Here is a 144,179-nt window from a genome sequence, read left to right as displayed (position 1 = left end):
GGTCAACTTTGTAAAGTTTATACGAGCACTAGAGCATCATTGGCCAGTTTCTCTCAGCACCATTTTTTTTACATAGACATTTTTTATGAAGTATTATGGGAGTCAATGGGGACACTATCCTGTTAATATCGATTAATATCACATTTATCAGTTGATTTCCACGCCACTTAGTAAGAAATAAAGGCATAAGATTATTATTATTTATTTCTTAGCAGACGCCCTTATCCAGGGCGACTTACAATTGTTACAAGATATCACATTATTTTTACATACAATTACCCAATTATACAGTTGGGATCTTAATGGAGCAATCTAGGTAAAGTACCTTGCTCAAGGGTACAGCAGCAGTGTCCCCCACCTGGGATTGAACCCACGAGCCTCCAGTCAAGAGTCCAGAGCCCTAACCACTACTCCACACTGCTGCCCTAAGATTAGATGATTTACATGAAAGTAAGTTGCTGTACAGTCCTAAACTGTGAAATATAAAGTAGCACAGAGATGCATGTTGACAGAGTTCTTGTGTTTTTAATTCTTACTGCGTGCTGCATGTACAGCAGACTGTGTTGTAAAATGTTATTAATGAGCCGTATTGTAATCCATGTCATACCTAGTGCTGTACTTGGAGTTCCACATTGACACGTGCTGCATATCTTGTGGGGAGCTTGTGTCCTGCTAGGCAGAATAAACAGGTGAACAATGGTTCCATGCCCACACATATGAGACAGGGAGCCCATGAACTCACTCTTTATCCAGATCCTTTATGTTTGTGATGGTGATGGAAAGATCCACGTGCTGTAATTGAACAGAAGGGGTCTATTTTAATAATCTATTCAGTGGCGTGTTTTAAGATCCCAGAAGTGTATAACCCTGAATTTTCGTGGATCTCATTTCACTGTATTTTTATAGTATGATATCATGTAAATGAAGGGGTAATTAAATCACCACTGTGGGAAAGCACTAGGATTAATTAACACAGAGGTCAGAGTTACTCATTTCTGTTTCTGAAAGGGAAATGCACCAGTTAGAATTCTAAAATACATTGTGCTAATGACGATTTGGATTGAATAGCTTAGAGTTTCGAGCCCATTGAGTTTTAAGGTAAAAAGCATAAAACAAGTCAAGCAAGCAAACAGAACTAATTCAAACTCTTAGTAATAATAATCCTGATAATTCAAAGGCATGCAGTTTGTCTGAAATGATTCTAGTTTTGTGTTTCATTCTCGTTTTAAACCTGTGGCTGGTACTTCTCTGTTTTCCTCATTATTCGTATTTTCAGTCGCCGTTTGTTTTATGACGTGAGCCTTCATCTGGTGTGCTGTCCTACTGCTGAGGTCAGCTGACACCCGCTTGTGAGTGAAGACTGGGTCAATAACACCCCCCACCCCCCAAGCACTTCGACCTGGGCTACTGTAAAACAGGCCAGAGTAAAGAACATACCAACTACCAACAAGGGGGGGGGGGGGAGGTAGAGACTATTACATTGATTTATTGTTTAATTTAGATATTGACCTGGACTTTCTGTACCCCATATAAGCAAAGCAATAAAGCATCAGAAAATAAATAGAAAAATTCAACCAAAAGCATGGAAATCAATTACATGGAAAAGCTGGTCCTGTATGCACAGGTACAGTACAAATCTCACATCCAGACAGACAACAATGGCTCCATAAACCCCTATTCTTGATAACTTATGCGGAAGAATGTACTTTTCAAGTTTCACAATTGTCTCTGCAATGTTATTGATATTCACAGCTCTAATTCTAAATATATAACCTTGGACGAAGATATACAATATATGTTACCTAAATACCTGTCGGGCTACTCGTGTTCCTATCTCTCCTGATCAAACAGGGGTCTTCAGAGTTCCTGTAACAGATGAATCACTGGGGTGGATGGTTGCCTTTGCAGGAAGGGAGGTGCTTACTGGAAACCCTGTCATGAGAACACAGCGGTCTCATGGGTGTGGTATTGACCCAGGTCCCAGGGGAATTGGGAAGCGTCTGAGAGATCCTCTCTGTCAGCTCTGAATAACGATACTGGCTCAAGCACCTCGCTAGCCTCCTGCCAGAACCACCGAGAAACAGGTTTCTTTTATCGAATCCCAGCGCTTGCATTTATCTAAAATTCCTGTATGACTTTGACTACCTCATATCAAAATACAATCCTAAGGTCAAAAAGAAACTTAGTCAAGTGCACTGAAGAAGGCACTCCCTAAACTGTTTGTCTATTTGTCTTAATAACACTGAATACGGTCGTCACCAAAGCGTTGGTCTACTTGACTAGGTTTCTTTTAGTTTTACCTTCACTTGCAGTAAGACTTCAAGCTGAAGCATTTGTCAAAGAATTGTATACACTTCTTTTAGTCTGTATGTGCTCTGTTCACAGTGACATGAGCACTGATAAAATTCGGTGCATGTGACAGTGTCTGACAGATGATGAATGTATCTGAAATCTCTGTAATTAAGTCACACCCAAAAAGAGGGCTGGACGGATATCACAATTCAACACACTGATTGTCAGCACAGGTTTGTTAAAGGAAAACCTACGGTGGCTCATTAAGGACAGTAGAAAAAAAATGTGTAATGTCGACATCACTAGACAAATGATCTCAGGATCTACACATAATACATTTTAATTACATTTTCTTCCATGTCCTCAATGAGCCACCGTAGAAACCAACCCCCACCCGCTGTTCAGTTCTATGTACTGTACGTGCTGCTCTGTATTGCTTGAGTGAGGCTAATAACATTGTGGGTCGCCATGGAAACAACAGGGCTGTGATGCTCTTGGCTAGGCCTTGTGCCTCATAGTGCCCTGGGGGAGGATTACCTCGTAATAACCCACTCCTAAGAGTGCTTTATTACTTAAATATACCATTACCAGAACACACACAAAAGCGCATTGTTAAATAAACAATCTATAGACTACAATACTATGTAAAACCCAGCTATAAAGTGATTGGTAGGACAGCATGTTGCATTTTGTTGGACCAAATAAGCAAACAAGCTATGCATACAACTGTATGGCTGCACACAGATAAAAGTATTGCAGAAAGAAACTGAATACAGTGCAGGTACAGTACGAACGAGTTGTTCTTTCTGCAAGTATTGTTACAATGCAATATCACATCAAACAGAGAATACTGTTCTGAAGGGAGCTGTGTTTTCTACTCTCATTTTTATCAGGAGTATTGTTTCTGATCTGCGGAAAGCTCTCATATTGAATTTGTAGGCAGGGGGTGTATGTTACTGACATTCGTGTTTCGTCTGCCCAATTTTGATTATAACAAACATGATGCTGATTGCATAACGAGTCAGAAACATATACCTGAAAATCATGAGTGAATAAAAACGTCTTGAGATGACATTCGTGCAGCGTTGTGGTGCTGCTGCTGCTGCTGCTGTTTGAGGCTGGCGAAGGAGAGAGGAGACATTAAGAGAGAAACACAATGGAGCTGTGAATGGTTTTACTGCATTCCCACGCCTCGTCGAGTTCCCTGGGAAGTGCTACCTGTAAAAACAGGCCAGGCAGCCAATCAGAGGCCCAGCCTGGGGTCCAGGTGCACAAACAGTAAACCGCAGCCCCAGATCAAAGGCTCCCATTAAAGGATAATAAATATTCTGCAACAATTTATCTCCAAACACCCCCTTCCACGTCAGACTGAGGGCCAGATTCACAAAGCATTGACTTTACACCAGAACAAAACAAAACGCTCATGTTCCCAAGCTTTAAAAATAGATAAAAAATAACACGTCCCGCTTGCATTTTTACAGATATATAGAGATCCGTTAGCCCAATTGAGATGAATCTCTGCTTCGACATCTTTCTGCACGCTATTTTAAGGATCAGGGATATGCAGATGGAGCTGTCTATCTGTCTGTCTGTCAAATATTTTTCCATGTGCATCCAGTGATTATAGATTACAGTGATCTACTCTTTTGTATTACTTTCATTTTGAATTTACAGCCATGTCACACTTGTTAACTTTGCTATTACCAGTCAGTATTACAGAAATAGAAAATTAAAGCCAGTTAACTGGACTAAACTGTGTTATAATATCCACACTCTCTTAAAGGGTCTGACCCACTCACACCATTGGATAAGAAAGCTTGTAGTTCATTACCTAATCCTACCCCTAGGGGTCAGCATTATGAGTACAGAAGTTCATCACCCAACATAGCACAAACCTATTAATTACACTCTTTGATTTAATCCCAGAGCTGTTACTGCTTGGAAAACCCACTACACTGAAGCATAGACCTCCAGTAGTTTGCAAACATTTATTATCTGACCCAGTTGTTTTAAAAATCTTTTCATGTCTTATTACACACACCCTTGTAAAGGAGTTGCTTATATAAAAGGCTGTTTAAAAAGACCAGGAAACAAGCGATATGTGTTCTTAATTATCATTTAATACTGTTTCTGCCATCACAGATATTTGTCATGTTTAACATAGTCACCAGCATATGACAGTATTCATACAAAAACAGTAGTGAAAGTGGATCTCGAAAGATACCTGTGATAGAAATGCAGGAAGAACAGCTGTCTGGCTCAGGTAGCATGGAGTGAAGTTCAAGCAGAACAAGCTGTAAACGGCTGCCAGGGTGACAGTTTGAATGCTTGTTCCTTGCCTACTACTGATGCTGCATAACTAGCAAGAATCAATTACATGCAGCAGCAACTCAATTACCCTCCTGAGTTATTAATCTTTGTAAAATCAGTGTTTTCAGTTTGGACAAGCGTTGGGGAAAACTCTTTGGGAATATGGCCATCTGTTTATAATATTCCTCAGTATGTTTGAGCCTGTGTGTGTGTTTTTATGATTGCCTGGATCTGAGCAGCAACAGCTACGGCCTCCAAGGTGTGAGGGAGAGAAAAAAGAGCCCCTAAGATGAAGGGAAAGTAGAATAAAGGGGGCAATTACTGTCTCTTTATCATGGTAATAATAATGAAGTGGGAGAAAAGGCCTGAGACAATAGGGCCTGGGGCAGGCTGTGTAAACCGCTTCCTGTAAGGGGCCATTTAGGCCTCACTTTTACTGACTAACAAACCACCTCAATGCTGACTACAAAGGCTCCCACAAAGACACCCCTTGTACCTCCTCTGAGAGCAGACAGCCTTTCCCAGGCTCAATATGCACAGTCCGTAGCATGTAAAGTACCTGTGACTCCATCTCGCTCCCAGAAATTGACATCCAAAGTGGGAATACCAGGGTGAGCTCTGCCCAGGCTACACTGGAGCTTTCCTGTCAGCAGCTTCTCAGAGCTGGCCTGTGCACAGGGTTACATCCTGTTGCCGTTGTCTAGGAGACGCGCATTTTCTACCTGGGAAGAGGGTGTGAAAAAATGCACAATTTATGTATATGTATGTATATATGGTTGAATTTATTTATTTTTAAAAAAAGTTATTTATAATTATTTTTATTTATGCGTGTAGGTTTTTTGTTTATTTATTTGACCATAAATATTTTTTTTTATTTGTATTTTTCTTTTCCCTCACCGTAAATGAAAGCCTCATCTTCAAATACATGCAACATATTGAATTGATGGCTCGAATGGCCTCTTCTTGTTTGTAGTATTTGTTATCTTCTTGGATGCTAGATCGCTCATGTTTTGTAGTCAAATTGGATTCTAAAAGAATGCTAAAATGTTTTTTTGGACATGTCAGTGAAATGAAATGCACACACCAGCTTGACTAGGACCCCAATCAAGACATCTATTAGCAAGCTGACCAGACAGGTTTACAAGGGTAGCTTAAAAACTTGAACATCACTGAGCCTTCCTGGTACTGGGTACAAAATCAAGCTGCTGTGAAAGCAATATTCAAATACACACTCAAATATGACTCGTTTGCTACATTAGTTCATCTCCTAGACTTCAATGCCCCTTGCTTCATCAGATACCAGGCATTGATGGTATAGCAGCTAGTACCAATGGTAGCTTTAGCTGCAGGCACATGCTCCCTCCTTCCTTTCAGGACGCTCTGTCACTCTGGCAACTATACAGCAATCCTTCGCAGGGGAGGGTATGGATGCCATGTGTCAACTCTGTTTCAGCTCAGGGAGGGTGAAACACATATGGTGTGTTTCTATGATCTTACAAGAAGCATCTAGAGATATTGAGCTTGTGAGGCAGTAACCTTCTTCACAGATTATCCGACACTGCGCAGCTCTGTTTATTATCTGGATCGATTCTCTTTATTTTTGTGCAGTGAAACTTGAGATTTACTGTGGTGGGACTTTTATAAGGGAATAAATCGTAGGGTTTGAATCTGTTTTGGCAACTTCGCCTGGCAACATCCAATCAAAATTATGTTTTTTTAAAAAAATGTGTTCGATGTTGAAATGTGAACACATATTTTAGTTTCTGCAGTGGTGTGTTCTGGATATCCGATGTCTGGAAGTTTTGAGTGAATATCGCCGTGGAACAGCAGTTGGTGACATAAGAAAGACAAGAACCAAGGTGGATGGTTGCGTGTGAAGTTTCGGCCTGTGTCTTCGTTTGTCAGCTTGACCTGTAACATTTACCTGTTGTGTTTTTGAAGCCGTGGGTGTATTATTTGTATTACACTATGTAACACAATTTTTGTTCCTGGGTAGTAAGTGTTATTTCCTAATTGCTTATGCCTCAAAAGTATAGAAAATGGCCATTATTCCCCACAAACTTTGCTTTTGTGACCAGGACAGTGATATTTTGAAATGTACCTATTTCCAATGAGAAAACGGGCGAATTTGTGTCTTTTCGTTCACATAAAGTCAGAAAAAAACAACATATGAATCCAAATTAACATGTATTTATACTAAAGTAATACAAAAATGACTACAAAAGATTTAGAAGTGAGTAGTTTTTCGAGATTTACGATTATACTGTAAATCACTTTCACGAATCAGCCCCCAAATGTGGTCTCCCATCATGTTCTCGTTATACTGTCCTTGGTAGCGGCGTTCAAAGTCCAGTATATCCTGGTGGAAGCGCTCGCCTTGCTCCTCCGAGTACGTTCCCATGTTCTCCTTGAATTTATCAAGATGAGCATCAAGGATATGGACTTTGAGGGACATCCTACAGCCCATTGTGCCGTAGTTCTTCACCAGAGTCTCAACCAGCTCCACATAGTTTTCGGCCTTGTGATTGCCCAGGAAGCCCCGAACCACTGCGACAAAGCTGTTCCAAGCCGCTTTCTCCTTACTAGTGAGCTTCTTGGGGAATTCATTGCACTCCAGGATCTTCTTTATCTGTGGTCCGACGAAGACACCGGCTTTGACCTTTGCCTCAGACAGCTTAGGGAAGAAGTCTTGAAGGTACTTGAAGGCTGCCGACTCCTTATCTAGAGCTCTGACAAATTGTTTCATAAGGCCCAATTTGATGTGCAGTGGTGGCATCAGCACCTTCCGGGGGTCCACCAGTGGTTCCCACTTGACGTTGTTCCTCCCCACAGAGAACTCGGTCCGCTGTGGCCAGTCCCGCCTGTGGTAGTGCGCCTTGGTGTCCCTGCTGTCCCAAAGGCAAAGATAGCAGGGAAACTTGGTAAAACCGCCTTGGAAACCCATCAGGAATGCCACCATTTTGAAGTCTCCTATGACCTTGATGCCATCTCAGAAAAATGCAGATATGTATCCACTTAGGCAGCTGGAACTAAACTGAACTGGTGGGCTTAAGGCCCCTATATTTATACTACTATTTATATTACTGGAAAGTTCTAGAAAGTTCTAGAAGTTACTCCAAGTTTACTCAGCACTGAATCTATCTGGAATGTTCTGGAAAATAGGTAAATTTCAAAATATCACTGTCCTGGTCACAGTTTGTGGGGAATAATAGCCATTTTCTATACTTTTGAGGCATAAGCAATTAGGAAATAACACTTACTACCCAGGAACCAAAAAAAAAAAAAAAATAATTGTTACACGGTGTTATTTATAAGAAAGCTGCCTCCTGGGGCAGGTCTCCAAGTGGCACCGGGCCTGGTTGTCAGGCAAACACAGCTTGTCCAAACAGACTGGGGGATGGGGAGCACCACAGCAGCAGGAGGCTAAAGTGAGAGAAAATTGTCTCTTTGAAGTTGTAATGTGAGAACTGGGGGGGACTAGGCAGCTTTGGGGAAGAATTAAACAATTATGGGAAATTAGTTTCCCTCCTTCAAACAGTTAATCCCGCCAAACAAACAACTACCATCTGTGTACAGAGTCTAATGTTGCCAAGTGGGTAAATAAGAGTTTCCATTTTTATATAAACAAGCTTACAATGGCTCTTCATTTCAAGGCCCGTTTCCTACCAATTAAAGAACGTTATCCTCTGAAGAGTGGCAAGCAGAGGCTTTCTATTATTTGGTTGTTGTTTTATGGTGTTACATTGAGCCACACACACAACAAACCCCCTCTAATACCTGCGCTATACCTACACTGTACAGTAGCGTGTGGCTTCTGAACATCTGTTGACATACTGATCACTTAATAGCATTGATTCATTTTATAACTCCAGTATGAAAAGGATACATTGTTTGCTTGGTTTCCTTGGCTATCTGTCTATATTCATATGCAGTAAAACCTGTCCAATCCAGCTCCTCTACAAACCAGCACTCTGTAGAAATCGGCATCATTTTTTGGCATTCTACCAAATCTACATTAACAAGACAGCAAGCAGTTTGAGTTCTAATCATCTAACAGTCTGTCAACACCGATCCTTTTCACACATTTTATAGGAACCCATCTCCTCTTGCAATTACCAGGTTTCTTTCAGCCTTAATTAATACCTGTCAGCTCAGAGAGATGAGAGGCAAATCCCAGACTTGGCCCGCCCACAATGCCTGCTAACATGAAGGGATTACTGCCTGATTCCTACGGGATTATCATATTCATGTCCCTAAGAATCACATTGACAAATATTACAGCACCTTCCAAAAATAGTGTAGCGAAGATGAAGGAGGAGGCTGCAAACAGGGCCGAGGAAAGGGCAGCTGTTTTATTTAATGCTGAAAGGGAAAAGGAAAGAGACGCATGAATGAAGCAAACTGGATACATCTATTCAAATAATGTCTCTATCCAATCACGGGACAGTTCGGGGGGCCTTGAGAGCCAGTCAACACAGTCCCTGGCCCGCGCCGGACCAGGGTGAAAGCTACACTGAGGACAGTGAGCCGCAGCTCCACACTGCCTATCCTCTTCACTACAATACTATAGTTCACTAGAGTGGACTAAAGTTAATACCACAGGAAACTATAACAAACCTCACAGGTCTGATTTGGAAGCAAGCAAGAGTAAAGAAAGGCATAACATATTTTGAAGAGTAGAACAAAAATGTAACTTTGAGCAAGAGCTTGGATCTATTTTTTTACAGCACCACACAGCCCCCTAGATTGCATCAGCCACTTATTTTTGGGGTGAATCCCACGGTAAAGTAAAATAACTTTTCATAAATGACAGTCTTGTTTATCATGTCTTTGAGGCAGTGACCCCCGATAGGCTGCTGTTATCCAAAGGCCCCCTCTACTGGTCAATGAGCCACATGTTATCTTCAAGGAATTTCTTCTGTAAGGTTCTGATGTTGTCATAGTAACTGGAGTATTGGGCTCACAGTAGCAGATTTCCTAGGGAATGGAGTTTGTGTCCCTAAAACTAAAATTAGTTTTGGGGAATGCAAACAAACCGGACTGTCAACAAGCTTTCAATAAAGTGTGCTTAATCGACATCACAGAGTTATACTGCAGTGTCATTTTGCCTACTATATATGGTTTCTTATTGTGGCTAACTTAAGGACTGATCCTGGTATCACATATACATTTAATCAATTATGATCATAGTAATTGATCATGCTATTGTCTATATTATTAGAAATGTTTGTATTGACCTATTCTAATGATTTAAGAGTCTTTTTTTATCATCTAAACAGTGGCGGATCATAACACTGCCATTGTAATATTTATACATGTATTTTACTGTTTGCAGTAATGTTAATGAGTGGGTCTAGAATCTAGAATATATTAATTAACAGGTATATTAATAAAGTTCAAGAACAACTCTATTTAGATCTGACAACAGTTTAGATCATTAAAACAGAGCCCCTTTTTTGAAGTGTGAAGACACGCCATTTCCTTGTGATTCTCTGCTTTCTGTACAACGTGTTGATTGGCTGTTAACATGTCATTGCACTCGTTGACCACCAGAGGGCTCCCAAGACACCTTTTCAGGAAGGCTCGGTCTGTGTTGATACTGAGTTAGATTAAGTTTTGCAACTTGCACGGTTAAGATGGTCTCTCTCCTAAAGAGACAACTGTAAAAATAAAATGACACACGACATTTTTGTTTAAAATCTAGAAACCTTTTTTATTTCTCCAAAATACGTATTTTATGTTATGTTTACACATATATTGGTATAAATTTTCAAGGTTATAAAACATACATGTTTAATACAGGCAGATTTGTTCTTAGAAATGGCCACAAGCAAGGTAATATATTGTACAGAATGCTGAGCCAGCTGTATTAATCTGATGTCCTTCAGTGTTTTATTAATCTTCCTGGTGGCTTCCCTGCACTGTTCCTCAGCCTTTGTATGTGATCTACGAGGTGTGAAAGGACACATCCCGGCTGGGTGATAGAGAGAGAGGCTGTGAGAGACAAGGACACCCAGCTGAGCACACACTAATACTGCCTTTCCACTGCAGTCTGACCCAAGCTGGCTGAATCTAGTGTAGTACCATAACCAGCAATTGCATGATAACATGTAAATAGCTGTTTGTTTTAATGATGTGGTTCTTTCACAAATGCACACTCAAGACTTGTCTAGCCATTGGAAATGCACCATGGTTAGGATTTATGGAATGATTGTGTCAGCTACAAGCTTAAACTTGTACAGCAACTGTGCAAAAGATGATGCATTCTAATATAGGTTCTCATGACCTTGACATAGCGGTCAAAGGTTTCCTCCAGTCCTTGTCTATGCCCTAGTAAACCCCTGTGACAGTCTTGCTATGTTTGGAGATACAAAGGCAGGCTGGTGCCAGTCAGACACAATCACAGAAGTTTACAGATGAATATGTTTTTATTTTTATGCACTCTCCTCGCAGGATCTCCTTCTTTTATGGATTTTGTTCCCAGAATGTTTTGGAATATGACTTTAATACATGCACATTAAGAATATGGAAATGTTTGCTTTACTTTATATACATTTACATAGGGTAAGAACTTTTACAGAGAAAAATGACCAATGTACCAAAGTTTACCATAGTATATTTGCAGTTTTACCATGCTTGCCAATAGTATAATTTGAAGTAAAACTAAAAGAGACTTAGACATCCTAGTCAAAATGTTTGTCAAAGAACAGTACAATCTTTTTTTTAAGTATTACTACTAACTTTGTACAATAGTTATTAGATTTTGGAACAGATTTTAAAAACCTTTTAGAAAATAAATAACAGTGCAAATTCTCGATTATTTTTTTTTTTCCCTTCTCACCTCTACCAAACTGTCTCCTTCCCATCCCACACTCTACCATGACAAACTGACACATTAGCTGTCTAATTGCTGAGATTGCAAATTAAACGCCTTGCGAGTTATTTAGGCCTCCCCTCTAATGAAAGCAGAGACAATTTGCATATAAAGTAATTGAATCTCCTGCAGTGATGGCTGTGCAGCGTTGCAGATTAGAATGATAGATTCAGACGCTCCAATTCCAACATCGCCGACCCTGCTGAGGAGTACAGATTTCATCATGAGTGCAGCAGCAGTCCATCAAAACGTACGCGCTGCAGGGTAATTCAAACGCCTGGTCCTGGGAGTGTCTCTCCAAAACCCTGAGCAATGCAGCTGCAAGCCCTGCTCCAGTACACTTCCTAGCCTTATCCTGATGCTTTCCAGGCTTGTTTCACTGTAGTACATAAAGGATCCTTACTAAATGATCTTCAATGGTCATCATGCTGTGGGGATGGGACATAATTGGACACCCGCCCCCCAGGACCAGGATTGGAGACCCCTGTTCTAAATTGTGGCGAAAAATGGGATAAGATAATTGACAGTAATAAAAACATGAATACATGCAATAGTTATAAAACCAGTAGGCCAATCTGAGCTTCTTGTGCTTGTGTGGAAACAGGGCGTTATAAAATGTGCTTACTTAAGCAATGTATTAAATATTGTCCATATTAGGCATGTTCTGTATGTGTTTCGTGTTCTAAAACCATGCTACTCGACCATCCTAGTACATTCTGAAATTCCTGCTAGCACCTTTAATGTGGGGCACAGAGCTGTGCGTGACAGTGGTGATTCTACAGTAAGGTATATTAGAAAAGGGGCGCTCCCTGTATTACAGCAGCACGGTAAGTTGAAGAAAAAGCCTTCCGACAATAACAAACGCTGAAAGCCAGGCGGCTGAAGACAGTCTTTGGCACTGGGAGCACCTGCTCACCTTCTTCCCACATCAGCTGACTGCCTGTCCAATCTGTGTCAATTAGACATTGAATGGTGTCTGATGTAGTTGGGTTGACTTTCACTGCGTGTGTGTGTGTGTGTGTGTGTGTGTGTGTGAGAGAGAGAGAGAGAGAGAGAGAGAGAGAGAGAGAGAGAGAGAGAGAGAGAGAGAGAGAGAGAGAGAGAGAGAGAGAGAGAGAGAGAGAGAGAGAGAGAGAGAGAGAGAGAGAGGATACAGCAGCGCCAGCCCTGTGTGGGCCTCATTGAAAAGGGATGGAAAGAGAAAAGGAATAAGAAGACCTAGAAAGAGGCAGCCTGTCAAACGCATGACAGAGCCTTAACCTTGGCTGCCGGGCTGCCTGGGGGCAGTGCTTTCTCTGAACCACGGCATGGGGGAGCAATTACAAACAGAGCTGATGAAGTGACTGGTGTGTGTGTGTGTGTGTGTGTGTGTGTGTGTGTGTGTGAGGTTAAGTGACTTGCTCAGGGTCACACAATGAGTCAGTGGCTGAGGTGGGATTTGAACCGGGGGACCTCCTGGTTAAAAGCCCTTTTCTTTAACCACTGGACCACACAGCCTCCTATGTGTGTGTCTGTGTGTGTGTGTGCGTGTGTGTGTGCGTGTGTGTGTGTGTCTGTGTGTGTGTGCGTGTGTGTGTGTGTGTGTGTGTGTGTGTGTCTATGTGTGTGTCTGTGTGCGTGTTCATGTGTGTGTGTCTATGCTGTGTTTTTATTCAGGCTCTTTGTTTATCTTGTAGTCAGGATGTCTTCTTAGCTTGGTTACACTCTTGAAGGTGAAGGTTTGTTGACAGTCACGCTGGGCTTTTGAAAACTATACAACCACATAATAGTGTGTAGTTTTGCAAAATCCAGTGCTAACATTTTGATCTTGTAGTACCATAGCAAGGTTCCATTCTATCTACATGCAGCATACAGAAATTGCATATTATTATCATGTCAGTATAGTGTTTACTGTTCCTAATGCTGTTACTTATATAACATTGCCTAGTAACAGTCCTATGGAAGTTTCTGTAACATGTTATTAGAATTTCATAGAGGTAGTTATTCAGTCTGTCCTCTTCCCTTTAGTTTAAGGCACTAGTTGCATTTATGTAACATTAAGCTCTATTCACAAGACTTTAAACTGGCCTTTTTAAAACTGTGAAACCTACAAACAATTGGACAATGGAAGTCAAACCCCCCCAAAAAACCTAGTCTGCAATTTACACAAATAGAAGTGTTCAATTGTAGGGCACATGTTGTCCATTTTACTCAGGCCCCTTATTTACATAAAGACATGCTTGCTTACACAGGCTAGAAAAGCTAAAGGGTCTTTATGTGAGTAAACGCCAGCGCCATCTAGTGAACACACACTGTGGATCAAGTTTTGTATTGCTGGCAATAAATAATAGACATTCACGAGATGGCTCTTTCTAAGATAGAAACACTGATATAGACTTGGTTGCATTCTGACTGCTATAACTGAAGATCAAATTCTGAACTCAGGTCAATGAACTTAAACACTAGGGTGGCTCATTGAGGACATGAAGAAAAAAAGGATCTCGACATAACTGTTTCACCGTGTCTCTAGTGAGTCACCGTCATGCACAGTGTTAGAAAAACAGCATTAGAGTAACTGCAATATAAGCACTCCCAATGCAAATAAAGGGCAGACAAAGACATGTAAAATGAAAAGTACTTTTTAATATTCAAATAAAATACAAATGAGTGTTTGGAATGGACGTTGTTGAAATTCCTGCTACTAGGAACCGGACAATCTTAGATGTGCTTAAAATGTTCTTAAAATAAGATAAAACAGCAGAGACCGTGATCATTGATGTTCTCTATTCCTTATAGAAATATAAACTGTACTGCAAAATCCTGCAATGGATTCAGAGCCTTTCTCTGAGTGCAGGCTTGCAGAAATGTGAAACTGTCCCTTTTAGAAAGGGCTGGTGGATCATCAAGCACAACCATACTGAAGAATTATTTGTATTTATTTTTAGCTTCCCTGACCAGAATGGCCATGAAGCTTATCACACTTCAGAGATTGGCAATTTTATGGTGCCAAATTAAAAAGAAGCCTCTGAATTAGCTAGATAATTGACTGCCATCTTTTTTAATGGGCCTGTTGGTAATTACACTGGGGCTCGGCCAATCACGAAGCAGCATGTCCGGGAGGGGGAGGGGTTGCCCGAGAGCGTGATGAAATGAAAATGTCAATCATATTAATTGTGAATTAGTTTGAGTAGCTCATTGTCAGGGCGAATCAATCCTGATATGTTATTTGTGACCCAGAGAGAAGAAAAAACGGCACAGCGCCAGGGGATGAAACACATCATTTTATCAAAACAGGACGCTGCTTTTGTAAAGCTGCAGATCTGCCAACAGGTTATCAATATAAAGATGTGGTGTCCCACTAAATAATGATCCTTTAGTGTGCTACATTCGCCCATATATCCAGCATGATAAATACTTTCCTATAATGTTTACTGATTAATTTCTGGTGTAATTTTGCAGTGAAGTAGGAAAAGCAATGGATTCGTTTTGAGATATTGCCCATTCCTAACTGTGTTGGATTTTGGGTTTTGACACTGAAAAGAAAATGTCCCTCTTAGTGAATTCAGTCCCAGGAATTCAGAAAAGCACACTCTAGTGTTGAGAACTGTCACGGAACTGCAGAGTTTATCGTGTGCGCTGTCTGGCCTATGCAGAAAGGTTATGTTTGCTGTTACGTGGTAATCATCATAATCAATCAGAGGTAGTTACACCAGAACAGAGGGTCCTGGGAGGCTGAAGAATGAGGGACGGGGCTCAATAGACTGTCGTCTGGTTCCCAGTGGTGAGGAATGCTGCCGTGAGGCACTGAGGAGTGCATCTGCAGCACAGTGACAGGCAGGACTGTAAGGTCATATCTGGTGTTCAAAGTCTTCATCTTCCATACCTTGCAGCTTACTTTCATATTACCTGGAATGCAGGGAGAAGATGTAATCAAATGGAGTGGTTTATGGATTCATAACCTCAGAGAGTGGAAAGATTATAGATCAGAAGCTGTGTGTTGTGGGGTTCAAAAACCTTACAGCGACACATTGAGCCCCACAGGGGAGAGCATGGTGATGGAAGAAACAATATTGGTCAAACTGACGTTGTCATTGGCTGATAATGGTTTATAGGCTCACATGTACCGAGGCTTTGTTAAGTGATCTCTGTTTTGAGACCAACATGCAACAAACCTCCTTTGAGATGCAGCAGGGCGTATCCCTTTCTATTAGCTTTCTAATCAGTTTGATGTCCAGTGCAGACCACACAGACTGGCCTCAGTAGAGAGGTTTCACTGTATAATCACTGCGCTTCAGTGCAACTTTAACTGGGCACAGCTACTCAATAAACAGCAGCGTTCTTTTATTCCCGCAGATTTCAATTAATTCCTACAAGACCTCTTAGTGCCAAATGAAGGCTAGGACAATACATCACTTTGCTTTATTGTGTGTCTAATGAAATTAGTTTCATTTTTAAAGCGGGCCTTGAGTCAACCCCAAGCAATTCCTTAAGTGGTCCTGGCTGGATCTTGGGAGAAGCATGGTTGTGTATTCTCTATAACAAAAAGACATTTACCAAGAGAGACAGGTGCCTCAGTCAGTGCAGTGCAAGCAACCACAACAGGCTCTCGTTCATTTGTTCTGTTGGGAAGGTTCCTGCCAAGAATCTAATTAGGGCTAATAGATTCATGGCTGTTTTACTCTGCATGTGCGTCTGAATAAAAATTGCTTACCTGCTTGTTGGCTGTGGGGTGTCACAGTAATGCAATAGAAGCTAATAAATTCATTTTGCAAAGCTTACCTCCAAACGAAGGGCTCCTATGCCTGTCTCAATCTGCCCTCTGTGCATTTGAGAAAGTAATACTATTCTGTTATGATGCTTGTAACTTGAGCTCTGATTGCTGGCTGTTGGAATCATGGGAGAATCACATGACTCACAGGAGACACAGCGATTGTTATTGCTTGCAAAGGCTGTTGGGAGATGGAGTTCCCAGGAATCATCCCACAGCCTTGGAATTTCCAGTCGCTGTGTCTCCTGTGGTTCAGAGGAGGCAGTTGAATCCTGAGCCTCTCTCAATCGACTGTGCTCAACATAGTCAACTGGGCTTGGTTGAGAGAGCATTAGAATTCAGGCTAGTGAATGAACCAGCTCACAGTTCTATGCAGTGTTCCGGGTTTCTATCGCAATGCAATGTGAGAGCTCAATGGCACAGCATACCAGGTACCAGCAGTCAGAACATGAGGATTGCTTAATAATATCTCACATATTGAAAACAGACATGTTGTGCATTTAGAATTAATCTTAAAATGACTCAATGACCCTTTAAAAGGCGTAATAATGTCCATGCAGATCATTTGAGACCACAAGGTCTCCGAGGTAATGGTCTGTGTCCCAAGCAAGGTAGGTTTCCACTGCACCATCCTGGAGCCTATTACATTACTGTCTGTTCGCTAAACCAGGAAAAGACGGTCCCCTTGAAAAACTGCATAGCAAGCCTGCGCTGTAGCGAGAGGAATGTCTACAAGTTTCCCATGACAGCGCCATGGGCGTATCCTTAGAAATGCCTTGTTAGGCCTCAGTGTTCTTTATTGGGAATGAGGGTAGATCTTTCAACCTGCGGGTTCAAGGTATGCATGCAGGTAACTGTGTAATCTTGTATTAATGCCAACTCCCTTTAAAAGTAGTGCACAACTCTAGAGGTCTACATTATCATTATATAACATTTAAAAAACGTACAAATATAAAATTCAGAATTAGTAAATATATATGACTAAATAACCCATTTCATAGTCTCTCCTTGAATTCTCAATAATAATTTACCTAAACACCCCCATTAAAAATATTCCTCTAATTTCTCAACACGTTGAGCCAGAACCTCTCACATGTCATTGTTTCTGCTATAGCGTCTTTCCATTCCTCATATGTTGATGGATAAGACTGATCCCATTTACAAGGCATACTCTTTTTCGCCGCATTCAGCATTGTCAGTATTAACTGGTTTTGGTTATTGTTCCAATCGTGTCTATCAAAGATATTGCCGAGAACAATGAATCTAGGTTGTCGTATCATCTTAGAATTGTAAATGAGTTTTTCTAGAATTGCTGCAAGCTTTCACTCCAGTCTTTTAATTAACTGTTACTTCTTCATTTCAAAAGAAATATTAAAAGTTGTTTGCTTCTTGTTTTGTAACATTTAAGAAGCATTTCAAATAACAAAATCCAGTAATTAAAGGCTGTAGAAATTAGATTTATTCACATTTTCCCTATACTGAAGTTCAGTTTCCATTTCATATTACTGTATAGTATATTTTATCTGGAAACAGAGTTGTACTTGTATTTATGGATTCATTTACCGGGATCAAAATATAACCTCCAAAATCAAAAAGTATGACTCCATTAATATTGTATTTATCTCAAAACTTTCATGTGCCTGCCGTGAAATATTGATATTAAATACATTTCTAAAGCCACAATATATTTCCTTTGTAGATCAAACACTTCTTCTGATACTAGCAAATCATTAAAAATATTCAAAATCTACCTTTGTACTGTGCTGGGTAAAAGTGTATTTCAAGGCACTAAAGAAGGTTCATACATGCAATCCATTAACATGTACAATAGTACTGCATCTTGTAAAGTGCTTTGTGATGGTGGTCCACTGTGAAAGGCGCTATATAAAATAAAGACTGATTGATTGACTGATTGATTGATTGATAGTGGGGATCATTTTAGAAACACTCATGCGGAGAGTATTCCTGCTTTTTATTTGTCTTTTACCACATTAGGGAAAGAATGATTAAGGCCATTGTCCTGCTATTGAGTGAACACCAATAAGGTATAATTATTAAGACAGGCTTAATTGGTAAATCAATATGTGCTTTTACTAACAGAGCTGTCTGTGCACCATCAGTCTTATTATCAACCCCAATGCGGAGAGATTCAGTCCCAATTTTTGCACAGATCTAGGACATTTTGTAATAGCTGTTATAGTCACATACAGACCACTTAAACTGGTTGTAACAAAAAAAAAAATCATAAATCTCACCTATCATGTATTTCTTTGCTGTATTTATTATTTTATTATTATTTATTATTATTTATTTCTTAGCAGACGCCCTTATCCAGGGCGACTTACAATGGTTACAAGATACCACATTATTTTTACATACAATTACCCATTTATATAGTTGGGTTTTTACTGGAGCAATCTAGGTAAAGTACCTTGCTCAAGGGTACAGCAGCAGGGTCCCCACCGGGGACTGAACCCACGACCCTCCGGTCAAGAGTCCAGAGCCCTAACCACTACTCCACACTGCTGCCCATATAAAATGCTATAAAAGTCTGAAAAGTGAAGTTTGTAAAGTAATACATGTTTAAGCAGAATGGGTTATTATTATTATTATTATTATTATTATTATTATTATTATTATTATTATTATTAATAATAATAAATCTTGCACTATGGTCATTTAACCTCAGCAATGTCTTCAGGGTCGAATCATGTTATTGGCTGCAAAGTCTGTCAGTCAATATGACTAGCAGCAGATTGGTTAATGACCAGAGGTGGGGACAATTTCATTCTCCAGTTGCAATGACCAAGGAAGTGCAGAACTATTTGAAAGCAAGGATTGCAAACAGATCATCTTGTGTAGTACCAGCTATAAAGTCAAAATGTAAGCTATAATTTGGGGTTCTTTCCAAACTCCATATTCAAGACTTGCATAGCAAATTAAATCCACAGCAGGTAATATGATGCAAGTGCAAAGGCTTAGGCAATCAATACAGCTATTATAGTTCATGTTGAGATCCTTATTTGCCATGCTTCTTAAAAAACTCATCGAGACATATTGTAGGGAAGTGTGGTGGTTAAGCATTTTAATGTTGTGCATAAGTATGAAGCATTGTGCACTGAAGCCTGTGCAACATTGATATGCTTCCCCACCTCACTTCCCCCAAATCTCCCTTCAGGCGTCTTTTCAGAAGCAAGTTTAGGCATAATAGTTAGTAAGCCTGGCAAAATGTTTTTTTTATCTAAGTGCAAACAGCAACAGAGAATCATAGAGAACACAAATAATTAGATATTAAGCAGGTAATACATTTTAAATTTAGGAAAATGTAAAGATTTAAAGTATCCCTCTAAAATATACTTACTGTATCCACAAAACTACCATGATAAAACACACAGGTATTACAGTAGGTAGTACTTTTTAAAGGGCTTGATTATTACTCAATAAATGACCAGATTTAAAGAAAGGTTGCATATTAGTTCTTTATTATTATTTTTGCCCCAAGAGCTGTACCTCTTGTTGTGTAAGAGCAACAAACAACCACTAGGTGTCACTCTAGAGAGGCGCAGTACCTGGTTATGAAGCTATATCTATTCACATTTTTAATTATTAATTTTTTAGTTATTACAGATAAAAAGTAGAGCATTTATTTTTTCTGTTGGGCTTTTTTTTTGGCTGTGTTTAATATAACTGCAGATTTCAGCAGTAGCGTTTTCTCGCCAAGCTGTTTTTTAAATTAAAAATAGGTCTGTTCATAAAGCAAGTCATTCTTTCTGTAATCCGTAACATTTACATCCGTGAAATAACAGAATCCAGAAATAGGACCATTTTCTCTCAATCTCTTTTCTCCTTCCCTATTATAAAGATTTGCTTTGATGGATTTTTTTCTTTGCTCATCAAGAATGCATATTATTACGGAAATGGCAATGGGCCGTGTTCACAAAGACAAATCTCATGTGTTATTTAATAGAATAAATAACTATAACTGTGGTTTCCTTCATTTAAAAAGAAAAAATCATATATATATATATATATATATATATATATATATATATATATATATATATATATTAAACTCTTTAAATAACTCATGAGTTAAAGTTTTTTTTTTTTTTGTGAATAGGGCCCAGTGTAGCTTAGTGGCTAGAGCTGTGGACTGGGAGTCAGGAGATCATGGATCGTATCAATGCAACGTCTCTCACGTGGACAGCAAACAGCAAAATCCTATAGATTGCAATCTTGGTTAAAGAAAAGGGCTTGTAACCAGAAGGTTCCCCGGTTCAAATCCCGGCTCAGCCACTGACTCATTGTGTGACCCTGAGCAAGTCACTCAGCCTCCTTGTGCTCTGTCTTCCGGGTGAGATGTAGTTGTAAGTGACTCTGCAGCTGACGCATAGTTCACACACCACAGTCTCTGTAAGTTGCCTTGGATAAAGGCGTCTGCTAAATAAACAAATAATAATAATAATAATAATAATAATAATAATAATAATAATAATAATAAATAAACCAGGTTAACTTGTAGTCCTAGAACATTAGCAGGTTTTTATTTTATTTGAAACCGTAACTATAAAAACACTCAATATGAGTATATTGATGTCTTGAAGACAGAAGATACTGACTGAAGACAGTCAAAACGGTTGTCATTTAATTTTACTTCTGTAATAAATATTTTAAGACTTTTAAGTCTTACTATATTTGTATTGGCTATTTTAGAACATTTTGCTTCACTTGGGAATTATTCTCTTTTTTAGGGGTATCCTGATAACCACAGATGCAATCTAGAATGTTTCCAGAGTGCAGCAAAATGCTTTGGCTGAATACTGGTTGATCAAATCAGCCCCTTAGTTTTACCTTAAATCTGACCTTACTCAATATATATATATCTGACCTTACTTTATAAATATATATACACTCTTTCTGTAAGCCGTGTCTCCTCGTGTCTGTCTTACTTGTTGTCCCGGGGTCACTGACCCAGATGGCAGCCAGGTGGCAGCATAATGATGATCAGATGTGTTTTTTTTTAAGTTCCCCGTGTTCAAAACAGGCAGCTTGAAAGTGTGAAATCTGCCAGTGACAGAGAGGAAGCTGCTTCTGAAGACATGTCTCTACACACTGACTTGCAGAGTTGCAGAACACCTTCTAGTTTTTACAAGAAAAGCCTTACTTCACCTTGCCTGTGTGCCATGTTGTTTGTATTGCAGCACTGTATCATTTCATTATAACCTATGATTGCTCTGATATTTTTATCCACAGTTCATAAGTAATAAATCAGCTGGAAATACATTTATAAGCTTGTGCCTGACAGCGTTCAGCAGGAGAGAGAGAATTTCTCTTGTAAACATCATAGTGCATCCATTTCAAACTCCCTCCTGCAGCATTGCTGGTGCTGTCACGGCAAAGAAGTGTATTGTAGGGACAAAAAAAAAACAAGCAGCGTTGCAGGAGGGAGCATGATCTGGATGCACTATAAAGCTTATAGTAGAGATCTTCTTTCCCCTGGCGACTCCCTTTGAGTAACAGTTGAGACGTGTAGATCCCAGCTGATTTATGACGATGCATGACGTGTGAATAAAAACAATCCAGTGGAGATGAAGTTTCAAATGAATTGCTGTGATAAGAAGAACGCGACGGGATACTTACAGTCCCTGCAGGGTTCCCTGTAACCCTGTAATCCAAGTCTGACGCGCTAAAAATGGCAAATCCCATCCCAGCAACAACTCCATGAGAAATAGCAACGCCCAGCACTGTGCAGCTGCTTTCTAACTTGTCTTGCTGGTTTATGTGATTGCAATGCTGGTTCTGCAGGTTCAAGAAGACAGGAAATCCTAAGTGCTCCTTTAATATGCTTTGCCGTACCTCTCAGGGCTTTACAAGGCGTACCCATGCCTTACCGTGCCTTCACTTTAATTATTATTATTTATTTCTTAGCAGACGCCCTTATCCAGGGCGACTTACAATTGTTACGAGATATCACATTATTTTTACAAGATATCACATTATTTTTACATACAATTACCCATTTATACAGTTGGGTTTTTACTGGAGCAATTTAGGTAAAGTACCTTGCTCAAGGGTACAGCAGCAGTGTCCCCTACCAGGGATTGAACCCACGACCCTCCGGTCAAGAGTCCAGAGCCCTAACCACTACTCCACACTGCTGCACTGTGCTTTGACTGTGGTAAACTTTTATAAGGGTTGGGTCTGAACAGACTTCCCCATGCCATTGAAATCATTTGACAATGCAACCTTTTAATTCAGTTAGACACACTGCTTTACATTGATATTGACAGAGAGTAGGTGGGGCTGGCAGAGTTGAAAGGTTACACCGTCACATGCTTTGCATGGAATGAGGGCGGCTGCAGCACTTCAGACAAGCATGGTAGAGAGAGAACGTGAACTCAGTACTGGAGCAACAGAATCACTCTGAATGATTACAAACGCCAGCACATAGTCTATGTTAATATTCTCTCACTAGGATGGTGTCTGTACAGTATATTTACACATATTGATTTAGCACTGATGAAACTTTGTATGCACGTTCTCAGCCGCCAGCTCAAATTCACAGTGACCTACTTATGGGTCTTACAACAGTAATGTATTGAATATGCAATCCCTGTGTGTAGGAGACCATTCCTCACGAGAAAGAGGTGCACTCACTTCTAATATCTTTTTTGCTTGTATGCTGGGCTTGTGACAGAGATGAACCCAACATGACTTGGGGGGAGGGGGGGGGAGGACAGGGACATTGAAAGACTGCATTCAGGGAGCGATGTATATTTATGCATTTTATTTGACTGTTGTAATGATAGCTTGCAGGCATTAAGCCTTCTCACTTTCATTAAAATGCTGCGCTGTGTAGCGTCTCCCACTGGGTTATTTAAAGGCTAACAGACCTGTGGTTCAGGGCGCTGACATTTCATTGTGTTGGGCATGTTGCTGCCATTACCTGAAGGATACATCTCATCTCTGGGAGACTTTATAATCATGTTCACTGTTCGCTAAAAAAAAAAAAAAAAAAAAAAAGATTTTTCTTTCTTTACTCTTTTTCTCACACACACACATACATTGGGGAGATGTGGAAAAACATGTCTAGCTCACTGTAGGCTTATGAATAGAGTTTGACATACCTATTTTAAGAATACTGTTTAACAAAAAAAAGATTTAACAACATAAGAACATAAGAAAGTTTACGAATGAGAGGCCATTCGGATCCTCCAAGCTTGTCTGGTTCCTAGTAGCTGATTAAGTTGGGTCTTAAGGGATCTGAGTGCCTCGACATCACTAGGTAGCCCAGTTCCATCCCCTCACCACTCTCTGTGTGTAGAAGAGTCTCTTTCTCTCTGTCTCCACTTCCTCTGGTCCTGGTTTCTGCGCTGTGCTCAAAGCAATGGTTTGGGTTAACTATGTCAACACTTCAGTCGTGTCCGCCCTGATTCTTCTTTGTTCCAGGCTAAATAGATTCAGTTCTTTCAGCCTATCTTTTCACATAGACCCACAGACATACAGAGACACACGTGCATTCATTATTGCATCATCCTGGTCACTTATTGAGAGACAGAGACAACAACTCGCCTGGCACTGCTGTCAGGTGTGTAGTTACCAGTCATTTAGCTGGATGAAAACAAGCATTTCAAGCCAAATGAAGCTGGATTGGGGGAGACAGAAGTGAAATGCAGAACTGTTCATGAAAATCACCAGAGATTACCAACCTGCTGAATCTGTGTGTCTGCCTGTAAGCAATCTGTTCTTGATGGACGGCATGCCCGCTAAAACCCATTACCGACAAATGGCAATTCTGACTGGACTATAAGATGTAATTCAACTTGTTAATATGTAGACTTTGATGTTAAGGCATGTCATTTTGAAGTGTTATCTTCAGTACAGTACCTACCCGTGTGACAAAGATAATACTATCACTTCTGGGTGTCTTTAACTTGTCTTTAAAGACCATGCCAGGTCAGATCTTTATTTTCTGGTCCTTGATTGAATAGTTTTGTAAAGCTGTCTGTAGCCCAGTGCAGGACAGCTTCACAATTCTTCTCAGACTGGAATTTCTAATAAGGAACCAGTCCTCTGACCCCAAAGCACAGCTTCATTAGCAGGCTGGCGAAATAAGAGCATTGACAGACACACATTCCAGTGAAGCTCAACAGTCTTGAATGGAGTGAGAACGCAGCAACCGGAGAGAGAGAGGGACAGAAAAATCCACCCCTTGTGAGTTACTTAACACTGGGGAGTCTTTCCTTATAGCACAAACCACCCCCCACTCCAGCTATGCTTTGTCAAACACATATACCGCCTATAGGATATCAATAGAGTCCCCGCCCCAAGAAAGTTCCTGAATGAATTAGAGAAGTCAGAAAGGCTCTTTTCAAAAACATAAAGGGGTCTATTTCAATGATCTAAACTGCGGTGCATCTAAACACCGCCACCGTAAATATTTCTAAACCAGATTTTTCAGGATTGCATTTAACATATTTTTTTTGTTCTATGTATAAGTGGGTCAATAAATCTTCGCTGCGATAGGGCTTAGTACAGTATTGTTATACATATTCACCCATTTAAAGGACAGTGAATATTTAACCCCAGTGCCCCATGGGCCTATCGGGGTGTAAAAACTGCAATCAGGTGGAATTTGTTACTGCGAATTCATTGCCTGACAGTCCACAGTTTTGAGCTGAATAGCAGAATTACTTGTCTAGAAGATCAAGGGATTAAGTCACAATGTAATGTCTGGCAGAAGAAGAGACGAAACTTTTTGGATTGTTTTGGGGAATTTTTTTTTTAAATTGTGATTCTATTTTTAAGCCTTTTTTCAAAGCACTGTTTAATTTAAGAGAATGTTTTTTTTTTTTTTTTTTTTCAAAACGGTCCTTAAAATAACATTGCTTAAAATGTTGTGCATAGGGCCTCGGTAAATTCTGCAGCTGCAGGGGGAGGAGACAAGAACATGACCTGCGACCCTGAGGGGGTTTTTAACCAGGCATTCTACGGACCAACCGGAAAGAGCGGTTTTGTGTTGCCAGGGAGAGATCAGGATCACGGAGGTCACCAGATGGCAAACGTCACATTGCACAAGTTCACATGCAAGTGCTGCGCGGGTACAGACACTTTAGCAGGGTCGAGAAAGAACTATTGTCATGTAGCCAGGTTCCACCTGCCACGCTTCCAAGTCAAGTGACTTCCAGGACACACAAAACAATACCGCCCTTTGAGGTTCTGCAACGTGTATATCTTTATTTTAAGAAAGTTTAGCTAGGCAACTTTAATTACAGCGAATGGAACTGTATGTTAGAGAACATTTTTGTCCCAACTGCCAATTGCAAAAATGTATAGTTAAAATGATGCTGAAACAAAATACATTTAAAAATACACAGAAATTCTGATTTTGTGTAGAGATTTTTTTAACCCCAACACACTATTTATTATTATTATTATTATTATTATTATTATTATTATTATTATTATTATTATTTATTTCTTAGCAGACGCCCTTATCCAGGGCGACTTACAATCGTAAGCAAATTTATTTCCCCAGTACTGATAATTTATAATATTTAATATTAGCGTTAGAATTATTACTAATATCCCTATACTATAAAAACACTCAACAGAAGAATAAGTAAGTAGTAATACTAAAAGAAGCATTTAGACCAGAAGTCTTTCTCAATGGCATCGAGATTTTGGTCAAAGAATTGGACGTATCTTTTACCCTAGTATGACAGCTTGGTAATATTTTTTAACAGTGTTGGTGATTCAATTCACGTTTGTCTTTCATGTACATGAATGCTTTGCTGTTTTGTATTTCTTACACACACTGGGGGCAGGGGACAGGGTACTGGTTACACTATGGTGTACCACATGTATTTAGAGGTAAGCCCTGAGCTATACTGAGACCACAGCGGGTCTGAATTTTAAAAAGTCACCAGGATGTGGCGACTGAAACAAAAAACAATACAAACTGAATCTAAACAACAATACACTGGTTAGGAGAACTCTGTTATTTCACGCATACCAAGTGACTCTTTAAGGCTGTCCTCGATTCTAACAGTTTAATCAGAATATTAGTCTCATAAAAATAATGTTTTGAGTCAAACAGTGATTTTCACCTGTAGCAGTTATTTCCACATTGAATTCTATGTGTGTTTTATAAAACAGTAATTAAATTAAACTAGGAAGGGAACAGATGTCTACTTTGTGTAGCTTATTTTGTTGCCTGGCGATAGCGGCCAAACTAAATCACATCTAATCAAATCTCAATTATTTGTGGCATGTAGGGATCTAATTTTCAACACTGTTCTGATCCCAGCTGGGACCATGCCAGTTGTTGTAAAGAAATAACCAACTTACTGTATACATGTACAAAACACTCTCCTACTCTCTCCACGCAGGCATTTTGTTATAGCTACCCCATGTGGAAAATCTGTATTTTAAAAACTATAATCCCAAAAATACCCTTCTGAATAACTAGAAATTACAACTATGCCTATTTACAATTTTTTTTTTTCTGTTACACTAGTCCATTCATTCATGGGTTGACACATTTAATAACATTTGAAAAAATATATAGAATAAACCACCAAACACCCTATATGTACTGACACAAAATAGGCAAGCTAAAATATGGGTCACCAAATAATGGACTTTGTGACAAATATTATCTATTAATTTTCTTTGGCAGGACTACTATATGGATGGGAAGGCAAGGCAATAGAAATTAATAACACACTTTATTGTAGACTAAGATATTTAGCTGATTGGGTTCTGGGCATTTTTGCTTTATTGGTGCATATGCTGGTTAAATAGTAATATGCATATTGGGAATAATGTTGCCTCAGTAAATGTAAACAATGTATTTAACATTATATTTGACGTTTATAATGTTTACTTTACAGATAGCTGAAAATGTGTTATTGTGGTTATCCTGTAGCTAATTCTTGATGCGCAGCTACTAATTGAAAATATGTTTTTCAGAAGATGTTGAGTGGATTAACATATTTTCTGTGTACAGCTCCAGTTAACATTAAATAATGAATAACTGCACTGGATTTATTATTTCGATTTAATACCTGCCTTGTTCAGGAGCCCAGCTCAGTGTTTTGATACATACACACGCTTGCTCGCTCTCTCTCTCTCTTTCACGCTAGTTAAGGCGGGAGTTTCCAGGAAGAGCAAGCAAAGCAGGCTCATCACTCGCGGAGCGACACAGGAATGCATTGTATAGTGTGAGAGAGAAAGAGAGGACAGTCACACAAACTAGTGCGCAAGTTTTAAAAAACTCCCCCGGGAGCGCCTCTCGCAGGAAAGACTGACGAGAACACGTCGAGTGAGATTCGCATCAAGCGAACTCCGTCACAAAACCGTTGAGAAAGAGACTGTTTTTGTGAAAACCAACAAGTCTGCCGTGGAGGAATCAGAAAGGTTGTTACTCTGTGCTGCGTCTGAGATGAAGCACACACTCGCTCTCTCTCACACACACACATATTAAATTGAAGAAAAGCCGCTTACAAAACCTGGACTGGATTTGAGACAAACTAATGAACAAATAACCTTTTAACGAAATAAAGAAAACGGAATCACGGTTTCCTAGGTTAAACTGATTAGGTGTTTAGTCTGTGAAAATGCTACCACGTTTTGAAACAGGTTTGGTTCGGTAAGAGGCGTGTGCATTCCTGGTTTTGTGGCGTTAAATCCAGTCCCCCGGGAGGTTCCGTAATGTACTCTGACCTCCAAACACAGATACAGCTGCTAATGTACGGTGAATATGCGCTGGATGTAGCTTGCACGTCCATTCAAATTCAGAGTACACTACAGCGCACAGAAAAAAAAAGCTTACACTGAAGCAGTTTTATTGGTTTACAAAGACACATTATTGCTTACTTTGACACTAAATTATTCAAGTTAAATCCATGGATGTATTAAAGTTGTACTTCCATTTTTTTTTTAAATAAATTATACAAGATGTTTTCTGGAAATGCTTTCCACAAATCAATGATATATTTAGGCCAGTATTTATAAAAGTGGTCATTTGTTATATTTATTTCACAGATACAGTTTTGTAATACAGCTGGTATTTTCTTAAACTGTAAGGTTTACAGTGCTGTGGTCCACCAGGTTTTAGGTAGTCAGTCCCTGGTTTCCAAAATGTTCAGAAACGCTGGTCCAGAGCAGTACCATGCACACAAAATGTAATTAATCAAAAGAGATGTCTTTGGTAGATGCCTTAATCCCTGTAGGCTCTTCATCATCCATAACTACAAAACACTCAAAGAGGAGATACAGTATAAATCAATACTAAAAGAAACGGATTACATTGTACTATGTATGTATGCTATATGTATTGCTACAGGTCCCTATATCTAATAATAGAGTTCTATATTGCCAGGTAGGAGAGATCCCCACAGTGCAACACAATGAAGAAGTCTTGCAAGTTGAAAAGCAGCAGTACTTGCTGTAGCTCATGGTTCATTGCTTGTCCGTTATGCAGAATTGAGCAGTTTAAGAACAGCTTGTTGGATTTCTGACCTTTGGAAGTTTTCAACCCTGAATTTCGAGATGCAGCCAACACAATAGATAAAAAGTAGCATGTGTACCTAATCACTGTGTTTTAGGGTTTAGATTTACACCAATGGTCTAACTGCAAGCTGACCATGTGACTGAAATCACAGGAAGTGATTAGGTACCAGGAAGCTACTGTGTTGTGTTTGAAAAATCTACATATTCATAAAATAAATACAATTTAAAAAAAGCAGTGGTAATATTTGTAATGCTAAAAGGTGAATTTTAAAGCACTGATTATCACTGAACTATTTTAATTTGTATTTAAATCTTGAGCCCACTTTCCAAATCTCATATTTATTGTGAATACTTTTGTTTGACAATTTACCCCAGTAAACTGTTTGAAGGCAAAGCTGCAGGACTTTTAAGCGACAGAGTTGAAAAGCACATTCCCTGGGCTGGAAGACGCTCTGGTGGGTAAATGGGTGTGATGTGCTGATCAGAAGACACTCTGGGAGTTCTCTGGTGTGTCACAGTGTATAAACCCCAGCATCTCAGAGCTGACTGCCTTACCTCACAGCAGCGCGGCTCAGAATCACCACCGTTCCTGACAGTCGCTCATGCTGGTTTACTGGAAATCCCTAACAAAATAATCTTCTACGCCAACAAAGTGGTTCTGTCCCTTGTAAAAGTATACAGTGGTTAATTTGCTATGTGTTTAACATGCTTTATAATAATTAACCATGGATTGAACTAGGCATTGCCAACATTAACTGTGATAAACCATGTGTGTCTGTGCTTTGTCGTTGTGCTTTTATGTTTTACTGCGTTTTGCTTTTACCATGGAACACCGCAGTGTATAGTGGAACTAAGAGGAAAAAGGGCACTTATTAAGGGTATAAACATGTACAAACACTGGTAGCGTTTTCCTATTGCTACACAGCTGTTGTGATAATCCACTGCAGTACTATATGACTCCAGCGTTGGTGTGCAACTTATTCATACCAACAATGTGCAAGGTATTTTTCAAAGTACAGTAGAGAGTCAATTATCCGATCCTTGATCAACCGTACTGTCTAATCAACCGGACGCACCTGTAATCAAATGAAAGTTACAGAATTATTCAGACCACTGTTTCAGGCTGGCCTGCTGCTGGAGTAGCCTTCCAAACTCAGAACCTCTCTCTCCAAATAACAGACGCGAATGCCTGTGCTGTTTGAAAAAGCAGGTATGTGGCTTCCACACAGGTATAGTATTGGTGGGTAATTTAAATAAAGCATACAGAGCACTGGAAAATTGTCACACTTATTTTTTAGCCAGCTTAGGTGACCCATATAGGTGTCCTGTAATGACCATCGAATGAGTGAAACACAGGCCCTGTAACACTGGTGTTTAGTATACTATAACCTGAGACAGTGATTCATAGGGACTGATCAAGCGACAGACCCTTCACTCTTCAGAAAGCGCTGTGACATAAAAGACCCCCCCCCCCCCACAGGCTCACCAGCTGTTTGTGGTTACATAATAGCCGGGAGATGTCAGCCCCCCCGACCGGTTTTGTGAGGCTGTCACAGATTGTAATTGTGTTGAAGATTAAGACCCTGGCGATAACTGCCCTGCTGATGGGAAGAAAACACAAATAGCCAGTAAGAGGCTTCATCTACAGTTTATACTTCGTTTGCGGTATCACTCTTATATATATTTAAAAAAAAAGGTATATATTTAGAAAATATATCGCCCTGGTATTGACATATTGTAAAACTGCAGTATAAAAATATCCACCTTTTATGATAGATAGAAAAAAAGATACATTGGTGGCTGTTTATCAAAAGCGTTCAAAGGTAGGATGATGGATTACAAATGAATCTTTTCAGAGGCAGCGCCACTGTTAGTAAGTCTATTAAATAACGATTTAAGCACAAAATGATTACAGAACTTGGCTGTGTGAGAAGCATGCTTCCCCCTTATAAACAGGTGCAGTTGACATCAGTGCCAGAATGTTTATATGAATGAACATGGCTCAGGGCTCGCAGTTCTCAAACAGAACAGAGTCTCTCAGCTCCAAAAGTCTGTGGAATTTTGCCGAATATTCCAAGTGAAGGAAATCCCTGCTTCTGGTTCCTGGCTTCAGTGCCAAGACTTTTTTTTTTTTTTTTCTTCTGGCAAGGGATCCTTTGGGACAGGCATTGCACATGGTGCACTGTTTTGGTTCTGATAATGAGGTGAGCCACACCTCTTGGGGTGTACTTTTGTAGATGATGGATTATTTTTCATCCACCTGATGGAATGGTGTGTTTGTATACTGTAGGTGGGCAGGGCGTTTGGTGCGCTGGAGGCCTACTGATTTTAGCTCTATCGCAATTTCTGTGACTGGTTATTCGGATTTTGCTCTCCACAGAAGTCAGGCGTTGACAATCAGGTGAGGGTCATTGATGTTGATTGGGCTAATTTAGCATGCTTAGGGAAGCAAGTGAAAAACAGCTTGCTGCTTTTCTTAAACCCAGCATACAAGGGGAAACATGTTTTTTTTTTAATTGTCGGAAAACTATTTCAAGCAGCATGTGATCATTCCTGCTAAAAATGGAGGAAGGCCTTATTGGGCACCAGTGTGGAGCAATGGTTAGGGCTCTGGACTCTTGACCAGAGGGTTGTGGGTTCAATCCACAGTGGGGGACACTGCTGTTGTACCCTTGAGCAAGGTACTTTACCTAGATTGCTCCAGTAAAAACCCAACTGTATAAATGGGGAATTGTATGTAAAAATAATGTGATATCTTGTAACAATTGTAAGTCGCCCTGGATAAGGGCGTCTGCTAAGAAATAAATAATAATAATAATAATAATATTGCACTGAGTGGTGCTGCACTTATAATTGCACTAAAACCACGCCGAAGTTATCGCAATTTTGTTCGGATGGATCCAGATACTTTTGAGGAGCTGCTGAGGCTTGCAGGACCACGAATAACCCGAAATGGCACAACAACGCGCCAGCGTACTCGTCAATACAACGATTGATCGTAGCAGGACTCCAAACCAGGTCATCTTCTGTAGAAGTCAACATCTTGCATAGTGTCATGATCGATGACTCATGCTCACAGAGTCTCTCCTGATTGGCTAAACGCAAAACGTTTCTTGAAAGTGTTTCTCAAAGTTTCTCAATCTCAAGAATCGGACAATCGGTTTGTGTAGATTTACTATTAACAGTCATAGATTATCATTGGAAATAACACGGAATGGAAACATTAGGTATAGGTAATCACTTGATGAATTCATAGGCTGAAAAATGTCCACATTACTGCTGTGTTTTAGTGTCACACAAAAAAGGGATTGTTTTAAAAATCTGTTTTGGCTGCAGTTATAATACTAGTAGCAGAATGGCAAGTTGTTGTTTCGTCTAGAGAAAAAGGAATCGGGAACATTATACTACCTACATTAAACACTGCAGGACAGAAATGTGGTTAAAAATATATCTAGATGGTTCATTCTAAGACAATCTACACATGGTCAATTCTCCAGACACATGGAATCTACACATGATAAACCTAATCATAACCTTCAGTCACAATTGCACCTCAGACCTAAAAACCTTAAAAGTCTCTGTCAGACTGCAAAATGTGCTATTCAGTCCGCCATGGGGAAGACTGACATAGCATGCTCGATACAGCAAAGTGTGAATGATACTGGAGCTTTTAGTAACATACGAATCAACCACCTTCTCAGACACAGACAGACATTTCAAATACAACTCTAAAAGATTAAAAGGGGCTTGAAAACCTTTAGGTATTGGTTTTTGCGCTTTCCTTCTGATGGGGGTGGGGGGGGAAGGGTCTGAATGCATTTTGCTCCATTCCCTCCAGACTCCAGTCCATGTTTTCAAGTTCTCTTCTCACAAAACAAGCTAGTCAGAGAGCTATTGCCTTACAGTAAATCTGCGTTTTTGCATAACTGGGCTTGTGTCTTTCCTCGCTTGCTGGCCCCTTTCTCCTCCTCCCTCTCTTAACAGTCTCACCAACACCATATACAGTCATTTTCCCTACTCCTTTGGCCAGGAAACCTAGTTTTCTCTGAGTAAAATGCCAGGGCGTGCTAGGCCTGGTGCTAGGATATATTCTTTACCAGGCAGTCATTTCTGGCCCACATTGCAATGGAGCTGCTGTTGAAGAAGCACGCTGATTACGCTGCCCTTGTAAAAGTTTACTGCGGCAAAAGCACAGTGCAGTGTAACAAAGCATGGTAACATCGTGGTGAATCCTTGGGAACAAGAGTGAAGCATAGGAAAATAAATACATTGTGAAAAACTTTACTGTGCAAAAATACTGAAACGTATTAAAGCCTGCCTTGATAGATTAGAGTTAATGGCCTTTTTTTATAAATCACCCTTTTTCAGCGAATGAAAGAGCACCATGGATAAGATTTATGAATAATTGAATCGGCTATAACCCCTTTCAATGGGCTGCCAGTGTTCATGTGGGGCCCTATTACTAGCAACACAGGAAGTGAGTACTTCAGCAGACATTGGTGCTGTGGCAGGACAGAGGCTGGAAAATGAAAACACCACTCATCATTTCTGAGGTGAATTACACTAATGACCACTGGGGGCTATATTGAGACCACAACACTCATTTCACTAGTGAAATTCTAGAAATGTCCATTTAATTCTAGCATTACAGTAGAATGTGCTGTATAATTCTAGAATTAACTCATTTTGTGCTGGATAGAGAACACTTGAACAGTAACGGTTTGATCTATGCTTTATGTATTTTTTATGTATATGTTTTTTAATAGCTAATCTTTTATATACATATTTTATATACACTGTATAGATGTGTGTGTCGTCAATAATATCTCATCTGTTTTTCACTTTTTAAGATTAACTATGTCAAGAATACACCAAGGACGAAGATGAAGCAGAATAAAAGAGCAGAGAATATATTAGTTACACAGCGTGATCGAAACTGGAGTTACACAGAGAAGAAAAAAACCCAGCTCTGACATTCATGACACACAGAGCTAGCTCTAGTGTTAACCAGCCAGAGGGAGAGAAGGAAAACTCGACATGGAGCACTGTATGGAAATCAAAGGACTGGATCTGTGTTCAGAGCTCAGGAAGGGGGAGAATACCAGGAACACCAAGTTTGTGTGCAATGCATTCATTATATTCTTCTGTATGGAGATATCTAATCACGTAATTGTTTTAATTAAGTATTCATTTTATTATGAAAACCAATTACCCATTTCTTTCTATTAAAAAAAACAGGATACACCTCAGGTAACATGTGTATTAACTACACTGCAGTTACACCGCACATTGTTACAAATATTAATACTTATTATAAATCATGTATCAGAAATCAACCAATCACAGTGAAGTATTTGCCAAAATTCCAGTACATGTTATCCTGTGTAGAGATGTCACCCCGTGCGTAGAACACCTAATTCCAATGTTCAAAAATCAAAACAAAACTAGAAAGCACACATACCCATACCTTTTGTCATCCTATTAACTTCACTGTTTCTTTAATTTGTGATGAACCTGACACTAGTTTCACCAGCTGCACTCTTGTTTTTAATAAATACACTGTAGTCTCACCCGGACACAGCACCTGTAGGCCTACACGCATTATTTAGTAGTTGATTGTGGACTGAACCATTTCACGACCGGGGGAGGAGGCAGTGTACATTTCTTAATACTATTAAAAGTATTTGATTGGGACTGTGGCAGATTGAAAGATGGAAATGGTATATTTGTGTGTAAATATAGGGCTGGTGTTGGAGAGGAGTGCTGGTGAGTTCTTTGTTCTTGTGTCCTGTAATATTTCAGTGACGGAGAATGCCCAGCCTGACAGCCCACTTGTTTTTGTTTAACCTTTTCTTTTGGTCCTTGTGTCTGTTTATTTGTTTGTGTGTTTATTTGTTCGGTAATAAAACAAACGCACCAGCACTTTAAACTGTAGCTTCCAAGCCCCTGAGTCTCATTACTGACGCTATCCTGTTACACGGACCAGGACTCACAAATCCTGTAGTTTCCAGAGTTGGTTTACTCTAGCCTTAGCTCATCCCATTACTCTTAGTGCAGAATTGAGCTTGCTAGTGTAATTCTGCAGATAACATTTACGTACAAACAATAAAATAACAATATTTTTTCCTGTCTCTCTCACATATTCAGCTTCAGCATCGAACAGCATGCAATGGCAATGAAGACATTGACCGAATGTGTGGAGTTCCTTTTAGGATCCCTAAACGATAAAGGAAGTCCTAGCTGGGGGTTAGTTCGGAGGTGTTTAGATGCCACCATTACGGGTAGCGACCCGGAGATGCAAGAGCCGGTAATAGGAGTGGCAGAGAGTGAGGTGAGCCCCTGCCTGTGGCTGTCTGTCCCAGCCGTGATCCATCACACACAGCCTTTTGTTTGCCCAGCAGGGGGTTAACCTCACCTTGACAAGAATATTCAACAGCTCACTGACTGACTGCTACTCTGGGAACCCCTCAAGACCTGCGGTCCTTGAAGGGACAAAAATCAAGAAGTTCAGAAGCTAGAGTGTACTGCGAATCTCCAGTTAAAGTAGATAAGACAATAAGCAGTACAATGTTAGGGGCTGATTAAACCATGAAAGAAAGTTGTTGTAAAGCACCCCATAAAGTCTCCCTTCCCAACCACCTGCAGTGAATTCCGTGTGCATCAGGGGAATAGCAAACGAGTTTCACATCTCAACCAGCACAAGTTATACTGATTCTCAGGTCTTTTAAGCATTGCAATTCTGTGTAGCTGGACTAACATTAATCACAAGTCTTATTACTGGAGGAAACAATTCACAGATCACAGCACCCCCCCTAGTCATGCAGTAGTAAAAACGTAAAGCATTTTAAACGACTCAAGGGTCTGTTTCCTGTCAGATGTTACGAGTAGAACAGTCCGTTTTTACATTCTGCTTCCTGGAATATAATAGACTTGAATACGTCCTGCACGGCAGACTTCAAAGGCTATCAGCTTTCGTCCCTACAGATAAAACTGTCCTGGGGAATGTAAACAAACATGTCAGTCAACAAGGCTTGCACAGCAGGCTGATCCATTGATCCCTTACAAAAGTTTACCATGGTAGAAATGCACAGCAGTTTTCCACTCTTCCTATGCTTATCTTATGGTTATACAATGCAGTTACCACAGGTTGCAATGTATTTACCATTACACTTTGCTGTGCTACACTTTTCTAAAGCAGACTGCAATACATTATTATACCGGATTTAAGCACAGTGTGACTTCAGTACCATTTGGAGGATAGTCACTGGTGTGACTCACATTTTCAAACCCAGTATGGGCAGTGTTTAAATTTCCATTTGCCCCATTGACATTAAAGCGTAAATTTAACATGTGACCAGGGTGTGTAGCCGTTTCTCTGAAAATGTTCGCTAGCTCAGCTGACCATAACGAATAAACTCCTGAAGCCTCAGGCCAATTTAAATATCATTTCATTTCATTTGTCCCTAGGGTGGCAAACTAAACAAGGGCCGCAGGTTACTCTAGTGACGCTGTATTAAATACTGCAGTGTGTATTTCATTATACTTCATACAATTTACCGTATTGTAGTATTTTATTTAAAAGGGCTGTTATGTTTCAAGAATTGTGGACTTCAAATCAGTTGTAATACTGGTAGCTGTACCACACAGTTAATTTGCTGAATTTACTGAATTAGCTACTGCAGGACAAAGTCATTTTTTATAAGGGCTTTAATGTGTTAAATGTAAAGAATATACATGCTGGGTTAAAAAGGGGTCAATTCTAAAATGATTGAGGCTCTTCCAGGAGCACCTCTGCATAAAGCTGACACTGAACTTACCCCAAACCTTTAACTTAATACCAAGTGTAATGTCTCGATCAGGCTGCCAGATTGCTATTCAGACCCCCAGCGGGACCATTAATATATGATTCTCTGTGGAACAGATGCTATTCAGAGTACACCAGGAGCATTTACTACTAGACAAATGGAAAACCTAAAAAATATATATTCACAAGCCAAAAACCACTTAGTATGGCTATACCATGCATATACCACAGTTTTCAGTGGTTTGCCATGTTTTCAAAAATGCTTTGTCATACATCTCTGTTCTGTACAATGCTTGTGCTTTACCATGCTTTCACTGAGCTTTATTACACTTTGCTATGCTTTTACTATAGAAAACTTTTTGTAGGGGTTGCGCAATTTTTTTTTTTTTAAAGGAACACGCCCTCCAACTGAAACCTCCAACTTATAAATCAACCCACAAGTTCATGTCTTGACTCTGGAACGTGTGGTGTCTGCTGATGCTGGGTCTCGGCTGTGTGTTGTGCAGATTGTGAACAGCAGTCATGGATTGTGTGAGAGAGCGCTGGTGCCCTGATATTGTTAGTGCTTTGTCTGCAGGGCAGCTACAAGCTCACACATGCACACACAGCTACTCAAATAGGGGAGATTCAGAGTCTATGTTTTTCACTGACTTCCTCTGCTTGAGATTTATATCAACCGGTTTTACAGCTTGTAACAGCTAACTGTACCTTGCCAAGAAGGAACTATCTGAGCGTCTGGCAAGTGGAGATTGCAAATACTGCTTAATAATTAATACAAGGTGGGTAATACCTTATACAAGTTTACCATAGTAAAAGCATAGCAATAACGCATACTTAAAACATGGTAAAGCATAGGTAAGCATTGTAAAGCTTACAGAGGTATATATATATATATATATTGATACTTCAGAAAACAGACAAACAGACTATATATATATACAGTGCCTTGCGAAAGTATTCGGCCCCCTTGAACTTTGCAACCTTTTGCCACATTTCAGGCTTCAAACATAAAGATATGAAACTGTAATTTTTTGTGAAGAATCAACAACAAGTGGGACACAATCATGAAGTGGAACGAAATTTATTGGATATTTCAAACTTTTTTAACAAATAAAAAACTGAAAAATTGGGCGTGCAAAATTATTCAGCCCCTTTACTTTCAGTGCAGCAAACTCTCTCCAGAAGTTCAGTGAGGATCTCTGAATGATCCAATGTTGACCTAAATGACTAATGATGATAAATAGAATCCACCTGTGTGTAATCAAGTCTCCGTATAAATGCACCTGCACTGTGATAGTCTCAGAGGTCCGTTTAAAGCGCAGAGAGCATCATGAAGAACAAGGAACACACCAGGCAGGTCCGAGATACTGTTGTGGAGAAGTTTAAAGCCGGATTTGGATACAAAAAGATTTCCCAAGCTTTAAACATCCCAAGGAGCACTGTGCAAGCGATAATATTGAAATGGAAGGAGTATCAGACCACTGCAAATCTACCAAGACCTGGCCGTCCCTCTAAACTTTCAGCTCATACAAGGAGAAGACTGATCAGAGATGCAGCCAAGAGGCCCATGATCACTCTGGATGAACTACAGCTGAGGTGGGAGACTCTGTCCATAGGACAACAATCAGTCGTATACTGCACAAATCTGGCCTTTATGGAAGAGTGGCAAGAAGAAAGCCATTTCTTAAAGATATCCATAAAAAATGTTGTTTACAGTTTGCCACAAGCCACCTGGGAGACACACCAAACATGTGGAAGAAGGTGCTCTGGTCAGATGAAACCAAAATCGAACTTTTTGTCAACAATGCAAAACGTTATGTTTGGCGTAAAAGCAACACAGCTCATCACCCTGAACACACCATCCCCACTGTCAAACATGGTGGTGGCAGCATCATGGTTTGGGCCTGCTTTTCTTCAGCAGGGACAGGGAAGATGGTTAAAATTGATGGGAAGATGGATGGAGCCAAATACAGGACCATTCTGGAAGAAAACCTGATGGAGTCTGCAAAAGACCTGAGACTGGGACGGAGATTTGTCTTCCAACAAGACAATGATCCAAAACATAAAGCAAAATCTACAATGGAATGGTTCACAAATAAACATATCCAGGTGTTAGAATGGCCAAGTCAAAGTCCAGACCTGAATCCAATCGAGAATCTGTAGAAAGAACTGAAAACTGCTGTTCACAAATGCTCTCCATCCAACCTCACTGAGCTCGAGCTGTTTTGCAAGTAGGAATGGGCAAAAATTTCAGTCTCTCGATGTGCAAAACTGATAGAGACATACCCCAAGCGACTTACAGCTGTAATCGCAGCAAAAGGTGGCGCTACAAAGTATTAACTTAAGGGGGCTGAATAATTTTGCACGCCCAATTTTTCAGTTTTTTATTTGTTAAAAAAGTTTGAAATATCCAATAAATTTCGTTCCACTTCATGATTGTGTCCCACTTGTTGTTGATTCTTCACAAAAAATTACAGTTTCATATCTTTATGTTTGAAGCCTGAAATGTGGCAAAAGGTCGCAAAGTTCAAGGGGGCCGAATACTTTCGCAAGGCACTGTATATATATATAGCTCTTTGAGCTAATATATATATATATATATATATATATATATATATATATATATATATATATATATATATATATATATATATATAGTCTGTTTGCTTATTTCCACTCTGGTAATTTGTTGGGATTGAGATGAGATCCTCACCATAAAACTGTTCCATGTGCAACATCTGGGATTCCTGCAGTCTTAGATGATACAGAAGCACCTGTTAATCAAGCATCGGCTAGCCATCTATCAGAGTCAGACCCACTGTCTTGCCTATTGTGACTGAAACTGACTTATTTATTACAGAATGGCAGGTATGTAATTTGTAAAACAAACGAATCAGTCATGTGAGAGACAAAAGTGTGTGCTACATACCCCAAGTGTTTTTTTTTTGTCCAGCCTCATGTCTTATTAGCAAGCGTGTTGTGTTTTTTTTTTCTATCTGTGGGTGGTGTGCAGAGAGGGTGCCATTGATTAAGTTTGTTATCATGGGATATGATTCAGAACAGATTTGTGGTTTGCCATCTTTAGTTGTGTGGTTTTAAATTAAAACCATTCTTCGTCTGTTTTGTTGTCTTTTAGTTTCTTTACAGCACTTGAGAATCTGAAGCGATATAAATTTGCACAGTTAAACTGTCAGGATACTGAGTATCCAAACTATGTTACACGAAAGTAGATTAGTAAGTCACAAGGCAAATCCGTTCCCACTGTTGCACGTTCTACCTGCGTCCCATACTATTGCACTAGCTCTTGTTCCTCACTTGTATTTCTTTGCAGTGCCACTACAGGGAAAAACTACACTGAAATGCACTGCAGGTTTTGAAACATGGGATCATATTTTTACTCCAGTCTTTAACTCCTATTTTTTTAAAAGAGAAAAAACACTTTTTTTGGCTTTACGTTCATATGAACCATCAAAGTGATTGAAGGTAGCTTAAACACTTTCAAGTGGTTTGTGTCTCAGTTTTAGGCGTTACAGTAGGATTTTCATCTTTCAACAAAGATCTCTTTGGCCGACGCGCTGATTTGATACCTGCCGCAGTGAGCCACAGCTGTACTTAAGAGATAACTTATCAGTGGTTATCCTGCCATTCCCTCTAAAAGTAACTGACTGATACAATGATTCCCTGGCACTGTAAAATCCCCTGAGCGATCCAGCCGTGGAGTGTCCCATTGGGGTTTATGCTGATGCAATCAACCCCCTAGTAAAGTACCACATACCATTGGTATTATTTATAACTTTATTCTAGCCATGAAAACAGGCATTTGTGATTAAGCATATAATGCTTTTTTATTCCAAAAAGTGGTACAAACAATGTTCCTGAGCCAAATCCCATTTCCTTCTAGGCATGGTCATAATTTAATATAATAATTCAATTTGTGCTCAAAAGTATGAGCGTAGCTAAATCCATATTAGACCTGACTGTGGCAGCTTGTGCTTTAAGGGTATGTCTTTGTTTTTAAGCAGAAAATAGATTAATCATTGCATTACGTTTGAAGATGGATGGTTTTATTTTATTTGTTTTTAGTAATTATATTTTTAAGTATAAACTCCCTTATGAAATATTAGTACTTATTTTCAAAGACCTCCAGCTGAAACATTTGTCAGAGTTTATTTTAGTAGTTGTGGTAAGACAATATAATGCTCTAGTTAGAGCCCACCTGGAATCCTTTGCCAGTTTTGCTCACTTCACTACACAAAAGATATTATTGCACTCGAGAAGGTACAGAGAATAGGCTGATCCAGGGACTAAATAGCGTATGCTATGAGGACAGGTTCAAATAATCTCTTCAGCCTTGAAAATAGACTGGAAACAGGGGATTTAATTGAAGCTTATACAATCCTAAATGTCACAGCTTTGAATTTAGCACAGAGAGTACAACGGGAGGGCACAAAAAAGAAGCTGAAGTTCAGAACACAGTAGCATGGGAAGCACTTTCTTACACAGAGAGTTACAAACTGCCAGATGAAGCACAATCTGGAACACTTGGAACATTCATATTAGATTCTGTCCTATTAAATTAGACCCCCTTAGAGGAGCAAATGGTGTGCTTAGAAGGGATGAGCCTTGATTGGTCGAACAGCCTCTCTAGCTCCCAGACCTTTTCTATGTTCTTAAATTCTGTACATACGGTAATAAAAAATTGGTTATGCTTTTTATTGATTGGAAAATAGTTACCGGAGATCACAGAGCAATTAATAAGATAAGTACCTGTAATAATGATGGCTAGGATTCAGGTTAGGGCTAGGGTTATAAACATCATGGTTACACCTGACAACGTAATGTTACTGTGAAATAATATAAACTTGATGTCACTGTTTTTCTTTTCATTAAATATAATTGGGTTTGTTATCTAATAGACTTGTTTACAAAGGGGAATAAAACACTAATATCCACTTTTGATATCCGGACTCCAAAGCTGCTTGAAACCAGAAAACTTGGCATTAAGGATAACTCCAAAAAGGTCTATTTTAATGATCTAAACAGGGACAAATCTAAACACCGCCACTCTTCAGCTCCATGATAATTCAACTGGGGGTTTCCACTCAGGGGTGATTTTATAGACCAACCTATTACCTTACTACATCCAATCAAAATACAGTGGAATGAGGTTTGCAAAATACAAAATAAAATCAGGTTTATACATTAAGATTTTAAAAAAAGAAAACAAATTCACCTAAAGTGAAATCTTTTTTTAATATTACTTTTTAAACAAACAGTTTTTTCACCGTTTGTGTTTGTACCCTTTCTTCCAGCCCCCCCCCTCTGTGAGTCCCTCTTGTTCTCCAGCTCTTTCTGGGTCTGTCCCAAGTCCTGTGTGAGTGTGAGTGTGCGTGCCAACATGTGTACAGTATGTACAGTGTGTGTGACCCCACACTGTTCCTCAATCCTTAGGAAATAAATTCCACTACACATTGTGAAGCCGCCTGCGTCAGCATGGCTCTCCTCCCAGACCTGCTTCAAAAGGGGGAACTCTTCCAAAATAATAGAAACATCATCACTGGCCTGCTGAAGATATATTGGTTCTTTCATTTTACTACACAGATTTTGCAGCCACTGCAACCTAGTGCAGTCAAATTGCTGTTGCTTCCTAGTACCTCATGACTTCCTGTGCAGTAGGTCAGATGCTTTCCAACAGCCTGGCTGCAATTAGAGCACAGGAAGTGCTAACAAGAAGCTGAACTTTAAACTTATAAACGGTCGTTTTCTAATAAAAAATAAACCTGGTCTGAAAAACACAAACAGCATCAAAATATCTCCAGCCCCTGAGGAGATGTGCCAGTGATAATGTTGCTTAGGCTAATTACAGGTAAGAAAAAGTCATTTTTTTACCTACTTCTTTAAAGTAATTGTAGCTGCCAGGCACATCTATTCACTATATAGGTCTAAAATGTGCAGTTTTGAAAGAAACACATGTTTTCATGTGGTTCTACACTCGGTACTTTTAGACTGTCTTGCACTTCCTGGGTCAATTCTAGGGTCAATTCAGCTGGAGAATGAAATTGACCCCACCCCTTCACTGGCTTCTGCCCAATTAGCTGCTTCCCCTATTGACTGACATGCTTTCAGCCAGTCATATGCTTTGACCCAGAAGTCACTGCTGTGGACAAATAGCCCTAGAAGTTCAAGAAAAAGAGCTAGTCCTAGATATCATGCTTTAAAATGAAAATACGTGTTTATAAAACTAGCTTATGGAAGTGCTGCATAACAGGTAAGATTTGTGGCATTATTTTGATAGCTGAAATTACTTGAAATGCAGTCTTAAAATCCAATGGTAATACTTTACAACAAGTGTTGGGGATACAAGGCAATGGTGTGAATGTAATGTTACAGCCTGAATTACAGAATGGTCAGATTGATATGTATCATATTATTACAACCCTTATTCAGAAGTCTTTCCCAGGATCATTTCAAATAAGAGCTTGAGTTATTATTTTTAAAATAATTGTCTACAATAGGTTTGGAGTCTACAAGGCCAAATATATGGCATTCTGTTTGCCCAAAACACTGTTTCCCGGATTGCTTTTGAATCGTTGGGAATTGAAATGTGAATTCAATGCATATGAATTAAATGATCATTCATGATTCATTCCACATACATACCATGCTAACTGCTATTTAACCCTAACCCTAGCCCTTATTCATCATGAATATGCACTCATTTTAAAATGTGACTGGTTTGTTTGCCATTAATGATCTAAGCTAGAGGTTAATTTCACCAGCGTGACCTGAATCCCTGGCACAGAACTGTGCATCTACAGTAATTATGAGAAGCCTTCAGAATTATTAACAAATTGCATTTTTTAATACAGTTAAATAAGAAATCGTATGTACACTAGACTTGTCTCTTAAAAATATTCAAGATTATTGAGATTTTTTTACAATACTGCCTAGGCCCTAATATATGTCAAGAGTATTCTTGCTTTTAAAAGCAGAGAAGGAGAGGGGTGCTGCCGGCACTGGTATGTCCCAGCTTTTGTTGTTATCATGCCATTCCAGGCAGATTTAATTTTAATAGCGTCCTTCATATGCAGATCCTGACTGCTGGTAATATTTTCCATTTTTTTGTAGTTCTAGCTAAGCAAATGCAAAAGAAACAAGTCTAGACTTTATCTTCTGTCTCTGTGCTCCGGACAGAACCTAGCATTGAATTCCACTGTAAGGGGGCTACAGAGCTAAACACTCTGCCTGGCCATACCTCTTTAATCAGGGTCTTGGGAGAACCAGGTGGCCATTATTGAGCCAGGACTTAGAGGGGAGGTTTATCATGGTAACGCCTAGGAAAGCACAGTACAGCACAGAGAGGTTAAGCTCAGCTCTGTGCTGTACAATGGAACTATGAATTAAATATTAATTCAAACAATCTGACGCATGTGAATCAAAACCTGCACGTGCCATCTGACCACTCTCTTTGCTAAAGGGGCACACAAAGGTAACTCTGCCAGGGAAATGCTTGTTCAAATACAGACCACCCCCTTAAAACACACACACACACACACACACACACACACACACACACACACACACACACACACACACACACACACACACACACACACACACACACACACACACACACACGTGAAAACTGATATTCCAAACATTGCATTGTTGCTTTATGTTGAAGCGATCTTTGACTCAAGTGTTGTTCTTCATTGATTTTTGACACGTACATTGAAAAAGGAAATTATTTATTTCAATAAATTCTAAATATTTGTTTATATATTGTTTTAGACTGTACTTTCGCAACAGTTAAAGTAAGCATCCTAGATAAAAAAAAAAACTATATTCAGAAAAACAGGTTTTCAAGTAGAAAATACTAATGAGTTAAATCTTTGTGAATAGGCCTCTTCCCCTGATTATATATAGAATCTATAGTTTAATAAGTGGGTTCTTAAACCACTGGATATTTACTTAGCTCCTGTACGTAATTTAATGATGCGCTGGGGGGGCCGCACTTTGGTTGATCCCCGGAGCCAGCATCGCAGCCGTTGTGTGTGCTGATGCGCCAGGGAGGCAAAATAAGCTGATCCCTGGAGCCAGCATTACACTTCAGCCATTAACACCAGACAGAAGGATATCTACATCATCATATGGAAGGAAACGTAAATGGAGGGAGACACATATGGCTCACATTAGTTTACTGTAAAGCTACGTCTTAGTTGGTGCTTATCTTGGTGAGAGCCGAGTTCAAATCAGCATGAAGTTTTAACATCTACTCTCGTGTAATGGAAATCATTAATCATACATGTCAATGGACACTATTATTAAATTACGATTTGAGTCTATTCTTCTGAATAAAAACAAGTGTGATGTTCATTCAAGACTGTTGTTGAAGAAGCCACCACCAGTTGAGAACAATACACATGAGTATCAAGCTGCATTTTTTCAAACAGTCTTTAAATAGCTCACAAGCTAAAGCACTGTGAATGCGACAATGGGGTGTTTCCATGTGGGCAGTTCCATCCTACTGTCCCTGACTGCAACCGCTGCTATTAAAAACAAAGGGCTCTTCAGAAGAGTTTCTCAATGAAATACCCCCTGTACTGTGATGTCACTGGCCTTCATTCACAAAAAGGAATGTTCTCTTAGGTAAGACAGTGGTTTGGAAACTGAGAATGAACTTCACACCCTTTCTAAAGCAGTTGGGAAAGTTCTGAGTTACTACCAACTTGATTTAAGGGACTAGGGTATAGGAGAAGATTGAACTCATTGGTGTGTATTAGAAGATTGAACGGACTGGTGTGTATTAGAAGTTAGAATGGACTAGGTCTATTAGAAAGGACTTAGGCCAACAAGTGGTGGCCAAAAATGAAATCTTCACTATAGAAGTTGTTTCATCTTTAAATGGAACTACCATAGGGTGTACTAGCAGAAAGGAACTTCTCTGTTGACACACTGTCATTTTTTCCATGTGTCTGAAATCTGATGTGTCTCGTTTATATCTGAATTAGGCTACTGCTGTCACTGTTCCAGACCCATCAATAGATGGGATTACTGGTTGATCAATAGGTCACCAAACAACATCCTTATGGATTACCATCAAGTGACACCAATGGAGAAATGGTTATTTTAAACATTCATTGAGACTCGGAGTGCCACAGGGAGGTAGCCTTCAGTGAGATCAGAAGATTGCTGATCGCCTATAAGACCAGTCAAGGAAGCAGCAAAATGTGACTTAGACCTTTCATGCATGGAATATTGAAAATAGCTGAAAAAAGCCGTTTTGGACACGTAATAAATATATTTTTTCATTGGATTTCTATGCAGTTTTTTCCATTGCTTTATATGGGGGAAAAAAGGCATCCTCATATGAGGCAATCGTGCATTTGCGTCTTTCATCTGTCCCCATTGAACTTGTAACAAATGTATACTCTAGTGAACTGGTTAACATTATATTAAACACTTCTTACGATTCTAATCAATTATTTTGTTTTTTTTATTTTACTGTTTTATTTGACCCTTTTTTAAAATCTAAATCAAATGGGCAAATTATTTACATCATTTTTATCCAAGGGTTTGGTGATTTACAGCAGGGAGTTTTCTTTATTAGAAAGGTATTTTAACAGAGGCTTGATAAAAAGGTGGCCAAAATATTGAAAGTGGGGAAACTCATCTCTCCTGCCAGCACTGAGCCAGACTGTTGCCCTAGTCCTTCACCTTTCATGAGCACTAAATGAACAAAAAATAAATAAATACACATTATTATTTATTTTAAAATAAAGAAATGCAAAAATGAAACTGCAGTGTCTTCTTTGTCGAAACGTTGGTCATTGGATTTGCTTCTCTTGGGATTTCGAAACGCAGCACTATCAAATACTTTTAAAATAAATAAATACAAATATATAAAATGTTTCTAGTCAGAAGAGAGAGATTCTGTTTCGTGAGGTGGCAAAAGGAAAACGAGAGAATTCCTTCCTATGAAAATGACTCGAGTCGGTTTGGCATGTGGTTGAATCCCCAGCCCCCCATTGCAGTCTCCTACAGCCTCTAATAGAAAACATTCAGCTAAAACAAAAATAATGACCAATTGATTTTACCCCCTCCTCCCGCCTTCCCCGACCTACAGCATATAACATGGGGGACCCCTTCCACACACTGGGTAAGGTCAGGTTGGCCTGCACCATTACTTTAACAGCCTGTATTGTAAAAACACTGCTGTAGTGCCCTTCCCCCACCGTTGAAAATGAAAAGCAAAGTTGTTCGTTTTGCAGCCAGTAAAGCTGCTGCTGTACAAGCAGACTGTGAAGGAGCGCTCCTCTAAACCTAAACCACTCTGTGTGGCTCTACAAAATCAGCGCACTTGTTTCTAACAGGGCTCACAGCATATGCATGTTTATTGGTGTATTTTAGTTTGTATATGTACTGCTCTCTTATTTGTATTCCTACATTTAGCTGCTGTTATGCTGATCCCTTTTTTTTTTCTCAGCCACTTCCTGCTCTCTCTCTCTTTCTCTCTCTGTCTCTCTCTGGTTCAGTCCTCCACCCCCTCTACTTCTGTTATACTATCGCCTCACAGGCCTGGATTCACTGTCTTTACTGTTTCATTTATGACACAAATGTACACCTAACGCGACCAAGCTAACTGCTGTACTGTGGTTCATTGTTGTTCAACGTATTTATTAATACTGTAAGTGTTTCTTACGTAGGTGTCCTCTGTGCAATGTGAATTATAGAGAAAAAAAAAACAAGAAAACAAATGCAGTTTGAAAATGTGTTCTTGTCTGGCAGTCTTTAAAATGAAGTGTTTTCTTTTTTATTTATTTTTTTAATATGAAACAAAAAAAGAGGTATTAACCCCCACACAACAACATGACAATAAACTAAAGTATTGCCAACAATCTTAGAATATTCATATTGTTATCTATGGGAGCTATAATATTTATTTATTTATATATGTATTTATTTACATATATACAGTATGACTTACCCCGTTTCGCTTCTAGAGGTGTGCAGCTCAAAATGTAATACTGGTAAACTTTTACTTTGTCAAACATATCACTTCATTTCAAATTTGATTCCGCCGCCACTGCTTTAACTGTGGGTTTTTCGTGTTTTATATATTTTTAAATGCTAACTCCATTCCTAGTCCCGCTCCGCCCTCTGTGTGTGGCTCTGCTCCGTGTTTTGCGTCTCTCAGTTTACCTCAGTAAAATGGCTGTCTCGCGGAGCCTCGTGCTGGTTTGATCAGTTTCTCTCGCTCAGTCTCGTTCTCTAACAGAAGCCCCCCCATATTCCGTGTCGGTTAATTTCATTCCCGGGATTTCTATTTATTTTTTTCAATAACTTTTAATTCGAATCGGAACCGGCATCGGAGCCCGGATTCGGTCCGGTGTTAGGGGGAATGAGCCGGGACACGGGTAAATTGTTATAAATAATTGTATTTATATTCAATGCTATTGAGTGTTTGATTGTGACTGACTCGCTGTGAAAGAGAGAGGGATCATGGCCGCTCAGGTCGCCAGCGCCGCCGCTCTAAACACCAGCCCGCCTTCCGAACTGAAAAAGGCGGATCGGGACCCACAGGAGGAGCCGGTACCGGGGGAGAAGCAGCAGGAAAATAAAGAACCGGGACCGGAGAGCGCATCCCCGGGTCAGAAAGAGCTGCAGGACGGGGCCGATGGTGGGAATGCAGGGGGAGGAGGGGATCCAGAGATGAAGAACGGCAACGGGAATCCGTCCAGGTTGAATAATAATAATAATCAGACTGATTCAGGGGCTCCGGAAGGGAATAACCACCCCGCGATGGCACACCACCACTCGGCCGCTTTTCCTCCACCTCCTTACGGCTACAGCCAACACTACGGCCGGGCCCCTTTTCATCAACATGGCGGACAACAAAGCCCTGGTATGGCAGCTGCAGCGGGGCCGGCCGTGCAGTCAGGCGGCATGATGGACTCCTATCCGGCCAATTCGCACGATCACGGCTTCCCCAACCACCAGTTCAACAACTACAACCCATTCCCGAATCGGACTGTCTATAGCGGGCAAGGGTACGCCATGAACTCCCCGCGAAACAACCAGTCTCCGGCGGCTGGGGGGCAGCCAGCCAAGCAACAGCCAGCGGGAGGAAGTACAGCTATGGCTGCCTCTTACAATAATCAGAATCCGAGGTATAATATGGGAAACCCTCAGCCCACCTCTACCCCGACCCTCAACCAGCTCCTCACTTCTCCTAGCTCGGCCAGGAGCTATCAGAACTATCCTCCCAGCGATTACAGCAACCAGGAAGGGGCGAACAAGGGACCAGCAGCAGACATGGGTAGCAGCAGCCAGTATGGTGGGGGCCACCAGGCTTGGCAACAAAGGACCCACCATCCATCGCCGATGAGCCCCGGGAGCACTGGCCAGCCACTAAGCCGAAATCAGGTAAACTTTCGTTTAACGCTGAGTGTGCCGTAGTTTCGAGCGTTTTGTAGCTTGAGGTTTCTATAATGGTGTAGAGTAGAACACATTGCAATGGACCTGCCATTGTCTCTCTCACAGACTCTCTAAAATGGCTGCCTCTTTGCTTTTTCCCTATACCACCTCCTCTTACTGCATTTATCTTTCAAAAAACAGGCATGTAAACCACCGGACACGTCGTATTTTCGAGCACCCTGGTAAAATTTGGAGGTTTGGGCTGTCGGGGTTAAGAGAGACGACTTTAAGGGGTAAAACACGACACCAGAAGGCGTTTTTACATATGTTGTTTATCTGCAGGAAAAGGTGCCCCAAAACAAGGTAAAAATCGGTTAATTCCAGTGTTGTGGCTTCACAATAGTAGGGGGTTGGCCCCATGGTAAACACCTGTGTCCAGACAGCAGGAATTAAATGACAGATTAACACGTTTGTACTAATTACATTTGCATATTTGACTCCAATTATGCGAATTATTCCCACAATTGCAGTGTGTTTTGCGAATCTTCGTATTACTTGTAAAACCTTACAAATGAACCAGAAGCAATTAATGGTTTGTGTGTGTATATATACACGGCTGTAGTTGCGTTGTAGTTTTTTTTTTTTAACACTATATTTTCTGTTTGTGACCTCTCTTTTTTCCTTTGGGGAGGTGTGTTTAGTTTGGCCTCCCAGTATCCCGAGCTCTGGGTTCCTCTCTCCTCAGGCTGCTAGTAAACATTGGCCAGTGATTTGAGTAAGTGCAGATTGCTTTGCTTTGGGATTTGAATTATGGAGGTAAAATCCTTCTGTCAAAGCCAGGAGACAGTTGGTCTTAGGTTGACATGCTAGCTCAGATCTGATTGGCTCCCCATCCTCTGCTCTTGGCCATTTATAATTGCATCTGATGTAATGCTGTCACAATCCCTGATTAGCTCTCATACGTTTACACTCGGAAGATAACAAACACATTTTAACAACACATTTCAATGTGCTTGCAAGCAGCGATGCTGCATCCCTTTTTACTTCTGTGCAACTAGCATCCAATGAGGAAAAGTGCCAGCCTGTCATATTTGAAACATACACTGCAGGAGATTAGGCTGTCTTATCATTTTAAATATTCTACCAAGCCAAGCTTTGAATATTAAAAGCAGGAAGATTTAACAACTACAATTAAACAACCAAAAATCAATACATTGCTATTACAAATTGTATACATTACAAAAGGGAGCAACCTCTTTTAAGAAGTCTGTTAATTCACCCAGGTTTAACAAACAAGCCTGCATGTTGAAAATGAATGCTCCTCTGCTATACTATTACTGTCACAGGGTCAGAAACGTGTTTTGTCAGTGTTATTGGAGTTTGAATTATTTGAATTTCTTTTTTAATCAGATAATGTGAACAAGCAATCCATTTAGGCGAAGTGCCATATGAGGTGGATTTAAAACTAACTTGTGCATTTAATCAATTCATCTTTTAATTGAAAACCCCCAAATTCAAGTATTGATATGATTTGTTAAATGCAGATTTTAATATTTTGACAGGTAAACACGTGGACTATTACCCTTCAACAGTAATCCCACAATAGCACATTTTAATTGTTTTACAAGTCAATGAGAGAGTGGACCTGTTCACACTGATCAGGCCAGTACCTGCTGGTTTCAAGGCTGAGGGTTTGTAATGTCAAGGGGGTCATCACAGCTCATGGACTAATGAGATCTCCTGGAACATTGCCCTTTTTAGGATAAAAACTGTATATTTATCAAAGGTACAGTTTAGGTATGGCTTTCAACAGAACTGGATCAGCACATACAGTCAACAAACACGTGTTTTGCACTGACTGTGACACTTTTGACAATACTTACTGTCATTTGTTTGTATGTGTGATACCTGAATACAAGAGTTACTGATGGTCTTGTTGCAAGGTTAACTGGTACTATAGTTTAATGTGATCGGTACATTCATAGCAATGAAGAACCACTGTTTAGGAAAGGCTACATTCATATTCCTGACTGTACTTTTTAGCCTAGACATCCTAAATATACTGGGCTCTGTAGAATATCTACCCAGTAGATGTTCACAATTCCTTCATTTTTTTTTTTTTTTTTTAGGGTTCAGTTGCAAATAATTGCATCTTCTAAATCTTCAGAATTCCGGATTTGGGTTGCTGGTATTCACAAAAAAGAATAACATACAATTTCAAATGATTGTCAGTTTTATTAAGACGCTCAAGTCAGGTTTTTATATATTTTGAATATTTTTATTTACTTTAACATTTAAATGTAGTTATTTTTCTGAAATGTCAGTACCTTACAGGTATTTGGTATCTTTTGAGGTAATTACTGAAACTCATTTAACTATCAAATTAGGACCAAACCTGGTCTTTTACAAACCAGGGATGGAAATATGACTCCCATTGCGTAGCTGTTTCATCCATTCTTGGTTTTACTGTGCGTTTTTAATAGCACTCCTGAGCTTGTTACCTATACACTGTGGCTAATCAAGCTCATAGTAAACCATGGAATGAGTGAAACTGCTATGCAATAGGAGTCTTATTTCCATCCCTGCAAACACACCAAATACTCACACATGCTGTCGGAGGTGCTGGTTTTTATAAAGACCCCCATTTGATTTAAGCAATATATTTTCCACCCTCTTCAGATCATTTGAATTCAGTGTTTTTAAGACATGTTTTTCCCAAACACCGGGTCACTACCTGCAGATCATGTGGGTCACACGAATGTCCAGGTCGCTGAGCATTTCAATAATAAACTTCACTGCTACTTCAAGCACAGCACCCCTCGTTTGATCCAAGCGATGAACTGAATCATATTGTCCTAGGAGGTTTGTAGACAATTGCAAAGAGATTAGGATCACATTTTAAACTCAAATAGTTAATTGGTAGAAAGCAAAACGTTTTCTGTGATTGGGTAATCCAGTTCTTGACATTTTCTGTGAGCTTTTGAATGTTATTTACATGACATCTTATTGGGTTTTTAACACATGTTTTTGTAGAGAATATGAAAGAAAAGCTGGTTTTGTTCAGGCAAATTGTGTATCACATGATTAGACATGCTATTATAAGATTTGAGTTAAAATCTCAATTATGTGGGAGGCACCCTGAATATCAGTGCGAGGGCATTGCTTCTTAAATTATACGTGCTGTGATACATACAACAAGTGATAATTAAATGAGATTTGAAATAGTAATGCATCTTGCCTTGTAAAATAAATATTGAAATAAAATAAAGGACTTTCTGCTGTGTAATGTAGTTAATAACTGTACCATTTAAGAAACTAAGTTTGTAAATGTTTTCCGTACATGTTTTGGTAATGCGTAAATTGTGGAGGTGTAGGAATCAAACATAATTGAGGCTGGTTCTGTGAATTGTGGTGTAGCAGGATATGGGCTGCTCCTTGATTCTGTGAAAGAGCAGGATGCATTGGGAGAAGCCTAAAAGGTGATGGGTATAGTTCTGCTAAAAAGTAACCAATGGGAAACTGGGGTATAAGATCACCATTTCTCTTTTCAACATTAAAGGGTGTTTTAAAGTACTAATTTTCACTGTTCAACTGACAGATCTGTATTATGCAGTTAATATCTAGTATTCGATGGACCAGCTGGTCGATGAAACAAGAATTCCATGTTTGAGGGAGAATGCACTTGTGATTTCCTGTCCATGTGCTTTCTGTAAATTGACCTTCAAGTGTGATTAATTTGTACGTCTGTGTTTTGAAATGCATTATATTCTTTTTAGGTTCATTGCATAAGCCATCACATCTTCAGTTCTAGTATTCCCCTTTGATGGCAGGCGCCTTGCAGTGACTGGTCATTTTGTTGGTATAGGAGTAGATCGAATCAGGTAACTGAGGGCGGTTCTTGAGTGTTTTTATTGTGTTTTATAGTAAAGCAGAGGTAAGTATTGCCTTTCAAAATTGCCTTTCCAGTGTTCTGCCTTGGCTGTCTGGGTCATAAAATGTAGTTCACAAAGTTACTCATCCAAACAATTCTGTGTGTGTGTTTATATATATATATATATATATATATATATATATCAGGGATGGAAATAAGACTCCTGTTGCATACCGTAGCAGTTTGATACAGTCTTGGTTTTACTGTGAGTTTAATAAGACAGACCTGAGCTTGTAACCTGTACACTGTGGCAAATCAAGTCTTAAAACCTGGAATGAGTGAAACTGCTATGCAATAGGAGTCTCATTTCCATCCCTGTGTGTATATATTTGTATGTGTGTATGTATGCAATTTTTGTTACGTCACATGCACATTTATTAATTTTATTTTTTACATTTAATTTATTTTAAATGTGCAGCAGCCCACATTAAATTAAGCAAGTTGTGGCGTATTGGAACTGTTTTAGAAGACTACTTTGTAAAGTTTTATGATTTTGAAATATGAAAAGGGTTACACACTCCCATGATAAATCAAGATTAAGACCCTGAACATTACCATTAGAGATTCCAGTGCATCTTCTGTTTGCAGATGAATTCCTGTGTGTAAAACAGACACTGATTTAATTGTTTGAGTCCAGTCTTTGTCATGGTTTCTAATAAGTTAGTTAGTAGTGTGTTTATGTAGGCTGTTTGTTAGTGTATAAGAAACCTCATTTTGCTCACTAAGCAGCCCAAATCAAATCCATCTCTACAACAGACACCCTTTTTATTATAAGATACCACCTGTACATTGTTTTGGTAGATTGCTACTTGGTGTAGACTAACATATGAATACGAGTTTGCAAAGGGTCTGTATGTATTCTTGAAATATTTAGCAGTTATCAGGTGCAGAACTGGAGGTAAGCATTGCTTAGCCTTGCAGTTCTGCAGTCTACCTGATGAGTTTCAATGTGAATCTGGAAATATCCATGCAGGTTACAATTAAATGTGATACTAACCCTCAATTAAAACATGTGCTTTACTAATGTCATTATTTTACTTTATTTGTTTTGAAATGCATAACATATAAGCTATAAAATTCCATTGCAGAACATTCATGGTAAATTCAAAGTCTACAACCCAGACCTGAGCGATCAATTGTATGCAGCCAACTGGAGAAGTGAGCTTCTGTTGAAAGGTTTTTTTTCTCTCTCTTAAAGGGCTCCTCTCGATCTGAAGAGGCTCTCCTCTGATCTTGGAGAGGGGCATTAATCTCATAATTAGTTCAGTGTCTTAAGTGAGTCTTGGTCAAGTCTACTGTTTATGTATGTTACAGTCTTCAGTACGTTTTGTCTCGGCCCACCCACGACTTTGGTGCCTGATCTCTGTCTTAAAGAATGGCTGGTCTAGTGTGAAATAACATTTTAATCAAATAACAATGTTTTTTCCTTTGCGCTTACTCCTTTAGTTGTATTCCTATGCCATCGTTACAGCTGAGATTTCAGAGTTGTGTTTAGGGACATCAAGTTTACCGTCTACAAGCTTCAGTTTAGTTTACGACTGGGCAGCTGAAGTGGACCAAATTCTAGGGAGGCGTTTCCACCATTTGTGATGCGATACTTAAACCACACTTAAACTTGAAAGTGTCGGTGGCACAGATACACATTGACCCGTGACCTCGTTTCTTTCCATGTGACAGATGACTTAGTAAAAATGACGTTATCATTTTAAAAGGATTTTTCAAGGATTTCTAAAAATAATTGCTCTAAAGTCAGTGACGTAAGAGTTCAACTAACCCCCCTGATATTACCCTGCTTCATGTTGACTCATTTATAAAACCTTTAAAGTGAAATCTGAGATCAGCCTTGAAATTGTGAGGTGTTCATTTGCTTTGTTGGGTTCAGTTTATTTCGGTACATTCTGTAATGCTTACTAAACGGGAGAGCAGGTTCCTAGATTTGGCTTCTTTTTGTGAATTTGGCATAGTTGCCAATAAGGGTAAGTAAGCGCTACAGTTTAGTTTACTGCAGTTTGTGTACACCTTTACAAATATTTGTACATTCTTGCTGCTTTGTGCTGGACAAGACTAGGACCCTATTAAACCCTTGCACTAGCAAAATTGCTTTATAACAATTTTGGGTTGCGTTAGCTGGGTCATCAAGTCCTTTGGAAACACAGCTCCTCTTAATTGCATCAGCAGGTTACGTGTGATCAGAGTGAGTGCTTTGACGGGGGTGACGAGTGGAGAGTGCTGTTTTTTCGCAAGGGAGAACTCTGCGTAACCCAGACCCTTGGCCTAGTTACATTCGGTTTCTTGCACAAAATTTAAAAAAGAACACAGCGGTCCTTTTTAGAAACTGGCTGCTCTTCTGCAGTGTGGCTTCAGGGGGACTCCTGTCAGGTTCATGGCTCAGTAGGCTAGCAGTGTTGTAAAACAGGACAGGATGGGGGCAGGTGAAGAATGCAACACAACCATCTACACTGGAAGTAAGCAGCAATTACTCATCTGCTTTCAATTTATGTGTCTTGGGAATGGTCTACAAAAAGTAGATTTTCAGTGCTGTGGGTCTGTTGCCTGGTAATTAGACCATTGACCAGCAGTGTTGTGTCACTGGTAGCCTTCGGCAAGTAACTATTAAACTGTAGAATCACATTTTAGAAACCTCTATAATCTGCAGTAAATTAAAGTGAACTAGACATATTAATAAAGCAAATTCACAACAACAACCTAGGCACCAACTAGTGCCATAAAGTAAAACTAACATTCAAAAGCTGTTATTAAACTCTGTATGAAACAGTTTCCATCAAGTCCCCAATAAAAATTTTACTAAATTAAATGGTTCAAGTCACTTTCTGAATGCATTTAGCGGCTGATATTTCTATTTAATTTCAACATTTAGTGAATGGCTAACCCTTCAGTTTAGTCTGTTGAACACAATACCTAATCAACGAAAATAAATTACCTACAAATTGGGAAGGCATTGGCCACACTAACACTTGCATGACCTCCCTGTGTTCATGTGCAGGCTGTTCTCTCCTAGTTGCCTTGTCCAGCATTTTGTTCACTTCATGGAAACGCAAGGAGTCGTCTTTTGAATGTTTTTGCTCCTTGATGAATTGAGGTTAGTCATGCAGATATTTGAATAATGTTCAGTAGATTTCCAACAATATCAGGCTGCATTATGCGAGTTGTTTGCTGTCATCTCTAAATACTTAATTTTTGTTTAAACTTTGATCAAAACGAACATGAACAGTGACAGCTCAATTTCTCTGCATTGTATCACAAATAAAGATCATTCATTTTTCTTTAGAAGTCTTGGATAATTTGGATCTTTAACTGGTGATTTTCACAGACTTTAATGCCTAGATCTCCCTTGAAAAATGCATGCATTGTTACATGTTTAACAGTTATCAAAATTGAGATTTGTGGGTCAGAATACAGTACCGTTTTTAATTTTAAATGACAGACTGCTGATCTTTCAGCCAATCAGGGCCCACATTTCGCCTGCTGTATTCCACGACACATCACAGAGACACCCTACTCGTGACATCAGCTGTGCCACTTTAAGTTTTTACCATGCTGTGTTCTATCGGGTGATTACGCAGCAGTGAACCTGTGTAGCAACGAGTCCGTCAATGCCAGTAAAATAGGATTGTAAATGGGATTACTCTAGCTTGACATTTGCTGGACTGTTACTTTAACTATTTCGTATGTTTTATCTTCTTGTAAACTAAACGGGTCTGTTCAAAACCCCTTTATTTGTAGTAGGGCTGTAACGAAGGGTACATTTTGACCTTCGAAGATTCGGAACACGTTACCGAATGAAGGTTCGAACCTTCGATGGTACTTATTTGCATAATTTACTGGTGATGTCACCACTAGTTTTATATTTGACTGAAAATCCTATTATCTTACAGGTAGTCCATATAAATGGAATAAAACATTCACAGTTTAAAAGTACGTTATCCAGTAATCCTGTTTTTACAATTAAAAAAAACATGTTTATGTACATGTAATTGATGCTGCTTGCAAATATATACAGTAAACTTGCATTGCAGCAGCACCTTATTGCTGCTAATTAAAAGAACTGCAGCTGTCTCTTGAACGTGTGTATTAATAAAGCTGTATATAATAGGTTTATGGGACTGCGTGTGTCTGGGTATGGGTTGTATCAGCACTCGCAGCTCGTAAACAGATCTCTGCTTTCAGCCTTGGTCTGTTCACTTCTACTCATGCCAGTATTACCCACATACACCGTCCTGTAACCCTATAAAATAAAATATTTGTTTTAAAGGAATGAAGACTGTTTATTGTGCCCGCCATGCCAGGTAACCAAAAAGGTTTTAAACTGCTAACTGTATCTTCACACAAGTCTGTTAAGTGCATTGCATTTTATACTGCAAAAATGTCTTGAAGCTACAGTGTCAGGGTATTTTACAGGAGATTCTATAAAGTCAACTTCACCTAAAGCCTTGATTTCACTCCACAGTTTAGTAATTCAAACAATCCAACCCATTACAGTGCAGTAGAATAGCAAGGAGGCCAGCGAGCTTTGTCGTCGCTCTGTAATCAAAACTAAAAGGAATGCTTTTTGAAATGGTATTTTTGTGGGATGCATACATGTTTTACAGCTCTATTCACAAGCTAATATTTGAGTAAATGCAGTTCTTCCCCTTTTTGTCACAAACCTTCGCGATTTCTAAACTAACTTGTATTCCGTGCTTGTTGACATCATGAGTTCAGGGATGATTGGATCATTTCTGTTGGAAAAGAATGAGAGGAGCCTTGATGGGTTTTAAACTTTAAATGAAGTTGGCTCTAGTGACAACATAATGGTTTGAGTTTAGGGTTTATGCATCTAGTATTCTATTCCAGATTAGATCTTTTTGGGGAATTTATACTGTGCAAAATGAATTTAAGGAGGTTAAGATCAAAGTTGTTACTTTTATTTGTGGATATTGGTGTATTGCCCAATGTGGCTTTTTTTTTTACATTTGTTATAAATTTGGTTGTAAGAACATATACAAATTAAGTCACTATACATACATACATAGACTTTTGTTTTAATGTACAATCCCCTTTATATGGTCAGCACCTCATTGTGGTTAAGCATTGTAGTGCACAGATGCTTCTTTATTTTCTTACATTATAGGAGCAACCTGAAACACAGCGACATTACAAATGCCATCGCTTGTTATGTGCAAGGATATGCAGCTGGAAGTTGTATGTAATTATTGATGCTTGCTTTTAACTTAACGTCTTGGCTTAATTTTGAGCCTAAATTTTGCACTGGCAAAGCAGGACTGGCTTTCTAACACAAAAACACATTTATTGGTACTTGTAAAATAAATACATATCTCACTTTAAATTACTGTAGAAAAGTGGACCTTTTGCCTATTTCTCATGTTGACAGTTTAGCGTACTTTTAAATGTAATTGCAATTCTCATGCAAAAAAAAAAAAACCTTATGGCAAACGTTTAATATTACCTCAACTTCCTTTTTCTGTTTCTTTATTTTAAACTACAGACATGAGTACTACAAACACTGTAGCATTTTAATTTAATATAAATGATATTGCAACAGTCTAAACTTGTTTTTCTTCCAGTCGTGTATCAGTTAGATAATTATCATAAACAGAAACGCTTTTGGCTTGCAAGTATTTTTGAATCGCAATTTACAATTTGTATAAACTGGAAAGCATTTTTTAAACACTTTAATGAGTAGCCTATATTTTGAAAAGCTGTCAAACAAACAAATTTGATTGTATTATGTTTTACTTGTAAGCAGCTGTTGTTTCATAACATCTATTAAAAGTGCTTGTCTAGACAAATTTATTTCTCTCTAAACTGTGACTTGTAGAAGCAGGATTCATGCTGCTCAAGTATATATAGCTCTAATTTGATCAATTCCAAGAAACTTTACATATTTATTCAGCTGATTTAAGAACATTTACAGCTGATAGAGTTTAACAAGACACACCTGAGCTTGTTGCCTGTATACAGTGGCTCATCGAGCTCGTATTAAAACGTGGAATGGGTGAAACTGCTAAGCAGTAGTATTCCTTCCAACCATCCTGGTTGTCATTGTCCTGGTTGCATTACAATACCTGTTCTATTTGAAAATGGAGGAAGGGCTTGGTGCATAAACGGTTTTGTATAGGGGGTAGGTTTATGCAATCAACAGTGATTCGAGTTTAAGTGACAAACTCCTCAGCACAAGTTGGGAGTCAAAACATAGGACAGTTTCACAAGTTTGATCAGACTGATGATACTTATTTAAACAACTCGAAGCAGTATAGTCACAGTCAAAGACATGGCCTATAATTCTGTATTTGTGGATGAACAGTTGCATATATTGTGTAATAAATCCCTCTAGTATGCGTTTACTGTTAATTATTCCCAAATTTAATTAATTATATATATAAATATCACACACACACACATTTTTTTTTAAATGGAAGCCTCTGGCAATTATACCAGGTCAAGAGGTCATTAGCTTAAACCTGATTTGTGCGTTTCTTTTAAATTGCCCTTCAAATCCCTAGCTTGATTAGTAATTTTGAAAAGCATAATTAAATGATGATTTAACTGTGCTGTCTTGTCTTCTCTGGTGAAGGTAAATGACATGCAGTTTCTTTTTTGGTGTTTTTAAACCCTTTCAACAAGGTTAATGGCTCTTTGCTTCCAAGAGGGGAAAAATCTGCATTTTTCATCATGTTTATAAATACTCAAACCTGCTCTTAACAACCACTAAAGGGACTCTTAAAATTGTCCTTTTAAAAGGAAAGACACAGGGATTTCCATACAGTCTGAAATGAGTTGTTTTCTGTGGTTAATGTTGATAAAATCTCCAATACGATTTCACCTAATCCTAGGACTGCAACTGCTCAGCCAAAATCGGCCACTTCCTGCAAGTGGGATTAAAACTATTCGTGCTTTGGACCTTTTCATACCTTTTTTTCCACTGGCATAGGCAGAGAAAATTCAGCATCACATCATATCGCCTGGGTGCGGACCCAGACTGGGGTGCAAAAGTGCCAGCAGATTTGCAATGCAGTTCAATTCAATTTAGGTGAAAAAGCCACCAGCATTGACGAAATACATAGTAAAGATCACTGTTGTGCTACATGTGCTTTGGTGAGAGGCACCAGTGAAGATGTAGTTCTGGTATTGCTGCAGCTTGTGATTGAAATGGGAATCCATATTCTCCAACAGAAAACCTATGGATGTCTAATTCAGAGTGTTGTGAGTTTTCTTTCCTATAATCAAGTTTAACTTGGTAATTGTACAGGAGTTCATCCATAGTGTCTGTACTGGTGAGACAGTTGACTGACAATAGTTGAATTCCAAGTGTTTAGTCAGAGTATCAGTTCTTTCATATCAAACAACTTGTGCTGGTTGGAATGACAATTCAAAACGTTTAAGTACATTCAATTACTATATATTGATTCGATGTGAAGCCTTGTAAATGGTAACCCATTATAGGATTGATCTAAAATTGGCATCTTAACATAAACAGAAAAAAGGTGTGAGATTGACGCTGAGAGTTCATCTCAGCAAGTCGTTTTAATCACAAGCTCACTGTCATTTCCTGTCTAAGACAATGCTTTGATTCTTTACTGCCTTGTAGTCCCGAATCTCTTTGATTCAAGACCAGTGGCTTTGCCACCAGCAGCCAGGGCTACTTTCATGTGGCCAGATCTGCTCCAAGAAGTCACGAGGCAAACCTTTTAAATAAAATTCTTGTCAGATAATTAGGTTATGCATGCAGAAAATGTCAACATTGTACACTTGTGCAATTCTAGTTTAATATTTTCTCAATTGGAATAACCTTTACTATCAGCAGTGTGACATTTAGAATTGAATCTGAATTACGGAATCGGCAGCCCCTTTATTTATTGTGGTTCATTCAGCCAGTGGTACTTGTCTGAGGTTTGTCTCTCCTTTCCTGGTGGGGAATTCTATTTAAAAATACCTTTTTGCAGTCTGAGCCGCGGATCACACAAAGCCACCCCGTCAGTAATTCAGTTACTAAAATTCTCAAACCATGCAATCTGAGGCACAATCTCTGTTTCAGTAGTCTTGGGGAGGCTGGAGTAATTGCAGCATGCTGGCCAGTTTAACAAGGATCACATTGAAAACATTCTGGGGAATACTCTAATCATTTACCTGGAGAGCCGTTATTAGCAGCCAGGCTCCCGTTATTTCAGTGGTGTCAGCAGGAATGTTGAGCTTGGTTTTGTTCATACTGCTTTCCACACATCGTGGGGGGAGTCTGTGCATGTGAATGACTGTTTTATTATTGATGCGGTGCTGTTGAGCCTGTGGCACTGTGTGTACTTTTGCAGGTAGAGGGATAGCCTGTCTTTGATTTGCTTAGCCAGGACTTCCTTTTAAAATTGGATTTGTGAAGCAGCAGCAAGGGCAGTGTGAGGCTTCCCTTTGTTGACTGGGGTAATTTGGTCAGGGGTTTGGATAAAAATGCATGTGACACATCTTTTCTTTTATTTCTTCTACCTATATATCTCAAACCTCTTCCAAATGTGACGACTCTTGTATAGAGTTTTGCACGAAGACTGTTGATCTATGTGTTAAAATATTAAACATTTCAGCTTTTGTCTTGGCATTTAAAAATTTACAATAAGTGATTTACTGATTTTACTGACGTTTTCAATTTGGCTTTTGGTAAAATATTAATTCCATTGACCATTCAATTGTTATAAACCTTTTAAGGTAGAAATCCAGGTCATCGTCATAGGATAAGGTAGTCAAAGCAATCTCTAGAACCACTTACTTAAACTTAACAAGTTTGCCTGGACGTTTTGTACAGGATGCAACTTAGCAGCTCGTTCTGGGAGATCGCATATCAATCAATCTTTATTTTATATAGCGCCTTTCATAGTGGACCATCATCACAAAGCACTTAAATAAAATGTTGTTGAGGCCCATGGCTAAGAAGATCTGTGATATTTTGGTGCAGGGCATTTCTTCTTTCTCATTTGCGTAGGTACGATACTCCGATTCTTTTTTTTTTTTCTATCACATCTAAAAAATGAAGTGCAGTGTCGGAGTAAACTTTGCAACCGACTGCCCAGTGTGTAAGCATTGCATTAGGTTGCCCATCTTCTTTATCTCGTTTTATATCAACTTTTATTGCCGGCTTACATTTATTAATGAATCTGTCTCCAACCCTAGCCTCTGCTTTCTGTTCCTGACAAATGACTTAAACGTTTGCTGCTTTTAAAGATACAATATTTGGGGTTTTGAGATGCATGTGTCAGTAAAGGATGTGTCAGTAAAGACAGACAGACGGCACGCACGTTTACTGGGAATTGACAGTTAATAGAAACGTATGGGTCTACTAGTTGAGAGGCAGAACTAAGGGTTTGGAAATGAAACCACCTCCTTTGGTGGTCTTGGTTCATGTCATTTTGAATTGTGGTGTGTTTTGTAGGGTGATCTTTTGGCTGGGTACCTTTGCCAAGTGGACGATGGTGTCACGTTATCATCCTGCCCCCCTTCCTTCCCCTGGCTCGCTAATGTTGCTACCTGTTGCGTTTTAATTGTTATACAAAAATGCTACAAACATTTCTCACAATGAAATCACAACCTTTTAAGCTCTAACTTCTTTCGAAGGTTGTATCGCTAAAATAAGGCTGCACATGTTTTAATGCTAAACAAAAATGAAATCTAAAGTGCATTTTATTTCAACTATTAAAATGTACTGTAAGGATCTTGCATTCATTAATGTTTTCATTTATGGTGTTATTGATCCATTGTAACCTAAAAAAATGATTGTATGTAAAATTAATGTAAAATTCAATTAATTCAAATGACTATACATACTGCAAAGAAAATGTGTGATAAGTGATAGTTTACACAAAAGGTTTACATGGTTAATCTATGAAACAGATTTTCAGCTTCCAGTGAAATCAAATGTTTTACTTGACAGGCAAGAAAAATGCCAGCCATCTTCCCTCTGTGATTTGAAGTTGTTCTGTTAAGGCATTCGATTTGCATTAATACATTCCAAGCATGATTTTGTTGCAGCTGTAATTCGATTTTGGGTTTTTCAGCATTTTGAGAATCAGTTCATGCGCTGGTACTCCACGCTGCACACTCTTTCAATAGCACATTGGTCAAGCTGTGCCCATGTTAATGTACCACAACAGATTGAACACTTAACATAGAGGACATGAGGTCCAAAGGGAGGCTGTATATATAACACTGACTGAGCAACAAACATTACTCTTCATGTGGTTTGAGTGTCCTGGTTTCCTATAGTAGGGGCAGTACTAGTTCTTTGTGATGTACATGAAATCAGCTCCAAACACAGTGTGTTGCTTCACATTTTGCTCTTGGTAAATTTAAGGGAAAGACTGTAAAAGTAGCTGAATCCAGAATCCAATTTAGCAGATCTTGTAGTAGAACCGTTCCTAGTAGTCAAGGCACTTCAGTGAGAAACCAGTAGTTAATATAGATGCAAACCTCCTCCAGTTTCCCCGTTTTTTTTTTTTTTTTTTCCCTCCTATTGGCTGTTGACCCAATTACGTTTACACTACGACAGTTTTCACTACAAGATGAATTGTTGTTAATGGTCAATGTTAAACTTGCATCTTAATTTGCAATCTGTTCATTGCACCTTTTAATTTAAGAATTACATTTCCATTACCAGTGTGTGTAAAAAAAGGTTGGAGGTTTTTTTTTGGCCAAGCTCTCTCTGTGTGGCTGTCTGCATTGAAACAAATCAGCCTTTCTTGTTTGATCGCTTCTTTGCTGGTAGAACAATAGTCTGTGCTCTCTCTGTGCCATGTGTTGGGTCACATGAGCAGCCGTTGTTTATCGTCTGTCCTCAGTCCATCTGTTTGATTCAGCGCTATCGCTGCTATCAGGCACTGCGCCAAGTCACCCCCTCCCCCCAGACAGCAGCCCGCCCTGCCGTGAGACATTCCAAACAGCACAACCTTTTCTGCCAAGAGTGCTTTGGCTTTCTTTTATGCAGATTAGCCATGTGCTTTTTTTAAATGTGTTTAACAGGAAAGAGGTTTTCCTCCAGCCATTGATTAGATGACTAAGCCCTACAGCTGTGCAAAGTGGAAGGCTTGCATATATACATGCATGGAAATACAGATCGAATAAATATGTATTAAAAATTTGGCATTTAGATTTTTAAAGTAATTTTCTGTTTTAGCTTGTATGGGTTTAAAGATTTCATGGTTTTGAATGGCAGGCTAATCAAAGCCTGGAATTTTAGCACTCGAAAAGAAGACTGAAACCTGTTCTTGCTTGTTTTTATCTATTTTTTTAATTGAATGAATGCACTGAATAGCCAGTTGTTAATGTGCTGCTAGTTGTGACTGTGCTTGATTAGGTCATTTTAAATTCCTGCACTGACACTTGATGCTGTAATATTTCTGCACCAGTTAGTTTTTGTGATCATAGGGTCAGGTGTGTGTGGTTTTTTTTGTCCTGTCCTGTTGCTGTCCTTTGGGCTCAGTAAATGCACATTTAGGAACAAGCATACTTTCTCATCTTGTTTTCTAAACTTGAGTCGCTTTCAACATCCTGGAAATGAATGTTCATGTCTTTGAATCATTTTGCTTGGCTCTGTAGTGTTAAAAGAATCGCTTGGAGACCAGAGCAGGCTATATTGTTAAATATCTGCCTTAGAAAGGTGTAGTAACCAGACCTCGGGTCACTTAGAATTGTAATTGTGTAATCTGTAACTGCAATTACAATGTCATTGTAATGATACCATCAATTACACACCTTTCCAAGTTCCATATTGGGTTTTACATCAAGCAATCATTATTCTTTTTCAATCACTTTGTGACCCCATTTGTTTGAAGAAAAAAGTTCCATATGTTTCTGTATTTGTACCTGTAATTATTTCTTGGTTATTTAGAGTAAATAGAGTTCACTTCTTACACACACAAATGAGATGTGAACAGTGAAAGAGGCTGGAGGCAGCGCTGGTCTGCAGCCACAAGATAGAGGAAGAGACACTTTGGTGCAATAGCTCAGTAGAAGGAAGAGCAAATCACTGAACTTGCAACACAGCAACAGTTGTGCGTACAGTGAAAAAGAGTACACATTTCAGGATGTGAAACTGCTCATGTAGTAAAACAAGGAATCGATCATCCCTGTAACTGAATTCATGTAGTACAATTATGGAATGAATAGGGTGTTGTCATTCGAAGTTCTTAAGTGAGGCATTTAATATGTTAAGTGCTCCCCACCCTCCCCTCAATCCTGGTTCCATCCCTGTAAGTGAAGCGTTGATTTTCTAGATAGCCACTCCTGTCATTGAATCAGAAGCTGTTCTATATCAGAATCTGTGTACCCCTAAAAGCTGCATTCACATGCTTTCACAGTATTGAAGTGACAGTGGGATTTGACTGTAAGCGCATCAGCAATCCTGGCCCAGTACGGTATGCCATCCTGTACATTCGATTCTGTGAGTCAGGTCTTAACACACTGTATTGTAGCTTTTAAATGCTGGATTATGAATGGGTAACAAGGCATCAATTGGTGAATGTTAGCAATATTTAGTCCCTTATTGGATGGAGTGTCTGAAATATTTTCATGCCGAGTTGAAAGCGCGTCTTCCCGGTGGTTCAGTGGAATGCTTTGATCCAGTATTCCGAAATGTTAACCAAAAACACGATCAGGGTTAGTACATACTTAAAGAAACAAAAAATCTTCCATTTACTATAAAACCACCCAACAATAGAAAAACTAAACCTGTGTACTTGTTTATCTATATTAGTATTGCTGAATAAGCGTCATTGTTTTACTAGGTATGCCTTCTGTATCATCCGTCTTGTGCCTCTTTTATATACATATATACTGATTCTCTGTATAGTCATTGTTGGGAGGTTCTCTTGTTCACAAATTATATCATTTTTTTGACATCAGTTTTAGAATTTGAAGAATTTGACACAGCTTGTGCTTGGATAACTGAAAAGCAAGGTAGTGTCTGTCAAAGCAAGATGGAAGATGAATACTCGCGGGTTGTAATTGGAGGTTCTGATTCAGTTTAATATACTTCCATTTATGGTTTGGAAGAAACCGATTTTTGTATCGAACGGAAGCCACGATGAAATAATCATTGGATTAATTAAATGATCTATTTTTATTGTTTTTTTTGTTCCCTTCACTATTAAATGGAACTTGAACAAGCTTCAGTGCAGACCAGGATTGTTAGTGAAGTCCTGTGCAGGCCTGAGGTCAGTTACAATTGTAACTGTGCAATTTGTAATTAATTGCAATTACATTGTAATTGTAGCTGAACCTTGGCTCACCTGCAGAATTGTAATTATACCACATAATTGATGAATTACAGTTCAATTACACATTTGCAATCCGATAATTCGTGTATTTTCAACCAGTTTTAGTAACCCCAGTTGTTTTGAAAAATGTTATATAGTATGTTTCTGTATTTGTACCTGTGATTTAGTGCTTGCTTATTTATAGTTAGTGTGTCATGTTATACTTTTTAGTGTAATTGTAATTACTGCAGAATTGTGACTCATTGGAATTCAACAAAATAGCATTGTATTTGAAACTTCAGCAAACAGTTCTGCTGGAATTGTAATTCTGATTGACCGCATATGACTCCTGTTGCTATTGTCTTCCATTCCTGTACTGTAGTTGCTTCTAAACGCAGATCTCAGTGCGTGATCTGCTTGTAAAGATGTTGGTTTGCAAGATCCCTTAATCATTTTAATACAGAAAGTGTAAAAACAAACACCAAGGTGAATGTAGCCTGCTACAGTCAATGTAAATACTCGCCCCTGCATGTCTTGATGAAATGAGAGTGAAGTTACATGGGAATTTGGAATCTACTATATAATGAACATTTCTGTAGAAATCAGACAGATGTTTTGGCAATGGGGTTTTAAACACGTTTTCTTGTTTACAAGCTTTATCTAAACTGCAAAAATAGCAGGATAGTACATGTGTGCAGGTAGTTTACAGGCAAAGCATGGGATGGGATGACTACAAGGAAAGCAAGCCTTAATCTGGGCAAAGTTATTAAAAGGAGGGCTGGGATAGGCTGATAGTGCCTTAAAAAAAAAAAAAAGGAAAACTGCTTTCTGTCTAGCAGAATCAATGTGTTTTTAGCAGTCCATTGAAATACCAAACTTGGTAGTAGGGTGCCTTTTTTTCCACCTGAATACCAACATTATTTAACAGTTGCTCCATAACTCATTTTAATAACCTGTTTTTAAAATAATGGAGCAGAATCTTGACTCTGCTGTCAGAGTGGTAGGATTCCCTATGCTGGTTAAGGCAGGAGCCCAGTGAAGGCTTCACTTGGTTTTGTTCCTGGTCGCAGTACAAAGCACCGTCCCTCCAGGGTAAAGAGGACTGCCCTCCTATCTGCTATTGATCCGTTTCACCAGGAGGAGGAAAGGGCAGAAACAGAAGGAGGGGGGGGGGGCTGGATTGAAAAGCTGGAGTGGAGTGTCTAATACAAGGTCTTTTATTCTACCCAGGTCAACATCACCATACTCCATAGCCCTACTCCTCCCTCCCTCCCTCCCTCTCCATACTACTGGTGTCATTCATTCTGTGCCAAGATTGCTTTATTTAAAAAAAATAAAAAAAAACTCCTTTGGCCCTGGTTCAAGCAGGAGTACAGCTGGGATGTGTTAAATTTTCGGCAGACTGCCCTCAATTTGAGATGAGCTATAAATAGCACTGTTGTCAACTTCCTTAACTAAAGCTGAGTGAGGTAAAATTCAGGTTAATCACCGTGGGAAGCAATTCAACTTTTGTCTTGAAAGTGAAGCAGTGGCTTTCGGATTCTGAAGTGCCATCCATCGTTGGGGAATGGAAGCGGGGGCCAGAAACCTGATCCAGCCCCCCCCTTTACCCAAATGATTGTTCAGGATAACCCAGCAGACAAGGGAATCCGCTGCTCTTCTGTGTAACGCACACGGGAGACCAGGGGCAGCACACTTTGGTGTGAAGGATGGGGATTGCTGTTGTGTGGAACACATGAGGCTTATGCATCTAGTCATTCATTCTCTCTGGGACTCCTTCAGCACAGTTTGAGACCTTGGCTTTGCTGTAGGTGATTCGATACTGAAGAGAGTCAGACTGTACACCACCTAGTGTGCTTTAAAAAGGCTTTTTGGGATTGTTTGTAATTTTATTGGGATGTGATCTTAAAAGGTACATGTGTAGCATATTTGCTTCTCCAGATTGGCTATGGGTAATGAACTCACTTCTAACCAGTCTGAAGTTAATTTGCTTTGTCAACTGTGAAATAGAAAATGAACCAGTCCTCATCTATCTGAAGTTTCCCAATGAACTGTTCAATGTGTTTGATGACAACTGTATTACTTTTTTTTCTCTCCCTATTTTAAACTGGACCAGAATGGATTACAAAAAAGTTAATGTTCTAGTTCCTGCTTTTATAGCATGTGTAGTAGGAGCTGTCTCTAAATGATATATATTTTTTTTTCCAGCCTTCAAGCCCGATGGACCAGATGGGGAAGATGAGAGGCCAGCCGTACCCCGGGGCGTATTCCCAGCAGGGGCCTCCCCCAGGGCCGCAGCAGGGGGCCTCGTACCCGGGACAGGCCTACGGACCCCCGACACCCCAACGCTACCCAATGAGCATGCAGGGCCGCACCCCAGGAAGCATGGGGGCTATGCAGTATGGACAGCAGGTGAGGTCTTGTGAACCTTATCAGAGTTGCTGTCAAAGCTGCCCATTTGAAAAAAAACAGTGAAATGGTGATGCGAAACTGCTGAGGTATCACCTCCAACATGTAACTAGTTTTGGGGCTCCTAACCAAGGCTTCTAAACCTCTTGTATTTCAATAGCATAATCACTTCAATGGAGTGGTTCTCTGAACCAGATTTAGCACTAAACCTAGACCAATCTATCCAAGGTAACATTAGGTAGTCTTTGACTTGCTTAGCCTCCTGTCCTTTTGTTTTAGATTTAGTTTTCCAGCTTAAGTTGGATTTGGGCATTTGTCATGCCCAATGACAGCAGTTCACTTCCGGTGCAGCAAGTATTGGGATCCCCTGCTCCCCAGAAATAATTTTATAACGACCCAATACCAGCTGCTCAGGAAAATGCTAGGAAATCTGAACTGGTAAATGTTTGGGGACTTATTCAAAGTGGGCTGAAGTGTGGTAAACCTGCATTATTTACAACAGATTGAGACTTGTGAAAAAGCTGTTGAAACCAAACAGACAAGCCATACATTCTGCTTTCTACATTACATTACATTGCTGCTGAAGTAAGCAGGACTGAAGTGTGTGTGTGTGTGTGTGCTTTGGAGTTGGAAGGGAATGTGCTGTAATACTAGTACCCCAGCAAGTTGGCACATGCGGGGCTGGACTCAACTTTCACTAAACTATTGTGTGTTGAATTCGATGCCCTCTTTGCTTGGGATGTCCATTTCAGACATGGAATTAAGTGCCATAATAGTAAATGATTTGTATATACAAGATATTTGTTTGCAAGGTTTCAAGTGTTAACCAATAAATGCTATTGGGGAAATTTAACATTTGGGTCCGTGAAGGCAATACAGAAACAAACGTGTTGAAAATGGAGAGCAACTTTGATAAGAGATAACATTATACCCTGCATGTTCTATGTATTTGTGCCACAGGTCGTGGGCGTGAAATATCAAATGAAGGATTGGTTGTAGGACTACTTACAGCATTACCAAGTTCCTGGTTTAACCCAGCTTTGTTCTGTTCTCTTGTGTAGATGCCTACCTATGGGCAGCAGGGTCCAGCTGGCTATGGACAGCAAGGCCAGGGTGCCCCCTACTACAGTCAGCAAGCTCAGCCCCCTCTTGCCCAGCAGCAACAGCCTCCTCAGCAGCAGCAGTCTCCGTACCCCCAGCAACCTCAGGCACAGCCAGCCTCCCAGTCTCCATACTCTCAGCAGCACCCGGCCCAGCCCTCGGGCCAGTCTCCTTACCCCCAGCCACTCCCGACTCCCCAGCCTCAATCACAGCAGCCACCTCAGTCCCAATCTCCGTACTCACAGTCCCAGTCTCCGCAGGCCTCCCAGGCTCCCTACCCCCAGCAGCAGCAACCACCCCAGCAGGGCCCCCAGCCCCAACCGGGCTATCCGCAGCCTCCCGCACAGCAACCTCCTCCGCAAGCTACACCGGCGCCGCAGCAGGCCCAGCCGCAGCCTCCTCCTGGACAGAGTCAGCCAGTCCCCTACTCGCAGGCCCAGCAGCCGCCTCAGCAGCAGCAGCAGCAGTCTCCATACCAGCGTTTCCCCCCTCCTCCTCAGGTACTGTACAGCTTTCCCTTGCTGTTACCCACCCCACCTCCTAGCCAACATTTGATGTTGTAATGTTGATTTCTAAGCTTTTTAAAATGGTTATTCTGCTGTCTTCAACCACATTTTTTTGTTACTTGAATTCATTTTCCAGCATTGCTTTTTAAATGATTGTTGGTAGTCAGAACGTTTTTGGTTTGATTCTCTTATTACAAATGAGTATCTGATGTGCAGGTTCAGGCGTGATGTAACAAGGAATTTACAATGTGGCGATTAGGGGGATACCCCTACTCAATTACTGTTAATGTTGTGATTCCAGAGATTATGGACTGGCTAGTTGACTTGATGATCAATACTTGGAAGTCCCAGCTCAGTCTGAGTCTACAAAACCTTTCTGCAGAGCACTGCGTCCTGCCTGTGTGAACTGCACTGACACCTGATCAGAAAACCTTGTCCTCTCTTGATCCATACACCTGGGTCAATATCCCAGCGCTGTCACTGGCAGCGGCGTGAGATCTTTAGTGTTGGCCAAACAGGACCTTGACTTTGAGCCTTATTCAATGGCTAGTTCCTCCAACAGCACAGCGATCGTTATCTACTGCTGGTGGGGCTTGAATGCAGAGTCCGGGACTTAAATCTAGTGACTCTGCACATGTTCTGGTTTGTTAGTTTATAAATGGTCTCTGCCAACCTCCTGATGAGCGTCTGCCTTTGTTGTGGCCTAAAAACAAAGCAAGCATGATACTAACAATGCAAATAACACATGGTTAGGTGGAGGTGTTGAGCACAACATGCATTCAAATTCAAATGGACTGATTTTATGCCCAGTGGCAGATATATCAGTGGATTTAGTGTATCCTACTATAGCAAGAACCATTCATTTATTTCTGATGAAACTTGGTATGGGCATTTTAAGTCCTTTTTTTGTTTTTGAATGCATCTGAATCGTAGTTCTTGCCTGTAATTAAGCTAATGAAGGCTATGTTTTGTTCCAGATTTAAAATGATTGTTTCATTGTTCATGGTAATGACCCTTGATTTTTGAGCTAGACTATATCCTGGGAGTGGTTTGCCTGAATTTATTTTGTTTTGTTTTATTTGAGATGCAATTCTAAATGTCAGTCCTGACACCTGTACTAGAAGGCTGTATCAGTGTTCATAGACAGGTGTTTTTATGTTTTGGCTAATCTGAAGCAGTGACAACAGGATCTGCTCGAACTCCATCGGTACCAGATATATTCTAGTGTTTTGGCTGTTAACCCCCTCCCTCCCCCTTGGTGCTCTTTCAGGAGTTATCCCAGGATTCATTCGGGTCCCAGTCCAGCGCCCCTCCTTCCAATTCCGGCATGGCTTCCAGTAAGAGTGGACCGGAGGATGTGAACATGCAGGGTCGACCCTCCAGTTTACCCGTGAGTGAGCCTGCTTTCAGACTGGCACTGTTAGACATGGGCAGGGGTTCAAGTGAACGATCATTTCATCATGTGAAAGGACCGCTAGTCTTCAAAGATTTTAGCTACCAGTGGAGTATTTCTATTCTATCCACATTTATTCAAATACACCATCCCCACCACTCCCAAATCCAAATGAATACTACATTTTATTGACTCTTGTTTACCATTGTATCAAATTGTGAAGTCACATTGACTGGACACAAGCAACTCTGGAACAAGTGAATGCGAAATATAAATCTAGCTTCTCGAAGTAGAATTAACAGTGCAGGAGATGGTTACATAGTAAAAGATGTCCACTGGAAGATGGATCATTTTGTGAAGGGATGTGTTGGAGCAGTAGCGGCTCCTGACTAAGTGGGCAGGCTGAACAACAAAACCTGCTTTTTTTATTGTGTGTATGTCTATATAACACAATGTAGATTATTTTTGTTTTAACAAAGGCACTTTAGTAAACGCTCCTACAGATTGATGAATCACCTGTTTGCACCTTGTTACTGAGTGATTACTGTACTGTGTGTGAGAAACTGACACTGACAGCATCAGATGGGTTGACAGAGGAAACATTCTCTCAGCTGTGTGACCTTGCCTACCCCGAAGCTCTGCCAGAAAATGACACCGATGACACAAATAAAATGTTTATTTTATTGTTCATTACATGTGTTGCAATTTACAAAAATGCTGGCTGGTTTGTGGAGTTGTGGCTTATAGCCTGTGAGTGATTAAATAACTGAATTGCTCCCTACAATAAATAATGTACTCACAGACACACACGGTCTTCACTAAAGTCCTAATTTAAAGACAGTACGTTTCACTGTCGCCCTCTGGATGTAATTGTTAGCTAGGTGGCTACATTTTTATTTTTATTTAAATCAGCAGTGGAAAAAGACTGCATCAGCAAGTACCGTACAATACGCTGAATGTACTAGGTTAGATACTAATGAGAGCAGAAATACAAAAGACAAAACAAGGAACACAGTTTTTTTTTTTTTAAGAAAGCTGCAGGGCTTTGTATCAATAGATCTGAATACCTGGTTTGCTCGAGCCGCCAGTGAATGTTTTGCTATTAAAATGGTACTATAGTACTGTATTGGCATAATTCAGCTTCCAGTCACTTGAAATATGCTGACGATAATGTAAACAACACCAAGCTACAGACAGTCCCAAACTTTAAAACATGCTACTGTTTTTTATAGGTGAGAATTCAACTTTATTATAAATATATTGTGTTGTGTTTTAAGCAACATATTATGTTAATGTTCATTATGGTAATTGCTTATTTATTAGTTTTAAAATGTTTAAAAACGTGGCCTGTTTTTTTAATCTTGTTTGTACAACTGGCCCCTTCACATCTTCACTTTTTTTTCTTTTTTTGGTGGGAGGGCGCAACCTGATAGATCTCCATTTTTGTAAAATAACTTTACACTTCCTTCAAAGATGCCACGTGTTTCAGTAAAATCAAACTCCCAATAAACTTCGCATAGAGGTAGAACACGAATGTAAACGTCATGTCCAGTGTGGCTGGCATTGCAGGGGAGATGAAGGGAGGTTTCAGTGCTGTGTTTTGTAAGCATTATTAATGCTTATTCACCACTTCTACACCCAGTTACAGAATAGACTGCATTTTAACAGACTGTGAACGTGAGAGTATATCTGTACATGTGTTTTAAGTGCTTGCTCAGAGGACTACCGAGACACAGACATCAACACGCGTGAGTTTCTAACCCTGTATGTATAAGCAAATGCATTCCAATATTCAAGTACTTTTTATTATACATAATAAAACATTGCATGTTTCAAAAGGTATTTCGGAATTTAATACAGTAATAGTATACGCAGCACAAGGCAAACAACTGAATATAACAGAAAACTCAAAATGGGTGAGATTGTCATGTCAGCCAACAACAATACAGCAGACCTTGGAAAGCAAGATTTGACAATGGAACAGGCGCTAGAGGCTAAACGAAACCAACCTGCGATCACAGATCAGTATGGTTATTGTGCAGTGAAATACTTTTTTTAGATTTTTACAAAATTCCATGTCTGCTTAGTTTCCATAGCCTCTTCTGACAAGCTGCCACTGTATTGGATCAATCCTTAATTGGAAAGTAGACCTATATAACGGTCTAGAAAGATTCCACTCAACTCTAGGTCTCCGTTACTGAAAGAGTTAAGAGAATAACTGATTTACTGAATCAACTGCATATTGAAATCAGACAGTATTTGAGTTTTCACTGTAAATATAAAACTTGAGGACTAACAAGAATAGGGAACACGAGAGAAAGTGTGAAGACAAAGGGTAATGAAGGGTTTTATTTCCATAATCTTTGGTGAGCCATTGCAGGAGTACAAGATCCGAATGGATTTCTGGATCTATATAAATATTTGACTCCTGACAAGCCTTAACCACTGCAGTTCATGAAGATGGAGCAATGGACACTTCCACTGGTCCAGCAGTGTTCAAAAGGACGTCTGATACATTATGTAACATGATTTTAATTTATTTTATTTTTTTCTAAAAAGGTCTCACGTACAATTATTTTAAATTATTTTAAATGTATACTGTAATATGCATTGTCCTCTGGTCTTCTGCTGTATAATTTCCTGCTAGATCTTTGTATATGGGAAGTTGGGGGCTTTAGTAATTTTGCAGTTATTTTATCGATTTGCTGACCAAAATACTAAAAGAAATCTTAAGAGTAAATTAAACCCTGTACCCTAATAATGTGATAGTTCATACAGGACAGATCTAGCTCCTGATGCTTTTCAAGCCTGTCCAGCACTAGAATGGCTGTGGGAAGGCAGCAGGTAGACGGCTAGCGAACAGGCTTTGTCGTAGGAGCTGCAGTCAGGAAGTTCAGTTTTGCAGATTGCCTCTGATAACGCCCCTGCTTTATTGGCTGACAGATGAGAAGTGGATCAAGGGGGTTACCTTTGCAGGGAAATTCCCACACTGCTGCTTATGATTAGCACAAGAGCAATCAGTCTGGATGTATCACCAGACTGAACTGATTTCACTCAATCAGCTTTCTCTCTCCCTCGCCCTGGTGCCAACTGGCACAGGAATGGCAAGAACCAGTTCGTCAGGTTTTCAAGGCTGCCTCTCCTGCCGAAATGTGTGTTTTATGTCGCACTATGGGTGGATCCTGTATTCAGAGGTGAACTTGAACATGGTTATGTTAAGTCTTTTGGGCTATGGCTTGAGGAGGCAGGGGATCTTTATTGAAGGATTAGTATCTCTGAGTGACTGTGTTCCCCCCATGATGTGTAGTGGAGAGTGTGAGAGCAGTGTAGGTAGTAACTGTTTGTGAATTTAACTGGGTTGTGTGATGGGGTCCCTGCTGAGAACAGTTATGCAGAACCACAGAGTTGGGAATGTTTCTTTCATTGAGACAAAGTATTTTTACACTGTTTTCATTGTGCAGTTGGTCTGCTGTAAGGTAGGAGGATCTGATATATGTAATCACTGGGTTGTGTGAAACAGGGTAGTCTTTTGCACAGCTTTTTATAATGCAATTCAGTCGTCTCTAATTTAAAGAAATAAGTTTAGGTTTGAGTGACATGTTGAGATTGGTGCAGCTGTAGTGCTAGTTTTCTGTCCAGACTGGTTTCATGATGCACATGGAAATGCAGCTTTAAACACTCCTACAACAGGCTGGTCTGTACAACTCAATCTCCTCTCGTTCACATCTACAGTCCAATCGTCAACCGGGCATTACACAAGTTTATGCATCTTGTTTTTGCTATTTCTGGATTAATTCGCCAAATCTCCAGTATGCAGTCAGATTTAAAACCTACTTCTCGCCGGTGAGGTTAAAAAATCGGTTGCGGTTACGTCACCTCGTTGGATTCTCATTAGGTTTCTTGGATTTCAGTAAGACTCCCATTGATGCATTCCTGGTTTTACTAGGAGTTAAGACTCACCTGGTCTTGTTACCTGTACATACTGGCTAATCAAGCTCCTAGTATGGGTGAAACTGCCATGCAATATAAGTCTTATTTCCGTCACAGAGGTTACTTCCACCGTTGGAGAGAGAGTGAGTTCTGCCAATGGCTCCTTTCCAGGGCGGTCTGGATCAAATGTAACAGTAGAAGGGTTTACACGTTTCATATGCCATACATGACTTGGTTGGCCATTCCTGCATCTTTTGAAAGTAATAATCTGGGAAATATACTGTGATTTTGATCGCTGGTTTGCTCCCTTCTACAGAGTCGGGTTGCATTCAGAAATGTTCCTCGTGCCACGCTGTTGCCAGCATTGTCATGCTTTCACTTTTCTGGACAGTAGTATCCTTTTCCTGTTTTCTGAGATTTTTTTTTTTTTACTCCATTTATAAGACTTGGATTGCCACGAGAGAGTTAACCTCAATTAATTTCCCACCCCCATCAATGGCCCGTTTATAAATGGCTCATTTCCTTTTTGATCCGTTCCTGGTTTTACTATGAGTAAGACACACCTGAGCTTGTTACCTCTACGCTGGAGGTAATCAAGCTCTTTGTAAGATCTGAAATGGGGGGAAACTGCTATGCAATAGGAGTCTTATTCCCATCCCTGGAATGGATTGCACAGGCTGGGAGCAATAGTTAAGGTCCTGATTTGGTCATGATGGTTATTGAGGTTTTCTGTAGTAGTAGTCATTATTAAAAAGCAACTGCCAAAAAAAGGTTGTGTTTCTGTTGATCATGCTGTGATGATTCAAAAACATTTAGAAGAGAGATTGCATTAGAATCATTTTGTAGAGCAGCATTTAGCATTTTTGCATTGGTAAGAATCTGTCTAGGCTATCAACATTTGTAACCAACATAGCATAAAAAAATTATGTAACTAGCTGTATTCATTTAAAATATGCAGTTTTTAATACATTTGTGGTGAATTGTGTAGGTGGGTGTGGTGTACTAAACCTAGGAATATTCAATGCTCAGACTTAATTGTAAAAATAGGACAGCTGTACAGGCTTTTCGCCTGGCTGAATTTCCTATTCCAATCTTGAGAAACATCAAGCAGCTTGCATGGAGATTGTGCACCAGTTTCTCAGGACCTCTGTTGGCCTGCCTTGCTAGAATAAGGGCCACCCACATTATGTCAAACACCTCTTTTTTGTTTTTCTGGCAGAATTGTACAATGTTTTCTTTTTAATGTGTACAGATCTGAATGACTGATTTAATAGAGGGTTTTATCTGCTTGCGTTTCCTAGTTTTGGTGTGCTACAGAACGCTGAAACGAGGATTGCAGGCTGCCTCGCTTTCTAACTGCGCTGTGTTTTAAAGCAGCTTTCATAACGCTTCTCTGCTCGACCTTGTTTTGCGAGCTGCGGTATTGCAGTATTCAGTGTCTGGGGTGTGTTTCCTGTTTCTATTCTAGTCCATGGCTTCTGGGCCTTTGCTTCCTGTGCATGTGTGTTATTCAGTTTCTGGGGCCCTCGGTTTGCATTTCTCTCAGCCCTCTATTTTCACAGTAGTGTTTTTAGTCTAAAAATGGAATTGAGGCTCCATGATTACAGGAACCAGAGAGTGTCAGAACACGCGTGCTGTAGACTGAAGTTTATGTGAATGTCTGAGCTGCTTAACCTTACCAAGATCAGTAACTGGAGCTTTTTATCTGGCATCCCCCCCCCCCCCCCACCCCCCCACAGAAATGCTAGATTTGTTTTTAGATGTTCTAATATTTTAAGGATCTGCAGTTTTAATTTCTGGCTCATGTGTATGTAGACTACAGGAAAAGATACCAAGTGTCTTGGTTTGGCTCTAGCATAGGGTAAAAAGATGCAGCCGTTGAAAGCTTTTTCTGGAGAAAACGGGCAGACGGAGGGTAGTCTGAATCCCCCCTAGTTTGGGCTCCTGTTTTTCAGGACTAGGCATCTGTGCTGCTTGCTGGGGCTCCCCGCTGCTATTGTGAGTGAAACAAAAGGCTCATCACACCACTTTTTGGGTTGGATCGTTCTGTAAATGACTTCATGAGAGATGCATTTGAACCCTGGCACCACACCCAAAAGATACATTTTCCTTGATTTGACATTTCTGTTGAGTCTGTTGCAACCTGGAAACTGGTAACTAATTACTGCTTTTTAAATCTTGAATGACAATTTCTGTTGCCCAAGTCCCTAAGGATTTATAAAGCGAGTGAGCAATTCCATTTCTAGTATTGATCAACACTGCAGCTGGTGCTTACAATTAATAATTTATTTTTTTATAGAACACGAGAAATGTGAGGACTGATACTAGGCTGTTTAGTCTAATCTGGCGTTTGGATGCCTGTTACTGACAAATGAACCACACTGTGCATCCCTAGTTTTAAAGAATGGCCTGCTTGTTTGCTGTGTGGAGTGCAGCGAGCAAGGCAGCCAGTGATGATGTCACTATGAGGGCATGTTGTGCAGCACGCTCCCAGCTATTTATGTTCACACCAAACAAACGTGTGTCATCAAATATAAATGAAGAGATCTACAGAACAGAAAGTCTTCTATTCAGTACTGCAGGAGCATGCTTTTGAAAAGAATGTGCAACTCATAAATGTGTTTTGATTTATTTAATGGTTTAACTCGTTTTATAATTTGTCTGACTGTAGATCGGGGCAACAAAGCAAGTTACCAGAATACATTGTTACTATATGTGTAGTGATTTAAAATGTCTAGCTCAATTAGAAGAATACATTTAGAAATCAGACCACAGGATTGGAAATTGAGGCTGTGTTGCACAGGCTAGCTTGTCCTGAGTTTCCAATGGAATGGGAGTGCCCTCTTATGGTTGAGCTCAGCTTTGCAAAGAAGCAGCACACTGGGTCTCAACAACACTAGGAACACCCATTGGTGAAAGTGAACCATTTCTCTGAAGACTTATTGGAAGACTTCTTTGTAGGTACGCTATGTCATTCAGATGAGGTGTCAGACTGAAGACCTGCCAGTCTGTCAAGTCATACAGCAGTTGTTATAAGGCGCTGATGGGTAGCCTGTGGGTTTCAATGTCCTTATGAGTAGCCTCTGAAAAGACCTGTTACCCTTTGAGAATAATGCCGGCAATCTTGTGTTTGATATAGACCTGTATTGAACACAGGACGCAGCTGGACATAAAATGCAAAGTCATGCATTTCAGATTCATTTAGCGAGCAAGCTTAAAAACCCTACAATCTTCACATTTTGGTTTAGCTTTTCACCCTGCTTAAAAAGAAGCCCTCCCTAAAAAAGATGCAGGGCACCTTAAACGTGTTTTCAGGTGAGACCCTGGCTGCATCAGAGAAATGTGCTTCAGAAATAGACCTTGGAAGATTGAATGCATGTCCGTTTCAGAATCCAGTGGAACGTAACTAATTTATTGAATATTGGTTATGAAAACTCCAGCTGATTGCTATTGAAATAAGTTAAAAAAAAAAAAAAAAAAATATGAATTGGATGTCAAATGATACGGCCGCCTTTTTGAAAGTTACTGGTTTCAATTTTTTGCTGCCCTTAGGGGAGGGTGATGTACCGGTAGATCATTATTCACGCGGTTTCCATAGGTTCCTTTTGACATTTTAATGATCAGGGCAGATAAACGAGAGTTATGAGAAGAGCGTGAAATGCATTACATCAAGATTGTTAATTTTAACTAGAGCAGAGAGGCATGATGTATGCAGTGAACTGTTTGTGAGATTGGGGATGGGGCTGGCAGATCTGAGTAATTATTTAGCGGTTGTAATTAAAGCTTGCTCTGAGGAAGGAAGGACGCTGGCTCAGGGCTGACTCGATTTCCTGTAACAATGACAGGCTTCTCTCTGTAGTAATTGACTGTGTGGTGACCCCTTGACTCCAGCCTGTGTGTGTTGGTGTGTCGACACGTGGAACAGGCTCAGGTTGCCATGGCAGCACTGGAGACGCATCAACTTTTGCAGGGAGGATAAATGAGCCCATCAGATGCTGGATGAGGCTTTGCAGACAGTTTAAAGCATGTCAGGGAGGAAAGTGCTGGTGGAGCTCTAGTTAGTGATAATAGGCTGACTTGCTATCTTGCCGCGGTTAGGGCAGTATCCTGTGTTTTTAAGCAGGTATGTTAGATGAGTTTAGCCAGACTGTCCAGTTCAGCTTGCACAAAGGTTGAAGGAGGATGTATTTAAGAGAAACTGCCTTAGCAATTAGATCTGGGATGAACATAGAGATATCTGCACACAGGTTGCCTAACATATTTGCGGCAATACCATATAAACTCCTTGTGATGGCTTTGAGGGATCTGGTGGCTGTGGCGCATACATATATTTCTACATGTTATGATTTGAGTGTTTTTATAGTTTGGATTTTTAGGTTTATAGTAAAATTAGCAGGCCAAGTTGGATAAAAGTCTTGACTGATCTTCTCTTTACAGCTATGGAAAATGAGGTACCAACAGTGATCTGTGCACTTGACTTCCTGTCCGTCCGCCCATCCTAACTTCTCGAGTCCCCGGCTCAGGGAGCTTCTCTCCAGGCCCTGGGGTGGTGATGGCTTCCATGGTGTTATTAATGCTGTTCCTGGGTGGCGACACATCAGGCTACACCTCACACATGCTAAATGAAGCTGCAGGTGTTTCAGCGGATTTCCTTTAAAATGCTCAAGCCCTGTTGTTGGTAACAAATCAAATAATCTCAGCTTGAGGTTTGGTGTTTTCCCAGGGAAGTCCTTCCAGTTGACTACAGCAAAGGCTTGTTTTTTGTGTACGATTACAGAAGAGCTTCCCGTATAGGCAGCTTTGTTAAACACTAAATAGGAAATTGGGGGTGGAGAGGGGACACATACAAATGCTTTTAAATGTTTGCACCACTGTTTTATATTTCTGGGGGGGAAAAAAGTGAATGCATTTGCTCCCCTACTGCTATTCTTGATCATTTCTTCACTTCTTTTTTTTTTCTGAAGGTGCAGCTCTATAGAGATGTTGGTTACACCTGTCTGTCCCCTGTGGTCTATTTGCTGAACAGACACCCTCAATAGTAAACTCTGCTTAATGTCTGTTTTGACATCCTGAGCTGTGGAACACTATTGTGGGACTCCTAATACCAGCATACCAGTATGGAGAATAGGATTGCTGTATAGTGTTGTCCCTCAAGAGAGCTTTAAAATATGTGAGCCTATTAAAGTCTGAGGACTGTGGAAAGGATGTGCTAGGGAAATTGATTTTTAAAACCTTTAGTAGTTTATTCGTTTCTTATTCCACCTATTCTAATTTTAATCAAGGTGAACCATTTCTAAAACATCAAATCTTCAAAGGGAGCCCAAATGTAACAGCTGTGTTTTTTTCAGAAAGAAATTGAAAATGCCACAGATTTTCTTAGTTACACAGACTGAGATAAATAAACCCAGCTTCTCGTATACAGGATCTACCAGTCGCCTGAAAAGATTATGGTGGAATAAAAATAAATAAAAACGTCTTAAAGCTTAGCAATACAAACCTCCTTAAATCACTTTGTCAAGTGTGTGCTATTTTTAACATTCATAAGATCTGGTGGTTGGAACTCTGTGTAAACAAGAAAGGAGATTGTGGTTTTATTTAATATATTCGTATGTTAAATTCATTGCTACAAGGTCTTGTGTTTTTTAGCTGTCTTGGGAAATGACAGATTCAAAAAGTGCTGTTTGTACAACGTTGCAGTGAGCTTAAAGGCAGCTGTCTTGCAAACAGATGAAGAGGATATGAAACATGTGCGGATAGAGGGAGGTGGGCTGCAAATGAGAGAGAGAGACAGATTAGTCACGCATTTGTTCTGATTTTGTTTCGAAAAGGCAGACCTGTCTCTCTGTAAACAGTGATGAGTAGCCAGTATTTTGAATTGCACAGTGAGTGGAGGTATAATTAAATTTCTCAGCGAGCTGTGTGTAGTCAGCAGAACTGGGCAGTGGGCAATATCGAGCTGTGAGAAAATCAATAAGTGCAGTAGCTGAAGCAGGGGCTCTGTAGCTCTGCTTTAAAAACAACCACAGGAAGACAAGCTTTTGATGTAAATGCATCACATTCATGAGGGTTTGTCGGGCTAATGCAATTCTCCACTTCTTGAAAATATGCAGACTGAAGTATTGCAAATTGTTTTTCATTGAAAACATTTTCCATTGCTTTGTATATATTGGAATCCTCATATGATGCTATCTTGCCATTAGTTTCTTCCGTATGTCCCCCATATAAAGATTAGGAGAGTGTTTTCTTATCCGTCCCTATATGAGGTTGCTGTGCATGAAAGAGCTACTTTAAAGGCTGGCTTAGTTAGTGACTAACATATACATACCTTAATATACCTATAAATATAACCTTTCTCATATGCTTGAGGGAAAGGCACTGTCTTTGACCAGTATACCAAATACAAGCAGTAAAATTTTTATTTTTAGGTTTATTTGTGACCAAGCCCATATCTGATTAATCTTAAAATTTATTAGAAGTTTAAATGTGCAGCCCTATTGTCCAGTGTGTTACAGCAGTAGTCCTGCCATCTCATCGGCTGTGCTAAATCAGTGCCCTGATTGATTGATAGCAGAGATGCAAGCCAGTGTATGGCTCGCTGTTCTTGCCTGAGTCACATTCAAATTAGGATCACGTTTCTTTTTTTCATTTTTGACAAAACATCCCCAGGGCTAGACTGGTTTATATGTATCTGTTTCATTAAACAATTAAAAGGAAATTTGTAGTTTGAGTAAGTGTGTTTAACAGTCTGGCTCTGCATCCAGCATCTGTGTGATTGCAGAATGGGATTTGTGATCAGCAATATAAAATTCTTCTAGCAGTTCTCTGGCTGCAGAGAATCAATTTACTACTACCCTGCAGCAACCCGAAATGACCTGGAAAGCGGGAATGAAACCAGGATACACGTCTCCACGATTCTTATGTTGCACTGACAGAGCTCTGACAAAAGACAGTATTTGATTCAGCTGGGATCTTCCTAATGGTTGCTTGAGACAGGATGCTGGAGTGCCCTTAGGCCTACTGATGTAGTTATCTAGTTTGAATGAATACAAAGACTGCACTATTGATAACCAGGGGAGATTGTAGATCTTTGTTTAATTCAGATGCTCAAAGGCAACAGTACATTACAACTTAAATTGGCGTGTTAAGCTGTGGCACCTTTTTTTTTATTAATCTTTTAGCATTTCTGCCTAATCTATACATTTGATTTTATAGTTGTTCTACACAATAATGTGCATTGTAAGTGTTAAGTAACGGAGTGCACAGATTGCTCCACTGCTTCTGAACTTGTGCTCCAGTCTCTAATCTGCAACACTGTGATTAAGCTTGCTTTCACATTCTTGTGTTGAGACTTGAGAGGTCATGTGCTTGTACTCTGGGGCTCAGAAGAATTTGTATCGTCACAGGAAATCAAGTGCTTTCAATTCAGATATCGCTTAGAGGGCTGGATACGAATTCCATTTCGCCAGGGTCTTTAGAGGCAATATTTTCAGTTTTTTTTTTTTTTTTAACCTCCTGTTTCCATGATTTGCTTTTGTATTTGATTTCTTCAAAATGAGTCATCAGGAACTTTATTTTGAGCACAGCTAAAATGATCTGAGAACAAAAATGCCAATTGCTCTTGTTTTTATCTATATAGCTTCTAAAAGCATAATGGTTTCTCTTTGTGCATTACATTTTCACCATCATTTTAAAATAGTGTATTCAGTCTTGTTCATTTTGTGTTTTTTTTAAACTCTGAACACCAGCAAAAAAACAATTCTTCTATAACTAAACTGTAAGGAAATCAGATTGAGTGCAATAAAAGGGAGTAATTCCAAAATTACAGGATTCTTGTCTCCTGGAAATTTTCAAATAAATCATTCATTGGGGGTGGAGTGATTTGTTGTGGAGTTTGCAGTTTCAGGTTCTCTAATCCTGAGCAGAAGGTGGACAGTGAGAGAAATGGTGTCCCTTACATCAGATGCACCCCCCCCCCCCTTGTTTGTTGTGGTGTTAGAAAGGTGTTTCTGTGGCAGTGAGTTTACCAACAGCCTTTGGAGAATGCGCCATTGTGTCTCCTACAATGGGCCATTGTTCTGAGAATGCTGCTATTTAAAGAGAAGGGAGGCCTCCCTGCAAGATGGAATGTGTGCCTTTGGGACAGGCCACCACCTAATCCAGCATAATACCAGTGTAGTTACTGCAAACAGAGGGGCCCTGGACACTGCTGTCTGTTTAGAAATGAGGAGAGATAAAATAGAGGCCCTTGCATTTCCCCTTTGGGCCACCAACTAATTCACAAGGCCTTCTGTGTCATGCAGATGGCTTGAAAAACTCCCAGGGGCCTCCCAGTGCGCAATGAATCGAATTCTTAGACTTTTGTTTAAACTGGTCTTGCTGTTGGCAATAGTGAACTACACATTCATGCAGCTAGAATACTTGAGTAGCTTTGAGAAGAATGCAAAATGTCAGCTTGTGTTTTTTTTTTTTTTTAAGAATCTAGCCTCTAGTATTAGTTTTGAAGCTGTACTTTCGTCCAAAGCAGTTGTTTGAATGCAATTTCAATACATTAGCTATACATTTGTTCCCAGTTGTAGAATGGTGTGCTTTATTTATTAGATTTACCATACCTGACCAGTATGGTAAGATGGTTTTTATGTGTTTTTTGCTGATTGTATTAAGATAAGACGTTCTCATATTAAAGCAGGTTTGGTATTGAACATTGCTTCCTGTCTAGGCTTTTGCAGCATTGATTACATGCATTGAAAGGAAGGCAACATGGTTCAGTTCCCTTCTGTCAGGTTTGGATAGTTATTTCCCTGATTAAACAATGTCTATTTTCATAGAGATTGGTAGAAGGTAGCTGATTTCACCTGTGGTTTTCACAGCTGTGACAATATAGAGGCCATTGTTTTATTAGGTGCCATACTGTAAAAGCCTCAATGTTATGTTGGTGAACCTTGCAGAGCAACACCCATTAACGCTAGTGTGATACCCTTTTCAACAGTGACTTAAAATGTTTTAATGCAAATCGAAGGTGGTACTGCGGTTTCACCCATTTAAACCACAGCTACAGAGCAGGTGTTCCAGTAGGTTATAGCAGGCATCTGTCAGAAGGCAGTCCTCTTATAGAGAGCTGCCCTCAGAAATGCAGCTTTGGGTGGATGTTTATTAGGAGGTTATGCCAGGTGGAGTTCTGCATTCATTGTCTTTTTACAAGTGGGAGGAGGGCTAGTCCTGTGTCTTTGGTGGGATCTCTGGTACTGCTAAGTTGGCAAACAGGAAGAAAAAGTCTGAAATCGTTCCAGTTTTAATCAGCATCCACCTCTTGCCATTCCCTCTGGGGTTCCTCTTGTCAGGTCACGTCTCCCAAAATAGCAGCAGGCTTCGTTTCAAGCGAGAAACCGCCGGCTTCAGGGCTGCAGCCAGCTTCAGGGCTGCAGCCAGCTTTGGAGTGTGAGATTTCGAAGGGAAATAGTTGGCCACCTTCCAGTGTGTGCATTTTTTTTTTTTTGTGACTGGCAGATGACTGTGGGAAACACATGGAGAACACGTGAGGATAAACTCCACAATGCATGGAATTTCCTCCAGCACACTCTTGCTTGGCTGTCAATAAGGACAGATAGTAGTAAAGTAAGGCGCGTGCCGAGTGAACACAACCTCAAGGGAAAGAGTGTGTAAGAAAGGAAGATCCCTGAACGAGCCCTAGATTTTTATAGGTATACAGATCAATATTTTGTAGCATTTATATCGGCTGGGATCAGATGTAAAACCTGAGTAATTGGCAAGGAAACATTCATGCGGGGGAAAATAACAAGCACAGGACAAGCTGTAGTTTTGTTTTGTTTATTGCATTTGTAAAATGTGCTTGAAAAGGGAATTGGGAGTAAAATCTGAACAAAATCACAATGATTGTGAAATTGAAGCTAAGATATTAAGACCCAAATACATTGAGAGTGTGAACTGATTGGGCAGAGTGGAAGTTTAAAATAATAAACAGCACATTCTGTAGGTCTTTTGGATTTTGGTTCTTTCTGAAATGCAGGGTGCTGTAATTTTGGTTACCTCAGACGTACAACAGCTGGAGCTGGTTTTATAAACAAAATTCCCTTGCCAGTTAACTTGAAAGGTTTTATTTGCATTTCAGTGTAACACAAGACTTCCATTGCATCGTGCTTTAAGCCATGTGGGTTTACTATGGGCTTAATTAGTTGCACCTGAGCCTGCAGCATCTAGCAGATATATAAGATCAGGTATGACTAAGCTAACTGGAAAGAAAGAAATGGCTTGAAATGTACCCTGACCCCCAAAATATAGAAACCTTCTATACCATAGCTGCTGTCCTGTCGACCACACACTACCATTACTACCCACTACCCCCAAAATGTTGTTCCTGCAGGAGTGAAGCAGATGAAGATAAATGAAATGTCTTCATTTGAGAGCAATGTTAAATCGAATTCCCTGCATCAAACTTTCTTTAAACATGTTTTAAAAAGCTGCTTCTCGTTCCTATTCCAGTAAGATCAATGCAGTGTGTGTTCTGTTGAAGATCTGCAGTTAGCTGAGTGTTTGTTTCTCTGGTCTCCCCAGGATCTGTCTGGTTCCATTGATGACCTGCCCACGGGGACTGAGGGTGCCCTGAGCCCTGGAGTGAGCACCTCAGGAGTGTCAAGCAGTCAGGGAGAGCAGAGCAACCCAGCCCAGTCACCCTTCTCCCCACACACCTCCCCCCACCTGCCAGGCATCCGCGGGCCCTCCCCCTCTCCTGTGGGCTCCCCAGCCAGCATCACGCAGTCCCGGTCCGGACCCCTCTCTCCTGCTGCTGTACCAGGTAAGGGCAGCTCTGCCAAACCAGTGCATTTCTCTAGAGAGCTTTACAGGACATGCATATCACAAAATTACAAAAGAAAGAAGCCAAGAACAGAATATATTCAATGCATTAGAGCCCCCCCCCCCGGTTGGCATTAATCTTGGCCTACCATTCCTAAAGTAACATTAGGCAGTCCAAGATTACCAGATATTGAATTGTTTTTATTTTAATGTAAATTTAGAAGCAATTGAGCTGGGAAGTTTCACACTTGAACAGAACTAGCTTCGAGTCCTTTACTACTCTGCTGCTAGTCACTTTCACATTGGATTTCTCTACCTTCACTTCACTCAGTGGGATATGACATTTTGTATGACGGTCTTGTTAATGCAATCTTTTTTCAAATTAAATGATTTTTTTTATTTTTTATTGGTCTAGTGAGATGTATTTCTGTTCAAGTTAAATAACATGTTTGGAGTTTAGCTTTGAAAGGTACACAGTGCTTTTTTTGTGTGTGTGTATTTTTCAATAAAGTCTTCTGTATTGCAGGGAATCAGATGCCACCCAGACCCCCAAGTGGACAGTCAGATGGCATTCTGCACCCTTCCATGAATCAGTCTGCGATGGGCCAAGATAGAGGTATGTGTCAGAACATGAGAGCCATGTATTTAGTTGTATTATAGGATTGCGGATGAAGTTATTGACGGACAAGGAAAGCAACAGATTTGAGGTGGCTTGATGGGAGTGTTCACTTCTGTTTGCTATAAAATAGTAATTTTGCAGTTTTTGTAACTACAAGAAATGCCTTTTTTATGCTTTTGCAAGTCTTAAATATGAACACTGCTGCCATGTACTGGTATTCAGAAATGAACATTTGTAACTGAAATAAAAAAGCAATTTTATTTCAGCAGACTTAATGGGGCATGTACACAGCTCGGCAGAGCTATCGAACAGACAAGGAAAATCGAACGATAGAATTGTCTTGCCGAGCGACAAAGCATCTCCTGCGTTCCAGTTTATCTTGCCCACAGAGGATACTTTTTTTCTACTGTATCCAGAAGCTTCTTGACTATCTCCCGGTTTGTTTTTCTGAAGCATTCTTGCAGAGGAACCCCCAGATGCCTCCCTACGGTTCCCCACAGTCTGGCTCCGCCTTATCTCCACGCCAGTCCTCGGGAGGCCAGATACATGCTGCCATGGGGCCTTATCAGCCGAACAACTCCATGGGTAACTACGGGCCTCAGGGTGGCCAGTATGGACCTCAAGGTGAGACTGGAAGTGCAGTCTGGATCTGGATTCCTCAACTCTACTCTCCCAGACCCCTTAGTCAAGGTTTTTGTTTCAATCAGGAGCATTGTAACCCTGGATTATTTTTGTAGAGCTGAAGAATGCAAAATTAAGTTATATAATTCAAAAAGGAACTTTATTGAGTATACATAAGAACAGGACAAAGTTTACATATATTTTTGTACTTGGGACTTTTAAAGTCCTGTCAGTACTTTATGAGCAACATGCCTTGAGGTCCCACCAGGACTGAAGGGGTTAAAGTCTGCGTTGATTTCCACAATGCAGAAGTCTGCTCTTAGTATGATACAGATAAACAATGGATATTGCAGTGTTTGTAGAAAAAGCTGTTCAGTGACAATACACCTAATATGCATTGTTAGCAAGCCGCAATGCCACTTTCTGCCTATTATGTTTTATTATTGAATCACAGACAAATCAGCACTATAAACAGAACACTTCAGAAATGTTATGTGTGGAGTTTTTCCATAGTCCTTTTTGCTAAAACAGCTGCATCAGATTACAATTTTTTTTTTTTTTTTAATCTGATTGATTGTTTGTCCCCATCCTTTTAGGTTACCCGAGGCAGCCCAACTACACCGGCATGCCCAACACGAGTTACCCTGGCCCTGGGATGGCCGGCACCATGAACCCCATGTCTGGTCAAGGAGGAGGGCCGGCCTACACGGGCATGCCCCCAGGGAGGATGGGTCCTGGACAGATGGGCGCCCGGCCCTATGGCCCCAATATGGGTCCCAACATGGGTAACATGCCCCCGCAGGTGGCCTCGGGAATGTGCCCTCCTCCGGCCGGGCTCAACAGGAAGGCTCAGGAGGCAGCAGCAGCTGCAATGCACGCAGCGGCCAACTCCATCCAGAGCAGGTAGGGCATCATCCAGTACGCTGCCAGAGTCGGAGCCACTGAAGGAACTCTTTTCAATCAGTTGTGTTCTAAATGGCAAGAACATGGCAATGGGTGTTTTGAAGGTGTAGATCGCAAAAGTGGAACTTGTTTTAATACATTTATAACAAAGTTGACACGTGTCAGTATTTTTTTCTTGATTGAGTCCTGTCCATCAATAAAAAATAAAAATAAAAAATGGAAATTCTAGTCTGATTTCCTAAAAGGACATGTATAAAGATATTCTTGTCCAAATATTTGCCATTTGAATTGACTTGGTTTCTTAAGTATTTGTGAATTTGGCACTAAACTTTTTAAAAGTTCTGGATGATGCTGTTCATATTGTTTACAGTTTACTGTTCAAGGATAACCTTTTAATTTCTGTAGTGTTTGTGAACTCTGTTTAATTTCTAATGGTTAATGCATATGGTGCTCACTGGTCAGTGGGTGTGAATTGGGGCCTTTGCCTTCTGGTACATTAGAATTTGTATCCCGGTCACTTCAGCATTGTTTAAGCTCCCAACAACTTAACTGTTTCATGCATAAGAGTTTGCAGTAATGGGGAAGAAAGACGCTATACAGTGATGGAAATGCACGCTCAGCAATAGCCTGCAGTGAGCTTCTGCATTTTTGTTATGTTTATGATCGAGGTGGCTGTTTTGGGTTTTGTTCTTGGTTTGTTGATGAATTAAGAAATAATGAAGCCTATTAACTACGCTGATATAGGTTCTGCATCTTGGAATATATTTAAGGAACAGAAGGTGTGTGGTGCAATATACCCATGGCATCCTCTTTACAGCCTGCACCAGGAATGCACTTCTTATTCATGAAAGGGTTAAACTGATTGCTAGATAAGTGAGGATCTTTGTTCAAGGTGTGCTGAGTGCCACAAGAACAGGATTTCTCACGTGTTTAAAAGCGCTCCTCATTTAGTTCCCCCATCTGTGGTTTAAATGGGCATGTGCCTTTCATTTAAAACCCTAAGTGCATTCAATGTATTGAATAACTTGCCTCATTACCACCTAATTATAGGGGCTGGACCTGCCACAGCACAATGCTCTTGGATTCTGTGGTGAATAATCCAAGTGTCACTGGATTAACCTTTAGTGTGATTCGGCTGAGCTCCTCCAAGTCCTGCATGTCATTGCACAGCAAAGTGGAATAGCAGGCTGGAACTGCTTCATTGCTGGCTGGATAAGAGAAATACATTCAGCCAGTAAACCAATAATTGTGTGACAAGGGGAATCTCTCAGCCATTCTTTCATTGGGATTCCCAGATCCTGTGCCTAACGCGATCTGGTGCATTAATAAACAAACATCACAAAGGCTTACATTCACAGCACAGCACCAAATGGATAATTCTGTTGGAGGCAAAGCAGACTGCTGACTTTTTATATATATATATTTTTAATCCAAAGCAATAACTATAGCTAGAAGATGCATAGTGTGTTTTGAGACAAGTCAACAACTGTCACAGATTTTATCCATCTGCTTGATGCGTCCAGTAGTTATTTAAATAACGTCTATCTAGTACTACAAAGTACTACTCCCATTCGGTAGCGGTTTGAGTCATCCCAGTTTTTAGTGCAAGTCATACCATATTGACCTCTTTAGCTCACTAGTAAATGGAATGGCTGAATCCGCTATGACACTTGGGAGACCTTTTAAATGATGCCCTGCTATCTGACTTAAATCCATAAATTAAGGCACAGTCCAGCTGGTACCTTCCTCTGAAGCGCCTGTGAAAGTCATCTACAATCTGCTGGAAAGCTGTATTTAGGTCCTCTTCTCCTGTCTCATTATTCCCCAAGACGTAGTGAGAACTATCTTGGAGCAGCCCTCCCTGTAGGAGGCTTATTTTAACAAGGAAATGTTAAATGGGGAAGCAAGGCAGTGCTGTGGCACCTGGAGCAGGGCTCGGTGGAGGTGCTGCTGTGTCTATAATTGTATCCAATCTAATTAGCTGTGTTCTGTGTTAAAGGTCCTAATGAGAAGCAGACTAGGAAGCTGATCGTGGGGATTGATTAGAGGAGGCCCCAGGGACAGGAGAGCAGTGCAGCTGTCAGTAAGCTCAGTTAGGTGGTGATAGACAGACAGATGGAAAGAAGCCACTCGCTGAAGGGTTCATCAAGAAAGATGTTACTGGAAGTAGACTAGAGACGAAAGGGAAGAATTGCAGCAGATCAGGCAAGGCAATATAGAGTTGTGTGGTTTTGTGTGCGTTTCCCAATTGTTTGAGCTGTTATGGACTGATCGGAGACACTATCCAGAGAAGGATTAAGGCAAACAGGTTTAAGCTGATAAGCGTTCTCCCAGCAGTGTTGCTTGCCCAGGGAGGAACCTGCCTGGAGCTTGCTCTTACATAATATATATTTGTATTTCTTAAGCTTTTACTATATAGCCTGGAGCAAGACACATGTAAACAGCTCAAGGTTTAGAAACAGAAATGTGTTTTTTAACCAAGCTCTCCTGTTACAAAAAAATACAGTGCATCCTTTTTACAATTTAGTAATTCACAAATGTAGTTTAATTCACTGTTAGGCCGCCATGATTGCTAATGTGTAATATTTGTATAAGATTGAAATAACAAGGAACAATGGCATTGTTCTTTTTTTTTATTTACACACTGCCCTGTCAAGTTCTTCTTAAAACATTGCTTATTTTCATACTATCCCCAGTGATATGAAATGTATTTGACTTTGTGCCAGTGTGAATTTAAAGGTATAGTGCGGACACATTTCATTGAAATTACACATTTTACATATAAAACTAAAATCTACTGGTGCAGAACTAGAAAGAAACAACTAAGGTTAAATGAACGCCCTCACCACCGCAGGGTGGTAAATGCTTTGTGAAAATGGCACGTAACCATAACATGGCAGCGTTCACTTTATATAAAGAAACCCCTTTGAATCCATTAATCAGGAGTTTCTTTCCCTGCAGACCGCCCGGCTACGCCAACATGAACCAGGGGGGCATGATGGCTGCTGGCTCCCCGTATGGCCAGAGTATGAACAGCATGCCTGGGATGATGAACCCACAGGGCTCCCCTTATCCTATGGGTGGGAACATGGCCAACAATTCTGCTGGTGAGTGGAGCTCATTCTTACTGTAGGGTGATGATATACACAGGCTAGAGTATACACATGGCAACACAAACATAGATGATGTGTAACGGAAATACCTGAATTAGTCACCAGACGGACTGTATTGTAAGATGTGTGTGCTAATTCATGGAGCTTCTGGGAGTTTAATTGTGCTACTACAGAATGAAATATGTTCGATAATCTAAAACAAGATGGCTAATCGATGCCTTCATAAACCATAGTTTATTTTAAAGCCTTTAAATGTAGTATTATTGCAATATCAAAATAAGCACAGAAATGTATTCACAGCATACAGAATCTAATTTACTGTTTCTTTTAATCAGGAATGGCTCCCAGTCCTGAGTTATTGGGGATCGGGGACGTGAAACTGACTCCAGGACCCAAAATGAACAACAAAGCGGACGGGACTCCTAAAACAGAAACAAAGTCAAAGGTAAGACAGGAGACCTTAACTAAGACCCTTCCTGGAAAAATGTGATAACCACAATAGTTCTGTTTTGTAGTAGTATTGATTCAAATCAAGGGTATATTTAGAATATTAAACACTGTGGATGTCTTTAGCCTCAAAGCTCTCCTTGTCATCCCCTTATTCCAGAAGTCCAGTTCATCCACGACGACCAATGAGAAGATCACCAAGCTGTATGAGCTGGGCGCTGAGCCGGAGAGGAAGATGTGGGTGGACCGCTTCCTGGCTTTCACGGAGGAGAAGGCCATGGGGATGACCAACCTCCCAGCCGTGGGCAGGAAGCCCCTGGACCTCTTCAGGCTCTACATCTCCGTCAAAGAGATCGGAGGACTAACGCAGGTGAGGGAGAGTTGTGCAAACGCACTCGCTCACGGGTCCGCCGCTATAAACTCTATCTATTGAATATCAAATAAGGAATATGTACGCTTTCATTACATGTCAAGTACCCAGTGGCAGCGAAGTACAAGGAGGTCTCTTCTACCTTCTGTTGATGTTCTCCTGCTTGAAGTCTTTTGTATTCAGTGGTGCTCCAGGTGGTGCACACTGAGACATAAATCAGTTTCAGTACTTTAGTGAATCTGCTCAAATATGAAAAGGGGGAGAAGTAGGCCACGACGAAGTAGGTCAAATCAAACTCTCCAGTGCGGCGTCGCAGGCCTGCAAATTAAAATCAATTTTCAATCGTTTCCTTAATTACTCTTTCTTTTCAATTTAACACCGGCAAAGACATTCTCAGATGTTGATGTTACTCCCAGCTGCATCAAACGATAAAAAGCCGTCTGTTAATGCAAGCTTAATCGCCTACTAATGGAAATTGATAGTCGGCCAGCAAATTCTCTCTGTGCATAATTCTTAATTACCTTTGTGTGTGTGTGTGTGTGTGTGTGTGTGTGTGTGTAGCTACCTTGCTGGAGAATGCAGCTTGTCCCATGTTTCGTTTATCAAGATTCAAGCAACTGGATTTATCTGCAAACTGAAGAAAGCTGCTGTCAATATACATGCATATGCAGTCAGGACAAAAAGCCATACATTCAAAGGTTCATACACTAAAATCTACAAACTTAAGGAAATGAATACAATGTAAATAACACATTTGGCACATCAGGATTGCTGGGGACACGTAGCTTATTTAAAGTGCAATGTAAGCTGTGCTTCAATCCAATCAGTGCTGCTCTTCGGCGATTTTTGCGGGTGTTGCTTGTGGCTGCTTTGGCTGAACCAGCTTCCGTTGCGTTTGCAGGTGAACAAGAATAAAAAGTGGCGTGAGCTTGCTACCAACCTGAACGTGGGCACCTCGAGCAGCGCTGCCAGCTCCCTGAAGAAGCAGTACATCCAGTGTCTGTATGCCTTCGAGTGCAAGATCGAGCGCGGAGAGGACCCCCCGCCAGACCTCTTCAATGCAGCTGATGCGAAGAAGAACCAGGCCAAGATCCAGCCCCCCTCCCCTGGTGAGTGCTGGACCTCTCGGAGAAACCCTTGAATTACCCCATAGCTGGTCCGATACACAACTTTAAGGATTGTTTGTAAAGAAAGTTTAAAGACATTGATATTCTGAAATCTAGTTTGCCACTGGAGAAACCCTTTTCAGCTGTTTTATTGGGGGTTATTAGTTTATTTTTCAAAGCACTGTTTAACCTAAACATTGATCAACACAAAGAAAAAACAGGGATGGAAATAACTGTCATTACATAGCAGTTTGATTCATTCCTTTTTTTTTTCTGATGAGTTTAAGACGACACCTGAGCATGTTACTGTGGCTAACCAAATTCGTAGTAAAACCTGGAATGGGTGAAACTGATGCAATAGCAGTTGTCTTTCCATCCCTGTTTTAAGGTGTATTAACCAAGGTTAGCTCCACTCTGTTCCCTATTTTACCACAAAGCTGTAATTCTGATATGGGGTTTGTGAATAGGGATAACTAGAAACAGGGAAGTGGTTAAGCTGTCCTTCAGATTTACGCAGGTTTTGTCGCATGGCACTGAACACTGTTTTATTGTCTTTGTGAGATGGCTACCCTGTACAAATTGAAATGGGAAACAATTGCTACACTATTCATTCTTCAGTGTCACTTTTGCCTCAACACTGTGCAAATTAATCCAGTAATTAGCAATTGTTACAACATGCAATAACTGTAGTAGTCCTTTTAATAGTTTTGTTTTTGCTTTTGAGTCTTGTGGAGACTGGAGTTTTGGGGAAACAGGGTTTTTGCTTGAGATTTGAAGTAAGAACAGTTTGAAATGGAACATTGAATTTGTTGAAAGCCATATATGCAAACATGGTGATATCCACAGGGACATTTTGATCTGATTTCTGATTTTTTGTATGGTTCTTGACTTGTTTCCCCCTAAACTTTTGTCTGTCTTAAATACTGCTGATGCATCCTATTTTGCCTTATAAACCACTCTGTAAAACTTCAGATAATGGGAAGGAGTATAACCCCAAATCCATTTTTGTAAAGTCTTTACTTTAGCCAGCACTGATATGAAGGTTGGTTTTGTGTGTTGTGTGTCCCCTTTGTACATAAGACTAAGCTGCTGCTTCCAGGTTTGAAAGGAATCAGTGTTGTTTTGAAGCGCTTTCTCAATCCGGTTGTTCCATGTGTTTGTGATTGCCGCCAGCATGTTTTCCAGTGCGTGCCAGCGTGTTCAAGCGCTGTCATGTAAAACTAGGATGCGAGGTGACGGAGCAGGGGGCCGCGAGGTGGAATTCCTCTGCTTACGCAGAGAATGTTTGTAAGCTGATTCCTGCCAGTGTCATCGAGAGGGGGATTGGAGCCGTGTTTTTGTTGGCCTGAAGGTTTGTGAGCGGCAGATTCCCTAGAGGTTTGTGCTGAGCCAGAAATGATGAATGGGGAAGGGAGGTGTGTGTGTAAAGTCACACACTCTCTTTCTGTATGCAAGCCAGGGAGAGAACCCCCACAACCTCCCCTCCTTCTTGTCACTAGTCAGGGAGGGGAATCCCTGCTCTAGGGAAGGGGAGGGGGGGTGATGTGGAGTGTGAAGTGCCGATATGTGAATAAATGTGACCTGGCAGTGACCCCCTGCGTGAGTACAACTTAATGAATAGAAAGCATGAGTCATCAGACACGGCATACTAATACTAGGGAAGTCACAAGGAAAAATAACTCTCACATTCATGTATGGAGCTGTGACTTGGGCTAATCTCTCAATCGGCTTGTTCCAGCAGAGATTTAAATTGAAGTGGCGGAGCAAAGGGGTTGGCTTTCTCCTTCCTAAAGCCTGCTTTTGATATGTCTCCATGGGTATTTAATGCGATTTTAGGATACAAAGTACTATATGCTGGGTAATTATTGTGAACAGTGATAAGTTTATAGCAATGAGTTCAGTGGATTGCTGCCCAGTGTTGGACCTGCACTTTTTATTTCTTTGAGACCTGGCATTTAACAGATCAACAAAGTCCATCAATGAAGTATATTTAATTTGATACTGCAGGGGCCTGTATGTGGTCTAGGAATTGTACACAGAATACAGATAGAGTACTGTGAAACACTAGTCCAATAATAGGCAGCATTAAACTTCCCTTCCCCCAAAGAAATACCTGCCCCACTGCATTCTGCAAAAAATTGCTTTCCAAATGAATTGAATAAATTGCTGCTAAGTAATGTATTGTGGATTTCTGTACTTGAAGAATAATGATTTTGGTTAGTGCACTCTAACTGGCCCCCAATTATAAATGCATTATCATTCTAATGTTTATATATTGCTTGTGTGCTATGCATTTTGAATGTTTAAAGAGCCGGTGTCCTTGCACATGAGCTAGTATTTCTACCGATGCTGCTTTCAAAGAAAACCCAGCTGAAAACAGGAAGCTGTGATGTGTACAATGCAAGCCTGCAACCTTTTTGTGTTCCAAATGCGAGTCCGACACAATCGCAACTAAAACAATCTTCCCTAGGCAACAGCCAACTAAACCAAAAAAACAACCCAGTATTCACAGAATAAACCCAAGAGATTCGGTGGGTCGTGCTTAAAACAAACTCATTTTAACTATTAAGGAGAATGGTTGCTCATGCCAGACTTATTAGACTAATAAAGCCAGAATATTCAGCATTCTGCATTTTTTTCATTTGCCTTTTTATATTTATATTCTAAATCTAACACGGAAACTGTACTATTATGGCTTCCGGTAGACTTTTGCGACATCATTATGTAGTTTCTTTGATTACATGATGATGCAAAACTTTTGGCCAAAGCTGTAGGTGAAGGCAGGATTTGTTTGACAACAAGGTCAAGGATAAGTAGAAACCTTTTGTAAATGTAATGGTTAGTGTTATTGCTTCCCTAGTAAAGGTTTTATTACTAATAAATGATGTGGTTAAGATCGGCCTTTTTAAAGCCATGATAGATTCATTTTTTGGTTACATGAGGTGAGTCATCAGCACTGTTTTGCATTTGCATACAGAAATGCTGACATCCTACTTCTGATTTATTAGTATTTCAAACACATTGTGTTATGCTTTGTTTAAAACCAGGTTACAACAAGGTAAATAGGTGGCGCTGACATCCCTCTGCAGTGAATTGTAAACTTCAGTTCTTAAAAGCTTCAATCCATTATTCTATCATTGCATCACCATGGCTACTTTTTATGAAATCCTGCATGGTCAATGCCAACAGACTCTTTCTGTGTGTCTCTGGGCACTCGCACCTAGTTCGTTTGACCCTTTGATGCAGATTGAAGTTTGGTTCACTTGGAGTGATATGTGAAACCTCTGAACCACAGAGTCGCACCTGGATGTGCATCAATCCAAGTGAACCGAGATAACTTGAAATGCGCTTGGAAGGGGACTCTGTACGTTTGCCACTTTGCTCCTTTTCAACTTTTTGCAGTTGACTTGTAAGCGAACCGCTCCAAACAGCGAAGCAAATTGTGGAAGTGACGTACTTCAGCAAACACCATGGAGAGTGTGAACTACGATTGGAATAACTTGCAAGTGAACTAGGTGTGAAAGTGCCCTCTGACCATGTCTGTGCTTGTGTTCCACACAGCGGGCTCTGGGTCCTTGCAGGGGCCTCAGACTCCCCAATCCACCAGCAGCTCGATGGCAGAGGGAGGAGATCTGAAGCCCCCCACTCCGGCTTCTACACCACACAGCCAGATGCCACCCATGCCTGGAGTCAGGTACTGTTTAGATCAGTAATGGAATTTTAAATAAAGGACCACAAGGGTTGCCTTCTGAAGGGTAGGGCTCAAGGATAGAGGCTGGCAGTCCACGAAGACTCATTGTAATATTTTTGGAAAAATCAGGAAGTCTGATCAATATAATCCTTGAATGTTTATGTAACTGCCTTAAAAAGCTGTTAAAAATAAATCTTTCTTCAAGTTAAAACTAGCTGTGTCTGTAACATGCGTATCACACTGATGTATACTTGCTGCAGTGGAAATTGCTTCTGGTAACAAATGTCCATGCATAGCTGAAAATATATAGATTTGGAAGTGTCATCTACCCATGATTTAACATTACTAAAAGTGACATCCATACAGACATATACAGCTGCACTGTCCACTAGAATGTCCCCCAATTTTTTGATTTTGTACTGAAAGCTGAAGCCAACTAGTTCTTGTCTGACAATAACCTCTGTTGTGGTTTGTCACTTCTTAGGCCCAACATGGTAAACCTCCAGGACCCGTTTGCGGACAGCAGCGATCCCGCTTTCCAGAGGCGGAATTCCATGACTCCCAACTCCGGATACCAACCTGAGATGATGAGCCGGATGCAGTACGAACCCAACAAGGATCCCTTTGGTGCCATGCGGAAAGGCAAGGACTTTTCTCCAATACATTCTAGCACTGTTTGTACTAACAAGACTAACCACAGAATATTTTAGGTAACTGTTTATGAAGTGGAGCATTTGGTAAATGCATCTTGTCAATCAATGTTTTGGTGCTGTGCACCTCCATCAGGATTTACAAAACATAGAAGTCACTTTTTAATCTTGATGTTGCACAAATAAGTTACAAATATTTTGGTGAGCAAATCCTAATTGTGGATACTTTTTGTAGCGTATGTACTTAAATTATCCAGCACTGGGTTCTAGCGAGTGCTGCAAGGTACCTGGACTTTACTGAGTGAATGTCATCTCTGGTCCTTCCTAATGTAGGTGGTGAGCAGTTCATGTCCCCAGGACAAGGTCCCAACAGTGGGATGACTGAGCAGTATAACCGGCCTCCCCCTGGCTCCATGGGCAACATGGCGATGGGACAGCGGCAGCAGTATCCTTATGGGCCGGGCTACGACCGGAGGTACATTATACTTGACGCTTAATTTACCAGATAACGTGCCGTTAGTCAGATTTATCAAAAAGTCAAACCTTCTTTAACAACAATTACACATTTTTGCCATAAGGTTAATACAACTTTATTAAAAAAATAATGCAGCATTTTGAGACTGGCTGTTCAGAATTGTGTTTTCTATGGCAGTGACACCAAAAAAACCAAGTGACTATAAATGAAGGCCTTCTCCCTGTATGTTGAACTACCACATGAGATGGGAACTTGTTGAAACTAAAATAGTAAATGCTGTTCCGTTCCTGAGGAAAGTGGTTAAAAACCTCCTGGGTTAAGGGAATCCTCAAGATCTCTTTCATCCGTTTCAGACAAGAGCCTGGAATGGGTCCTGAGGGGAGCATGGGACCAGGAGCTCCACAGCCAAACCTGATGCCTTCCAACGCAGACTCGGGGATGTACTCGCCAAACCGCTACCCGCCACAGCAACGGTCAGTACAGTACAGCCCCCTCTACTTTACATGACTCCTCTAGCTTACTGATGTCCCACAGCAATTCAGAATACCCGTACAGTTTGGTTGCCATGTTGCCAACAACAGGGACTCCTTAAAACAAGATGTTTTAATCTGCGAGAGCTAATCTGAATTCATTATCTTACTAAATACCTCTCCTAATGAATTGTGCATTTCATTTGCAGGCACGATTCCTATGGAAATCAGTACCCTAGCCAAGGAGCACCACCTGGTGGTCCCTACCCCAACCAGCAGCCAGGAATGTATGGCCAGCAACAGCAGGTAAGGCTTGCAGCCAGGTCCATTTCACTGGTGCCAACAGAGCTCCCCTTGATTGTACAACCAAGTACATTCAAAAGCATTACAAACCATGAATTATTTGGTGTGTTGATTTTAAATCCATTTCACAAATTGGTTACTATATTTAAAAAACATGTTTGGCGAATAACTTGTTCAAACAAGCACCACACAATTAACTGAAGCCAACACAGCAGTTAGTAAGCTTACGTTGTTTTTACCATACACAAGATGTTTTTAAAGAGATGCGTTTTCAAGAGTTGTGTGTTGCACACTTGTGCTCGCATTTTAACCTAGAGAGACAGTGGTGGAAAGCAGTCTTTCACATTGATTGTGTTTTGACTTTCCTTTTAGAACTATAAGCGCCCAGTGGATGGGGTTTATGGACCCCCTGCCAAGCTCCACGCGGGGGAGATGTACAATGTTCCTTTCAGTGGGCAGCAACAGCCACAGCCACAGCAACAGGCAGCGCCCCCAGTCCAGCAGGAGATGTACAACCAGTATGGGAACGCTTACCCCGGCTCAGACAGGCGGCCCCCAGGCCCACAGAACCAGTTCCCCTTCCAGTTCGGTCGAGAGAGGGTACAGGCCACAGCAGGGCCCAACTCCCAGCAGGCCATTCCTCCGCAGATGATGGGCAGCCCCATGCAGTCCACCCCGGACGGTCCTCAGGGTAGCATGTGGCAAGGTCGCAATGAGATGGGCTACAACTTCCCCAACCGACAGGGTCCTGGGGCCCCAGCGCAGGGCCCAGGCTACCATGGGATGAACCGATCAGAGGAAATGATGCCTTCTGACCAGCGGATGAACCACGAAGGACAGTGGCCCGCCCACGTGGCCCAGCGCCAGCCCCAGTACGGCCCCTCGGGCACAGTGCCCCCCATGACCCGGCCCCTGCAGTCAAACTACCAGACTCCCCCCGCCATGCAGAACCACATTCCGCAGGTCCCCAGCCCTGCCCCCATGCCCCGGCCTGTCGAAAACCGGACGTCCCCCAGCAAATCAACTTTCATGCACTCGGGGATGAAGATGCAGAAGGCTGGCCCACCCGTTCCTGCGTCGCACATCACCCCCAGCCCGGTTCAGCCCCCTCTGATACGAAGAGACATCACTTTCCCACCGGGTTCAACCGAGGCAACACAGCCTATCCTCAAACCTCGCCGGCGACTAACCGCAAAAGAGATCGGTAAGAGTGCGGCTCAGATTGAGTCCTCACCTGCAGATTTTAGTGTGCGCAAGCCTAGGACTTCTGTGTTTTTGCTGTTTTTTAACTGCATAATTAATAGTTCAAAGGGAAATCTGGATGCTAGTCTTGGGCCATTCACAGGTTTTCAAAGTCTTACACAATTTGGCCAAACCACAGAACTGCACAAGTGAATATCCTGTCGTTTTAGGTTTGACGGCACCAAGTGGCTAAATCTAGTCATTGCAGGTTTGCTTTCCTGCCTTTAGTTTTGTTTTAAATCGTTTCTTCTATTTATAATAGCACTGGACTAAATCAACAACCCCCCTTTTTAATATAATTGTAAAAACTATGGGCACTTTAATTTTATCTTCAATGTCTCTTCCCAAAGGAACTCCTGAGGCCTGGAAAATAATGATGTCCTTAAAATCTGGTTTGCTAGCGGAGAGCACCTGGGCTTTAGACACCATTAATATTCTACTGTACGATGACAACAGCATTGCTACCTTCAACCTCTGCCAGGTGAGTCCCCAGCAGGATCTAAAGTGACACAGATGACACAATGTAAAAAATTCCTTTTTTTTTCCAAATCAGACTTTGTCACAAAGCTACATGAGAACTATAGAGGAAAATCTCAATTTGAACAAACTTACAGGGGTGTGTTAAGAATGAGTTCAATGTTTTATCTGAGTAACTTTTGTGTTTTGTTGCAGCTGCCTGGCTTCTTGGAGCTGCTGGTGGAATATTTCCGGCGCTGCCTCATCGAGATCTTTGGGATCCTGAAGGAGTACGAGGTAGGGGATCCTGGACAGCGCACCCTGCTGGATCCAGAGCATATGAACAGTGAGCGGGCATCAGGCTCTGAGGATGAAGAGGAGCAGGAGGAGGAGGTGGAGGATATCGAAGAGGAGGAGGAGGAAGAAGACGATGAAGACCAGACTGAGGAAGCAGAGCAGCCTGCAGCCGAGGTGAAACAAGAGGAAGAGCAGGGCGAGGATAAGGCAGAGGGGGAAATGGATATGAAGGACCCCAAACCCAGCGTGCCCTCCCAGGAGACTGACGCTGAAAAGCCCCGGCAAGCCAGCAAGTTTGACAAGCTGCCCATCAAGATGGTGCGTAAGAAAGACCCCTTCGTGGTGGACTGCTCCAGCAAGCTCGGCAGACTGCAAGAGTTCGATAGCGGGCTGCAGCATTGGCGCATTGGTGGCGGAGACACCACGGAACACATCCAGACCCACTTTGAAAGCAAGATGCTGCTGCCCCGGAAACGAGCCACTGCTGTCGCCGGCCACAAGAAGCCAGCTGTGACCGAAAGCAAGCAAGGGGCAACGGAAGGGGGGGAGAAAGCGAAGAGCGGTGACGAGCAGCCGCTAGAAAAGAGCATCACAGCAACCATAGATGATGTGCTCTCTGCCCGGCCGGGCTCTGTGACCGAGGAGGCTGTGCGAGGCACACCGGAGAGCCACAGGGAGAACAGCAAGTTCCCCTTCAGCATCAACCGTGCCACCCAGAGCCACCGCAACATCAAAATCCTGGAGGACGAGCCCCGCAGCAAGGACGAGACCCCCCTGAGCACCATCGCAGACTGGCAGGACTCGTTGGCCAAGCGCTGCGTCTGCGTCTCAAACATCATCCGCAGCCTGTCCTTCGTGCCGGTCAATGACCTGGAGATGTCCAAGCACCCGGGTCTCCTCCTGATTCTGGGCCGGCTTATCCTGCTGCAGCACGAGCACCCCGAGCGCAAGCAGGCCCCGCTCACCTACGAGAAGGAGGAGGAGGAAGACGAGGGCGTGAGCTGCGAGAAGGACGAGTGGTGGTGGGACTGTCTAGAGATGCTGCGAGAGAACACCCTGGTCACCCTGGCCAACATCTCTGGCCAGCTGGATCTCTCACTCTACCCTGAGAGCATCTGCCTCCCCATCCTCGACGGGTTGCTCCACTGGGCAGTCTGCCCCTCAGCTGAGGCCCAGGACCCCTTCCCTACCCTGGGGGTCAATGGCGTGCTCTCCCCCCAGAGACTGGTCTTTGAGACCCTGAGCAAGCTCAGCATCCAGGACAACAATGTGGACCTCATCCTGGCCACGCCACCCTTCAGCAGGCTAGAGAAACTCTACGGGACCCTGGTCCGCCTGGTAGGCGAGCGGAAGATCCCTGTGTGCCGGGAGATGGCTGTTGTCCTCCTCGCCAACTTGGCCCAAGGTGACAGCCTGGCGGCCCGAGCCATTGCCGTGCAGAAGGGCAGCATCGGCAACCTGCTGGGCTTCCTGGAGGACAGTCTAGCAGCCACCCAGTTCCAACAGAGCCAGCCCAGCATCCTTCACATGCAGAACCCCCCCTTCGAGCCCACCAGCGCGGACATGATGCGCCGGGCAGCCCGGGCCCTCCACGCCATGGCCAAAGTGGAGGAGAACCACTCGGAGTTCACGTTGTACGAGTCGCGGCTACTGGACATCTCGGTTTCCCCCCTCATGAACTCGCTGGTGTCCCACGTGATTTGTGACGTACTGTTTTTAATAGGCCAGTCATGACAGCCGTGGGATGCTCCTGTGATCCCACCCTTTTGTGTGTCTGTTGCGCGTGAGTGGAGAAAACTTAGAGAAAACTGACTGTTTTTGTCCTTTTTATTTATGCAAAAACACCTCGGATTCCACTGTCTGCCCTCGCCCCCCTGCTTCTCACGACGGAAGGATATCATGAAGTAGTTGTGGATTAAAAATCAAAAGATACAAAAGATGGGAAACCCTGTCCAGGAGAGTGTTTGCTGCCTAACGGGAAGGACTTTTTTTTTTAAACAAAAAACCAACTGTAACCAAAGTTGCTGTCTCGTTTACAGTGAGTTTGGGGAATAAAATGTGCCCTGGCTCTCAAATCGGGGGCATGGATAAAAATAAAATACAATTTTATGGTTCATATTTGGAAGCTAAATAGACTTCTGAACTCTTGTGGTATAATTGCTGTAACTTGGATGCTATATATTCAGTCTACAGAAACCAGGTTACCAGCTGTGAACAGACGTCTTTAAATGGGAGGCCTGTGCAGTAGATTGTAGGACTTTTTTCTGTACTGTACACCTTAAAATAAAAAAATTAAACTGTAAACATACTGTAATAATACTGTTTCACACTGAGAAATGCTGGCTCTGCAGCAAAACTGTAGTTTTTAAAAAAGTTTTTAGTTAACGTTGAAGAAAAAAATGGCTTTCCCCCCAAAGTATCGTGTGAACCTACAACACCCCGACCTCTTCTAATCCCTTGATTGTATGAATTTACCCTTAAAAAGAAATCACCTCTTAGAACTGGTTTTCAACTTTAGCTGCAGCCTTGCTGCGATGTATATATGACGTTGTACATTACACTTTCTCTCTTTCTCTTTCTCTCACCCTCTGGAGCTCTTGATCTTTTTATCTCGGAAGACGGAAAGGTTACACAAGTTTAATTCCCTGCATCAAATCCCGCCATGTGCTAATTTAACCCCCACCCCCCTGTCTTGGCCTGTATCTCCCTAGAGGGGTGACGTGCAGCTCTTGCTGTGCGTAAACTAGCTGCTCTGCTCCTGAGACTGCAGCGGATCACGTTTTATTCTTTCGAATCAAGGTGTGGAGAAACAAAACGTTTTAGGTTCAGTTGAAGCTCCTGATACAAAAAAAACAAAAAAAAAAAAAAAAAAAACCCTGATGAAGAAACACAATTTGAGATTTTTTTAATTTTATTTTCAGTGATATGGATTCTGCATATTTGTATTTCAGACGATGTAGCTAAAAACTTGATGTAAATTCCTCTTTTTTCCTTTTTTTGGCTTAATGAATATCATTTATTCAGTATGAAATCTTTATACTATATGTTCCACGTGTTAAGAATAAATGTACATTAAATCTTCGTAAGACGTTTGTGATGGTTTTATTCATTTAGTGAAGATTCTTTAGAAAAAACTAAAACGGGATCACCTACCCCAGCCTTCACTAACTTCCACAAATAAATAACTACTGAATGTATTTGATAAATGTTTTAGAAGCTAGTCCATTTCAGGTTGGACAGAATTCTAAAGGGAAAGGCAATGGCACAAAAGACATTAATGTTTAGTGTTAAATGAATTCCATGTTTGAGTTGAATAATTAAGCATTCAAATATGCCAGGTAAGACTAGAAAAAAATAGGTCTGCACTGCTTCCATAGTCTGAACCAAGAGAAGACTCACCTGATGAAGAAATCCTTCCTAGATGCCATTGAGACTGGGGATATACTGGTACTGTATATATGGCCTGTGAAAGTTTGTATTATACTATAAGGGATGGAATAACACCTCCTGCAACACCTTTCATAATGTCTGTGCTGAATTAAAGGTCTGTTGCAACAGGATGTCTTCCTCGTGGTTTGGGGAATATGCCCTCAAGTCCAGGACACACTGATTGTTTTGGGTGAATATTGATTTCACTTCCGTTTTTATATGTAGGTTATACTCCTAGTCATGTGTGCAGATTTAGGGATTTATGCTTTACTGCATCAGCAGAATCAGCGGGGATCATCAATATTTGTGAGAGGAAAGAGTCCAATTTAGCACCATTTTTAATCAAATCGGGAAATTAAACTTGTATATTGTTTGCACTGGGATGGACTGGATTTGGTATTTCCGTGACAATTTTTAAATCGGCTATACTGTAAATAGTACACTAGATTCCCAAGTCTTTCATGGTTTGGTGTGGGAGTAAAAGAACAAAGAGAAACAGTTGTGTGTTTTATTCTGGAACGCTTTGAAAAAATGCTAAATCTCCATGTAACCAAACAATAATCTACACTTAAATTACAGCCCTACTCGTAGCTTGGAAGAATGTATTAAACTGCTGCCAACAATCTGTACCAGAATTGCTTTGATGGAGGAAGAGACCCAGAGCATCCATATGAAAATGGTGCAGAAGATGTTGATGTCCACCAGGATGCAAAACATATGTAGAAAAAGCAAAACAGTTAACATTAAGCTTTTTCAGTTGGAGATGAAATTTCCCAGCGACATTCTTTTTCAGTTACTAAGTCACACTTGGTTATAATAATTTTAACTTGCTTACAACATACACCCTTCCATTTTTAAGACCAGCTGTTGCGTCAAAGTTTAGTCGGGTTGGTTTGATCCAAATGAAATGTTTTCTAGTTTGTTTTGTATTGATTTAACCCTGTAAGACAAAACTCGAATTTACAATACAACTAATTAGACGCACGTTCATAACAATGGGAAGGAAACAGGTCTTTGCAAAATATTTATGATCTAGAGTTTAAAATCAGGGTGTTTGTAACGTTCTTGACCGAACATGCGAAATAAACCAGGTTTATTTCTTTATGCCACAGGCGGCTGGGAGGAGTCTGCGTGCCTGGAGCCAGTGTGGCAGGCTGTCTCAGAGGTCATTAGGACTTGTTTGATTATAGTGAAGCAGACAGCGTAAATGAATAAAATGTGTATAATGGCTTTTTTCCGTTTTCAGTCTGGATTAGTGGGCACAGCTCATTATGCTCTATTGAAATGGGATCTGTTCATGCAAATGTCTTTTCACTGGAGCGGCTGCCTTGGAATCAGCAGTAACAATTATCTTCCAGGAGGCTGATTTTAATTGGCCTTTTTTCCCTCCCTTGATGTATAGGGCTTTAGAAATAGCACTGGAATTGTTTAAGAACATTAAAGATATAGAAGGTAGTGTAATGGTTAATTTTCAAAGTGGAGAACAAAGGATAGACTACCTTTAAAAAAAAAAAAAAAAAAAAAAAAAAAAGGCTGAAAAGCCTTTCATGTGACATTTAAAATTAGCAAAATTACAAGGGCAACAATTTGTTTAACAGGTATGAAATGTGTGGATAACATCATTCATATATATATATATATATATATATATATATATATATTTTCTTTTCATAATGATACTTTACACTGTTAACATCTGATAGACCTCTATACAATTACAGCTTGGTTTCAGGCAAGTCGATACTTGGAGCAAGTGGACGTAATATTCGCGTCTACCACTAGTAGCAATAGCTGAAACTAGAATTTACGCGAGTATTCTCAAATTGCAATGGCGTGCTGGGGTTTGTCCTTCTGTGATGTTCGTTACGTGCAATGTGTGCAGCAGACACAATGAATATGTATGAGACGCGTGTGGAGCACCGCGGTAGCAAATCAGGCGCCAACCAGGACTACAAACGAAGTCAGTCACAGGAGTGCTTGTTGATCTGGTCTAATTAAGGACGCGACACGGGATTAGACCCCCCCCCTTTAAACCCGGGCAGGTGCTGTATGATTTACTATTGAACGCAGAAGCAGATGCAGACCCGTGTACTCAACATAAACAACACGCATCTATTTCGACGACGCCGCGGTAAAATTGCATTCCCAAATTAAAATGTGGGTTTTTGCATTCGTGCTGTTTATAGCGCGCTGTCTGCACTACCTCGAAAGGGTGGCTTATTTCCTCAAATTATTTTTTTATTATTATTTACAAATCGATTTAGTAAACCCGCATGGTTTTGTCCATGGTAATATGATTTTGAGAAGGGGAACCTCTGCCAAAAATATTCTTTATTATGACAGAATAGCTTTGACTCTGCTATTGGATTTTGCAGAAGGGAGACCGAGCCAAGACTTGACTGCGCCTGCGGAGACGGTCATACATTAATGCGCATGCTCGTCTCTTGGTTAGCGCTGCTTATGGTTGACTGAGTATACAGGAAGTGTGAGAGATATGCGATTTAAATAGACCTGGGCTTTAATTATTCGATATAACGGATGTGGTGTGTTTCTAAAATATTTAACAAGCGCAAGGTATTTTCAAAATGTATTAACTCGCTTTAATTAAATTTATTTACGTGGATTTTAATCTCATTACCGCACTGCAGCCTTGCATAAACAAGCAAGTCTCTCAATTGGTTTTTGTATCTACTGTAACGTAGCTTGAGCTAAAACAAACTGTCACTGTTAATCTGTGTTTCTTTCGTGTGAAGTTTTGCATACTTTATTAACAATACATACAAGTCTGTATTTCATTTATAAAAGTTTGGTAAACTTGTTTTAGATTAAGAGCGGGTGGTTTGGCTGTAATTAAATAGCAAAACCGAATGGTAACGTTTTTTCTTCAAATGCATGTATTTTGTATTTTCTTGAGATTGATGAATCCAATGAATTGAAGAATTATGTTGTGCAGTGGACATAGACCTTAAGGGGTGCTATTGCCATCTACCGACCCAGTTTAGGCATTACAGCAACTGAATCCGGGAGGATTATTTGAACATTATTTGTACCTGAAGGCTGGTTCAACAGATCATGCTTGGAAATTAGCCATGAGTCAATGGGGAAACTCCCTCTTGAAATAAAATCCAAGAAAAATCCTTTCTCTAAACTACTGTTCTCTCTCTTCACCTGGCAGGACTGCACACGGCGCACAGATGTAGAAGCAACTCAAACAGCAAGAATGGATGTGGGGAGAGTGGTGAAGTTTGCAACATTCTCAAGGGCTCTTACACTGCTGCTGCAGGTTGGTTTGACTGCTGCTGGATTAGTTATTTTAACCTCTCCCTGGTAGGATACTCCAGTAGTAGATTCTTCCCATCTCAAACTTGACAGCATCATTTGGTACGTGACTGAAGATCGCTGAGCGTGGGACATGGTGAACAGCATTCACTACCTATGTCATAGTAGAAATGTCTTGGATCTTGTGTGATAAATTATGAAATGGAATTAAACAAGGATGGAAGTAAGACTCCTCTTGCATAGCAGTTTTACCTATTCCAGGTTTTACTACAAGCTTGATTGGCCACAGTGGATAGGTAACAAGCTCAGGTGTCTTTTATTAAACTCCTAGTAAAACCAGGAATGGATCAAACTGCTATGCAGTGAGTTTTATTTCCATTCTATTTTATAGTCTATCACACAAGATCCGAGATGTTTCTATAATGAAACAGGCAGAGTATGCTGTTCACCATGCCCCACTTCTACACATTAGTATGGGGAATTATGATGTGTTTAATTAATGTTGTGCTTGGTTTTAAATTATAAAAATCTCACTACAATTTTTTTATTTCCATTTTTTTTTTTTTTATAAATGTGACTCCCATGTACATTGACTCCAAAGTTTCTAAAGACTGTTGTCAGAAATGCACTGGGATAACTATTTTTAGGGTTCTTCTCGTTTCACATTCTTAGTGTGTCTTGTTGTATCTTTTCAGGCTGTGTTTAACTCCCTGATTCCAGACCACGTGCCCGATGCATTCAGTCCTCCTCACGTTGCAGAGCCGAAATGCTGGGACTCCCTGGTAGAAGTTATATTTGGGGGCCTTTCCCGCTGGGACGCAGAGCACTTTCTGTTTATAGCTGAACGCGGCTATGTCTATGAACACAATTTTGCCTTCTTCCCTCTGCTTCCTCTGAGCCTGCGTGCCGTTGCAGCCACTGTTTTCTGGCCTTTGGGAGGATTGCTGAATTTCCGAAGTCGTCTGCTGCTGTCTGTTGTGTTAATAAACTCTGTCCTGTTCGTCCTCAATGCTGTCACTTTGTACAGCCTGGGCAGGCTGGTGCTCCAGGACCGCAGGCTGGCCTATTACTCCAGTCTGCTGTACTGTATCACGCCTGCTAATGTCTTCATGGCAGCCGCCTATTCCGAGAGCCTGTTTGCTTTCTTGGCGTTCGGAGCGATGTGGCTGCTGGAGAAAGGACAGGCGTTAACAAGCTGTTTTGTGTTTGCCCTCGCGACCGCCACCCGCTCCAATGGAATTGTAAGCGTTGGATTCCTGCTTTACATTCAGTTTCAACGCTGCATTTTACAGGCCAGAGTGGTTGGCAGGACTGCGGTAAAGCTGACCAAGTTTTTAAGTTATGCTCGGATTTCTTTTCAGTTTGTGCTCTCTGCGGCTGTAGGGACTGCGGTTGTTCTCCTGCCTTTTGGTCTTTTTCAGTATTATGGATATGTGACGTTTTGTAAACCCACGATGAAACCAGAACTTATCTCAAATGCTTTACTTGAGCTGTCCGAGAAGAAAGGCTACCGGGTCCCTGATATGACCAGAGACTCACCGAGCTGGTGTTTTCACCAGTACCCTCTTTTGTACTCTTACATACAGGATGTCTACTGGAACGTGGGGTTCCTCAGGTACTACAAACTCAGGCAGGTGCCAAACTTCCTCCTTGCGCTGCCTGTCACAGTGCTGGGTACTGCAGCTGCCTGGCAGTACTGTACTGCTAACCCCTGGTTCTGCTTGCAGCTAGGGCTTATCGATGGGAAACAGAAGGGTCAGAGAGGAGAAAACCCTGACTTAAAAGGGTCTGACAAACCTGCCTCTGGATTTTATAGTCCCAAGGTGTTTGTGTACTTAGTACATGCAACCGTGCTCTTAGCTTTTGGGGTCTTTTGTATGCATATTCAGGTAATTGTTTTTTTTTATGTAATTTTTTTAAATATCAATTACAAACCAGAAGTCATTAAAATACATTTGTTTATTAGCATGAGCAACCTTCTCACTGGTTGCCTTTTGTAATAATGTTGCTAGTGCTTCTACAAGGTGAGACCATTGCACACATGGACAAAGGGCCCTTGTAATCTCAGTACTAGATTCAAGTCCGTTATGTTCACCAGTAGCTAGAAATGGACAGATGGACGGACACAATCAATGCATAAGGGTCCACATTTTGAACGAGGACCCGAATAAAACGCACACAAATATGAAAAAATAAAATGCAGTTGTATCCCAGGTGAAGGGCTAAGTGGAATTTGATGTCCTCCTGTTACTGTTTTACATAACTAGTATAGATGCTCATTGGTATACTCCATCATTGTAGAGGTCCTTGGAATCTTACATTCCCTGCATTGAGCCAGGACACTGCTATGATAAATATAGCATAGCCATTGCTAAGTGTTAAAAACACTGCCGGATATTAACAGGAATGCAATTAACACTTGCTCCTGTGAAATGTGAAAGAGAAGAAGAAATAATCTGAACGTGTTCTGTTGTCATTTACAATGGCGAATTGTTCTGATCATTTCTATACAATTGAGAATTTTAAAGGTTATCTCTTCTGCTTGTGTACTAGTTACAGTATCCAGAGAGCATGCTTTAAAAATAGATGTGCAAAAAAAAAATCCTATATATTTTGTTTAAATGTTATGAAATTCAATGCCAGCTCACACATCTGAGAAACTGGTCTGATCTGTCAGTTTTGTTGTATTTCTGTATTTGTTGAAGATGTTATAAATACAAGGATGGTTGTGGATGTATGAAGCCACCCACTGTCCCCTAAAAAATCTCAGATTTCAGAAGGTCAGAATGCTACCAAGCATTAAATAACACAGGGGGGCTCATTTAAGATCACCAAGTTATTTAGCAGTGCAAACAGAACTGTGTTAAATACCATGTGGATATAGTCCTTAATGTATGTAGCAATGCTGTGGCTTGTTAAACATTTTAACATGGACACTTAAACTCTCGATCAATCATTTATTTGCATTGTAAATAGGTTTAAATAGAAATGTCAGCTTTGAAGTATTTCTGCTTTTCTTTTCAGGTTCTAACTAGATTCCTCGCTTCCTCGTCTCCTGTTCTGTACTGGTTCAGTGCCCATCTTCTTCAGAAACATGAACCCTTCTATAGTACAGATAGAGTTGAGAAAGCTGCTTCCTCCACACAGAGCCACACACGCCGTGCCAGGCTGCCCACCTCCAGTGATGCCTGCAAGACTGGCTCCGAATGGAGGATCCTTCCCCAGAATCCTCTCGCCGAGCTGCTGTTGAACTGGGCACAATGCTCCGCTGTCACCAGGTGTCTTCTGGGGTACTTCATATCCTACTGGGTACTGGGACTTGTACTGCACTGCAACTGGCTGCCGTGGACATGAAGGAGGGCATTCAAAAATAGAATGACAATTCTGAGTCTGTGAAGATAAATCAACAAATACCATCATGCGTGTCTTTATATTAAATAAACTAAAACTGTACCTGCCCGTTTGTAGTATTTCTGTGTGTGTGACAGCAGTTTGTGTGTCTCAATCTACCCACAATTACAACTATATGTGGAGGCTGTGCGGTCCAGTGGTTAAAGAACAGGGCTTGTAACCAGGAGGTTTCCGGTTCAAATCCCACCTCAGCCACTGACTCACTGTGTGACTCTGAGCAAGTCACTTCACCTCCTTGTGCTCTGTCTTTCGGGTGAGACGTAATTGTAAGTGACTCTGCAGCTGATGCATAGTTCACACACCCTAGTCTCTGTAAGTCGCCTTGGATAAAGGCGTCTGCTAAATTAACAAATTTATTACTATATGATTGCAATTTATTATTTTAATATAGCATAAAGGGTAAGGTAAATACATTTGCTATGTATGGTAAATATGTTAATATGATATTATTATTTTTATTATATATAGAACATGAATTTTAACAGTTATAAACGTGTAATCAATGAGTGATTTACTACAACGAAGCACCGCGAGACTGTATCGCTTAGCAACAGATCTGCCTAGTCGTAAGGAAAGACGTGGAAGTGTCGTAAATAACACGATCTAAGTAACCGAGCGAAGAGAGACACTACTAGAAACGCCTGGTGTCCATCCTATCGGAAAGAAGCAGGCGGATAGCCAACAAACTAGGGGTTGGTCGAAGTGAGATTACACCGGGAAACAAAGCATAAGACAAACATTAAACAGGCACGCCGGAGACAAAGGAGAGCCTGCCAGCGCACGATAAAAAGATACCCCGGGAAATGAGCATCTGTAGCGGCCGGGTCTGTCAGGAAACACCGCGGACTGGGCGCTGCAGTATCGACGCGGTCCCTGAGAAATACATCCTGTAACCGGCGAATACACAACGCTAAAAGTGAACAAATGCACTTTCAAAGATGTGTCTAAGGAAGGAAAACAACACACTGAACAATTGCACAAAACCGGCGTTTTGAAGAGGTTGTTGGCTTCGGAAACCCAGCCATAGCTCAGTGCAAGACAAAAGCATAGCGTTTTAGAAACCTCGAATTTGTAAATATGAACAGCAATGAGTAGTCTTCTAAGTCGTTTTGAAGTCACTAGTCTTAACGTGTGTCAGGTCTGTACTGCTGGTCAGTTATGCTTAGTACACATGCAAAAGGCAGCTTCTAATGAAAATGGAAACGTTTATCATAATTGAATAATAACGACAGAAACAAAACACCTGTGCTTTTAGTATTTTTATAGCTGTTTGTTGAAAGCAGAGGGGTGTACGTTGTGTCTGTTTTCCAGGGCTTTGCAATGGTTTGCGTATAGGTGTTAATCTGTGTTTTTATTTAACACTGAGATGTGAAAATTCTAGCCTCTCTCTTCCCAGGCGTGTATTATTAGATCAGGGACGGATTTTGTTTTTTTCTAGCTATACAACGTACAGATTTTAAACCACGCACATGCCTTCAGCTGCAATAAACTCACCCCCATGCCAACTGATTTAGGTTTTTTTTTTTCTTTTCTCCCTCCCACTGTATCTCTGGGAGCATCCCTATAAAACATAAATCGCTTTAATACTATCACTGTCATTCCCACGCTGCTTCAATCTTAATCTTAACTTGTTTACTGTAAAGACAATGAAAGATTGTGAATACCAGCAGATCGATCCGCAGGCTCTTCCAACACCCGCTCCGCTCGCCGCACCCGAACACGAACCCGGGTCCGAGAAGAAAACCCGGCGGCCTCGGAGGAAATGGGAAGTCTTCCCGGGAAGAAACCGTTTTTACTGCGATGGAAGAATCATCGTAGCTCGACAGAATGGCGTGCTGCCGCTGACTCTGGGCCTTATTCTCAGCACCAGTGGCCTCTTCTTCACTTTCGAGTAAGTTTAAATTATACATAGAGTGAATATTAAATGACACGGGCCGCACCTATTCAATTTCTAAATCCTTGTGTTGGCAAATGAGTCGTCATGGGATCACTCGCACAGGGTTCCAGCAAACAGTTAACAATTCCAGTACGTTTAACACGTATTTATGATTTAACAAGCACAGCTACCAAGTGAATAGACAACAACTATTACACCAGTTAAAATAGCGTATATATCATTTTACACAATAGTTCAACTGCAATACTAATATCACAATATCAGTGTTTTATTTTGGCTGATGGCATTTTGCTTTCAGAGGTCTGGGTTAGGATTGAGTTTGGGTTTCAAGTAAACTTACATTTTGTTACACAAAACCACAACGCAGCACCTGGCAGTGTTGCAAAAATATAAGTGTTTTTTTTTTTAAGTTTTGTGTTATTTAACAACAGAGTTAGTTAAGGGAATGTTTTTGGTTTTGATAAATGAAATTAAGTCTGGCATTGCAGGGATGGAGGCAAGACGCCTATTGCATAGCAGTTTCATCAGTTTCAGGTTTTACTACCAGCTTGATTAGCCACAATGGATAGGTAACAAGCTCAGGTGTGTCTTATTAAACTCAAAACCAGGATTGGATCAAACTGCTATGCAGTGGGAGTCCTATTTCCATCCCTGCATTCATGGAGCTGTTAATGATTTAATAACCCATCAACAGCATCCTAGAAAGCTCAGTCAAAATCAAACTTCATATATATGCTTTTTAAAATGTTAACATTTTAGACTGTAGCCTTAATTAAGATGACCTGAAAGCTGACTAAATAGCAGCAAAACAAAACTGACAACAAATAAAATACATATGCTTTTCCAGATTAAGCTAAAGCACAGATTCAATATTGCTTTGTTGAACGTGTTAGTTTCATTCCATTTTGATTGTATCTTTTACCAGACTACCATTTTATTTTTTAGATAATGTCCCGGCACCAAAGTGACATCTTTGTTTAGAAACCCTATTGAGATTTACTATCAGCTGGGTTCACCCACAGGTGATAGGCCCCATGCGTTTCTCAGGGGACATGCTTATTGGTCCTTGGTTACACAAGACCACCCTGGATTAGAAAGAGGAAATGTCTCAAGGTTCCACCCTTGCTAACTTCCTGTGTTTAGTCATTAACTGTAACAACAAGGTCAAGAAGCCCAACTGAACCTGCAAGGTAGTTTCTTCTCCAAGGCTCTTGGTGGTCAGCTCCAGCTGTCTTTACCTTATTGCCATTAGAAATGTGTTACGCCAATCACTGCTGTTATAAAACTGGTGCTATTGTTGGACTTAAAGATGAGGGCATGTTTTATTGAGAACACTTTCCTTCATATGAAACTTTTATTTAGTCAAACAAGGTAAAGGATGGTTAATGAGGCAGACTGTCGAGACATGGGATTCCTCTTCCAATATCATTTGTAATAGTCTGAAGTAAAGATGCATTGATGATTTCTATCCTAATCCCCCATTGCTGACTCTTCATCCTGTCGGTTGTTTCAGGGCTATATTGAGCAGTCTCTGAATTCTGTTCTTGAGTACGATGACTCAACCCTCTTCTGAGTCACACACCCACTGTGTGAAGACAGCTATGTTATACAAATAAGTGCTGTAGACCTTGGATCTGTTACCGTGATTACAACATTGAAGCTTTTAGTTTATTTTAAATTGTACAGCACGGCTCTTGTGGGCTATTAGTAGTTAAGGGTTTAAAATGAGTCATTTTGAATGCTTTTTTTGTTTTCTGAAGGCAGCTAGTCTTTTAGGACAGGTGGAATGTTGCAAAAGGTGTTCTTAAAGAGTAAGTAGCGGGGTTCCGAAAAATATAGCGTTATACGTCCCTACGTATTGCTACAACTGTTTAAATAACACGCCTGTTTTCTTTTCATTAACATCCTGACACCTTTTTACACTTAGAACTTTAAAGTGTTTCAAAGCTCTTTTCAAAATGTCTGCTCTAGTGCACTGATTATTGCCCACATTGTCAAACAGGTAGCGCAGCAATAACGATCCATGATGTGGTACGGAACAGAAAAGCCAGAGCACTTCTTGTTATATTTTATTTTTATCGCTCTTCCTGCAGTGATTTAGAGAACAGATCTCAAACCCCAGTACACTAAAGCGGACATTTTGAAAAGAGCTTTGAAACAGACTTTAGTTCTAAGTGTAAAAGGTCAGGATATTAACAATGAAAAGAAAAATTACAAGTACGTTATTTAAACAGTTGTAGCAACACATGGGGATGTATAACACTGTATTTTGCTTAAGCCGAGTCCACACCTGAGTGATCAGTTGCACAACTTGGTTGCGTGCAACAGAATCACTTATATGTGGACGATTCTGCAACCAGTTGGTTGTTACAATCTCCTGACTGGTTTACTTTCCTGTGGTAAAGAGGCGGTATATTTAAAAATGTGTCCGCTGTAAGCCCTGTGTTTCTGACGACGCCTCAACCAAGGTCTTGCCCAGCATTTGCATGGCTTCGCTTCTGTTTTTAATATGGCATTTAAAATAACTATAGATGAGATGACTATAACAGCCAGTTCTTCATCTGTAATTAGTTAAGCCATCGTTTACTAAAGATAATGACAGAAAGAACTGACAGCACCAGCAGAGTCAGCGTAATTGCCTGAATAAAAAAATAAAAAACACACACTTCTAAATGCAGGAAACTTTTTCGCAACTAGTTGCTCGGGTGTGGTCAAAGCAGTTGCAGGCAGAGCGATTTGGTTGTGCAAATGATCGCTCAGGTGTGGCTCCAGCTTCACTCATTAAATTCAGGTTTAACCTGTACTGTCAGGGAATAACAGCAGCACTGCAACCTCTTGTGATCCTGCTTGTAAACATATTATCTTCAAGTTTCTCCCAGCAATTTGTTTAAAATAAACATGTAAAGAATTGTTGGTGGTCCATATTGTACAACATTTTCGCTCACTGACCTAGGCAAAAAGAAAAGGCATTTATACTGGTCACTGGATCTGCCAAGAGACATGAAAACCTGGCCAACTGATCTCATTCGGACAAGTTTCCAGCTGTTAAGCAGTGTAGATGTCCTGAGTTTTTAGAAAACTTAAGCAGGGAGGGAAATAAGACTCGTATGTATAGCAGTTTCATACTATGGGCTTGATCAGCCACAGTGCATAGGTAACAATCTCTGGTGTGTTTTATTAAACACCTAATAAAACTAGGAATGAATCACTGCTATGCAATGGGTAGTCTTATTTCCATCACTGATAGCGAACTTTTAGAAGATCTGATCCCGGCATGTCTGGTTAAAAGGTTTCTGTTGATGTCTGCTGCTGCTGCTGCTGCAGGGCATGATCTCTGTGTCCTGGCTTCACGCTGTGCTGTCTCTGTTTCTTCAGCTGTCCGTTTCTGGTGGAGCACTTGACGAGGACAATCCCTGTGATTGGCGCGGTCCTCTTCTTCTTTGTAGTGATCTCCTTGCTGCAGACCAGCTTCAGTGATCCTGGGATACTGCCCAGAGCCACACCGGACGAGGCGGCAGATGTGGAGAAACACATTGGTAAATAATGCACCGCTGTGAAGGTTTTTCTGCGTTTCATCTGTCTGAACATTTTATATCTATATGTGTTATAAAATGCCCCCAGCTCCCTTGGCTCGTAACCATTCCTATTTTTAAAAAGGCAGGACCAGTTTTACATAGACTGCTAAATATAATGCAGAGATACCCAGTAGTAATGCAGGCTTTTTAAATAACTGTGCATATATATATATATATATATATATATATATATATATATATATATGCTCATGCTCATGCTATGACACCATCTGCAGTATTGTGAATTTCAAGTCAAATAATATTTACATTTACGACTGGCTGAACAATACTTTGTATGCATAGCAGGTTACAAGTAAAATGTGTATATATTTTTTTAAACTGTTCTTGAACAGCAGATTGCAGGTGTCAGCTGGTGCTTTATGCAAGGCTGAGCATGTTGAAAAAAACAACAGTCATACAACAGACATTTTTTTTGATTGAGAACAGATCATCTACTGTAATGAATTGCAAGATCTCGAGGCATATAAAATACAGATCACATTGACCTCCTTTTGCATGAGTACTGATTAGCATGACTGTGTTCAGAACTGCTTGCCCAAATTCAATCAAACTTTGTCTGTAAGTCATACTACACGGGTCATTTCATGTCAAACAAAATAAGAGGCAGCATGTCGGTCCTTAGTAATTGCTATAGATGCCCTGTTTTGTAGTAAATTTGAGATGACTTCCACATGATCTTTAACCTTTGCGGCATACGTCATCAAGCAGCTGTCAGTGTGGCACCAGGCAGGGCTTGAATTGATTGTAGTATATTGCCCTAATTCAGGCCATTATATGTGGATAATGTACTGAAATAAAAATGCACTATCCATGTCTGTTTTATTAATTAGTTAATTTCTCTTTCTCAGATAGCTCAGGTTCTTCTACTTACCGTCCTCCTCCGAGAACGAAGGAAGTCATGATCAACGACCAAGTTGTGAAGTTAAAATACTGCTTCACCTGTAAAATGTTCAGACCACCTAGAACCTCGCACTGCAGCCTCTGTGACAACTGTGTAGGTAAGGTGCATCTCTGTGTGCGCTCGGACTAACTGAAGCCCCTCTGGACCCCAAACGATCTGAAATTGGATAGGGGTATAAGATAAGGTTTGATCTTGAAGAAGCGCTAATTCATTGCAAAGCCATCCATCAATGCTGAAGTTTTACTTCAACTTAATTGTGAGATAAGATGCATGGGTGTTGCTCCTTTTCATATTGTTATATATGTTTTTTAAAAATATACAGTACTGTGCAAAAGTTTTAGGCAGGTGTGAAAAAATGCTGTAAAGTAAGAATGCTTTCAAAAATAGACATGTTAATAGATTATATTTATCAATTAACTAAATGCAAAGTGAGTGAACAGAAGAAAAATCTAAATCAAATCCATATTTGGTGTGACCACCCTTTGCTTTCAAAACAGCATCAATTCTTCTAGGTACACTTGCACAAAGTCTGGGATTTTGTAGGCATATAGTCAGGTGTATGATTAAACAATTATACCAAACAGGTGCTAATGATCATCAATTCAATATGTAGGTTGAAACACAATCATTAACTGAAACAGAAACAGCTGTGTAGGAGGAATTAAAACTGGGTGAGGAACAGCCAAACTCAGCTAACAAGGTGAGGTTGCTGAAGACAGTTTACTGTCAGAAGTCATACACCATGGCAAGACTGAGCACAGCAACAAGACACAAGGTAGTTATACTGCATCAGCAAGGTCTCTCCCAGGCAGAAATTTCAAGGCAGACAGGGGTTTCCAGATGTGCTGTCCAAGCTCTTTTGAAGAAGCACAAAGAAACGGGCAACGTTGAGGACCGTAGACGCAGTGGTCGGCCAAGGAAACTTACTGCAGCAGATGAAAGACACATCATGCTTAGTTCCCTTCGCAATCGGAAGGTGTCCAGCAGTGCCATCAGCTCAGAATTGGCAGAAAACAGTGGGACCCTGGTACACCCATCTACTGTCCGGAGAAGTCTGGTCAGAAGTGGCCTTCATGGAAGACTTGCGGCCAAAAAGCCATACCTCCGATGTGGAAACAAGGCCAAGCGACTCAACTATGCACGAAAACACAGGAACTGGGGTGCAGAAAAATGGCAGCAGGTGCTCTGGACTGATGAGTCAAAATTTGAAATATTTGGCTGTAGCAGAAGGCAGTTTGTTCGCCGAAGGGCTGGAGAGCGGTACACGAATGAGTGTCTGCAGGCAACAGTGAAGCATGGCGGAGGTTCCTTGCAAGTTTGGGGCTGCATTTCTGCAAATGGAGTTGGGGATTTGGTCAGAATTAATGGTCTCCTCAATGCTGAGAAGTACAGGCAGATACTTATCCATCATGCAATACCATCAGGGAGGCATCTGATTGGCACCAGATTTATTCTGCAGCATGACAACGACCCGAAAGATACAGCGAAAGTCATTAAGAACTATCTTCAGCGTAAAGAAGAACAAGGAGTCCTGGAAGTGATGGTATGGCCCCCACAGAGCCCTGATCTCAACATCATTGAGTCTGTCTGGGATTACATGAAGAGAGAGAAGCAACTGAGGCTGCCTAAATCCACAGAAGAACTGTGGTTAGTTCTCCAAGATGTTTGGGCCAACCTACCTGCCGAGTTCCTTCAAAAACTGTGTGCAAGTGTACCTAGAAGAATTGATGCTGTTTTGAAGGCAAAGGGTGGTCACACCAAATATTGATTTGATGTAGATTTTTCTTCTGTTCACTCACTTTGCATTTTGATAATTGATAAATATAAACTATTAACATGTCTATTTTTGAAAGCATTCTTACTTTACAGCATTTTTTCACACCTGCCTAAAACTTTTGCACATTACTGTATATTGCATTGCTTTTATTTCAGCATTTTAAAAGCAACTTACTTCATTTTTTAAAACCCTACAGAACGCTTTGACCATCACTGTCCATGGGTTGGGAACTGTGTTGGAAGACGAAACTACAGATTTTTTTATACCTTCATTCTGTCGCTGTCGTTTCTGACTGCATTCATCTTTGGCTGTGTGATAACGCACCTCACGCTACGTAAGTAATGTACTGTACATCTTCACTGAGTGCATTGTGGTGCCAGCACATGGTTAATAAAGTATCTGCTGTTAACCAGTGCATTAACATGCACCCTCTCTCTGTGTCCTGTCCCATTGCCAGCGTCCATTCCTTTACATGCAACAGAATGCCTACAAACAACTACGCGTTTTAAAGACAAATAGATCCTTTGTTGTGAAATTTCATGCAAGGAGCCTATGGTTTAAAAGCAAAGACAACCATCCAATGGTGGATTCCTGTCGTCTTCAATTGCATTGTTGAACCAGTTATTTAATACAGTTTTGATGATGAGGAGTTTTGAGTTTTGCCATATCTCTTGGAGATCTGCTGCTGATTTACACTGATCAGAGCGTTTCTTTTTTTTTTTTTTTTTAAATTGTTTCTAGGTTCGCAGAGTAACGGGGTTATTCAAGCGCTTCAGGACAGTCCAGCGAGATATCCTTTCACAAGATGATCAGCGTTCTAACAGTACAGAGCTGCCCATGAGATTGTATTGCTGTCTCTTATTATGTTTGTTCATTTTACATTTTATTTTGTGATGAATGGGACGTGGAAGCACACATTGGTATGAAATATCCCAGTGATCTTAACTTGCATGCTTCTCGTTTTAGATACTCATTTGTATGTAATTTTGTTTTAGGCATTGGATCCTGTTGACTTTAAAACTCTGAAGTTTATAGCACCTCAGGACTCGATATAGAAACACATCTAATCTCTATATTTGATGCGACAGTGTTTCACCGTGAACATGCTTCCTTGCAACACTACCAAGTGAATGTAAGAAATACCAATGTGTTGTTTCTCACATCCACTGGAGGCAGTGTCGCAGGGAACGGGTTGAGGGGTACACTCGGGTGTAGCAGCTGTACTTGGAGAGAACAAATGTTTGAGAGGCCACTTTTAAAATGTCACCAGGGTGGTATGACTGAAACAGGAAATTAAATGCAAAGCGATTCTGAATGAGAAGAAGAATACACTTAAGAGGTATTTATGACCCCCGATCAAGTTGCGCTTTTAAGGTCAAGCATTGGGTGGCTCGATGGGTATCCCTCCAGGGAAGTTTGAGGTATGCTGGTGGTGTATGTGGAAGCTCTTGTTATCCTTGCTGTGTTGGCAGAGAGGACGCCAGTAACATTCATCCTAAGACAGTAAGTGAAAGTAATCTGTTTTCAAAGTTCAGCTGTGCTGATGCAGTGTTTACATTGTTTTCTGACTGCAGTGTTGTTTCCAGGGTCGGGGTGAATTCATGGTTTTTCAATTCCTTTTTAAAATCCAATTCCCCTTTTTTTTTATCAATTCCAACACCTCATTTATCAAAATTGCAATTGGCAGTATTCTGTTGAAATGAGCTTCACACATTACTTAAATTGAAGTCACTGTTAGTCAATTAAATTGGCTTCAAATGAAAGCTGTTGAACAATCGCAGTAATAATTAGGTCTTTAAAATATCGATTCCAGTGCCTTGGAAGGAAATAGAATTGGGAGTTGATTTTAAAAAGGAACTGGAATGGACCCTGACCTGGGCTGTATCTTCGTTGTAATGACACGTTGGCTCCTTGACTCCTCTTCCACTGTTGTGGAGCTGGTGGTGTGTTATTTCTCAGTATGGTCTATCCTTGGCCTCTCAGGGTTCCACACTTATCTTGTTGCCTCTAACATGACCACAAATGAAGATGTAAGTATCCCACTGTGTTGTTTTGAACCCAAACCTGGGGTCAATTACCAGTGTAACGGCAATGACAATGATTATTTAATTGTAATGGAACCTTGATACACCTGCGGAATTGTAATTATACCACATAACTGATCAATTACAGTTAAATTACACATTGATTTGTCCTTGCTTGATCATTATTCATGTATTTTGAGCCACTTTGTGGTAGTATGTTTCTGTATTTGTACCTGTGATTGCTTGGTTATTTAGAATAAAGTATATATAATAGTTTTAGTATATTCATAATTGTAATTACTGCAGCCTAATTGTTACTCTAACTAAACTAAACTCCCTTTGCTGCACATGGACTTTGGGTGGGTTCCTTCTACCTGCTATGCAGCGAGTGAAGCTACAGGGTTATGGCAGTATAAAAAGGCTTCACACAATTCCTATACAGTCTTACTATAGCGGAAATGTAGCCTAAATCGTAGATCAGGATTTGGAATGGTTCATTATTTTGCAGTTAGTTTGTTGCTGATGTAGTTTTCCGTCTGTGTTGAATCCCAGATTAAAGGCTCCTGGTCCAGTAAACGAGGCGTGGAGGAATCGGGTAACCCCTACAGCTACAGCAGTGTCTTCACAAACTGCTGTGCAGTGCTCTGTGGACCCATGCCACCAAGGTGGGTAAACCTGGGAGAGGTGGGGCCATTTCCAAAGAGTGCATATGAAGAATACTTTATATAGTACAGTAACATGACCAGGGTCTGATTACCAGGTGTAATGAGATCATTGATTCCTATAGGCAGAGTCTACTCTAAAGGCTTGCTTCCTTCTATACAAGCTTCATTCTTGCCCAGTTCAGCAGTAAAGAGTCCTATCAGCTGAAATAAGCTTTGATATTGATGTATTATACAGGTACCACTTGTACCTTGCAGGGTTGGGGTCAATTCCTTTTACTACATTTATTGAGCAAACATAGACACAACTTATCAAACACATGTGCCATTTGTCAACCACACAGGTCATTGTCTAATTGAACTTGCTTCACAAGTTGTATATATGTTTGCTCAATAAGTTGTAAAAGGAATTGAAATGGATTAAAAGGAATTGGGAATTGATCCCAACCTTGGTACCTTGAGTGGTTATAACGAATTTGACTGTAAATAAAGTATAGATTTTTCTTCCTTGCAGTTTAATCGACAGAAGAGGTTTTGTCGAGGTGGACTGTGTCTCTCCTCCTCATCCTCATCCTGCCTCCATCGTGGGAAAAAATGACACCAGCATGGTAGGAGGCGCACCCTAGTGGTCATGTGAGATAGGGTAGTGCTTGTCTCTGCCTGGCCCTCGCTTCCTACCTGCCTGTTTCAGCTCTGTCCTTTGCATTCCCTTTTCAGGGGAAAAGAGAGGAAGGGCTCTGCATTTGTGAAAATGTCAATAGCCCTGTCGTGTTTTAAAAGGTGCACTATCCTATTTCAATACTATCCAGATGTCTTCTATACCTGGAGTCATAGACAGCACACAGTGATGACAATGAAGAACTATTGAAAAACAGTATGCTGAATTATCCCTGGTCAGTTGCTGGAGATTTTCAAGCCTTTTGGGATTTCGAGTTCAATGCCCTGTATCGTAATGCTGTTGCATGTTAATTTCGCATTCCAACATTTTCCAGTTATCCCTGTGACGCAAAGGTACACTTTCAAAACTTAATCTTTTGAGTTAAGCAATTGAATTACTGTTGCAAACAGCTCCACAGCCAGAAGCCTTGAGGTTAACAATCCTAGAATAGACCCATGTTGTAAGTGCAGTTAGAGGCCAGCTAGTTCCTGCTACTCTACCCTACCTACCTGACTTGCGCCAGTGATTAGTATTGCACCAGGTTAATTTGAGTGCACAGTAACAAATTGGGCTTTTAGATGACGTCTGAAAAGTAGTCTTGAATTTGAGACCTTTTTATATGCTCAAACGGAAGTGCACCTTTTTAATGTAAGGGGTGACAAACAGGGTTTCACCTTTGTCCTGAAAAAACGTGTAATTGAAGATCTGATTCTACGTACTGTACAAAATTGTGATACTTTGAGATCTGAGGAAAGTCCATGAATCTTTTGTATACAATTTTTATAAATGTATGTTATTGCAGTTGAAATGTTTTTTTTATAACCAGTATGACCTCTAAAGACTGATTGCTTGTGCTGCCTTTTATTATGGCAGCTAATATGGTAATTATTTTTCTATTCTACTGAAAGATGTATTACAAATCTTCCCTTGGACTGCCGGCTTTCCAGTTCTGTGACTGCTCTGTGTTGGGCAGCTTCTTTGCAAAGAGTATGGGATAAGGAAGCTAGCTGACAGTGACAGTGAATTTACAGTTACTATAAATCGATGATCAATAACTCCTGTCAATGTCCTGTCAATGATACAGAGTTTAAGCTTCTTTTCATGAATTAGAAACCCTTTGATTTGAGCTTGATTCAATCATAGTATACAAAAGTTTTCATAAGTCAGGGATTTCTCTCTGTAGCTGTAGCTTTGTCACATATTTTTCAAACATTGATAATTATGTTGAAATCTGCAGTAGTTAAATAACCCCTTCACATCTGGGATCACACACACAAACAATCCATGTGCAATATTTTAAAGTTTACAATACACTACGTTTTACATCTCTGACTGTAATTAACAGCTTAAGTGAAACAAATCCTGGTCCTACTGTGTGTGTGTGTGTGTGTGATTTCAGCCGTCTTTAAGGAGTTAAATTGAGGGGCAGATTCTCAATGCATTTAGCTCAGTGTTTGAAGAGGTAGAGGTTAATTTCCTAGCGTCTGCATGTACCTTCAGTGTAACATTAACACCATGCTATTCCTTCTACAGCAATGGGGAAGTGCATCGTGAATAGGACACCATGGCAGTTGCTTGTCATTTGTCTGCTTTTATGTTTGGGATGTGTTCAGTTTGAACTTTGACAGATTTACAATGCATTTTGCATGTGCAAAATTTGAACCACGAACAAACAGTTAATGTTACAAAACCGCAATGCTAAAAAAAGTCACTTGCATGTAATGTCCCACAATATTGTTCCTTTTTACGCTGACAGTTCCTTCATGTCTTTTACCAGATGTATGTTCTGCAATAGATTTGCCTTTGTGAACCACATTGTCTGCTTGCCGCCATGTGACTTTGGAACTATTGGGGCGTTACAAATGACATTCAATGAACAGCCTTTGTAGTGCAGCACCAGTGTAGTCCGTCTGCCTGCGAGCGTTCAGGTATTGAGTGATGTCATGCTAGACTTTTACATGTATTTAGAGAACCACTCGGGGTGACACTTGGTCATGACATTCTTTAGCACAAGTTAGTGATCGTATCTGAATCTGGGGAAATACGGAGGAACCTGTCCTTCTGCATGTCACAGTTTACATGCAGTGCACCTAGGTCATCATTTCGAAAAAGTGGTGATTTGAAATAGCTCAATGTGTTTTTTTTTCCTCTAGAAGTGAAACAAAAACAATGAACTATTTTACAGTTCTTGTAACACCTTGAAACAAGATGTTTGGACTATGAGGAACAAACAGAAATAGAGAAGTTTTAACTGTGAAAGGAAGATGGGCCTCCAACAGCAGTCCTGTTACTGGGAGGTTTGTGTGAGAGAGAGAGCCACAGGTTTTGTTGATCACACAAACTCTGACTTTGTTATGTTGGTTCAATATAACCTTGCCAGCATACCACAGTTTTCCCTTAACACTTTTGTGTTTGTAGCAGAACTGGAGACACCAGCTAGATGACCAACCTCTTTTCACCTGAAGCATTCTTTGTTAAACTGGTGCCTTGTCTTGAGCAAAGGGAGTCTGGCTCTATCTTTTTAACATTGCCTTGGGTAGCAGAGGAACACAGGGATTGGGGCTATATTGGAGAGCGGTGTTCTTTTGTTTAAGAGATTTCAAAGTAGTCATTTCAATTGTATATTCATTTTCTTTGTAAGCAGATGTATGAGCTTCAGGGAGTGGGCCTTCTGTTCCATGTTTACATTAAAGTATTGGTGGGGAAGTGGTACGTGAACAACCACCTTCGCTTTTATGAGAAGTCAGAAACAAAGACAGGACTGCTTTGTGTCAGTGTTACCTACCCATGCAAGCAAATTTAGCTTTAAAGAGCCATTTAGAAAGAAAATTGAATTATTGGAGCTGTTAAATTCAGTGAAAGATAAGGATAAGTGCAAATTTCTGATTTCTTATGTTTTGTCTGATTTCTCTTAATTACAATAACAAATAATTAATTTATTGCAGGTTTAGGTTTGAAACGTGTTTCAATGTACTGGCAGGCGTCGCAAAATCAAAATGAAAGTGAAACCTCCTGAAATATTCGAAAGGTGGACTAATACAAACCTAGATTGTGCAATATACATGGTGATTTCAGAATTTGGATATCATGAAAACTGGAGGGTACGTGAAGTATGATATATGTGACACACCTCTTTATCATAAGGGTTGTGCAATAATGCCAGCCTTTAAGTAGAAAAACAATTCAAATCGTGAATCTCCCTGTATATTATGCAAGGAAATCTTCAGTGGGGGTGCAATCGCACAGTATGTTCACACTTATCTTTCAATGAACATGTCTCTCTTTTAGATATTTTGGAAAAGGACAAACACCCAAAGCTGTTAAAGACATGCGGATGACTTCAAACTGCATTTTCACACTATATGTACTGTAATATCCTGCTGGCTTCCCTGTTTACATGCAGTGTTAGTGGGAAGCTTTAAGAACAGTATCTCTCCTTCATGCAAAGCTGTTGTGTATTTTACACCTGACTCCCCACTCTCCAGTCCTGTCAGGCTGTAACCTGGTTTCTGATGGCACAAGTTAACATACCGCACTAAGGCAAGGCAGGACTGAAAGGGTTAAACCCCACAGTGCCTTCAAATGCATTCTTAGGACTTGCTTCCAGTGGGGTGGCTGGAGACAGGTGTTTTCAGCTGGTTTCTCCAGAAGTATTATTTCTCATAAAAGAAATTCCAGTCCACATATAGTGTGGTATATGCTTTTACACCATACTCGCCAGGATGAGACACCAGGATTATTTAGAGCTTATTACAGCATCAGGAGAGCCATCTGGGTTGCATAACCAGGGATCGGTGGATATGCAGTCCAGGGTGGTTCCACAGGGCTGTAAAATGCTCTAAAATCAGGCTCACTCGGGCTGGGTATAGTGCAGTCAAATCAAACCTCAAGACTTTCACAGCGTACAAGGTACAGGGTGACACAAAGACTCCTTAATTACAAAAGAAGCAACTTGCAATAACTGGGGAGTTTACACCCGCTGTAAAACACTGCAGCTTTTAATAAACACATTTATAATTCTTTTTTATTTCTATTTGCCATGTTTCAGTTAGTGTGCTGTTTTTTTTTTTTTAAATGACAAGTATATTTTTGTTCATTTGTTATTTGTAGAGTATATTTATAGATTTCATATAAAAATAAAAAAAATATTTTTAAACTTGAGGATCTTTTATTATTTGTTTGCATTTTGTGACTTCTGTTAAGTTAAATGCACATATAGTGCTGTGTTTGTATATACACTGTACGTGCACCCCAGATAGTCTATATTAAATTGAGTACAGCCGCACACAGACATGCACATGTAATATCTTGAATTCATGGTAAAGTTAAAACATCTGACAGTGCCGTTACCTTTCACCCAGTCTTAAAACAGTGTATCTATATTATAGTAATGATACTAATAATAATAATAGTAATCATGCATACTTGCTCTTATTGTATTACTTGTATTGTAACGCTTGAAATGTTTTTGCTTACGATTGTAAGTCGCCCTGGATAAGGGCGTCTGCTAAGAAATAAATAATAATAATAATAATAATAATAATGCATACATTATTATTTAATAATAGTGTTAACTGGGTGTTGGAAAACAAATGCAGGTTTTAAACAAAGGTCCGCAGAAGTCTGGACTGATGGGTTAATTGAAGAAGCAGAGTTGTGTCTTAAAGAACATTTTCCCCTTTCCCAAATTGCTGCTGACCAAAAAGAGCTTTCGCATGAGCCGACATGCTGGGAAAGGCGAGGTTTGAAAAATCTTCAGTCTGGTGTCTGCCCGGAGTCTTTCCCTAGTAGTGGTCTGCGCCTTGCCCCTGTGAGTCAGACAGCAGGTGACTGACGTTGGCAGTGCTGTTACCTTGTCGTGATTCGCATCTCCCCTTAAAGAACTGAATGTGTGTGTTTGCTTGAGCAGTACATACTGCACAATCGATGGACCCGCTGCATAAGTAACCCTGTCTTACCGTGTGACTCATGTGCCTGCTGACAAAGCGGTTGATTTCATCAGCCTACAGTGTACCTCCCTCGCATAAGTCACAGATGGAATTTATTGGAGAATTTTACATCAATGTGGATTTCATCAACTCAGTTTTTCAGGGGTTTGACACAAGCCAGTGTTTATATGTAGGTTTGAGTGAAATGTATACTGGTATACCGAGTTGCTTTGCATTCCTTTGGTAACCATTTTGATACAAATTAGTGTCAATGTTAATAGTTAATTACTTGTCTACCAAACTAGTTTATTTAATTTTATGGATGGTTTTACAGACCAGTATATCACTAATCTTGGATAAGGTTTACCAAATGTAAAAATATTAAGTAGTCCAAGATTAGTGCTGATCGAGGTCTGTGAATCCAGCAGCCACACATTTAAAATGATTATTTTTTAATTGTATTTGTGTTGCTGTATGAACTGCTGCATTCTCCTCCACATGAGTGACAATGTAAGCTGCTAAAGGAGTATGCAAGCAACTCTGAAAGGCCAGCTAAAAGAAACTGTAAACTGTAACTGTCAAACCAGAGATCCCGCTCCGAGGCTGCATGGAGACTCGCTGAGGTGCTAATGTGGAGCCAGAGTGTTCAATTCTACCAGTAGGATGTGTTTCTCTGCTCCAACTGTGATGTTTAAGGCTGGTAATTCCATGTTAGTGGTGGCTAGGCACAGATTACACCTCTTTCCCATATCCAAGTGGGGGGGTGTTCTCCAGTTAGCCTTTGCAAGCAACTTGAATACACAACTCCTAATTCCCACAACTAGGGCAAAGCACGGGACAAGCTGAAAACAGTTCCTCATGTGAGTTTAAAGGACGAGGGTCTCTGTGATAGTAATTTTGCCTACAAGTGATGGCCAGAAATGAAATATTTACCATGGAAGTGTGACAGGGTAGCGTCTTGGCCCAGGCTGCCTACCGGCAGGAAATAGACCCAGAGACACAAAGCTGCAGTTTTAAAGCGCTTTTGTGCCAAAATAAAGGTTCAAACAAAAGAATAACACACTTGTAGGCTGGGCATTAGCCTTCACCACCAAGTTTTAACATTACAACAAAAAAACATACCTGTGATTGCTGGCAGGGATAGATTTAACTCCATCCCTGCCAACCTTACATTCTCACACACTATGTACAGCAGCAGGGCTTCTGCCACAGGAACTTTAGGACAATAACATCTTATTTATCACCTCTCATAATGCTAAACAACATAATGAACACTGCCATTTTAAGATGGTGCTCGCATTATATGCAAAGAAGGAAAAACAACCTTAAAATGAGAAGCATTGCACAGTTGGGTTTACATTGGATTTCATACAAGAATGTGACAATAGACAAGTTTATTTCTGCAAAAAATAACCCTCTTGGTTCTGATTAAGGTGAAACAATTTCTATAGTAAATATTTCATTCTTGGCCGTCACTTGTAGGCAAAATTCCAATCTTCTAGATTCTTGTCCTATCCTGTTACTAAAAATGCTTTATCCAAGATGACTTACAGAGACTAGGGTGGGTGAACTATGCATCAGCTGTAGAGTCACTTACAACAACATGACTTGCTGAGGGTCACACAGTCAGTAGCTGTGCTGGGATTGGAACCCGGGACCTTCTGGTTACAAGGCAGTTTCTTTAACCACTGGACCACACAGCCTCCATAGAGACTGTGGAGAATTTAAAATGAAAAACTAAGATATATAACTTTATCGCAAGTCTAATTTTGTTACCCAGCCTTTATTTTCACTTTGCCAGGAGGTGAACCTACAGTCTGGAGACAGGATAATGGATTTACCAAAGTCAAAGTGAAAACAAAAGGCTGGAAAAGGGAAAATGGGATCTGCGAGAAAGGTGTTCCGCTAATGAGGAAATGTTTAAAAGGTTATTATTAACTCTCTAATTCCATGTGGGATCCTTGTCTGCAATGAGATGGTAATGCCTGGGTTTTGTGGTGTTTCCTAGGAGGAGAGCTGTCAGGATTTCGCTGTTTCTTGCACAGCATGATGGGGGATAGTAGACATTATTGGATTAACTGGTATAACTGTCAAAGGGTAGCTGGTAAGAGCACCGTTTCACTACATTATCCTAACCATCATCATCATTAGTGTCTGTGGCTCTTGTGTTCTTTCATTTTGAAGCTAAACAGCAGGCTAACTACAGTAGCTTTGCATTTTAAAATATAGCAAGATGGATATGGCAACATTGGTAGTATTTAGGCGTTTTAATTTCAGGGTTAAACTCTATAGAGCTGGAAAATGTTAACAAATAATTCTGATATTAACGTTTTATAAATGATGCTTTCATAAACAGTGGATCGGAATCCTTTTTGTAAAACAAATCGTTCCAGTTCTCATAAGCAAGCCTGCTACCTGACTTTAAGCTTGTCTGGTGATTTCGTAAGTGCATTTATAAAAAAAGGAAGCTCAACATGAGTAAAAATACAGGAGCAACAGAACCCACTCTGGGGTGATTGCAAACACCATTAAACAAAAGGGAAATGTAAATTATATAGTATTTGTAGCTACTTCCAGGGTTGGGTCAATTCCTGTTTTTCAATTCCAATTCCATTATCAATTCTCATTCCCTTCTAATCAATTCCAACACATCACTGACCCAAGATTGCAATTGGCAGTATTTTGTTAAAAGTAGCTTCTCACTGTGGCAACAGATTACTGAAATTGAAGTCACTGTTATAGTTAGTCAATTAAACTGGCTTCAAAGGAAAACAGCTGAACAATCACAATAGTTATTACTCTGAAGGCATTGGAATTGATTTAAAAAAGGAAATTGATAATGGAATTGAAATGGAGAAACAGGAATTGACGCCGCCTCTGGCTACTTACCCTTTAACACATCCATATCCATCAGCTTGCATACATTGTACAGTAGGTTGCCCATCAGTCTTTCTGTCAGCATTGCTGTCTTTGTGAAGACTCTAACAGGGGTCGGTTTCATTAACCTGTATACCGCGCCTGGATCGTGTGCATTTAAAGCACTGGTGAATTCTCTTAGCGGTGTATTTGTTGATCAGATTGACCCCTAGGTTAGTGAATGTGTTTTCTGGTTTTTAAGTGACTGTGTTGCTTGTTTCCTGCTGTTTCTCTCGCTCACGTTTAATTATTTTCCTCCGTATTGAAAGTTGATTCTGAGCTCTATGTACTCAGCAGCGTATCTTATGTGCGTTACGTTCTGTGCCACAAAGCTAGCTGCGGTTCACATGGCTGTTTGGAGAACTGCACTGATTATCAAAAGGGATATATAATGACTTCTTATACCATATCCCTGCAAAGGTGACATGCATTCATCTCATGGCCCTGTAAGAACCTACTGGGCTGTATTTTCATAGCATTTATTCGTACTTCATAAGCATCACCATTACTAATCGCTCCTTCCAGATGTTTGAGTTCTGCTGCCTCCCTGCAGTCACATGGAGGAACACTGAATCACGCGCCACTGGGAAAAGCAGCAGCAAGAGGATTCTGGGAGTCAGAGTTCTTGTAAAACTTTCTGACCCAACTCGGCTCCTCAGTAAGCAATCGGTGTTAATGGCTCTTGAAGAACATTGCAGAAGTGCCTCGTTGAAATAGCTGGAAAGAGCAAGCGGTACATTTATTTCATTAGTAGCTTTGAGGGAAAAAAATACAATTAAAAAAACAAATCCTCTAAGCTCACCATAATGTTTTATATAGGAAACTGCGACACCTACATTCGCATTGGAGTTCACCTGTTCACCTGTTGATCCAAAGTGGCAGATCACTAGGTGGCGCTGTCACTTACTACAATAAAGACACTGGCTGATCTAGTCAGGAAACTGGAACTGAAGAGCAGCTCAATTAACAAAAATACATTTAAAAAAAACGCATGTGAGTCTGTGTGCATTAAGAATCCCCAACAGCATTAAATAAAGGAGAAAGGAAAACACATTGAAGCTACTTACTATTAAAGTCAATGAAAACCCCACAAAGCAATTAAAGAAAAGGCGTTTCCTTCAAACGCATATGTATATTTTACAATGTTCTTGCTATTAATTGTATGACATGTGCATGGCTTAATGGGGCATGACTCTATTGTCTCCTTCACTAAGAATATGATATACATGTAGCCCCAGCCCATTACAACATTAAGAAAAAGCCTGCTTTTATTTTTTAAATGTTTATATTATTTTATTTTATTTCACTTTTAATTAATAAAAAAAAATTAGAATTGTTGATTTGGGGCGAATGGACAGCAATTTTGCAAGGTAGTAGCGACTTTAAAGTCTTTTCTGTGACGTAAAACAAGGACAGCCTTTTAGACTAAAAAGTCTGGCTGCACATCATTGCAAAGGTCACTAACAGCATGTTTTTTTTCAAAATAAAAGCGCTTCTGTTATATATATATATATATATATATATATATATATATATATATATATATATATATATATATGTATATATATATAAAGTATTGATTCCTTTATTCCTTGTAAAAGGAATTGGGAATTGGGAAATTAATACCTGAAAATTGATTCTGCCTGGCATAAAGTCCATGATGTAAATGTTAATTGAACCTATTTTTAAACTTCAGTATTCACCTAATTATTGCCTGATCAGTAATGATATTGATTTCATTGTAAACCAGAGCTTAATATTGCAGTCTAAGAGGTTCCTATTGAATAGAGAACAAAACAAACTAAAGGATGGGGGCTCCTTTTGACTGGCGCACCCTGACGCTAATAGGCAGCTTATATTCTGTGAAACTGATCACTCGCGATCACAGTTATTATATAGGACTTTATGCATGGCAGGTTGCAAACATGCTTGAACTAACTTAGTGCTTTAAGAATGTTCTCTCTGTCTGTTCTTGAATCCTGTTCTCTCCCCCCGTACCCCTCCCTCTCCAGTGTGCGCAGGGCACTAAACACCTTCTCGAGACCGCTACGCGCTCGCTGTTCATGACGGGCCAGTGCACGCCGAGGGACCTCAAGCCGGTGCCTGAACCCGCGACTAGCCATACCGCCTGTGCCTCAGGAGACCCTCACTCAGCACCTCCCAGTCCCCCGGGCAGAGCTCAGCCTCCCCCTGGACCAGAAACGAGGAAAAACAACGGAGCAAAGAAACAGAAAACACACACCGTAAAACCTAATGACCGACTCGCCAGACCTAACTCCATGCAGATCCCTTTACGTTGAAAAGTTGTTTTTTTTCAAGCAGTGACCTTTTTTTTGCAACGAGACAATTTACGTAGTCCCATTTCAGAAAGCACTTTCTTCCACTGGACGGTGAGGCACAGCTGGAGGACCAACCAGGGGATCAGAACTTCTTCTGTAGGCTTCTTCTGTAGGCAGGGCTCGGGTGTTAAACAGACCTGGCCTTTGGGAATCCTCTGTCTGCCCAATGCCACCGAACAGAACTTTCCTTTCTGAGCCCAGCAGGTTTATACTGTCCCTTGGAGAATGCAATGCTAACTTTGCAAAAGGGTGCTGAGCAGGACTGTGCTGGATCACTGATTACTGGGGAATCACAGCTGTAGTGTTCTGCTCCCACCTCCCTCTCAAGGGTCTGCTGTAGAAATGGAACCTATCGCATGGATGCACTATGCACGCCATAGCAAGCACGCATAGCCGCACTGTAATTGGATAAGGCCATAAGGTCATTAAGGCTTAGAAATCCTAGTGTTTTAGCAATATTGAGCCCTAGTCACACTATAAGGACTGTTTCAAGCTTTGTTTTTTTAAATAGTGTTTATTAACAACTAAACTAACAACCTCTATCTAAAACAGGTGAGCTGCCAACTTGATTTAACTAATGCAGCTCATTTAAAAAAAGAAACATTTCTTAAAGTTACTTTTATTGTCTCTCTCGCTCTCAATTCCAGCAGAGGTAGTTGGTCTATCAGGGCTCAAAGGGAGTGGAGCTGGTAGTTGCAGAAACAGTTCTAAAAACATGAAGCTACTTTTTAAGTGAGCCCATTTTCACAGATATGATCCACTCAAATCTGACACTCATGCTTCCTTCAATAACAGCACATGGGAAACCTCTCCAGATAGAGCAGCCATTACTCCTCAGATATTGTGTGCTAACAGGATTTCTTTGTTTAATATCAGATAAATTGTCTATTATGGAACATGCTTTGTTAGCGGCCCATAAGGACCTGTGTTAACTGTAAACTGATTTGTAAACGCAGAGAACTCTAGTGCAGCGAGGTTGCCATGGAGATGTGACCTCTGAGGTAAAGCACATGAGTCGCGTGGCTGTGTGTGCGCATACAGGGTCAAAGCCATCTTAGACCTAGGCCAGTGTAAACTGATGAGAATGCTTAGAGCCAGCCCACTCTAAGCCAGCTTAGGTCAGACTTGTAGTGTGAAAGCAGCAACAGTGTTTGGGGAGGGGTGCACAGAAAAAAGAGACAGGTGATCAAGCCTAGAATGTACAAGTTATTTCTTCTTGAGTTGAGTGTTTTAAATTGAATTGTTAACAGGTTTCTCTTGTCTCCTGATTTCATGTCAGTGTATGGTTTAATATTTCCAAAAGGCACTGTCATATAAATCACATTTTTAAAAAGTATGTTGATGTGATACAGCTATCTGAAATGCCTTTGTATCAGACGGAAAGGACATCACATTAACATTGACTTCATAGTTGCAAATCATTCAGTATGAGATGACTATGATAATGCTTCTTGTTTTTTCTTCACAAAATCTCCCATTTCCCATTTGAAATATTGTAATGGGTGCTGGAAAATGCTAACTGATTTTTAACCCCACGAGCGGTCAGACCGCCCAGAAAAAACATTGAATCAAATTGAAACAATTAGGCTTTAATCCTGTTTTACTGAAAACCCTGTGAACATGTTAATTATTCTCAGAAACAGTATTTCAGTAATATCTTGTGGGTGTGAAAACTATAAATCAGGGATATCTTTAATTACTGTACAATATCATTAAAATTGAGACTTCTGGTGTTCTTAACTTTGTAAGACTGAATTAACCTGATCTCACCTGCAGAGGGCAGCATTATTCAGCAACGTGCATTGAAACTGAGGCCCTTTTTTTATATCTGGGGGTACTTTTTGAAAATATAGGTCTGTGATCCTTTTGAACTGCCTTCCCGAGTCCTGGTCATGTAAACTGTATTTCAAAATAAAAACCTGTCAAAAAAGTAAATCCAATCCTAACACGTTGTCTGTGCTATATTGCAAAGCTAATCATTTTGGAACAAGATCCCAGCAGAATAGGAACGAGGAGAAGTGTTCCTACATGGCGATTTCATGTGTTCTGTGCTGAGGAACTGTAGAGTTAAACAGATGATTACAAAATAAGGAAACTTCTAAGACTAAGGGCTTGGTTTGATTACCTGTTGCCCATGTGCAAATTCAAGGCAAATGATTATGACTAAACTTTTATCTTCATGTATAGGCAGAGTTGAAAGGTCATTTTTGTCACATGTCTTGAATGGCACGAGAACGGCTCTTGAGTGCAGTTCTCCAGCCAAGCTCAAAGCAAGTTGAATGCCAGATTTAGAGAAGAATTATAACAGTTTAATATCGGAGCAACAGAACCCCCAAAAAAAAAACATTCAAGAAGTTTGCAAAAATCATAAAAGAGAAATATATAATCTACTAATCTAGCATGAAGTTATGTGCTGTTTAAAACTGCGGATCCTCACGGGTTGGTGTTACCACATAAAAAGCAAGCAGTTTGTATTTGTTCCAGTTAATAATTGCAGATTTCAACAGGGTTATGATTGGCACTTTCTCAACTAAGCAGCCCAAGATTAGTGCTAATCAGGGTCTTTGAAACTAGTCTGTGAGCGTTTAAAGTTCTGGATTGGGTTGCTGTACTTTTACACTTGCAGGACACACACCCTCAGATGTTTCGTGCAAAATATTACATGCTGGAACATGTGCGTGCACCAACTGAAACCTAATATTAATCACACAGATTAGAGTCGGGATTAAAATAGGGTTTTCTCCCAGCGGTGACAGTCTAATGACACTTTAAACTATTTACTTAAAAAAAAAAAAAAAAAAATTTAGCAAGCTTTGGTGTTTGCTGCGGAATCAACCAGCAGGTGCCGCTGTTTGCCATATTCAGAGTTTTTACAGCACCATGATTGACAGGCACAGAAGAGACTTGTTCTAGCTGAGAAGAATGCTGAAAGATTCTGGAATCCCACAGCTTAATTCTTCAGGTAGGCAAACACCTAGACAGACAATAAGACTGTGAAACAACGATTACTGCATCTCAGTAATAGGCACTTTACACTCAGAATGAGTGGTTTGTTTTGCAATAATGTCATAGTTAATTTCTAAATGGAAAATAACAGGTTTGGGCTTGCATTTTGAATGAAACATAGAGTATCGGCGAAACAGAATAATAATGATGATAATAATACAGTAATAGACGCGCATCTACACTCCTATGTTAAAATAGTTGCTAGATTTTATAAAAAGAGGGACCTATTTTCTGTTTTTTTTTTCATTTTAAGAGAGTTTCGAAACATTGTCTGAGAATAAACAAGCCTTTTCAAAAAGCTACAATTTGGACAGGGGAAAATATTTTCCATATCTAGTTAACATGTAATTGTTGTCCTATATGAAGTATATGTAGTAATGTTTTCTCTTGTCTGATTATAAGTGTACATACATAGTACAGGAGGCTTGGTGATCCAGTGGTTAAAGAAATGGGTTTGTTACCAGGAGGTTCCTGGTTCAATCCTAACTCAGCCACTGACTCGCTGTGTGTGTGACCCTGAGCAAGCCATTTAACCTCCATGTGTTCTGTCTTTCGGGTGAGACGTTGTTGTAAGTGACTCTGCAGCTGATGCATAGTTCACACACCCTAGTCTCTGTAAGTTGCCTTGGATAAAAGTATCTGCTAAATAAATAAATAATAACTATCCAAAAAACACTGAATGTACTCTATTTTTAGTAACAGGATAGGACAAGGATCTAGAAGATTGGAATTTTGCCTACAAGTGACGCCAAGAATGAAATATTTACTATAGAAGTTGTTTCACCTTAATCAGAACCAACAGATGTGGATGAGATGTAAAACCGAGCTCCTATTGGAACTTACTCTGCAGCAGTTGTTGATGCATAGTTCACCCCCTAGTCTCTGTAAGTCGCTTTGGATAAAAGCGTCTGCTAAATGACTCAGTAATAATAGTAAAGTTTTCTGCTGTCCAATTAGAAGTGTATGTATGTAGTAAATTGGCTGCCACAAGTAACATTCACAGTCTAAACTTTTGTGATTGGAGAGACACAATCCATATTTATTTATACCACTGTAAAATACAATTCCGATAGCAATTATTTACTCTACTTTCTCATTTGGCTGGGGTTGGTGTGCCTTGATACAGCAATTAAGCTGCTAAAATAAAACTTTTTTGGTGTTCAAATCTGCTGGAGTTGAACACAGTCATTTAAGGAGGAACATCACAACATATAGGTGAAATAGCCCAATGTGCCATCTCACTTCCAGGGAAGAGCTTGCTTTTTCATTGACTATAAGGTAAGAAAACCAATTCTTTGAAAATAAGGAAGGGATCAGCTGGATTGGAATCCAGCCTCCCAAAGAGGAACATCACAACATATTAGTGAATTAGCCCACTGTGCCATCTCACTTCCATGGAAGAGCTTGCTTTTTCATTGACTATAAGGTAAGAAAACCAATTCTTTGAAAATAAAGCGAGGAATCAGGTGGATTGACCCCAGTCCCCTTTGGAGGAGGAACAACACAGCATACTAGCATGTTTGACGGCACAGGCCAGTTTAACAGGTTATGGTGACCTGAGAATGATTCATGTGTGACAAGCTGTTCTCCAGGGAGTCACCATTCAACCCTCTATCAAAGTACCTCATCTGCTTTGCACACTGTGACAGAAACTGGTTTAAAGCAGCTTTGTATATTCCAGAATACATGTCATTGATTCAATGTTTCTAGTGGTTTGTCCCATTCCTGTAAAAGCTGCATCTCCCTGTTTTTTAATTTTTCAAAGGGGTAAATGAATAAATAAATAAAAGATGACCTCCTGGTGGCACTAAATAAATGAAACTGAAACTAAAAATGAATTCCTTGGCGAACACTGTAACACCGCAGTTCTGTGTACATTTGTTTGCAATGACCTGCCTTTTAACCAACAGGGGTTAGTCACTGTCTGGGCATGGCAGGGGTTTGTGGGAAGGACAGTTCTGCATATTTACTCCCAGTGCTGTCAGAATGCACGAGTTCTAGAATGCTTGCAACACTCCAGGATCAGCGTAGAACCTGTCTAGAGTTCATTAGACACAGCGATGTTGCAACACACCCAACAACACAAGCTTTTGTTAGGTATTGGGAGTCATAAAATGTCTGTATTCATCGCTTCTTTTACCACTGTGTAGCTTTAGGATATTTAAACTTTAGTAGTAGCTCAACTTCATGTATCAGCCTTACTCCCATGGTCCCAGCCTCAAGACCTCAGTATGATTGTGGGACGGTGCGGTTTGAATGACAGCCACTAACATACTGTACTATACTGATTCAAATGATATCTGTAGAAAATCAAGCATGCTAAACAAGCAGCAGTCTTTCATAGCGGCCCCCCTAAGCATCTCTCCTTTCCAGGTTCAGTATCTTCAGCAGCCTGGTCTGTTTCTCTCCAAGCGAACAGTGACTAATGCCCACTAGGGGGCTGTAGTACAGCACAGCAAACTTTATTGCCTCCCTCTACTGCACTTCAAAAAATGTTTTAATTGGTCAATTTGTTTATTGGCACGCTTAATTTAAAAATACATAATCCCCATGTATGTAGGTCCAGTAACACTTTTTAGTTATATCTTGAGAACTGCCTTTTAAAGTGTTATTAATACCCTTGGTGAAGAGAAGGATGATGTCTAATCCTACCATGTTTTAAATATTCAGCCGACTTTACACCGCCATTTCAGGTTGAGTTAAGCCTTGATGAGTATTCTGTGTGCCTCATGAAACTAACACTACACATTAAAGCTAGATTATTATTTTTTATCCTGTATCAGGACACCACACCTTTTAAACAACAGCACCTGATGGACACCAAGGTAACCAGTGATTACTGAGCGCCTTTGAGTAGATCATTATGACATAGGCTCTACTGAAAGCACCTGTAAGGACTGGGACAAACACAATCCCAGGATGCACCTTAACAAATGAGCGCAGATGGCTCTCCAGTCCTTAATTAGCGTAACCAAGATGGAGGCTGGGTGTGAACCGGTGACCCCACACGCCGCAAGCGAGCATCTTAACCGCTGTGCAAAAGAGCTGGTCTCATCTACATTCGTGGTTATAGAGCTTCTCACCTCATCTCATCTCACCGGCAGGGGACAGAATCCGCAGCGGCAGCGAATCACACAACACTGCCTGTACTTTATCTGGCTCTAAAGAACAAGCAGAGCAGATCTTTATGGCTGTGAACTTTTCAACTCCAGGCAGCAGAGTGAGAACAGATTGGAGTGACGAGTTTACCTTGGCCAGAGTCAAGAAGCACTGGAGGCCAGATTACTGCTAAAGGTTTTTATTGTATCAGTAGAAAATTATACTCAAATTATAATGTAGCCTTTAGTAGACCCTGATATTGCTATGATACAGTCATCTGAAATGTCTTCACAGATAGCTTGCATCTGTTGGGATTGGCATCTTATTAAAGATACAGAAAAGTTTTTTGAGCTGCAAATAGCTTTGTTCCTTTTGTGACACTAATAACATTTTACAAGAAATGCCTAAGGCGTCAACATTTTCGCCATGGAAACAAGATTTTTAGTTATGACACACTGTTGTGTTCTAATGTGTCACAATTTAATCCGGTCTGCAGGCCTATCTCATCAATATGCTGGAGGGGGGAAGATTTATTTTGCAACACAGGCACGACTTATTAAGAGTGTCTGAGGATCGGATGGACATGGGGATTAAACTGGTTTCTTACTCCTAAGAAGGTGTTCCTTCAAACTCTTTCCACGCACATGAGTGCATGGGGACAATGCATGAAACCACAAGTGCAGAGGAAAAGATAGTATTAGCCCATTAGTGTGATTATAAAATGTGTTGCTGATCAGGCTGTAGGGTTTACAGCAAAACACACAATAGTAGCTGTCTGTTGCGTTGTATCAATTAAGGCAATATCTTTTTCAACATGGGATGAAGTGTACAGTAGCGAGGTAGACTGATGAAACCAAATACCACCAGTTTTTATATTCCTATATGAATAGCTATATTAATCCAGCTGTGGTTTGATTTACCGACCCACTTATTCATGTGACTACATGCAATGAAACCGATGTCCCTGAAAACCAGGGATATCAAGAAATAAAATAGACCCCCTGGAATTGTTTCACTTATTTGTTTAGCAGTAGATTTTACTTTTAAAAAAGTTAATGAATGACTGAGGGTAACACTTTGAAGATATAACACAAGGTACCAAAGTCATCCCTCAACTCACACTGCAATACAGATCTGGTGCATTGAGTTCCACTGAGTCCCAGAGGACTGCATTCCGTAGAGTGGAAAATGCAATTGTTAAAAAAATCTAAACTACCAGTTTCTCACATTCTTTAAACCGCTCTGGTAGTTAAGGAAGATTGAACTACGAAACAGACAGAAGTCAAATTGTCAAAATAAACCAAGCAAACGAGACTTTCCAATTGCAGAGCGAAAGACGTCTCCATTGAATTCCCTGCCCCAGACACCCAGGATTCGAAGAAACAAAAGTGAGTCGCAGCAAAATGGGCTAATTGCATTTAAACACAGGCCCTGTCCCAGCACAAACATTAAGTGCATGAAAAAAAAGCACACAAGGGCTAGGATAGGATTGCATGTTTACTTCTGAGTTTATACCTGGAAGGTGCAGCCATGCAGCTTATCATTACAGCCCAGTTTCCCAGTATGTCTGCAAGTCTGCTTTTGTTGTATTTTTTTGACACGATTAACATTTACTTAAGGCAGTCGTTTGGATAAAAACGTCTAATCCTTTTCTGCTGTGTGAAGAGTATTATTATTTATAATGTATTATTTCAAAATGATAATGATTGGAAAAGTCATATAGGCTGCAAACAACTTTTTTACAAAAGCATCCCGGGAGGGAGGCAGGAGCAGTTACAAGCTTGTAACCTCACCATTAACAGGTCTTTAGTCAAAAGTCACACAGAGCCATATTTTTAAAGCGTTTTTTAACCTCACCTGACCGCAGGGGACAGAATATGCAATCTGCCCATTAATATGCTTTTACCATTGTATTCCTCTATACACATTTATACGGTAGGGGTAATGTGAGCTTCCATTATGAAGGTGTATACAAGTTATGAGCCTCACAGGCTTTCACAGAAACACCCACAGCTCCATGCAAGATAAGGCATATAAAAACAGTATGAGACAGATTTATCAAGGTCTTTTACATTCAAATGCAGTTTGCACCAAATTTTGTGAAATAAAAAAATCCAGCTGTTAGTTTAGTATAAACATTTTTGAGTACTTAAATTAAACGGCCAGGTTTATTTTAAATATATAATTATTACATTTAAAAAATAAAATAAAACAGGTTTTTTTTTTTTTTTTGCACAAAAATCAAACGGTATTTTGGAGTAGAGACTTTGCCAAATCAGACCCGTGGGATTCAGGCACTGTGCAATTTACAAAAAAAATTCTAAAGCTTCGATAATTATCATCATTCATAAAAGATTTGCCAAAGGGGAAGATCTTACTGGCAAAACAAGAAGGGACAACTCCCAGTGTAACATTTACAAAGGGCAAGACTGTGTACCTAATGGGCAGACGGGGCAACCCACAGCTCTACAGTTTATGTACTGAAGCTCAGCAGAATAAGCAGATAAAATACATCAAATGCTCCCCTTGCTCAGAACAGCAAGGCAGCTTCAGTGTGCTCGAGGTTCCCTCACGTATAAATTACCAGATGTCTTGTAATTTTGGATTTAAGAAATCAAACACTCGCATAGCTGCCATGCCATCAATGAGGATTAAAGCCACGTTTAGCAGACCAGACAGTCCTGATCTGGCACGATGAGGAGTCTGGAATTTCTTAATGATTACCACCCCTGCTTCCTTCTGGGAAATGAAGTCTGTAAAGGGCTTATTGTTAACTTACAACTCACACCATTTACAGAAAGCCTTTTATTCCTCTGCAGTCATTTTGCAGTTTGCCATCCTTACAGCCGTGCTCTGTTCAGATTAGTGATTAAAACGCGGTGCTGGTCATGACCTGTACCATACCAGCAATGCCTTGTGTAGACTGATTCATCCTTTTAACATCTTCCCAGTAAAGAATACAGAGCCTGCTGTTTTTGCCACTTTACTATGTATTACTATACTGTACTATACATATGGAATCTATAATGTGAGTTTGGCTTCACGCATCCTGTCCTCTGAGTTCGATCCCTTCATTTGGTTATAGCGTTTACTGCAATATCAATGTTTATTGCTCTTCAGTGGTTTGCATTAGATTAGGAAAAAAGACTAATAAACACAACATGAACAAAACGGACAGTTACCAGTTCTGGTTATGCTGATTCAATATAAACCATTCTAGCTCACTATCCACCGTCACAGTCCTCTGCAGCCGTGGTCTTCCCTTATAAGTAACCTGTAGCTTCTGGGCTCATAGAGACCGATATGAAGTACTCTTCTGACACGTGTGCATTCTTTGAAGATGCGTGACACACTGTTACTTGATTTCACGGTTGCAGTAGCAGTCTGGGATACAGATCAAGAGAACGCTATCATGCACCTTTTAAGCTTCAATAAATCTTTGCTTCTGCCAGTTTCACAGTGAACAAACTAATAGCTAGCAGCTTTAAGGTGTAATGGTAGCACATGGACAGCTAATATAGTACAGGTAGCATGCTACCACAGAGGTAATGTTGTCCTATTCAATCAATCAATCAGTCTTTATTTTATATAGCGACTTTCATAGTGGACCACCATCACAAAGCACTTTACAAGATGCAGTAACAATCAGAAAATACATAATACTTTAAATACAGAGAAATGCATAATACATGATATACAGAAAAAATATATATATGCATAATACATTTTTCTTAGACATACAGATGTCAAATATATAATACTAATTCATACTTAGGTATATAATTTGATGATCATTTGAAAAAGTGGTCTTGTCAACACGGATTGATAAAGAAAGTTGTATAATTTTGCTGTGTTAAGTTTGGTTACATCTTTGTGTCCTGTGATCAAGCGTTTTAAGTCATGTATGATCCAATACACACTGGTAATGCACTATAACACTATGGTACCCCAGTTTATCAGTGTTGTTTTCCATATGCTGGTAACTCTGCTGCCTTCTAACAGGGTTTGTCATTCAGAGTAATACACTCTTGTATTATAAATTTGGTATTGTTTTTTAAACTTTGCAGTGAGGAGATCCTAAGAACTCTGTACACTGTGCTGGAATTGCAAAGTGCTGCTGGCAGTGCTGAGACCCATTAAACAATGGCATGCCTATAGGTCGTAATTAATACAGGAAACCTCAGAAGGGGAGGGGAGGGTTAGATTTCAGGAGGATGGATACAGTCTCAGGTGAAGATTAATTCTGCTTGACAGCTGCGTTGATTCCACTCAGTACACTGTCATCCTGCCTCTAGCAGCTCAACTTCGATATGAAGCAACAGGAAAATGAGTCAGCTGTGATTTTTGCTCTTTAATAAGAACAAAAGCAAGAATTCTAGGGAATGTGACCCTCTCATTGTGCCTGTCCATCTGTCTGTCTGTCTGTCTGTCCCAATGTGCATGGTGAATGCGATAACTGATTTTACACCAATCTCAATCAGATTGTGTTTGGCTATATTATAACAAATATTTGTAACCTCTTGGGTACGGTGTGATTATTAGGGTCTGTCACACACCCTTTCCTTTGTACTGAAATTGTTTAGCTTTTTTAACAACAACCCAACAGGTTCCATGTTTACGATGCTGCTTCCTGTCAGCTGATTGCTTCTTCCTGTGCCGTTGGCCATGCAGTCTCATTGCAGTGAGACCATTAAAGTGAATGTTACCTACAGCACAGGAAGTGATTGGATACCAGGCAGCAACAGGAACTTCTATTCTGCTGTGTAAAGAACCAGGGATGATTTAGCACAAGAAAACGTTTCCACTGCCACTCCTAGCAGCTGCAGGTGCACAAAAGTCCTCTTCTATTACAGTAAAAAACATTCTGGATGTATCTTTGGATGTTGTTTCTATGACGTTGGATCCCTCAGAACAACACAGAAAACACCCATCTGGCTAGTGATAGGTCGATGAGCATAACTTTGCAAGCAGACTTTGGCGTGATTATCCGTGTCAGGCAAACAACCTTTTTAATCGTGATTGCATTGAGATAACAAATGCAAAATCACTGAACAGAAAGTGAAACGACGGGACAGTCAACGGAGCTGGAAAAATATAAAAACGGAATCTGAAATAAAAACCTGTGCTGGAGATGACGCAGGTATTGTACAGCATTAGCAAGCAGATGTCTGTGTAAAGTCTTCTTAAGGAAGCTGGAGATCTGAA

General features: G+C 40.4%; 3 protein-coding genes across 11 annotated transcripts; all 3 read left to right on the top strand.

The window, feature by feature from the left end:
- Positions 1-47,720: 47,720 nt before the first annotated feature.
- Positions 47,721-104,138, top strand: LOC117413993 (AT-rich interactive domain-containing protein 1A-like). 2 transcript variants are annotated; one of them, XM_058999530.1, is made up of 20 exons: positions 47,721-48,969; positions 68,350-68,553; positions 69,612-70,151; positions 71,428-71,547; positions 86,050-86,290; positions 86,816-86,905; positions 87,362-87,532; positions 88,126-88,432; positions 91,394-91,539; positions 91,881-91,990; positions 92,153-92,362; positions 93,264-93,471; positions 97,030-97,162; positions 97,644-97,801; positions 98,143-98,284; positions 98,638-98,757; positions 98,964-99,060; positions 99,430-100,261; positions 100,650-100,780; positions 100,972-104,138. In XM_058999530.1, exons 1-20 carry the CDS (start codon positions 48,046-48,048, stop codon positions 102,784-102,786), a joined length of 6,699 nt encoding a protein of 2,232 aa, XP_058855513.1. In that variant the 5' UTR covers positions 47,721-48,045; the 3' UTR covers positions 102,787-104,138. The 2 variants fall into 2 exon arrangements, with proteins under 2 accessions (XP_058855513.1, XP_058855514.1); XM_058999531.1 differs by lacking the exon at positions 87,362-87,532.
- A 128-nt stretch (positions 104,139-104,266) lies between these two features.
- Positions 104,267-111,218, top strand: LOC117413248 (GPI mannosyltransferase 2-like). Of its 7 annotated transcripts, none has more exons than XM_058999532.1 (4): positions 104,267-104,499; positions 107,657-107,764; positions 108,456-109,649; positions 110,785-111,218. In XM_058999532.1, the coding sequence occupies exons 1-4, from the start codon at positions 104,455-104,457 to the stop codon at positions 111,112-111,114; spliced, it is 1,677 nt and encodes a 558-aa protein (XP_058855515.1). In that variant the 5' UTR covers positions 104,267-104,454; the 3' UTR covers positions 111,115-111,218. The 7 variants fall into 7 exon arrangements, with proteins under 7 accessions (XP_058855515.1, XP_058855519.1, XP_058855517.1 ...); XM_058999536.1 differs by lacking the exon at positions 104,267-104,499 and adding an exon at positions 104,543-104,671; XM_058999534.1 differs by lacking the exon at positions 104,267-104,499 and adding an exon at positions 106,243-106,523.
- A 456-nt stretch (positions 111,219-111,674) lies between these two features.
- On the top strand, positions 111,675-134,796 carry LOC117962640 (palmitoyltransferase ZDHHC18-B-like). Of its 2 annotated transcripts, XR_009308823.1 has the most exons (10): positions 111,677-113,062; positions 116,444-116,604; positions 117,513-117,662; positions 119,539-119,676; positions 120,084-120,132; positions 121,270-121,372; positions 121,919-122,031; positions 122,543-122,636; positions 129,623-129,718; positions 132,543-132,662. XR_009308823.1 is itself a non-coding variant. In XM_058999538.1 (9 exons), the coding sequence occupies exons 1-9, from the start codon at positions 112,818-112,820 to the stop codon at positions 132,828-132,830; spliced, it is 1,341 nt and encodes a 446-aa protein (XP_058855521.1). In that variant the 5' UTR covers positions 111,675-112,817; the 3' UTR covers positions 132,831-134,796. The 2 variants fall into 2 exon arrangements, 1 of the variants encoding a protein (XP_058855521.1); XM_058999538.1 differs by lacking the exon at positions 129,623-129,718 and having other exon boundaries at positions 111,675-113,062; positions 132,543-134,796.
- The last annotated feature ends 9,383 nt before the right edge of the window (positions 134,797-144,179 follow it).

The sequence above is a fragment of the Acipenser ruthenus genome, chromosome 25, assembly GCF_902713425.1.
Source record: "Acipenser ruthenus chromosome 25, fAciRut3.2 maternal haplotype, whole genome shotgun sequence".
NCBI classification, from domain to species: Eukaryota; Metazoa; Chordata; class Actinopteri; order Acipenseriformes; family Acipenseridae; genus Acipenser; species Acipenser ruthenus.
The sequence above is the reverse complement of the archived record's forward strand: the minus strand, read 5'-3'. Positions and strand labels throughout refer to the sequence as shown.

Bases quoted from the DNA above. Each gene is read 5' to 3' on its own strand.
- LOC117413248 (XM_058999532.1), top strand. From the start codon at position 104,455: ATGAAGAAATCCTTCCTAGATGCCATTGAGACTGGGGATATACTG. The intron at 104,500-107,656 runs GTACTGTATATA...TTCACCTGGCAG, and splicing joins TTGAGACTGGGGATATACTG to GACTGCACACGGCGCACAGA. The intron at 109,650-110,784 runs GTAATTGTTTTT...TTTTCTTTTCAG, and splicing joins TCTTTTGTATGCATATTCAG to GTTCTAACTAGATTCCTCGC.
- LOC117413993 (XM_058999530.1), top strand. From the start codon at position 48,046: ATGGCCGCTCAGGTCGCCAGCGCCGCCGCTCTAAACACCAGCCCGCCT. The intron at 93,472-97,029 runs GTGAGTGCTGGA...TGTTCCACACAG, and splicing joins GATCCAGCCCCCCTCCCCTG to CGGGCTCTGGGTCCTTGCAG. The intron at 98,285-98,637 runs GTACATTATACT...CATCCGTTTCAG, and splicing joins GGGCCGGGCTACGACCGGAG to ACAAGAGCCTGGAATGGGTC.
- LOC117962640 (XM_058999538.1), top strand. From the start codon at position 112,818: ATGAAAGATTGTGAATACCAGCAGATCGATCCGCAGGCTCTTCCAACA. The intron at 113,063-116,443 runs GTAAGTTTAAAT...CTGTTTCTTCAG, and splicing joins GGCCTCTTCTTCACTTTCGA to CTGTCCGTTTCTGGTGGAGC. The intron at 119,677-120,083 runs GTAAGTAATGTA...AATTGTTTCTAG, and splicing joins GATAACGCACCTCACGCTAC to GTTCGCAGAGTAACGGGGTT.